We start from the raw sequence: 120677 nt of genomic DNA, 5'->3' as shown, positions 1-120677 counted from the left end.
CTTTAGCGAATGTCTCATTTCTTTGACTTGGTCGCATTAATGATTCTCTATTGTATATGCAATTATACTATTAATGGTTGACCTCTTGACTTTTATTCCCTAAGAACAGACCACTTGTTGATTGTACTCATTCTTGTGCCCCTGCTACTCAATGTTTAGTTGCAAAGACAGTCTTTCAGGACCTTTCTGCTGACAGGAAAGTTGATCAGTTTTTCTCTTTCTTTGCAGATTTGCTGTCTTATAAATAATGACCATTTAGAGAAGACACAATAAAGAATATTTGCATTTTTAATATTTCTCAATTCAAATTGAAGGCGCAGATAGCAGCGAGAATGGGTAAATTTCAATTCAAAAATATTCATAGCATTATAAAATATATACTTATAGGTTAAACAGTTAAAATAACTGCGTAACTATTTCTTATTTCTCAAATAATAACTGTGAGCTCCCTTAAAAAAGCTAAATAAAATAAAATCTCTCTTCTTTTCCTTATCAGAAGAACATTACACAGTGGTTTTAGAGAAAATGTCCCAATTAATTCTGGAAAATATGCCAAAGGCTGAGTAAGTATTTTTGCAGTAATCAAGAGTTTTGAAATCATGTGTAACATTCCCCTTTCCTGTAGTTATATTTGACCTTATATGGTAATGCTGATGTGTACCTGCATCTCTGTGTGTTTGTGACAGAGAGAGAGAGAGAGAGAGAGAGAGAGAGAGAGAGAGAGAGAGAGAGAATGTACATTACATACATGATAGAAGTACATGTAATTATATGCAAATATGTATTCAGCATTTTAGGTTGTTAATGTCAATGAAATAATAACAACTATACTGTTTGGGGGGTATTATGTTATCCATATGAGCTTTGTTCCAACACTTTTCTTTTTTAGCTATTCCAGTTTATTCAATGATTTTGTTGAATCTGAGTTTTTTCTGATTGACGGAGACTCCTTGCTTGTCACGTGTGTATGTGAGAAGTCGCTAAAGCCGGGGCAGAGTCTCCACTTCTTCTACCTGGTTGAGCGCTACCTGCTGGATGTCATTAGCAAAGGAGGACATTTTGCCATAGTTTTCTTCAAGGTAACACAGACCACCTGAGCTTTGTACCCTCTTAAGACTGAAATAAGAATTCATTTAAATGATTAGTTAGAGACAAGGAATCATGTCTCTGAAGTTGGCTTTGAACCCATGATGCTCTTGCTTCTGCTTCCCAAGTGAAAGGATTTCAGTTGTGAACTATCACCCCTTGCTATAACTAAATTTGTTTTTATAAGATTTATGAACATTTTCACCAGTGACTGCAGAGCAAAATACATTTTTAAAAGTTTAGAAAAGGCCGGGTGGTGGTGGCGCACACCTTTAATCCCAGCACTCAGGAGGCAGAAAAAACCAAAAGTTTAGAAAAGTAATCTAATTGTGTTTATTCTAGAAGACTGCAATGCTTCTGGGGGCTAAGCAAGGAGGTTCAAAGTTTGAAGCCCACCTGAGCCTCACAAGTGAGTTAGTGAGTAGTTTAGCCAACCTGGAAAGACCTTAAAAGAAAAAAAATCTAGAAATGCGACTTAGTGGTAGAAGACTTGCCTATTGTGTGCAAGGCTGTGGGCTCAATATCCAGTACAAATAATTAAAAGAACAAAACAAACCAAGAAGCACAAAACAATTTAAAAGTTATAAAATTTAAAGGGAAAAGGAGAAAAAAGCAATTACCTAGCATTGCAGTCTTCTGGAATAAACACAATTAGATTACTTTGTAATGTGTAATGATGGAGAACTTTATTGGACAGACAGAGTCACAAAAGTTGATGAAATTCTCAACAGTGGCCCCATTGACCTCAATTCTACTTCTCCAACTCCGAGAACTACTTTGCTTTCAAAATCAGTAGGCAAATTATTTGAGTACACACATGAGCTCATTAACCCAATTTTGCTATTGTATGTTTTGTTATAAATATCTTTGGAAAGAATATTATATTTTGTGTAATTAATAAAAGTTTGACAGTTTGAAATACAGGTATATCTACTGCTACCATATCTTCCTATTTCTATATTCAGGGCAGTTAATGCTGTACTCAGGAAATATGGAATGGATTTGTTCAATCAGTTTGCAACTTATGTTACTGTATTTCTGAGCATTGCTGGCTAGCAGAATTTTGTACAATGATCCAGCTTTCTACCCTGTGTTTACAATTAGTTGCACAGATTTTGGTCTACAGAAAAAAAAACTCTTGCTGCTCAAGAAATGTAACTGCAGTGTGGAATTATTCTTTAGAATAATGTATTCCCCTTCAGCTTGCCAATTCCAGAAAATTTATAGTTACAATTTATTATTTTCATAGTTTTTATTTTGTCCTTTGTCTTTTTGAGGAGAGGTTGGAAAGAGAATGCTTAGAAATAGGGAGGCAAAGTGTAATGAACTCTGGGTACTATGGGCTTGTGTGATTTACAGCGTACATTTCTGTAACAATAAAATTCCAGGGTTAATTTACTGACCAGAGGACAGAATACAAAACAACAACAACAACAACAACAAACAACAAAAAAGCACCTCAAAACAAAAACTTTGTTGTATCATATTCCTTCAATCACCTTAATGATATGTTACCTGCCTGAACTAGTAAAATACTAAATGATACTTTCCAAATAATGTCCTTTGTCTCCTCCTCTATAGGATGCTGAATATGCATACTTCAGTGTCCCTGAACTTCTTACACTGAGAACTGCTTTAATTTTGCACCTTCAGAAGAATACTGCCATTGATGTTTGGACTGAATTTTCTGGATGCTTGTCAGAAGAGTGGCGTATTTCCCTGGGTCAGAGATGCCCATATTTCTTCATTCTTGCTGATGAAGGCCTGAACAAGCAGCAGACACACCTTTTCAACTTTATAGCTATTCAGTCTTGGGCAGCAAAGGTCAACATCGTGCTCTTCTCAGGGCAAACATCTGACATCATCCGTCTTTATGCATATTTTATGCAAAGCTCATATTCAGAGCAACTGTTTTTCAAGAAGGTAATGTATATCTAAAGGACAATGTTCTAGAACTTTATAAATATTTCTAAATTAATTCAGAAAATAAGGCTCAGTGGTTAAGAATGCTTGCTATTCCTGTCTTGTCGAGTAGTTCATAACTGCCTATAACTCCATCTCCAAAGGGATCTGACACCTCTGGCCTCTGTGTTTACCACCCGTATATGCAGATACCTACCTACATACCTACATATGTACAAATGGACAAACACACACATATACATACACACAAAGCTAAAAGTGAAACAAATCTTTAAAAGGTAACTGTCTTGATTCAATATTGACTCTACCTTCAATATATAAATCATTATAGATTTAATAAGATGATCCTTAGGTTAATAATAATGATAATTAATAATAGCATATAGTAATTTGCAGAGTACTTTGCATCATAGACTAACTCGTAATACTTACGAATTATTTACATTCAACATTCACAAAAGTTCCGTGAGGCAAGCATAAGAATTGTCTATATTTAAATATGAAATGGATGCTTGAATATGTAACCTGTTTAAAAACACTGCTAAATGAGTAGTGCAAGAGAATGTAGAATTTATGAGAAGCAGTGTTATCCTGTACCCTATGTCCTCACACACTGTGTGGTGTGTGAAATCCAAGTTATTTTTTTTATTAATTAATTTATTTAATTATTAAAGATTTCTGCCTCTTCCCCGCCACCACCTCCCATTCCCTCCCCCTCCCCCAATCAAGTCTTCCTTCCTCCTCAGCCCAAAGAGCAAGCAGGTTTCTCTGCCCTGTGGGAGGTCCAAGGACCACCCACCTCCATCCAGGTCTATTAAGGTGAGCATCCAAACTACCTGGGCTCCCACAAAGCCATTACGTGCAATAGGATCAAGAACCCATTGCCATTGTTCTTCAGTTCTCAGTAGTCCTCATTGTCCATTATGTTCAGCGAGACCGGTTTTGTCCCATGCTTTTTCAGTCCCCGGCCAGCTGGCCTTGGTGAGTTCCCGATAGAACATCCCCATTGCCTCAGTGTGTGGGTGCACCCCTCGCAGTCCTGAGTTCCTTGCTCGTGCTCATCCAAGTTATTGAAGGCCAGAAAGACATGAAATTGGAGGCAAAGGTATGTCTCTGTTGCTGAGATCTACCAGTAAAATGATAAATTATGTGGTTTCATTTAAGGAGAGCACACCAGAGCAGGTTAAAGAAAAGAAAGTGATGCATTTATGTTTACATAAGTAACTTCAGCCAATAACTCAAAGGCTTTTCAGACAATCAGAATTCAAATTTTATGATAGTGTTATTTTACCTGTATGGGTATATTTGAGAAACTAATTTGTTGAAAATTCCAAAGTAAAGAATGTGTACTGACTTTATAAATTAATATAGTTTGATTATTTTTTTAACTAGTTAAGGTGAATTCTGCATATGAATATTATTCTACAGCTCATCAAAGTAGGTTTTGAACGTGTGTCCCTCTTTGAGAATTGCATCATGCCCATCATTTTGCATTTGCATATGTACAAATAGTTGTCATGACGTGACATGGTAGTTTATTTTGCTTTTGTTAGGATTCCTATCACTAAATTATTCCTAACTCTGACTGCCAACTGTGAGCAGAAACAGGCCTGGGCTTTATTTTTACATACAGGACAAATACTAAATATTGAGTTTATGTTGTGGTTCTTTTTCTTTTCATAGACTGGGTCTCAACTGTGTGGCTCAGGCTGGCCTGGAACTTACAAAGTTACACTTTCCTCGGCGCCCCTGGGTGCTGGGATTAAAGGCATGTGCCACTATACCCTAACCCAAGTTTATAGTATTATGTTGATAGCAGTTTCTGAATCTGAGTTCTGAAAAATCTTGCAAATGTTGACAGGTACATGGCTGGGGCAGACTGACAGGTCACTGGTAGTAGCAACAGGATCTATCTCTAATGCTTATATTGGCTTTTTGGGAACTTTTTCTCTTTACATGGACAACTTGGATCAGCCTAGATATAGTAGGGAGGGCTTTGGACCTTCTCCAGAGCAATGTGCCTTACCCTCTCTGAGAAGTGGATGGCGGTGGGGTGGAGGGTATGTGGAGGGAATGGGAGGAGGGGAAGGACTGGGAACTTGGATTGGTATGTATAATGAAAAAAATAGTTTGCTTTCTTTTTAAAAAAATTAAAAATAAAATTTGCTAGATAAAATTTACTTTAAAGGAGTGTTTTTGCATTAACTGTTTTGAGGACTACTTAGAATTTAAAATAGAATGAAATACCATCTTATGACTCCATTTGTAGATTAGTGGAAATGGCATTGAAACTGTTGGCAATGACTGTTTCCAGTACCATAGATGCCTATGGGGAGGAGATTGTAGTCTCTTTTTAGGAGCTTGGTTGAAATGTGACATAAAGAAGCACACTGAATTAATAGAATTTATAACTTTGTGAAACTGCCAAAATAAGGTTGTTATGTTGCCAGAAGAGATATCCAAGTATTGCCTTGGAAGACTTTCCAAACACTACTGACCATCCTCAATTACCGTAGTGTAGATTTAAACTCAGGGCCTCATTGTAATAGGATTGCTTCTTAAATTTCTGAGTTTTGCAGTTGGGAAACAATAATTTCATTTGTGATAATTTATCATATTTTGTGTTTCAGAATATGAGGAAGATTATGATGGCTTACAAAATCTTGATTCGACAGCTAGAAAAACATAGAGATCTGAATTTAACAACTCTGTTTGGAGATTTAAAATTTAATAATATGGTGGAAAAGGTAACAGAACTTAAAAAAACACTTTTAGTTGAACTATCATTTTAAAAGTGTTTGTGTGTGTGCGTGTGGGTGTGTGTCTGTGTGTGTGCGTGTGCATGTGTCTGTGTGTGTGTCTGTGTGTGTGCATGTTTATGTGTGTGTGCGTGTGTGTGTGCATGTGTGCACGTGTGTGTGTCTGTGTGTGTGTGTGCGTGTGTGTGTCTGTGTGTAGGTCAGAGTAACCATGTGTATTACTCCTAGAATTTTACCTTATTTGAAACCAGCAAGATTCTAGGATTTCATTGTTCTAATAGATATAGTAACAGACCTCTTGTAGCAGCAAAGAGTGGAAGAGATACTAGACATCTTTCTCCTATTCCTGGTCTGAGAAGAAATGTCTCTATTTGTCCCTGTCATATAGGACTAAGATACAGATGTGTGTGGGCTCTGATGTAAAGAATACAACCTCGAGCTTCTCCTATTGTTTATACCATGGACACAGTGGTTAAATATACTACAGTACTATGGTATTCCCCTTAGTTCACTGTTATGTTGCACTGAAACATTTTCTAACACTGCATTCCTGGTCTCCATATACTCCATCATGGTGTATTGCTTTGATAATATGGGTCTTGGGTTCCTTTTGTTGTTTTTCCTGTTGAATTTTGCCTTGATTGGCATCTGTGATACCCTAATGTAATTTTCAGTTTTTGTCTTGTCTTACATTTATTTGTAAGTTTTTATTAATTATTTTATATTTTACATACCAGTCCCAGTTCCCTCTACCTTCTCTCCTTCCTCTTCTTCCTTCCCCCATCCTATCTTCGTCCACTCCTCAAAAGGGTAAGGCCTACCCTGAAAATCAACTAGTCTGTCCCATCACCTTGTTGAGACAGGATTAAGTACCCTGCCCCATGCCTAAGCTGAGCAAGGTATCTCTCCATAGAGAATGGGCTTCACAAAGGCAGTTCATGCTTTAGAGTTAGATCCTGGTTCTACTGTCAGTAGCCCCATATACTGCCCAAGCCACACCATTGTCACCTGTATTCAGGGAGCCTAGTTCAGTCCTATGCAGGTCCCCCATTTGTCTGTCTGGAGTCAGTGATTTCCCATTAGCTCAGTCAGCGGATTCTGTGGGTTTCCCCATTATGATCTTGACCCTTTTTATTCATATTTTAACTCCTCCCTTACTTTGTTTGTACTCTGGGATCTCAGCCCAATGGTTAGATGTGGATCTCTGCATCTGTTTCCATCTGTTTCTGGAAGAGGGTTCTAGCTTCCCTGTGGTTGTGGAATGTAGCAGGCTGGTTATCTTTTGCTTTATATCTGGTATCCACTTACAAGTCAGTATACATAAATTTGTCTTTCTGGGTCTGGGTTTCAGGAGGGTCTTAGCCTACCCTTTAAGGATTAGCTGGGTCTGAGGACAGGTAAGTGCGCCACTCACCCATTCCCCAGCCTCCCTTGATCCAGGAGACAGTCAGAAGCAGCTTGGACTTCCAAGCAGGAACTTGTTTATTTTTGCACAGTAAATATCGTTTAAAGCAAAGGACCATTGGGGGTGGGGGTGGGGGAGGGGTGGGGTGTGGAAGTGTTGGGTGTGTGTGTGTAGGGGGGTGAAGGGGTGGAAAAGGAGCCAGCCAATCACTTTAAAGGTCACCCTATCATGCACTCAATCACCCTGCATTTACTCTAGTGCCTATGTGCTGACATCTTCTTGCCTGATACTGGTGTCCAATGTAAACAACCTAGAGTCCGCCCATCTGACTTCCTTTCTGTGCCATCTTAGCTGCCCATGTGCCCTACAGGTTACCTTACTCAGGATATTTTTTTTCTTCTAATTCCATCCATTTGCCTGCAAATTTAAAGATGTCGTTGTTTTTTACCTCTAAGTAGTAGTCCATTGTGTAAATGTATCACATTTTCTTTTTCCATTCTTTGGTTGAGGGGCATCTAGGTTGCTTCCAGGTTCTGTCTGTTATGAATAATGTTGCTATGAACATAGTTGAGCAAATGCCTTTGTGGTGTATGCTTAAAAGTGGTATTGCTAGGACATGAGGTAGATTGATTCTCAAATTTATGAGAAACTGTCATACTGATTTCTACAGTGTTTGTAGAAGTTTGCACTCCCACCAGCAATGTAGGAGTGTTCCCCTTACTCCGCATCCTCTCCGGCATGTCATTGATGTTTTTGATCTTAGCCATTCTGACAGGTGTAAAATGAAATCTGAGTCATTTTGATTTTCATTTCCTTTATAACTCAGGATGCTAAGCTTTATCTTAAATGTCATTCAGCCATTTGAGATTCTTCTGTTGAGAATTCTCTGTATAGAGCTGTACTCCATTTTTTAAATTTGATTATTTGGTATTTTGATATCTAGTTCCTTCAGTTCTTTATATATTTTGGAGATCTCTGTCAGATGTGGGGTTGGTGAAGATCTTTTCCCATTCAGTACCATTTTTTCTTACTAAACTTGTCCTGTTACTTACGGAAGATGTTCAGTTTCAGGAGGTCCCATCTATTGATTGATGCTCTCAGGGTCTATGCTACTGGAGTTATATTAAGGAAGTGGTCTCCTGTGTCAATGTCTTCAAGGCTGCTTTCCACTTTCTCTTCTATCAGGATCAATGTAACTGGATTTATGCTGAAGTTCTTGATTCATTTGGACATGAGTTTTGTGCATTGCAATGCATATGGATCCATTTGCAATCTTCTACATGTCAACATCTAGTCATTCCAGCACCATTTGTTGAAGATGCTTTCTTTTTCCATTTACAATTTTGGCTTCTTTGTCAAAAATCTCGTGTTCATAGGTGTATGGATTGATGTCAGGGTCTCCTATTTTCAAACCCATTGATCCACGTGACTATTTTCTTTTTGTCATTTTGCCAATAGTAAGCTGTTTTGTTACAACAGCTCTATAGTATATTTCAAATTCAGAGATGGTGATGCTTCTGGAGGTTTTTTTTTTTTTTATTGTACAGGATTGTTTTGGCTATCCTGGGTGTTTTATTTTTCCATATGAAGTTGAGTATCATTCTTTCGAAGTCTGTGAAGAATTGTGTTGGGATTTTGATGAAGATTGTATTGAATCTGTATATTGCTTTTGATAAGGCTGCCATTTTTACTATGCTGATTCTACCTATCCAAGTGCACGGGTTGTTTTTCCATTTTCTGATATCTTCTTCAATTTCTTTCTTCACAGACTTAAAGTCTTGTCATACAGGTCTTTCACTTGTTTGGTTAGAGTTTCCAAAACCAATTTTGTGTTATTTGAGGCTATGATAAAGGGTGATGCTTCACTGATTTCTCCTTCAGCCCTTTATTATTTATATATAGGAGGGCTACTGATTTTTTTGAGTTAATTTTGTATCTCTTCACATTGCTGAAGGTGTTTATCAGTAGTAGGAGTTACCTGGTAGAAATTTAGGGGTATACTATATGTATACTATCATATTATCTGCAAATAGTGGGATTTTGACTTCTTCCTTTCCAATTTGCGTCCCCTTCATCTCCTTTTGTTGTTTTATTGTGCTAGCTACATCTTTGAATACTATATTGAGTAGATATGGAGAGAGGGGACAGCCTTGTCTTTTTTCCTGATTTTAGTGGAATTGCTGGGAGTTTCTCTCCATTGAATTTGATGTTACCTGTCAGTTTACTGTAGATTGTCTTTATTAAGTTGAGGTATGTTCATTGTGTCCTAGATCTCTCTAAGACCTTTATCATGAAGTGGTGTTGGTTTTTGTTGTTTTTGAAGGCTTTTTCAGCATCTTATGAGATGATCATAAGGTTTATTTCTTTCAGTTTGTTTATATGGGGGATTACATTAACAGATTTTCATAAGTGATGAAGCCTACTAGACTATGTTGGATGATATTTTTTAATGTCTTCTTGGATTCTGTTTGCCAGTATTTTATTAAGTATTTTTGCAGCAATGTTCATGAGGAAGATTGGTCTATAATTCTATTCTTTGTTTTGCCTTTGGGTAGTTTGGGTGTCAGGGTAACTGTAGTCTCATAAAAGGAGTTTGGCAATGTTCCTTCTGTTTCTTTGTATGGAATAATTTGAGGGATATTGGTATTAACTCTTCTTTGAAATTCTGATAAAATTCTGCACTGAAACTATCTAACTCTAAGCTTTATTCCATTTTGTTTTGCATCTGTTGAGATTTGCTTTGTGACTGAGTATGTGGTCAGTTTCAGAGAAGCTTTCATGAGGTACTGAGAAGAAGATATACTCATCTGTGTTTGTGTGAAATACTCTGTAGTATCGGTTCAGTCTATTTGACTCATAACATCTGTTAGTTCATTTATTTCTCTGTTAAGTCTGTGTCTGGCAGACCTGTCCATTGGTGAGAGTGGGGTGTTGACGTCTTCTACTATTAGTGTGTGGGATTTGATGTGCACTTTAAGCTTTAGTAATGTTTCTTTTATAAATGTGTGTGCCTTTGTATTTGGGACATAGATATTCAGAACTGAGACTTCCATCCTGATGAATTTTTCCTCTGATGAATAGTAAATGTCCTTCTCCATATCTTCTCATTAATTAATTTAATTTTTTAAATTTATTTTTTATTCTGTTTACCTATCATCTACTATTCCCTGTCCCTCCCCTAATTCCACTCCCCCACATCCCCCATAGACTCCTCAGAAAGGGTAAGGTCTCTTATGGGGAGTCAACAAGGCCTGGCACATTCAGTTAAGGCAGGAACATGACCACCCAACTCCCTTCTTCAAGGCTAATCAAAGCATCCCACTAAATGGAATTGCCTTTAAAAAGCCATCTCATGCACCAGGAAAGATCCTGGTCCCACTGCTGGGGTTCCACAAAAAGACCAGGCTATAAAAAGTCACCCTAATCTTAGTTTAGTCCCATACAGGCTCCTCAGCTGTCAGTCTAGTGTCAATAAGCTCTCAGAAATTCAGGTCATATGTCTTCATATTTTTCCCCACATTTTCACCAATCCCTCATCTGACAGAGGGCTGATCTCCAAAATATATAAAGAACTCAAGACAGTAGACATAGAAATACCAAGTAGTCCATTCAAAAATGAGGTACAGATATAAATAGAGAATTCTCAACAGAAGAATCTCAAATGTCCAAAAGACATTTAAGGAATTGTTCAGTATCCTTATTTATAAGGGAAATGTAAATCAAAATGACTCTGAGATACCATCTTATACCTGTCAGAATGTCTAAGATCAAAATCACTGAGGACAGCTTATGCATGAGAGGATGTGGAGTAAGGGGAACACTTTTGATTAATTTTAGTTTGAAGTCTATTTTGTCAGATAGTACAAACATATCTGATATATATATATCAGATAGCTACACCTGCTTATTTCTTATGTCCATTTGACTGGAAATCTTTTCCCAACTATTAACTCTGAAGTAATGTCTGTCTTTGAGGTTGAGGTGTGTTTCTTGTATACATCAGAAGGATGGATCCTGTTTTCATATCCATTCTCTTAGTCTGTGTCTTTTTATAGGTGAATTGAGTCCATTGATATTAAGAGATATTTATTATTAATATTATTAACAAGTGATTGTTAATTTCTGTTTTTTTTTTCCATTGGTAGTGTTTGTGTGTTTCCTTTCTTTGGGTTTTCCTGGTGTGAGGTTGTATGTTGCCTGTGTTTTTGTGGTTTCAGTTAGCCTCCATGGGATATAGTTTTCCTTCTAGTACTTTCTATAGAGCTGGATTTGTGGATAAGTATTGTTTAAATCTTGTTTTCTCCATCGATGGTGATTGAAAGTTTTGCTGGGTATAGTAGTCTGGGCTTACATCCGTAGTCTCTTAATGTCTTTCTTATTTGTTTAATGATGTTTGTCTATTTTCAGCTTGAGTTTGGTATTATTAATAAGATATACAGAATTTTATTCTTTTAGGCTATGGTTTGATGTTTTACTTTCTTTTTATTTTCTTATTTCTTATTATCTTTTTTTTGAACAGAACATTTAATGATTTTCTCACTTTTGGCGTTAAACTTTTTTTAGTGTGATTTGTTTTTCTCTGAATAGTGCTTTCATTTCATGACAGATTTTGATATAGAGATAACAGTTTTCAATTTATTCCATAGATTATCATATTTAATGATTTTATTATAATTTTAAATAAATAATATAATTTAAGTTTGTGTTTCTTTTTTCACATGAATGGGCACCAAGCATATGTGGTACAATAGTATGTGGAGCCAATACACTCACTCACATCTAAAAGTAAAATTATTAAATCTAAAAATTTAAAGGAAATTAAAAATTTCAGATTAAAAGATTCCTTTGAAAAATGACATTTGAATATTTAGGGCAGATTCAGCATTTTTGTGATTGTTCTAATTCACTCTTTAATAGTATCAATCCTTTGTATTTCTCATAAGGTTGTAGGATCTCTCTTTGTTCCCTGCAAAGTTTTGAGATGTCACCAAGTATGACAGGGAACTTGATATATTCTCCAGATGGCGTGTGTTATTTTTCCATTACACATTTCACTATTGCTGTTTATCAGTGATACTATTTTCTTTTTTAATTGATACAAAAGAGGAGATTTGGGGCAAAGTATCTATAAAAGCAACCAATACTTTCAGAAAGTTGGTTGCTATGATATGTGTTGCTTCTAATCATGAGAATTACTCACAAAATTGTATGTGTATATATTTTAAGAAAATACGTGATTGGGGCTGGAAAATTCGCTCAGTGACTAAGAGATTTTACTCTTTGCATATATACATACAGGCCAAAATATTCACTATTATAAAATAATAAAAAATAAAGTCTAAGGATCAAAGAATTTCTTGTGAGTAATCCAGTACCTTGGTTCACATAGGAATACAAGGGAATACTGCATCTCTAAGTTTTATCAATAGACGTATAATATTTAGATTCAAGAATGTGATGGTCTTATTATTATGAATACATTTCCTTATTATTATGTCTTGCTTGCTTATAATGTTGGCACTCAGAGGCAAGACTCACATATTTTGAATATATCCTTTAAGTGACATCATGTATTTTAGAGTATTGAGGATATGTTGGAATGTGTACCCTTTCTGTTACTTTTCTAAATTGTTTCATAATTTCTGATATCATTAAAACTCTCACAAATAATATTTTTATGGACATATGATATTTGTTGAATGCTGAACATTTATATTGTTTGAAGATTTGTTTTTACAAATAATTCTGTGATAAAACCTTGGTACACACATCTTTGGACAGATTTTAGATGGTTCCTCCGGGTTATATCTCTAAATCAATATATTGAATAACAATTAAATGTATTGTCATATGCCTTTGCCTGTTTATAACTTCATTAGCAGAGTTCAAGGACTGACACACTATGATTTCTGATACTGTCTGTTATTAAACTAGAAAAAAATAGCGCTTTGATATCATCAAAGTAAACAATACAACTTTTATATTACTAAAGAATATAAACATTTTTCCATATTCTCATTATTTGAGTTTCATTAGAGAATTAGCATTTAAAGTAATGAATTTCCTTGTTGATTTACAGCTTTTTATGCATGTATTTGTTAACAGTTTTCTCACATTTTTTTGAAATAATTTTACTACTCAAAATTTGTGTTCATAATGTTTTAGTGGAAATAGCTAGTTTCGATATGTTCATATTGACCCATTTCTTACTATATAATCGCTTATGAATAAATACCGTTCTCTAATCGTCATGACGTGTTATTATTCTCTGCGGAGACAGGCTTGTGAGACGATGTCTCTGCTCAAGAAACTCTGGCCAGAAGGCTCTGACATCCGGCGAGCCCTTTGCGTCACTTCCTGCTCCCTCTTCTTGGAAATGTACCACAGCTTCTTAGAGAACAGAGAGAAGAAAGCCTCCGAGCAGACGTGCGAAGACAAACAGGTGCGGTTGCTGCAGTGGGATGCACTTGTGCTTTCCTATTTATTGCTTTCACCAATCATTTCCCCACGTGGCACTGGGTTCTCTCTTGTTTATAGGATCAGCAGAAATAGGAGAATCCCTGCAATTCGTGTCATAAAGGAGTACGCTGTTCCATGACAGTGTGTTACTTACAGGTGCTTCACATAGGACATATGTGGACTTCATCACCCACAGACAGTCAAACGAAGAAACAACCTGCTATGCTACTGTGCTTTGGGCTTTTTCTGTGCACAGTTCATGAAATGCTCAGGAAAGCATTGTTATTTCTATTCCACTATCAAAGCACAGGCTTTCAGTTTTTGCGAGTAACAGTCCTCCAATCCAAGGTGCTAAATAGTACTGTAGTTTGGATTAAGGTTTATCTTGTGCAAATTTCTCCGTGACTTTAAAAGATAGGCTCACACAGTGGTACCCTACTGCCTGGGGAGAGACTACTCTTCTTAGTTTTCTTTATTGCAGAAAAGGTCAAGAATCTGGTGGCCAGTTGAGATTTAGCTATGACTAAACAGTCATCTCTCCATATATATTCTCATGGGCACAAAGATATACACATGTGCACATACCATTTTGTATGTACTCTAGTACTATGGAGTCTCAGCTAATGAATCCTATCAACTTTCTAGATTTCAGAAATAGTTTTAATATTTTGCTTTGCGGTATCTCCTTAATGTAATTTTTAATGAGACCTTTCTACATGATTATATGTCTAAATTTAATTCATCCCTAAATCATGATAGTAAGTCAAAATTTTCTCTTTGGAACTTCTAAACATTGGACCCTCTCTGGCATCCTAGGAGCATCCCATTAAAGTCTCCTTGTTCCCCCAACAAGACAAAATGTTTACCAATAGCAATGGTGTCCCTGTCCCATGATGCTAAGCATATCTACTTATTTACCTCTGTTCTCATCGTGCAGTTACAGCCTTGAGCTACACTGCCACTCTGTTGTCCTCATGGAGGCCATTCACAATATTGCCTTCAGAGTAGGTTGTTAAGACAGAAGAGAGATTGTAGCATGTAGGTAGCTCCATGTTCCCAAGGTCCTCTGGAACCTCCCGTTCATCACCTGGTTTATTAGTTTAAACCTGGAGTCCCTGAAAATGTTGAACCATACCTTACACCACTTCTGCAAAGCTAGAAGCTTCTTTCCCCCCATCTCAAACGTGTTTAAATACAGCCTAGTTTCTGGGTATGTACTGTCTCAGAAATGGAGAAATTGTAAATATGGAATTCGCACATGGAGAGCTTAGATGCCAAGTTCCGGCTTCTGCAGATTGAGTGTGTAGTCTCCCAGCCTGCCGCTCTCTACTCACCTTTTTTACTTTCTACAGGAACAAGGTAGTTGTTTAACCCTGAAGGACGTGGAAGACTTCTGTAAACTCTATTGCCTCAGTGTGGTTTTTCAACTCCACCTACCTCTTTCCCAGAGAGCCTGTTCAAGATTCATCACTTCTGGTTGGATTGCGGACCTCAAGACTGTCTTTAAAATGGTAAATATACTTACTTTTCTTATACTTTTGTTTTAACTACTTGATACATTAAAAACCATGTTAACCTTTAAAACAGGTTTATAAGAGTGGTGTTAAATTTTGGAGTCTTCAAAGATTGGCTTGCTTAAATCAGTCCCTTGACTAGTTTTAACAATCATATTAAGTAATATGATTGTTAGTAATAACAACCATCATAACTTGCATACAAGCCAAAAAGGAACTTTTCAAAATTTTCTTTTTTAAAAATCTTATCAGTGTCAGGATTTGTGTCATTTTAACGAGGATGTTCCTGGTGACCATCACCTTCTGCGTTGAGAAAGAGCTGAAGAAATGGATGCAAGGCTTTATTATTTTTTCTCATTATAGATTATGGATACAGAGCTTTTGGAGACCTTAGGAAAACAAATAGCAAAAATGTATCCAGAGTCTTCTGTGCAAATCAGGCTAGACTCTGTCAGCAATCCAGTTTATTCTCTTCATTTTAAACGAACAGATATTTCTGTATTCATAACATGGAAAGTATCCATATACAATTTTTTCTTTTCACATTTTTCATATATATATATATATGTTAGCCATGCATACTTTCTTTTAGGGTCCTGGGATAAACAGTCAAGAAAAATGTCTTATGCCCAATGAAATTAGGAATGTGCTCTTCCGGCACGGAGATGGAGTGAGATGAACACCCTTCATCATTCCACCCTAGCTTTTTTTTTCTTTTCTAAGCCAGTACGTGCAGTAGGGTCAACCCCCAGTGCCATTGTTCTTGACTTCTCAGCAGTCCTCATTGTCCTCCTGAAACTGAGAAGCTTCTGTAAAGCAAAGGACACAGAAGATCTTCACCAACCCCGCAACTGAAAAAGGTCTGATCTCAAAAATATATGAAGAACTCAAGAAACTAGACTGTAAAAGGCTAATCAACCCAACTATAAAATGGGGCACTGAGCTGAACAGAGAATTCTCAACAGAAGAAGTTCAAATGGCCAAAAGACACTTAAGGTCATGCTCAACTTCCTTAGCAATCAGGGAAATGCAAATCAAGACAACTTTAAGATACCATCTTACACCTGTCAGAATGGCTAAAATCAAAAACACCAATGATAGCCTTTGCTGGAGAGGTTGTGGAGTAAGGGGTACACTCATCCATTGCTGGTGGGAATGCAAACTTGTGCAACCACTTTGGAAAGCAGTGTGGCGGTTTCTCAGGAAATTCGGGATCAACCCACCCTAGCTTTTTCAAACAGTTACTTCTTACAGAAAAGACACAGACTGAATGTTAACATTTATTGTGAAGGAAGAACTAGGGTACTTTTGAAATCAATAGTGAAAAAATCTCTTAAGAAGTTGTATGACCCAAGTCCTGAAGGATAAGTAGGTGTTAGCAGGATGGAGAGAATGGAAATCAGATTCGGTGAGAAGAAGCATTGTGTGTGATTGTCCTAAAAGATAGCATGGCCAAGGGACTAGAGTCCACTCATTATATCAAGGACAAAAAACTATAGGGTAAGTGACAAAGGTGATGTAGTGGATGAAAGACAAATCAGGGTAAGTCAGGGTAGATAAGTTCATCACAAGTTCACTGAGTTCCTACTAAATGGTTTTAAGTAGGCAAATGGCTCTTCTTCTTCTTCTTCCTCTTCCTCTTTCTCCTCCTCCTCCTCCTCCTTCTTCTTCTTTTTTTTTTTTTTAAAAAAAAACCCTGTTTTTGACTTGAAAATAGACCACACAGTGTAGATATGAAACTGGATTTGGGGAGATTAGGGGACTATTTAGCCACCTTCTTGTTGATGGTGTTAAAAACTAAGGAAGAGCTTTTGAGCGCTCTACACTATACTCTGAGTATACTTCTACAGTAGCATTCTGAGGAGTGACTTAAGTCTGCCTGGAGGCAGCACAGCTGCATGGCCAGTGTGCCTTTCTTACTCAATGAGGAATAGCATTTGCATAAATGCCCCTGTCTCAAAGTCCAGCATGGGAGATGAAAAGGAAATTCATGGAGTGTATTGATTTGACTGTGACTGAAGTGGTGATTAAGTTACAATAATTTTACTCAATAATGCTTGCATTACATTTACTATATTGGCATAATGTGACCTGGAGTTGGGAACTGTAGTTTAGGAATAGGGCACATGAGTGATGATTCAGTTGGTAAAGCACGTGCCTTGGATGTCTGGTCTCCAATGTAGAACCATGTGCGAAATCAAGTCAAGTGTGGTGATGTTTACTTGTAATTTATAAGATAGCTAAATGGAAAGATCACTTGTTGATCATGTAGCCTACTTGGTCAAGCTCTAGGCCATGAGAAACCCTGTCACATTTATAAAGTGGGATTTACCAGGGAAAGACTCCTGAAGTCATTCTGTGGCCTCTGCACACCGGCACACACCCACATCATGCTCATATCCTTACAAAAGAGTATCAGGACATATTGAATATCTACACTGGTGAACATTTATAGCTGCTGTAATGGAATTTTTGAAGAGTTCTGTGGTGTAGTAAATACTAGACATGGTAAAGGCGGTTCTATGTAGGTTCTACTGATTCTTGAGAGAAAATTCTTTATCCTAAACCTCATAGGAGGACATTCCTCTAGGTGTTTAGTTAGAGCCCAAGGGTAGCAGGCTCTGTGTGAAAGAAAGAAAGACTCCAATTCTCAATCCCATTTTTTATTTAAATGCTTTAATATGGGTCATTTAAGGTTAATATATTAAATCTATTGGTATCAGTAATAAAATAAACATTGCGGCACAAGTAATGTGCTTTGACTTTTATTATTAATTTATTTCTTAGTTATATCAAATTATTGTGTCACCTTTATGTAGCTCAAGTCTGGTCCATAAATGGGAGCTGGTGTGAATGCAGCAGGTGTGATACAGACTTGAATGGAAGCCTTCCTTGCATAACTCTTAGCAGTGAAGAATTTTTCACATTTTTTAATACACAAGGAAGAGCTTTCAGTTAGAAGATATATAAAAAAATCTTGAAATATTTGGCAATGTTCTAAGATGGCTTGGCAGGATGTACCTGATAATGTTAGCTGTTCAGAAACAGTAGGTTCATTTCTCCTCTTTATGTTGGGAAGCATTATGTTTTTTTTTTATTAATTTATTTAATTATTAAAGATTTCTGCCTCTTCCCCGCCACCACCTCCCATTCCCTCCCCCTCACCCAATCAAGTCTTCCTTCCTCCTCAGCCCAAAGAGCAAGCAGGTTTCTCTGCCCTGTGGGAGGTCCAAGGACCACCCACCTTCATCCAGGTCTATTAAGGTGAGCATCCAAACTACCTGGGCTCCCACAAAGCCATTACGTGCAATAGGATCAAGAACCCATTGCCATTGTTCTTCAGTTCTCAGTAGTCCTCATTGTCCATTATGTTCAGCGAGACCGGTTTTGTCCCATGCTTTTTCAGACCCCGGCCAGCTGGCCTTGGTGAGTTCCCGATAGAACATCCCCATTGCCTCAGTGTGTGGGTGTACCCCTCGCAGTCCTGAGTTCCTTGCTCGTGCTCACTCTCCTTCTGCTCCTCCTTTGGATCGTGAGACTTCAGTCCAGTGCTCCAATGTTGGTCTCTGTCTCTGTCTTCTTTCATCGCCTGATGAAGGTTAATATTCAGGGGGATGCTTATATGTTTTTCTTTGGGCTCACCTTCTTATTTAGCTTCTCTAGAATCACGAATTATAGTCTCAATGTCCTTTATTTATGGCTAGAAACCAAATATGAGTGAGTACATCCCATGTTCCTCTTTTTGGGTCTGGCTTACCTCACTCAGGATAGTGTTTTCAATTTCCGTCCATTTGTATGCAAAATTCAAGAAGTCATTGTTTTTTACTGCTGAGTAGTACTCTAATATGTATATATTCCATACTTTCTTCATCCATTCTTCCATTGAAGGACATCTAGGTTGTTTCCAGGTTCTGGCTATTACGAACAATGCTGCTATGAACATAGTTGAGCATATACTTTTGTTGTATGTTTGGGCATCTCTTGGGTATATTCCCAATAGTGGTATTGCTGGGTCGAGAGGTAGGTTGAACCCGACTTTCCTGAGAAACCGCCACACTGCTTTTAATGCTAAGGCAGAGAAAATGAAGAAACCTTACTTGGGAGCCTCTCACTTTAACTCTGTAACCATACCATTGAGGAAGACTCGTGTCTACTGTGACCAGATGTAAGTGCTGTTTGTGCAGACATTCTGTCTGTGTTATGATGGAACATCACTGTACAGCCTTAAGTTGATGGATTTTGTTTTTGTTTTTGAGACAAGATATAACTGTGTAACCCAGCTTGGTCAGAGACTGTGTAACACAGAATGACCTTAATCTTGCAGGCATCCTCTTGCCTTAACATCCCATGTGCTTGGGATTACATGCAGTTTAAATTCATTTTTGAGTCAGTTTTCGTTTTATATAATGCTTCAATTTTTAAGGAATTACATAATCCTTATTCAGCCTAAGTGTATTTACATACTAATGAGAATTAGGACAGACTTCTCATTTGCCTTTCATTTGGACTATAGATGCATATGGAGTCATTCTACATATTACTGTGGACATGTAAGCTGCCAACAACTTCTTTTTTGTTTTCCAGAAACAGTGGTGCGAGTATTTCATCCTAAGTAATGTGCACATGTTTGAATTTTGGAGTTTGGATTTACTTCACCTTTCTGATTTACGTGATGTGCCTTTGTTGAAGAATATTGCTTTTTACTATGAAAATGAAAACGCAGAAGGTATCAGCTTACCATATAATACATATCACTTTCCTTTAGCGAGAAAACGCAGAAGGTATAGATTACTATCTAATGCATATCACCTTCCTTTAGAGAGAAAGCTTATGAAAAATTTCAAGCTTCAAAACCTTTCTTTTTTATTTAAATTATTTATTTATTTATTTATTTATTATACAATATTCTTTCTGCATGTATGCCTGAAGGCCAGAAGAGGGCACCAGACCTCATTATAGATGGCTGCGAGCCACCATGTGGTTGCTGGGAATTGAACTCAGGACCTTTGGAAGAGCAGGCAGTGCTCTTAACCGCTGAGCCATCTCTCCAGCCCTTCAAAACCTTTCTTAACTGTCTATTGAATAAATAGTAATTATTTTCTAGTATTCTAGTCTTTGTTTATAATTTTTATTTGTGACAATAAAAATGAATATAACAATTCAAAAATAATTTTCAGTTTATTATTACTCAATAATTATTTTGTTAAAAGCGTGTTTTCATGTGTTTGACAATTCATAACAGTTTGTTTTCATGCATGACATGTAATGTTTATTTATGAAATCGCTCATGAATAGAAACATTTTACTTTATTAGATATTTAGAGATTTTAAGTTTTTCTAAGAGATAATCTCTATACTTTCTTTTGTAACTTATTTTTGGTCAGAATATTTTCCTTGTGTTTTTATAGTCAAAGAAAAGAAATACATTTTGAGAAAAATGTGCTTGAGTGAGTAGTATAGAAATGTCTTTGACATCAAGATTTTTGACCTGTCATATTTTAGGAATTGGAATAAATTAGCTACTTTGAAAATAATAGTACTTTGCTAATTTTTAATTTTAGCTTTATTCAGTGTTATTGGTTACAAAGCTATATATGGTATAATATTTTTATCATCTTAAAAATAATTAAATCTCCGCTGTTGGTTATATTAGATAAGACATTAATTTTACATATTAAGTTGCCAAGCAGAAAGACAAGATCAGTTTTAATATGTGCCTTACATTGTCTACAGCTGTGATCCTTTTCATTTAGATTCAGTGGGAAGCTCACTGAAAATTCCACTATTAGCCTCATATTTCAGAGTCTAGTGACTTAATGATGTTATGTGCTTTTAAGCATGTGTCAGTGCTTCTAAATTTTAATTAAATTTAATTAATTTTAATTTAATTTAGTGTAATTTTAATTGTGATCCAGGCCTGGATTTGAATATAGGAGATGCTATCAAGAAGGAATATATACATCTCTGGGACACAGTGTCAAAGTTGGTGGAAAACTTAGAAGTGGGAAATGCATTTCCTTTGAGAACAACAGAATGCCATTTTCTTAAAAAGACACCATCACCAGTCAAAGGTAACTGATTCCTAACTTAAATTGAGGAAGAAAAAAAATCTCTTTGAAACTCCAAGTAGAAATCATTTTCTAGCATCTGTGTGTTTGAATAGTTGTCATGTCCTTGTGGTGTTGTGCTTTGACTGATATTGAAAATTTGTATGTTGTTTGTAATTAATGTTATCACTTTAAAAGGTGAAACCATATGTGAATGAATTCTCTTTCTACCAATGTGACCTTTGTCAACTAAACTTTTCAATATGATATTACATCATGAGGACTCTTCTCCAAAATATAGAAAGGGGGAATTCTGTGAAATAACTGGGAAAGCTGAGACCCATCTACACCAGCATAGAGATTAGCGTGGTAACATATTCAGCATCTGTGTTGTATAATAACAAAATGAACAATAGACTTGTGTTGGGAAGAGTATGAGATGCTAAAGAATAAAAAGGAGCCAGCATCCATCTTAGAAATTCTTTGCCCAAATCAATCTATTTGCTTTCTCTGTGCTGCAGATGTGCAGAGTGTCTTTGGTGACAGGCACAGGAGAAGAGGCCATAGCCAGGAGGTGGTAGAACTGACAGTCCAGAAAACTCAGTTCCATAGGAGCAAACGTCACAGGTTAGCTCCTCCCAGACCTGCCTTTCAAGTAACAAAGAAGTCACACAGTTTCTGCAGCATAAAAATCACTCTTGAGAATTTGGAATTTAAATTGTTAGGCCACAAGGCCTCTCTAATCCAGTAAATGAAAGTGATAGGAAAGATCTGGTAAATTATTATGAGGAAGAAATCATAAACATTTTTATAGGATTATGTGTCAAAGATGGATGCTGATAGAATTCACGGAAGAGCTGAGGAATAACTAAGAACACAATTAGCTGTGTGTAGTCTGCTCATTTGTTCTTGGCTGCTTAGACCCAAAATAATCACACAGAAACTATATTATTTGCAATACTCTTTGGTCAATAGCTTAAGCGTATTTCTAGCTAACTCTTATATCCTAAACTAACCCATTTCCATTAATCTGTGTGTTTCCATGTCGCTGTGACTTACAGGGTAAAGTTAAGTCCAGCATCTGTCTCTGGCGGGCCTCCATGGCTTCTCTCTGACTCTGCCTACTCTCTCTCTACATATATATATATATATCTTCCAGCCTGGCTAGGTTCTTTAAGCAATTGGCTGAAATCAGCTTCTTCATTAACCAATAAAACCAGCTCATATATAGTCATATATAGAAGGACTTCTCTTAACATTTCCCCTTTTCTGTTTAAATAGAGAGAAATGATTTAATTTTAACATAGTAAAATTACATATAACAAGATAGGTATTAAGCAAGAATTATAGTTACAATATTTAAATCTACTTTATCATTTATCATAACTAAGGAAAATTACAACTATAGCTATCTATTCATCAACTCCATCAAAGACACAAGAAGGATATAATATTGGGTGCCAATCTGTTGTAAGAGGCTGATTGTTTATTTCACAGCTGCCCAAACTCCCAAAGTAATCACACAAAAACTATATTATTTAAATAGCTGCTTGGCCAATTACTTAAGTGTAATTCTTAGGTAGCTCTTATATCTTTGGTTAACCTATTTCTATTATGTTATATTACCATGAAGTTTGTGGCCTACAAGCAAGGTCTTTCCCCTCTGGCAGCTACATGGTGTATCCTGACTCTGCCTTCTTTCTCTCAGCATTCAGTTTAGTTTTCCCCATCTAGCTCAATTCTACCCTATCACTGGCCAAAATAGCTTCTTTATTAGCCAATGGTATTCACAGCGTACAGAGGAGAATCCCACATCAGTTGTGGACTTAGAACTGATAAATTCTGTTTTTATAATCATCACAATTATTATGTACTCTCTGGATATAATTTGAAAACATTTGAGAGAGATTAAATGTAAAATTATAAATGAGAAAAATAATAAAAACTGTAGAAATCAAGATACTGAATGGGGTTAAAAGCTGATTGCATATTAATATAGGGGAATTTGGGTTCCATAAGTAAATAGAAAAAGAGTCACACTTAAGGTTGGAGAAATCCTTCCCTCATATGTCGAGTGTCCTAGCGTTTGTGAAGTTATGCACTCAGTTTCCTGCACAAGAAAACAGAACAGGTGAAATATACCATTATGAGAAATGACAAAAGCTAGTCACAGAAAGAAAAATACAGTGTGATGCCATTATATGCACAGGCCCAACTAACACTATGCATATATGAATATCTATCTATCTGTCTGTCTATATTTCTATCCATCTGTCTATCTGTCTATCTATCTATCTATCTATCTATCTATCTATCTATCTATCTATCTATCTATCTATCTATCATCTGTCTGTCTATCTATCTTTCTACCTACACACACACACACACACGTATAAATGTTTCAAAATAAGTATATTAAAGTATGGCATATATCTTAAATAAATAAAAATTAAAATTCAGCACAGAAGATATTAAATGACATGGAGACTAAAAGCCAACCTTTGGTTCATTTGGAAACTTGGAAAGAAAGAAGGAATTGATGGGAATAGAATGTTGTTTAGAAAGTAATGACCTAACATTTACCTGCATTAATCAAGACAAATTTTATACATTTAGGATGTCAAATCAGGTAAGTTAGATGCAAAAACATTAAGCCAGAAGAATACACTCCCTTGACAAACAAAGGGAAACTGCAACATGTAAAAACTACAGAGCATCTCATAGAATTCATAATTAACTCTAAAGGAAGAATTAACTCTAAAGAATTAGTCAAGTGACAGATTTCTCAGTAATGATGAAATTCAGAATGTTCAGAATTATATGTAATTATTAAATTATATTAGGGTATGCATATTTGCAGAAAAACAAAAATGGTTTATTCATAATAATATATTTAATATTGTAATGAATTTCAGGAAAATGATTTTAGAGGAAGTATGAGAACTTAGTATACCTACATACTTACATAAGTGTGTGTATTCTTGTCATCTGTGACAATGGATCCCACTCAACAAAAGAAAACTGGTTCAAGGAGTTTATTGTACCAGTCAGAGAATGAATACTTACATACGTACATGTGTGTGTGTGTGTGTGTGTGTGTGTATTCTTGTGATCTTTGACAATGAATCCAACCTAACAAAAGAACACTGGTGCAAGGAGTTTACTGTAGCAGTCAGAGAGTGGTTCAAATTAGGTTAGCGCAGGAAATGAAGAGAACTCTGCAGAGCCTGTTTATGAGCAGGTTTCCACTTTGGGAGACATGAAGCCAACTGGGAACCTTAGAATGGGGTTCACACTATCTTGGAAACATCTCTTGCAAAAAACAAGAGAGTTGGGATATATGTTCTTCAGTTGATGTTATGACTTGACTGAGGGTCATTCTCCGTGATTCTGGTTTGATCTCTGTAGTTACAGGGAGAAAAATACTTAACCTAACTGTTGCAGAAGGTATCCTGGGCAAACACAGGGACAGAGAGCATCAGGAGAATTAGGAACAGTACGTTAAATAAAAATTATTCACTAGCCAATTATCACAGCTATAAGAAGTGTCTGTTCTATTTATCATCTGTCTATCTGTTTATCTGTCTTTCGGTCTGTCTCTGTCTGCCTGACATCTATCCATAACATACCTACATAATATCTAACTGTCATCTGTCTATCTGATCTATCACTTTTTCACCTATCTACCTGTTTTGCACAAGCTTGTATATAAAACTAAAGGAAGCTCAAAGGGAGTATTGTAATAACCTCAAAATCATGACATCTGGTTTTCCCTATTTTTTTTTTCAGGTTGTTTTGTTTTTTATTTTTTTTTCTTGCTGATTTTTTTTATTAATTAATTAATTTAATTATTAAAGATTTCTGCCTCTTCCCCGCCACCACCTCCCATTCCCTCCCCCTCCCCCAATCAAGTCTTCCTTCCTCCTCAGCCCAAAGAGTAAGCAGGTTTCTCTGCCCTGTGGGAGGTCCAAGGACCACCCACCTCCATCCAGGTCTATTAAGGTGAGCATCCAAAGAAGACTGGAAATAATCAAACTGAGGGCAGAAATCAACAAAATAGAAACACAGAAAACAGTCCAAAGAATCAATGAAACAAAAAGTTGGTTCTTGGAGAAAATCAACAAGATTGACAAACCCCTATCCAAACTAATTAAACGACAGAGAGAGAACACGCAAATAAATAAGATCAGAAATGAAAAGGGGGACATAACCACAGACACAGAGGAAATTCAGAGAATCATTAGATCTTACTACAAAAGCCTGTATGGTTTTCCCTATTTTAATTTATATTTGACAATATGTATGTGATCTCTCAGATTGTTATCTTTAGAATCTTTATCACTTATTAGACAAAAATAAAAGGATTAGACATTTGAACATAAGCACCGCAGAAATTATCTATCATCTATTATTTATCTTTCTATTATCTATCAATAATCTACCATCTTTATCACAATGTATTTATCTAGCCATATATATATATATCATCTCTCTAGCCATTGAGCCATCTACTTTTTTATCTATATACATATTTGCTTAGTTACTATTTATATATTTTCTATTATGTTCCAATAGTCTCAAAGTAGGAAATAACTTTATGAGCAGAATTGGAATTAAAATATAAATGAAGTGAATATGAAATTTTTAAATGTGAAATTTTGGGAAGCAATGTATTGTCTTCCTTTCTGATAATTTCACATTTAACTTTATCATATTTATTTTTGTTTACAGAAAGTTCCCATAAAAAGATGCCAAATTTGGGTTTTATTCCAATGTCATGTGTTTTGGTTGATGAATTTACTGGAGACATTTTGAAAGACTTGCCTTTCCTAAAGAGGTAAGGCCTCCATATGTATTAATAAGTACTTGATCGAGAGGGAGGGGGAACGGAGTGGGGGGAGGAGAAGAGGAGTGGGGATAGGGGGAGGGGAGTGGGGGGATGGGGCAAGATGTGGGAGGAGGGGGAGGGAAATGGGAAACGGGGAGGAGGCAGAAATTTTAATTAAAAAAGAATAAAATAAAATAAAAAAATAAGTACTTGTTTGGAATAGATAATAGTCATTTATTAATTATTCTTTGAGAAGGCTTTTTCTGAATAAACTGCAGAAATATGACACATTAAAGATAGTAAATTACATGCAATATATATTTGCAGCATTGCCCATTGCCCATCTTTATGACATCTGTGTGATTTTAATTGGAGAACAAAGCACTCTACTCCTATTTTTAATTTAATAGAACAAGGAATGTTTGAGAGTGTTGGAGACCTGAAGTGGTCCTAACTTGTGAAGCTTCTAAGAAAATACTTTTTTGCATTCAACTTCACATGTTGTATCCCAGGAAGAGGAGAAGAAACTATGGTTTTCAAAGTTATAAAATGTGTTGGATTTGGAGGCCTGGAATCTGATATATGCTTGTGTTTCTTTTTGTCTCCCAGTGATGACCCCATTGTTTCCTCGCTGGTTAAGCACAAGGAATTCGATGAGCTTGTGCACTGGCATTCCCACAGACCTCTCAGTGATGACTATGACAGGACAAAGGCCAATTTCAATGGTGAGCTTGCCGGTTCTGCTAAACTAGTTGAAATCTACATCACTCTGGCCTTTATTTCAAAGTATAAATCACATTGTGAACTCAGATCAAAAGTTTTGGCGAAGAACATTCCACAGGGCATTCAGGTAGACAACAGGAAGGATGTTAACAGAGATTTCTCTCTTTGCTTCCTGGTGGCTATTCATATGGAGGGTGGAGGTGGTTTAGGCAGAGGAGTGCATTTGTGATTTCTGTCTCCTGAGTTTGACACTGTGTTAAGGAAAGAAGTCTTGTAGTTTAAGAAATCCGGATATCATTTGAAGTGTAATTTATAGTGATGAAGCTCTCAGCTCAATGACTGTGTCCCAGGATGAGGGCTTTACTTTTTCCTATCCAGTAATACAAGGAACCAGAATATCTCAGATGGCTTTCTTTTTTATTTTCCCTACTGAAGCTCATTCACAGGGAACAAACAGGTAACACTTAGAGTCTGTCTCTAAAATAAAACAACCCCCCCCAAAAAGAAAAGAAACCTCAAAACACCTGGAAGGAAGGGTACTCTTTGACCCTTGCTTCTTAATGATAATCCAGATAGATTCTGGAGGAGGGTCACCATTACCTCAGTTGTGTACCCAGTGGTGTGCTCCCAGGGTTCCATCGGTAGTTGTACAATGGACAAACCCAGAGTCTTAATTAAAGTTAATGGGTCAGAAATCAAAACAAAAATGCATGAGTTTGGGGAAAAGATTTGTATGTAGATGGGAGAGATGACAGGTTAAATTGGATATAAAAGAGAATGGGTGTAAGTAATTAGAGTGTGCTATATCCATTATCAAAGAACACATTTAATCAATAGAATTACATAACATTCTTAGTATTTGCCTTTGGAAATAGACTTTGAAAAATTGTCTTGAAAGTGTTTAAGCTGCTGGGAGTTGTTGACTAGTGGCAGAATCCTTGACTTGTATGCATAAAATCCTAGGTTCAATTCCATAGGCAAATATATATATATATATATATATATATATATATATATATATTGAAAAATTGACACCTTTGTAGACATGCTGAAAGTTATTCTACAGATGAGATAGCCCAATTTAAGACAACTTAAAACATGTTCTTTGGGCAAACTGCTCAGACAAAATTACTGTTGTACACTAGAAAGAATAGCGCCTGTTTAGGGAGTGGTGTGGAGAGTTAGAGATGTTGCCGAGAAAGCCAAATCATTTTACACTTTAAGTTTTTTTCTTATTCAGAGCATACAAGAGACCCCGATTATCTTAGAAGTGTACAGAAATATCATGTTTTTCAACGATTTTATGGGAACTCATTAGAATCAGTCTCTTCTAAGGTCATCACAACTCAAGGTGCTAAGCCTAAAAATGATTACAGTAAATCCAGGAGCACAAAGACACGTGTAAGTTTCTGTAAATTTCATTATCATTTGAAGCTCTTGCTGCTATTCTCTTTTTAATGGATTTTATTGAGTTATAAATTATTTTTCTGCTCCCCTCCCTTCCAGTTCCCTCCTCTTCAATGTATGTATATTGAGGTCAGAAGAAAGCTTCGTGGAATCCTCTACTTGTATCTTTATAGGGCTTCTGGGGATTGAACTTGGGCTTTAGGCCTGTAAGGCCAGCACCCTTACTCACTGAACTATGTCATTGGCCCTGTAATTTGACCATGTAAAATAAAATAAATCAGGCTCATAAAACCACAGCAAATGTGGGTCGATAATATATTTAAAACATTTAAAAACATATCTTCAGGTAAAACAAATCATTTGTTTATATAATGATCCCTATCCACTCTTGGCTTTCATTCCCCTTTTCTGATTTACTCATTATATATTGTGAACTAAATGTCTTTGGCTTAGGGAATCCAAGCAACTAAGGTGCAAAGTTATCTCAAGGATCTCAATCTAGGGAGGAAGAATGGTGCACATATAAGTACAGACAGAGTAACCCTTGATGAGTAGTTGGATAATTGCTTGTCAGAAGAATGAGACGTTATACTTAGACATGATATTCAGAGAGAACCGCATGATAGTGACATCATGATCACGTAGGGAGTAGAAAGGTAACTTGATAGGAAAGGTAACAGAAATGCAGTCCGGAGAGAATAGCAGGTATCACTACATGGAAACATAAATGAATCTTTGCAAGGTCTCTTTGATGTTGTTACATTTACCCTTTAATATATAACACTACATAGAAATTTAGAAAATTATCTATGGCAAGTCTTTATATTCACTAAGTTGAATTATTATGTTTTCAATCAAGAGAGTCTTAATTAAAAACATATTTTACGACTACTTAAGTATGGGGTGATGGTCAAAATCATCTGAGCATACTTAAAATATTTCACTCATGAAATGTCAATGTGGAATAATTTTTTCTTGTCATGAGCTGTGTTTCTTTCCATTTGGGCAGGAGAGCAAGGCTGACATAATTGCTAGAGAGAATAAGAAGAGGTTGATTGCCAAGGAAGAACAAAGAGAAGAACAAAAATGGAATACCCTGTCATCTTCTATTGAGAAGGAGATGAAAAAGAATTTAAGCTCTGGAATGAAGAAACTGGAAGAGTTTTTGAAATCATGTAAAAGTAACTCAGTAAAAGTTCAAGCTGAAAAAGTTGGGTTAACAGCTTGCTTGACAGCATGGAAGGAGCACTGCCGAGCTGAAGGTGTGTGTAAAATTGGAGTTAGCTTTAAACTAACTGCTGACCAGACAAAGAGCATTGTTAGCAGAACCAATAACAGTGAGACAGAAAAAAAAAAACGCACCATTCACTTTTGAGTTTGGAATTATAAACATTTTCTTTCTGGATAAGTTGGTGTTTATTTATGCCTATTAACTTAGTTTACCCTTAGTTGTTGTGATAAAACACTTTGATAAAAGCAACTTAATAGATAAAGGGTTTATGCTGTCTAATAGTTTGAGGGTACAATTCATTGTTGGGGAAGGCATATCAAAAAAGCGGGAGTTTGAAGCAGCTGGGGACATCATATTCACAACAGGAAGGCAGAGAGTGATGGAAGAATGAATGCACGCTTAGCTCAGTATCTCATTCATGTAGCCTACAATTCCTGCAGGGGATGGTTGGTAGCACTTGTTTAATAGGTGAGAGTGTGCAGCAACTAAAAGAAAGGTGGAATCAAAACAGAAGTGAGAATGAAGATGTGAGCAGAGGGGAGAAACAGTGTGCGTGATGCTAGAGAAGTGGAGGGCTTGTCGGAGTCTGGGTCTGATCGCTGGAAGAGATGGATTGCACTGAGTGAACAGATTTGGCGCTTACATGCAGTAGCTCTCTCTGAACAATAGGGCTAAATGAATGTTGCTAAGATTATAATATTATATTTAAAATAATGCAATTCTTTTCTTTTAACAGAGGAAACATAGGCATATGAGACAGAGCAAAGCTTTATAATTCACCACAAAATTCTACAAATTTCAATTGAATATTTTAACTGTGAACTGTAATATTTTTATCTAGTTCTTTTTGTTCTCAAACATCCATTCATGCCAAGTAAGACAGTTGAGTGTTATTAGACATTGTGAGGATTGATAGAATAGATGATTGATCTTCCTTAATAAATATTTGTTATTTTGATAACTTTTATAACAATTTTATTATTTGCATTTTGTACCAAGGTGAAACCACAAAAGACTTTAGCATAGCTGTTGATATGATGAAGAGAATTCACTCCTTGTTGGACAAACACTCTGAGCTTCTGCAAGAAGCAGATTGGAAACTCATAGCCAGATGTCTTACGTATTTAGGGTTTGATGAACTAGCAAGTTCTTTGTATCCAACTCAGGTAACATAATGTAATAGCTTCACTTTATTTAGCTGTAATTGCCTATACATAAAGCACCCTTTCAAGTACAGCGATCTCCTTTATGTTCATTTTTAATATAAAATATCATCTTAGTTAATCCGACTGCCAAATCTGAGTTACTCAAGTAGAAATTTTTATATTAATTGACTAGCACACTAAATGTCAAATGATTTCTGCAGACTTTTAAAGCTAACCCAATACTTAATTCTAACAAAACAGCTCGTATCTATAATGATGATGATTTATTATGTCAGGCTGTAGCTACAAATATTAGAGTAAACATTTGAAAATCTTGACATCTACTGATTTGCTTGTGTCTCAGAAAAGTGGCAATGCCCTCAAGATGGTTAAAGGGTGATTAATTGTTTTCATATAGAAGAAACTCAATTATAAACATTTCAAAATTTAAATCATGGTATACATTAAAATTGCTTTCAAAACAATCTTTTAAAATAATACAGGATGAAACAGATGACAAAAAAATGAAAGAAAAGAATAAATATTCAGTTGGAATTGGGCCGGCTCAGTTCCAACTAAAATATATGGGTCACCATCTGATACGAGAAGAAAGAAAAGATCCAGATCCCAGGGTCCAAGATTTTATTCCCGATACATGGCAGGTATAAATATGAATAAAAATATTTTTTATATTTTTAGTCATGTATGCATCATTTAGTTTCTTATTGCTCCAGCCCTCCTCCCTCTCCCTCCCTCTCCCTCCCTCTCCCTCCTTCTCTCTCTCTCTTCTTCTCTCTCTCTCTCTCTCTCTCTCTCTCTCTCTCATCTTTCTCTCTCTCTGTTAGCCTTTGTATTTGTCATTGACTTTATAATATTGAGTTATTTCATTTAAAAGTCATGTCAGTTAAAGTTCATTGTTATTTAAAATGCCTCATTTGGACTAATATTTTCTATTTAAGGAAATCAAAATTTCATTTACTATGGTAGACCATTTCCTTGGTGAGGTATTGGATGAATTCACATGCACAGAGTCAAAACTTAACAATGTCTGTGATATGCAGCTATTATCATTCTGTACCAGACTCCAGGGTTTCTGTCAATAGAATTTCATATGTAAACAACATATGTATTCATGAAGAAGTTCAGATAGTTTAAACAGTGAGAAAAATGCTTATGTATTTTCTACCATTCTAGCTATGTTTCTGCAAACATATATAAGATAAATATTGATGGCTACAAAATTTGGAAGTAACCACTTTTGTACACATCAAAATATATATGCATATACCTAAATATGCATACATATGATAACTTGCGTACTATTTATGTATACAAATGCAATTTTGTAGGTTCAATCTGACTAGTTCAGAATTTCAAGTCACTATTCATCAATGAAATGGAAAACCTGGGAGAGCCTGGCTTTAATATAAAGATGCTTATTACCTACCATTTCTGGAGTTTTAAGACCAGAGACAAGATGGTTCCATGAGCCTAGCTTCCAGTGCCAGCTTGTGAATAGAATTACATCACATTGGGGTGGATCAGGTTGTGTGAGGAAGCATTAAGACTGAAGGCAAGAATCAGAGAAAGCTAATTGGGCTGAGACCTTCTATAACAAAATTCTGATTTTCCATGAGCAGGAGACCAATTTCTTATTTTAGTGTAGGCTACAAGGCAGGAAAATTTGCTCCTTCCATACACCTTCTAATTTTTTCATGCCCTTTTCATTCTGATGTGTGGCATGTGGGGAGGACGAGATTCACAGAATGGCAGGTTGTCATTTGAGAGTACTTTCTGTCTTCTGTATTTACATAGCCTTTCCATTTTTTTGACTACTCATCATCTTGATAAATGAAATAATAGAATGCAAAGATGATGCTTCCAAATAGTCTCCCACTGAGGGTAAGAAGCAAAGTGAAGAATCTTTGCTATTTCTGCGCTTTAACCATTTGCTTACTGCCATAAAATTGTGGCAGTAATTTTATGGTTGGCTGGTTCGAACAACTATATTTCTCAAAGATACTCTGTACTCCCAACTATTGAAAACAGCCTTTATAATAGTAAGATCTTATTCTGATGCTATTTTTGAGTGATTTTTATATACTGATTGTGCAAAAGAGCATGTTTCATTATGGTCTTTTCATCCATGTATGTTGTGTACTTTGATCACATTTCTGTCCATACACCTTGCTTCACTGCCTTCCTCATTGGCTCCTTCTTTTTCCTGAATACTCTCTCTGTCCTGTCCTGTCCTGTCCTGTCCTGTCCTGTCCAGTTCTTTTAGTTTTTCTACTCCATTTTCACATGTAAGACTCATTTCTCAGCTGCTGAAAAGCAAACAAATTGCATCCTTTGAGAGAATAAGTCGTCTATCAGAGTTTCCTTTTAATTTTTCTGTGTGTCTGCAGCTCTCCATCATTGAGGTTCAGAAAAATCAGAATGGTAAAGGATTGATCTGTTGGGGTAGCATATGACTTGTTTGATTGATGCAAATCATGGTCTGACCCCTGCAGCGAGAGCTCCTGGATGTGGTGGATAACAACGAATCTGCAGTGATTGTTGCCCCAACCTCCTCTGGCAAAACCTATGCTTCCTACTACTGCATGGAGAAGGTGCTGAAGGAGAGTGATGAAGGCGTGGTTGTGTATGTTTCACCCACAAAGGTAGGGACCAGTGCATCGAATATTTTTCTTTATTCAAAAACTTACTCAAATATTAGACATGGAAGTGTGGTATATCTAGTTTTTTTTTTTTTCACTCGTTAAAAATTAGTAATGGGCTTTATAATAGAATTTTTGTATATAATTTTTGACTCCCCTTCACCACTACCTCCCCTATGATATAGTCCCCTCCACCGCTTCCCTTTATTCTTCTGTAGCCCCCATTCCACTTTCAAGCCACATATATTCTATTATCTTATTTCCCTTCTTTCCTTCTGCACCATTTCCCCTCTTATGTGTCCCTGTCTAGTTTAATGTCCCTTACCCAATCTCTCTTACATTATACATATAATAAAAACTAAATTTTATGATCCAAATATAAGAGAAAACATGTGGTATTTGTCTTTTTGTGTCTGTGTTATTTTGCTTAATACAATAATACCCAGCTCCATTCACTTTCTTTGAACAACATTGTTTCATGTTTGTTTCTGTTTGAATAGAATATTGTATTTGTACAACATTTTTTCTATTAATTTGCTGCTGGACATCAAGCTTTCTTCTCTTTCCTAGCTACTGGAATAGTGGAAGTTTGAACTGTTGTACACATATCTCTTTAGTAAGACTGGAAGACTGGTATATACCCAGGATGGAGTGATGTAGCTAGGTCATGAGGTATTTTCATTTTTCATGCTTTGTGAAACCTCAGTGATGATTTCTATAATGGGTATACCAGACTATACTTTTACCAGTAATGATTAAGGGTTCCCCTTTCCACGTATTTCCCCCAACTGTTAACACATGTTTTCTTGATTTAACCATTCTAATTGGAGTGAGATGGAATCTCAAATCTTTCTCAAGATTCCTGTTGTTATTCAGTGAGCTTCTGTTACACTCAGAGGTAGTAAAATTCTGTTTATTTAGAAACGTGTATTTTTATATTTGCATATTTAGATGTGCATTTCTTTGGTGATTTGGGTAGTATTAATATTTATAAATTTTGGTCTGTCATATTTCTTTATTCATGATGTACTTGATGACACATTTGCTTACTTTTTTCTTTTTCTTCTCTTTTTTACTTTTTAAAAATTTTATTCTATGCTTCTTCTATGTAATGTGTGAGATACAGGGGTCACTCTTCTGAGTACTTCAGCTGGTGTAGGGTAGGGACACTACCACTCCTATAACCCCAGTGCCAGTTTCTTGCTCATTTCAGGAACTAATGGGCATGAGAGGGAAGGGGAAGAGCATCTTTCCTCTGTCCATGCTACCATAATGGGGACGGCTTTCCCTTGCTCATAACATTGGGGTTGGGTCACCTTCACCTTCATCCACCAGGCAGCTTTGCTGTGCTTCCTAGCTGAGGGGCAGGGGCATTTCCTGAGTGCTGCAGCTGTTAAGAGTCAGCTTTCTCACCTGCTGCAGGTAGTAAGGATTGAGGGGGAAAGGAGGAATCTCTCACCTTCCTACACTGCCACATGACCAATGGGTAGTGATGACAGCTGGCACATCACACCTCTACCAACAAGTTTGGCTCTATTGTTACCTAGGTGAAGTGCAGAACCAGCTCTTCCAAGTGTTGAAGCTGGTGATGGGCAGGGACAACTCTCCTGTTCTTGTAACCTCAGGGCTAGTACTCACACCTGCCTTAAGAACTGATGGGAGGAGAGGGCACCACTCCCCTGTCCATATCATCACAGAACAGATTGGGTAATGGGGTTAGCTATCCCTTGTTCACTACTTCAGGGCTAGCTCACCTACACCTGTGCCAGTAGACTTGGCTCCATTGTGTTGCCCGGGCAATGTACAGGGCTTGCTCTTCCGAGTTTTAGCTGGTAGGAATCGGAGACAGTTTTCTGTTCTTATGACCACAGGTCCAACCCACCCATCTGCCTCAGGTAGTGATGGGTGAGGGGTAGGGTGCGGGGAGTGGAGGAGGAGAAGGAGAAGGGCATCCCTTTGCCTACTTTTTTTAGAATGGAAGAATTGGTTTTTTTTTTTTAAATAATTCCTCAAATTTTGTGTAATGAATAATACATCTTTTTATGAACCACAATGAAGTATACATTCATGAATCAGGCTTCTACCTTAGCTTATTACATTTATTCATTCCAATGGTAATGTTAAAATCTTTGTGTAATTGGAATTATCCACATTTTCATGTGGAGACTGTCTTTGTTAGGTATTCCTTTTGCTATGATAAGATATCATGATCATAAGAAACTTTGGGAAGGAACGGTTTATTTCAGCTTACACTTACATAGCACAGTTAATGGCTGAGAGAATCAGGATAGAAGCCCAAACTGGGTCAGAACCTAGATGCAGGAATTGATGCAGAGGCCATGGAGGGGTGCTGAGTACTGGCTATTTTTGTCATGGTTTGCTCATCCTGCTTCCTTATAGTAGCAAAGTTTACTAGCCCAGGGGTGAAACTCTCCACAGTAAACTGCCCCCCCACATCAATTATTCATCAAGAAAGTTAGCCACAGGTCCATCTGATGGTAGCATTTTCTCAGTAGAGCTTTCCTAGTTGCAGATGATTCAAGTTTGAGTCAAGTTGACATAACAATAGCCAGCACAAGAGGGTTGTGTGTTCAGATATATTAAAATAACTGGAAAGTCACTTTTAAACCTATTTATAGATGTATTATAAATTTTACAGTTTCATCTATATGATGTGTACTTTGGGGAAACGTGTAATAAATTAATAAAAGTGTGTAATAGATGTTTGAAGGTTTATAGATTCCTCTGGCCACGCTACCTGCTTGACCCTTAGTGAGACTCTACAGATTTGTGTATATAGTCAAGCTTCTGACATCTGAGGGAGGGTCTGAAATATGAGATACAAATTTGTTTGAGATTCTTTTTGTGATAGCCTTGGATTATAAGTGGTGATCATTTAATTGCACTGTATATGTTAGTTTTTCTGCTTTATAGGATATGCTTATCATTTTACTTTCAGATAATTGTTTTCTATGTCTGTTTTACTGTAGGTTGTTGTTAATCAAAGAAGTTCAGATTTTTAGTCCAACAGTTCAATGGGAGAGCTTTTTACTCTAGAGTGGGTAGATAAAAAGGTTTATTTAGTGTTCTGCATTCATAGCAGAACGTAGTTTTGAACATCTCCATCATTAAATTTTGCTGACCTACACTTTATTATGTAACTAATACATCTGTTTTCCTGTCATTCAGGCACTTGTTAATCAAGTGGCAGCAACTGTGCAAAAGCGTTACACCAAAACTTTGCCAGCTGGTCAAGTTGTGTGTGGCGTTTTCACTAGGGATTATCGTCATGATGCCCTGAACTGCCAGGTTTGCCATACTATTTAATAAACTTAATATTAGATTATATAACAATGATATGTCTTTTTGACTAGAAATCTAACATCTTCTCAAGACTTGTGCAAGTAATTTCTTGAATTTGTGAAGGACAAAACTGCTTCAGAGAAAATACAAATTTGTCAAATTCTAAAGAATGTGAAAAATAGAACTCATTTTCTCTAAAGATATATTCATTTTGATTTAAACTTTTAGTTTATATCTCATTCACCATGTTGCTTTACAATGGATTTCAAAATGATACAGTGGTCTTACAAGCTACCAAAATTTAGTGAACAGCCATATATTATCATAATTACTTTCTCTTGTTAGATACTCATATCAGTTAAAAGGTTTGTGTTGTGTTGTAGTTAATGAATGCACTGTAGTGTTAGTGAAGTTACAGTTTTCTACCTTATTGAATTATCAGATAAATAATTAAGATAAAATGAAAACTAATACATGCTTGTAGAGCATTATATTGTAGACTTGGCAATGTGTTGCCTGGATTGCCTTTAAAAGAAACATCTTCTAATGGATAAGGAAAATGTGGTATATTTACACAATGGAGTACTACACAGCAGAAAAAAATAATGACATCTTGAATTTTGCAGGGAAATGGATGGATCTAGAAAACATTATTTTGAGTGAAGTAACCCAGAAACAGAAAGACAATTAACACATGTACTCACTCAAAGATTTTTTTTTAACTTAAAGCAAAGAAAACCAGCCTACAAATCCCAATCCTGGAGAACCTAGACAACAATGAGGACCCTAAGAGAGACTTACATAGATATAATCTACCTGAGAAGCAGAAAAAGACAAGATTTCCTGAGTAAATTGGGAGCATGGAGACCTTGGGGGAGGGTTGAAGGGGAGGGGAGAAGCAGGGAGGGGAGCAGAGAAAAATGTAGAGTTCAATAAAAATCAATAAAATTAAAAAAAAACAAAGAAACCTCATCTAACACAAATTCCCTATTAGTGTTAGATCTGAAAGAACTAAGTAAAATTAAGCCAGGCCATGGTGGTGCATACCTTCAATCCCAGCACTTTGGAGGAAGAGGCAGGCAAATCTCAGTGAGTTTGAGGCCAGCCTGGTCTACAAAGTGAGTTCCAGAACAGTCAGGACTGCTACACAGAGAAACCCTGTCTTGAAAAACATAAACAAAAACAAGAGTTAATATTAATGACTTTGATTTTTACATATTTTTCTTTTTAAATTACTTATTTAGTTAAAATATTCTTATTTCTATTTGGAGAATTGTATACGTGTTTGAGGTGTATTAAGATCATATCCACCTACCCTGTTTTCTCCTTCTACCTCCCTCCTCTCCTTCCATTCCACAGTATCATGTCTCTTTCCCAGCAGCCACCACCTGCCAATAACTCCTCTGTGGGGGTGTGGCCTTGTGAGTGCTTCTTCATTCATGCTGGAATTTTGACTGGTTTGTTCTCCAGGTTTTATAAAGAGATAACCACCACAGTTACTGTAAGTGCATGGGTGGAGCTGCCAGGCCTGGATCAGAAGACAGCAGTTCACAATACACTATGCCTTCCCCTGGCTTTCTGGATCTATCCATTTCCTTTACTGTTTCTTGTGTTTGGAAAGAGATCAAAATGTGTCCCATTCAGGGCTGGACACCGTTGGAAGGTTCATAAACAAGAACCTGCATTTCAAATTTGATATTTTATTATTTTGTCCCAGGGAAATTGAAATTTCATGTCGTTCAAACTATTATTACACGTGCAATGAATCCAATTCTTAGATGTAGTATCAGATCTTCATTATTGGAAGATACATTCATGAAGCTTTGCCTCATGTAATTTTATACCATGCACATTCTAAGTGTTACTTCACACCCTACTGCTGATTTTAGGTCCTTGTTACCGTACCTGCCTGCTTTGAAATTCTGCTACTGGCTCCTCATCGCCAAAGCTGGGTGAAGAGGATCAGATACGTCATATTTGATGAGGTAGGTTTGATTTCACGTCTCAGGATAACTTTCTAGTGTTCATAAATATTGCATGTCTTTAGTGATTTGGGACATCTGTCCCTTATGTAATTTAGATGCAATTTTCTTCTGAGCATTTCCCCAGCTGAATCACCCTCTTGGCTCACTTCTTCTGTTGTGACTAAATATTGTGTAATGGTGAGAGTTCTGCATGCATGAGAAACCAGTAATATATGGTGATGCTGTTGTGGAGAGAACAGAATTAAACTCATAATACAAGTTTCCTTTGATAGAAATTTAAAATCTAGTCTGGTTGTCAAAGCAAAGGTTTTTGTGCTTCAGCAAGTGCTGAGAAATGATTCTGTCTGTCATGATCTTAAAGGAAAACAAATGGCCTATTCAAAATATTGGTCTGAAAGTATGTTTTCAAAAAGGCATTTGTGAGAAAATCTAGAGAGAGGAATTTATTGTTAGTCTTAAAGGGACTAACTGGTTGCAAAGGAGATTCTGATCGAATAGGCTACATTTCAAGCAGTGAACCTTAGCTGAGGTACACAGCTGGGTCAGGCAACTTGGGAGGGGCCAATGAAAAACCGATCTCAACTTACCCCATCATTAAAGCTAGAGATCCAGAGAACCTGGAGCCCCACTGAAGTAGTACCTGTGAATCAGTGTCCCTGAGCACTAGAGTGGGGTGAAAACCAGAGTAGATGCAGACGTTCTGATGGAAGCCACATGGGGGAGTTCTGTAGCAGCATCGTTCACTATACTTATTGAGAGACTTAGAGCCCCATAGAAAAGTACATTCTTTGATTCCTGGATTTTAAGCTGAAAAGAAAAAAAAAGAAACCTATTTTAGCTAATCTTTACTTTGTTTCAGTAATAATAATAATAATAATAATAATAAAATGAATAGTTTTAGTCCTGGGGGTTAAATCCAGGTCTTTGAAGCAGTTCACCATTGTCCCAAATCCCCAGGCCTTTCTTTGTGTTATAGACTTGAAATCACCCAATAAGTTGTGCTTTTATTTTGTGGATACTGAGTTGTTATGTGTAGAGAGCTGCGTGGAGCCGCACCTGATGGTGCTGGCTTCTGCCCTCCGCTATCCCAAAAGCGAGTGCTCTTTGTAATAATCAACTCCTTATATGGCTAAGGCCTGACTTATGCTATTATCACGTAATGATCGTCAGCTGCTTGCATATGCCCACGTGGCAATCCCGGGTTGGCGGCCCGTGCCTATTTAAGGGCTGGGAGCGGTTTGCCCGGGGGGGGGGGGGGGGGCGAGGGAGAGAGAGAGAGAGAGAGAGAGAGAGAGAGAGAGAGAGAGAGAGAGAGAGAGAAGCTGTAAATAAGGTCTTGAATAAACTGATTGCAAGAAGAGCTCCGGTGTTGCTTCTTCCTTGCTGGTTGAGGCCGGCGCGACAGTTATGCTTATTTTTACTTAACCTATATATTTTGTGTCCTTGGAATTTTGGATAGTTTTATTTAAATAATGCTAGGCTATACATGCATGTATACCAAACACCCATATGTATAAAATTTTAAAATATTATAAGACACCGAGTTGTAGCTTGGATTTCAAACTCTGAAAGGATATAACATTGAACCCCTCAGTTCTTCCAATTTATTATGAGAGCAACTGCTAAAGGCTTTGAAGGCTAGTGTCTATTCTTCCAGAATCAGGGAAAATTGCTAAATATTACCAAAATTAAGTTAATATTTACTAGAATGGTATGTCATCTGACCAAGACAAAAATCAAATGGGCAATAGAAAATATGTATATACACATTTCTACACATGTATGTAAAACTGCTTACCTGATAGTAAGTCTTTTAAATTTGTTTCCGGGGGTTGGATTTAACGTTTTTATTTAATACTATGTTCAAGAATCCTTCGTTCATCTAATCGAATTTGGTCATGTATTCATTTAATCAGCCTCATTTGAGGAATGTCTCCCTAGAGGCAGGCATTGTGTCAATGTAAGAGTTATCCAGATTTGAGGATACAGATTGAGAGAGATGTTATTTATTTATTTATTCATATATTTATTTATTTATTAAAGATTTCTGCCTCCTCCCCGCCCCCGCCTCCCATTTCCCTCCCCCTACCCCAATCAAGACCCCCTCCCTCATCAGCCCAAAGAGCAGTCAGGGTTCCCTGCCCTGTGGGAAGTCCAAGGACCTCCCACCTCCTTCCAGGTCTAGTAAGGTGAGCATCCAAACTGCCTAGGCTCCCACAGAGCCAGTACGTGCAGTAGAATCAAAACCCAGTGCCATTGATCTTGACTTCTCAGCAGTCCTCATTGTCCGCTATTTTCAGCAAGTCCGGTTTTATCCCATGCTTTTTCAGACCCAGTCCAGCTGGCCTTGGTGAGTTCCCGAAAGATCATCCCCATTGTCTTAGTATGTGGGTGCACCCCTTGAGGTCCTGAGTTCCTTGCTCGTGCTGAGAGAGATAAGTTAAATCAGGGAACACAAACGCTTATAAGCTGCCAGCAGTGCTTCCTGTGAAGTTCAAGGTGTCAGTCACAATTGCAACAATGGCAGAAGGCAGGTTGGAGGACCACTCTGGAATGGATGGATGGTCAGCAAAACCCTTTTAAACTATTGACACCAAGATGAACTTCACTGATTAAGAGGCCATGGTTATATGTTGACTTTTTATTTTCTTTTTAAGAATATTTTATATAAGAGAGATAACAATATGAAATCTCTGTGGTGGGAAGTGTGTGCTGAGGAACAAAGAAATGGCTGATGTGTATGGGTCGCAGTAAGAGAGGATGAGTGAGCTCACGTGATGCTGGAATAGCAGGAGTGGACCACATTATGCTAATCATTATGTATCCCATTAAGTGATTAAATTCCTTGTTCCACAAGGAAGGGAAAAACATTAACTAGTGACATGACTAGATATAACTTATCTTTGAAGCATATTTGCATGTGATGTCAAGAATGTAGTATCCAGTTAGGACAATAGTCACAAAGGTACTGTATTGTGACTGAGATGAGGTGTGTTGATTGTCAATTGTCATGGCAAAAAAATGCATAGGCCTGAAAGAAACTTCTGAAAGCAAAATAAAAATTAATGACAGGTGTATTGGTTAAAAATATTTAAAAAATTCAAGTGCCAAGATGTTCTAAATCTGGATTTTTCTAGTACTTCTTTAAACTTGCTGTGGTTCACTAAAGGCAATGGGAAATACCTCTGATCAATTAAGATTCTATGTGTTATTTTGATTTGCCATTCTTAAAACTAACTTGTGAATTGAAAGCATTCTTTTCTTTTAATAGGTACATTGTCTGGGTGGAGAAATTGGAGCAGAAATCTGGGAGCATCTCCTTGTCATGATCCGATGTCCGTTTTTGGCCCTTTCAGCTACCATAAGCAACCCTCAGCATCTTACTGAGTATGGATTCGATTCTATTTTGGACAGAATGTTTATTATTTTGAAAGTTTGGATTTCATAATCGTTTTTGGGGCTTAGACTTCCCTCATTTTCTGGTTCATCCATTGCACTCCCTGAATCTTCAAGCTACTGTCTGTTTAGTTCTTTTTTTTTTTAATTAATTAAAAATGTCCACCTCCTCCCATCCTCCCATTTCCCTCCCACTCCTCTCACACCCCTCCCCCTTGCTCTCCAGTCCTAAGAGAAGCCAGGGTTCCCTGCCCTGTGGAAAGTCCAAGGCCCTCCCCCCTCCATCCAGGTCTAGGAAGCTCTGCATTCAAACAGACTGGGCTCCCCAAAAGCCAGTACATGCAGTAGAATCCAAATCTGGTGTCATTATCATTAGTTTCTCAGTCTGCCCTCATTGTCAGCCACATTCAGAGAGTCCGATTTGATCACATGCTCATTCAGTCCCATTCCAGCTGGCCTTGATGAGCTCCCATTAGATCAGTCCCACCATCTCCGTGGGTGAGTGCAGGCTTCACAGTCCTGACTTTTTTGCTCATGTTCTCCCTCCTTCTGCTCTTCACCTGGGCCTTGGGAGTTGAGTCCAGTGCTCCAAAGTGGATCTCTGTCTCTATCTCCGTACATTGCTAGATGAAGGTTTCTTATCAATGGCTTCTCAGTCAGCACCCCATTTCAGCCACATTCAGAGAGTCCGGTTTGGTCGCATGCTCATTCAGTCCCGGTCCAGCTGGATTTGGTGAGTTCCGATTAGAACAGGCACACTGTCTCAGTGGGTGGACCAACCCCTCGGGGTCCAGACTTCCTTGCTCATCTTCTCCCTCCTTCTGCTCTTCAATTGGACCTTGGGAGCTCAGTCTGTTGCTCAGATGAGGGACTTTGTCTCTATCTTCATCCATCGCCGGACGAAGATTCTATGGTGATATTCGAGATAATCATCAGTGTGTTAGTGGGGCAAGGCCAATTCAGGCACCCTCTACTCTGCTGCCCAAGAACCTAGCTGGAGACATCCCCATGGACACCTGGGATCCCTTCTAGAGCCAAGTCTCTTGGCAACCCTAAAATGGCTCCCTTAACGTAGATAACTTCTTCCCTGATCCTATATCCACCCTTCCTCCATCTTCACCTTCCCACTCCCCCAAGCTCTCCCTGTCTTTCCCTTTCCCCTTCCCCCAAGCCCACCCCCATGCTCCCAACTTTTGCCCAGCAATCTTGTTTGCTTCCAATTTCCAAGAGGATCTATATGTTTTTCTTTGGGTTCACCTTGTTATTTGGCTTCTCTAGGCTTAATGTCCTTGGTTTATGGTTAGAGTCCACTAATGAGTGAGTACATACCATATTCCTCTTTTTGGGTCTGGGTTATCTCATTCAGGGTAGTGTTTTCTATTTCCATCCATTTGCATGCGAATTTCAAAATGTCATTATTTTTTACAGCTGAGTAGTACTCTAATGTGTATATATTCCACACATTCTTTATCCATTCTTCTGATAAGTCTTGGCTACTTTCTACAAAGAAATACCCAGTGTCTCTTGGGTCAGGTATGTAGTTGAATAGGAAGTATCATGTCATAGCTCAAAAATAAAGTGATAGCTGCATATTCCTTTTATTTTACTCTACCTCCTTTACTGGTAAACATAAATCAGGGTGATAGAATGATACATTTAGTCATAGATTCAAGATCATCCCATTTTGTAAATTTTTTTTTGTTTAGAGAGCAAAGCTTTATTAGCTCGGATGTTGAGCACTGATAACAATACATCCCTTAGCTTCTCCCATGTGTCACATTTTCTCCTAAGTACTTTGCATACAGTAATTTATCTTAATATTATCAATATTAGATGTACTACTATATCCATTGTTACTCTTACTTAATAGTACTTTTACAAGTCTATTGATTTTTAAACTTAAAAGGCAGGCACAAAAATATTAAGTGATTCATGCAGGATTCAGAGTTAATAATAAGGAAGCTAGAATTTTATTTCAGGTTTTATGGCTATAGATCTAATTCCATTATGTGAAAGTTTTAAGACATATGATTTCTTTTGTATTTAATTACTTTCACATAAATTATTTCTGTGTTCTGCTTAAATAATGTATGAGTTACTTTTGTGTTGATGTGAACAAAAATGCCTTAAGGGAGGGATGCCTTTATTTAGACTCAGGGTTATAGAAAGATTTCAGCCCATCACAGTGGAAAAGGCAAGGAGCAGAGGCTTCAACCATGGAAGTGGGGAGCCTGAGGTAGCAGTTTGTTTACATGACAACAGACAGGAAGCAGAGAGAGCTAGATGAGAACCAGTGGCTAGCATAACCTTTGTGATAGCTGATGCTGGTTGTCAATTACTCTTCAAAGTCCCTCTGCTAGTGACTGACTTCTGTATGCAGCTCCTACCTTCTAATGACTCCACAGCTTTCAAAATAATACCAAAGCACTTGAAACATGAACCATTGGCACATTACTGATTAAAATCATAAGTAATATATTTATTTTTTTAAAGGTGGCTCCAGTCAGTAAAGAGGTACTGGGAACAAGTAGACAGTACAGTGGGAAAAATAACTTTTTCCAAAAGAAATGCTGGTGCCCGTGGCAGTCGTCACGAAGACCAAGCGCAAGCTAGACAGTCATACAATGTTAGACTTGGTATGTATGCTCTGTGTAGTTGTACAGCCTTATTTTTGCTCAGTTTAGCTATTTGCTTTAAAATTATTCCATTCACCACATTTTTGATAATTTGGAAAATCTCACTCTTCCCCTTTCAGTGATCTACGGAGAGAGATACAATGACCTAGAGAAGCACGTATGTTCTGTGAGACAGGGTGAAGTTTGCTTTGATCATTTTCACCCATGTGCCGCACTAACCATAGATCATGTAAGTAGCAACCTTTGCCACAGTTGTTCCATAGAACAGCACTGTCTGGCTAACAGCGGAAACTATAATGCTGTGCAGAATGCATCCGAAGTGCAGCCTGATGCTAGAATGCAGAGGGAACACTACAATGTTGATTTAAAAGTGAACAGCAGTGTTCTAGTTTCTGTACTTCCTCAATATTAGGATGCCATTAGGATCCTCAAGGTTTTAATACTACTAAACACATTGACTTGATGATCTTATTAGTCTGGGGACATTATTTCTGTCCTTTTTCCCCTTTATTAATCACCCATGTCAGCCTCTCCCTTAACTAACTCACTTCTGCACCACTAATGAAGTGCCGAGGACAGCACTTAACCTCTTTGCTCAGTGCAGCTACACGCATGTGTGGGAAAGTCTCACATGTGAAAACATGACTAATGTGTATGATCTGAAACCAGGAACACATGCTTCCCATTGACATGACAATCAAGTCATGACTCTTTGGTAATGGCTCAGCAATGTAGAGACCTTGAAAAATGTCAACCAGCTATTGCATGGTCAGAGGAGGATAATAGGAGGATAATTTATTAAATGTTTCCTATATGTACCTGTCGTCCTTTCTCATTCTGCTCCCTAGAAAGGTTCATTTAAACTCACATTCGTCCTGAAAACGATAGCCATTTCTTCTTCTTCCCCCTCTGACCTGAAAAGTAAAGTATATACTATGTTCTGATAGTATATTATGGCTCTTAATTTTAATTCTATTCCTTAAAAGAGTTTACTGAACTTCTTTAAAAACAGCTAAGGATACAAGACCTTGACAGCTAAGGTCTTCCAGGGCCTTTTTCTTTTTTTTTTCATTTTTTTTATTCTTTTTTAATTAAAATTTCCAACTGCTCCCCGTTTCCCATTTCCCTCCCCCTCCTCCCACATATTGCCCCCTCCCCCTGCTCCCCTCCCCCTATACCCACTCCTCTTCTCCTCCCCCCAGTCCATTCCCCCTCCCTCTCGATACTGAAGAGCAGTCCAAATTCCCTGCCCTACAGGAAGACCAAGGTCCTCCCACTTCTATCTAGGTCCAGGAAGGTGAGCATCCAAACAGGCTAAGCTCCCACAAAGCCAGTTCATGTATTAGGATCGAAACCTAGTGCCATTGTCCTTGGCTTCTCATCAGCCTTCATTGTCCGCCATGTTCAGAGAGTCCAGTTTCAACCCATGCTTATTCAGTCCCAGTCCAGCTGGCCTTAGAGAGCTCCCAATAGATCAGTTCCACTGTCACAGTGGGTGGGTGCACGCCTCGTGGTCCTGATTTCCTTGCTCATGTTCTCCCTCCTTCTGCTCCTCATTTGGACCTTAAGAGCTCAGACCGTTGCTCCAAATTGGGTCTCTGTCTCTCTCTCTCGATCCATCGCCAGATGAAAGTTCCCGTGCCATTCTCCTTGGCCTCTCGTCAGCTCTCATTGTCCGCCACATTCAGAGAGTCCGGTTTTATCCCATGTTTTTTCAGTAGCAGTCCAGCTGGCCTTGGTGAGCTCCCAATAGATCGGCCCCACTGTCTCAGTGGTTGGGTGCACCCCTCATGGTCCTGACTTCCTTGTTCATGTTCTCTCTCCTTCTGATCCTCATTATAACCTTGGGAGCTCAGTCCGGTGCTCCAGTGTGGGTCTCTGTCTCTATCTCCATCCATCGCTAGATGAAGGTTCTATGGCGATATGCAAGATATTCATCAGTATGATTATAGGATAGGTTCATTTCAGGTTCCCTATCCTCAGGTGCCCCAATGAACTAACTGGGGACATTGCCCTGGGCATCTGGTAGCCATTCCAAGTTCAAGTCTCTTGCCAACCCTTAGGTGGCTCCCAGGGCCTTTTTCTACATTGCATTTCCTGAATGTGTTTTGCTTGGAAGCCCTTCTGCTATACGCTGTTCATCCCAAATGCTACATGTTGGTGCCTAGATCTTGATTTGTCCTTTGAAACTCTTATAATGTGGAGCCTTTTTAGAATCTTGCTGTGTTTTCCTCAACTGGTAAGTTAACTTCTCCTTAGCACTTTGTGTTTGTGTGCCTGAAAAGTCACAGAAATTACCACTGATTTCCAAAGTGGTTGCACAAGTTTGCATTCCCACCAGCAATAGATGAGTGTACCCCTTTCTCCACAACCTCTCCAGCAAAGTCTATCATTGGTGCTTTTTATTTTAGCCATTCTGACAGGTGTAAGATGGTATCTTAAAGTTGTCTTGATTTGCATTTTTGCATGCAAATGGACGGAAATAGAAAACACTATCCTGAGTGAGAAATTACCACTGAACTTTCAGCACTTGCCTTTTAGTGTTCTGAAATAACTGCTGTGGGATGAATTTCCTGTAGCTCCCGTTACTAACATATTGTTGTGTGAATACTGGCTGTTTTTTAAAGTGTAGCTGATTGGAATTATGTTTTTAAAATACTCACACATTTCACATCTTTTAACTACCTCAATTGTATGATGGAGGTCCCACTACAGTTGCATTTTACAAATAATGGAAGTGAGTCGTGAACAACCATGTCACTACTATAGCACTAAGTAAATGGTGTAAATCAGTTGTAATCTCAGATTCATTGATTAATTCTGTGTTAATATGAAAATTTTGTCTATCATATATACTGATGTGCCATGTATACATCATGTATACATGATCATGTATGTCGTAGACTCATATATATATATATATATGTGTGTGTGTGTGTGTGTGTATACACACACACATGAGCACCACATGATAGTATTTGGCTGTGTATTGCAATGACTTCCAAAGGCAATGAAATGGATCTGAATATGGAGTTTTTCTAGTAAAATGCTTGTGAAGAAAGCTTTCATTATTAGTGGTAAGAGCCCAATTCAAACTCCAAATTTAACTGGAAAATATCCTGTGCCTTAACTTATTCTAAGAATCTAGATATTAATACAGTCATTAGTAATACAAAAATCCACTTGTAGTCTCCCTCTTTTCTTCCTTTTCCCCTCTTTCTTCCTTGTGTCCTCACCCCCTTTCTGATATCTACAGATTGTCTGACATTCTCAGTATTATTGAGTGTCTTTAAAAATAGCACAGTACTTTAAAAATTACTTGTTTTGTGTAAAGTGATTAAGAAATGTTATCTTTAAACAGATTCAAGTATTCTGGTTCAGAGCTTGCTCCAAGTGCCTTCCCTCTCTTCTTCAGTTACTCTATTAAAGGAGTAACTGAAAATCAATAGAGTAGTTACAGTGTGGTCTGACCCTATGTGACTTCTGCAAAGGTCATGCAGTTGTAGCCTAGGCAGTTTGGATACTCCTCTTAATAGACCGGGATGGAGGTGGATGGTCTTTGGACTTCCCACAGGGCAGGGAACCCTGATTGCTCTTAGGGTAGACGAGGGAGGGGGACTTGATTGGGGGAGGGGGAGGGAAATGGGAGGTGGTGGTGGGGAGGAGGCAGAAATATTTAATAAATAAATAAATAAAAAGGAAAAAAAGATTTGGTAGCAAGGGTATAGAGTAAATACTAGACTTAGGCATTATTAAATGAATTTTACAACCATTTGCGTAGCATATACTTATATAGGTCATTTCCTATAGAAGAAAAATAGAAGTGAGTGTAAATTCTAAATGTGTAGATAATTCTGAACTTTTTTTAAAAATTAAACTTAGATCAAATGAGAGAGCTAAGTGACTTAAGAATATCCCAAAATGTGATAAATTGTAGCAACATAAAGAGAAGAATAATCTGTCTGTTTCCTTTATGGCTATATCAGAAAAGTGATTTCCAAAACAAGAGATAGGAGAGTACAAATGACTTAGCCTTAGCTCAACAGAATCAAGGGATCACCAGTAAGAGATTGCCCTCAGCCATGTATGTCTTGTTTCTGGCAAACTGAAGCCTTGTTTGACCTTTGCTATCAGTTATCTTGCCATCCAGGTACAGCTGCTGCTGTCTGGAGAGCTGTGAGCCCTGGGAAACCCTTGAAGTAACTGCTGTCTCTTCCTCAGTATGGATTGAATGTGAAGATCACCCGTGGTACAGGGACACTTGTATTTACAAAATAACCGCTGTATCATGATCTAGTTTTAGTTCTCTTTTTTCTCTGCCTAGATTTGTTTAGGTTTTGCCTTCTTGCCAATTTGCCAGTTTGTAGTGAAAAAAAAAAAAACTGGATTGAGTCCCAGCCTGGACCATAAAATTGTTATATTCCTTAAAACTTATGAAGTATGAACTTATTAATTGATAAACCACATCAATGGATGAGCACTAATCTTATGTCAGACATATGGCTAAGACTCATATCTATTTTTTACTTTATTCCCTACAACAAATTCGTGACAAAGACAGATCTAATGTTTTATTTTAGAAATGAAAAGACTGAATCTTCTGTAAATGGGTAAGAAACTCCAGCAACCCTAAACCTGTGACCCAAAAGATTTGTATTTTAAAACTTACAAGGATTCGTGGATTAATTTTTGTTTCATTTAGTTTGGCTGCAAAACTAAGCACTCCCAAGTGATAATTAAAATGAGAACGTAAGGATAACATTGGGGGTGGTGCTAGAGACCAGCTTTGACAAGTATACCACCTAACCAGGGTAGGGGCATGGAGATTAGAAAAATAAGAATAAAGACACGAGTGAAAATAATAAACCAGAAGCATAGAATAGTATCTGAAGGGAGTTCTAGTGAAGACTAAAATTGCCCACATTTAATTTCTATTTGCTTATAATACCCCTGATCCCAAAACATAGGAGTAAGATAAAAAATGCTGCATTAACATGATACAAAAAAAAAATGAACAGACCTGTTGAAGATTGTGGGCTACATTCTCACTTAAATTTTCTGTTGCTAGAACGAGACAGTAATGCTCACATCCTAGACCAAAAAATTCTGTAGGCAAACTACTCACTGGGTGGAATCCCTAAGGGAGTAGGAACTTTGTTGGATCCTTAGATTTTTGTATAAACAGATATACTTAACTACTTCTCTATTACTGAAATACGAGGTCTGGATATTAGCCTCACCTCTTGACAAAAACTTGGAAGAGCAGAACTCTCTGGTCTAAATCTAGGTGGGATCTTTGATTGAGGTAGAAATGGACAATAACCTTGAAGGAACAGAAGTAATTTCCAACTCTCTGACCTATGGTCAGGGTAGAATGGCAACAACTTTGAGGAAGCTGAAATTCTTTGACCTTCAGAGAAGGTGGAAATAGGCTCGCATTTTGGGGCCTCCACAAGTTGGCAGTGGATGGAAGTCTCTGCAGTTAAGGGGACCTTGATGAAGACCCAAGTTCATTTCCCAGGACCCACACTGGTTGTTTCACAACAGCCTATAACTCCAGCTCTGGGGTTCTGTCACCCTCTTTTGGCTGGGGGGCGAGGGGTCAGTACCTCCCCCAAATACACAGAATTTTTAAAATTTCTTTTTTTAAAAGGACATAGACTCAATGCCATCTTCACTATTTTCCCAGCTTTTAATGATCAAAGCAAGCATTTCTTATAAACGTTCACACCCTATAGGTTAAAGAAAATATTAATAAGTTTGATTTCATTTTCATCATAGATTGAAAAGTATGGATTCCCTTCTGACCTTGCCTTTTCACCTCGAGAAAGCATCCAGCTATATGACGCCATGCTTCAGGTCTGGAAAAGTTGGCCCCAGGCCCAGGTAAAAAAATCTTTATGGAATCCATACTGTTATGGTAGAGCTCACTATTGCTATTCAGAAACACAGTCACCATTTTTACCACTTGGATTTGATGGTTTGAAATGATTAGCAGACCGTTTCCCATAGGAAATGGCCTCCTTATACCTTCTCAGATAGATGGGTTAGAAACAGTGTTAAATATCAGTTCCTGAAAATGTCCTTTCTTTCTCCTTTCTAGAAATTGTGGTATTGAGGTCTCCTTTCCCACTCTGGGTTTCTAATCCTCAGATTCTTTTCTTCTTGTGTTGTTCTCTATGTCTTGAATGCTGGTGTTTTCCCTGGAGACCTGTTTGCTCTGTCTTCTTGCCATTGAAGAGTTCATACAAATGTCTATAGCCTAGAAGGTATGGGGAGGTAGGAAAGAGAAGTCCAACTGCCTCTAACCTAAGAGACCATAAAACTGTCAAGGAAGAATATAATTGTGAAATATTTTTAGGTTTTCTGATATTATTTTTATGGAATTTTATGGTCTTTCACTCCCAGAATCTGTGTCCAGAGAACTTCCCTCTTTTTAAGAACAAAGTAGTCATTAAAAAAATGGATGCAAGAAAATATGAGGAGAGCTTAAAGGAAGAATTCACCAACTGGGTTAAAAATGGGAATGAGGAGAAGGTAATTTCACACATTTTGATCAAAATACTCTATTTTGTTTTTCCTGGGTTGTATCATTAAACCAATAATATCATTTCTCTCCTTTGTAGTTTGCAATGCTTATTTTAGATTTTTAAGATTGACTTGCTGTATAATGATTCTGAACTAGAACAAAAAAAGAAAGAAAAATGATTTTTTATCTCTTTTTCATTGTACCCTAAAACTTGGCAAGAGACTTTGGGTTCCTCATGAATTTGGTGGCAGATAAGAGATAATATAGGACTCATGTTTGGGATTATTGATGGTTTTGTCAGGATAAAGATGTGGCTCAAAAAGCTGAAACCCATTTTTGCTTTTCTTAGTTTTGAAGTTTTATTCTCTTTAAAAATCTTTGTTTGAGAATTTCATGTACATGTGCATTATGTGCTTCCAAATCTACTCCCTAATCCTCCCCCCCTACCATTTCCTCTTCCAACCTCACATGGTCCTTTTTAAACTCACTGAGTCCACTCAGTGCTGCCAGTATGTTCATGGCTGTGGGGTCATCCACTGGAATGTGGGCCACCTATCAATATATGCAAAGAACGCTGGCTGTCCTCTACCCACAGAGGACCATTTGGTGCTAGCTTCTCAGTTAGGGTAAGACTTTGCGTGTTCCTCCTCACTCATGCTGAAATTACTTCGGGACTGATCTTGTGAGCTCCTTTGCAGGCATCCACACTGCATGAGCTCATGTGTTCCATGTCCCTATCATGTCTAGAGACACTGGTTTGCAGCTGTCCTTGGTGTCTTATTCTTTACCATTATTCTTTTAAATGTTAAGAACTGGAATCTTACACTAGAACTATATGCTTACAAATTTATTTTGTTTATACTTATAATCTTATTTTATCATCAAAATTTGAGGCTTCAGATTTTTTTGTTTGTTTTTTAGGAATAGCATGCATGATATCTTTTTCATGTGATCCTCTCCTCACCTCCATACCTTGATTTGTTCTTTCTTTTATTTGAAAACATGCTATAGTTAGGTTATATTTCCCTATGCTTATCTTGTCATTCAAAACCTCTTAGTCAGGTTGGCTGTGCTTGCCTCTGCATCATGCAGGGGGCTCCTTTCTCCTGCTACAGTCGAAACAGCACCACTAACTGAGCAACTCTTCCCCTCCTGCCTGATTTGTGTTGTCTCAAACAATTGCAGGTGTGGTGTACAGTACATCAGAAGTTTGTTATTAAGTCTGCCATTTGTGTGTGTTCTTGCTGTGGCTCACCACAGTCTTGTGGTATAGTGTTCTAGGATTAGTTTGAAGAACAACAAAAACAAAGATTAAACAACAATGAAAAGAGTTTAGTCCAAGTGGCCGTTCCTCTCTTTGCTATGCACATTTTAATACAAACACTTTCTGTTCACTGTCACAGGCCAGAATGGTGCTGCAGAAACTGAGTCCCGATTTACATGACTACTCAGGACGGATGCTGAACTTTTTTCCACATCTTGTTGAGAAGCTCAGGGAAATGGATAAGTTGCCTGCATTGTTCTTTTTGTAAGTTATTTAGCATTGTGACATAATCTGTGTTAGGCTCCTTCCTTTAAGATACAGAAAATTATATACACATTACCCGTATGGTCTAGTATTCATTATTATTTGGGATGTTTGTACATTTGTCAAAATAATATGGCTTATTTAAAGTCATAAGGAGTTGATGACCCAACGACATTAGACATTTCAGCCTGGAGTGAACAAAGGAGAAATGTAAAACTGTGACAGAGTAGATGGGCGTGTGTTATTGGTAGGTAATGGAGGGGAGAAATGCCCAAGAAGAAAAAGGTTGTACATGGTTATCTTGTTCTCAACTTCTCATCCTTAATAAAAGAAAGCCATTCTCTGATATCTATTCTGCCAAAGGTAGAATGTTATGAATTGTGCATTCATAAGGTATCTGCAATGGCACCACAGCCCGGGAGTCCAGCTTCCAAACCGCACCCAGCGTTGCAGAAAAGAATGGCTTCTAAGCAGTGAGACTTAAGAAAATCTCTTCTCTATCTTTGAGCTAGAATTTTCGATCTGAGGGTAAATGAGGAAACACATGCTTTCTGATGGCAACTTAAGAATAAAAGGAACAAGTACAATCTTTCCTGGTGGTAACCTTCTCTTTTTATACTTCATCTTGAATAATCTCTCTTTCTTGACAATCTCAATACACAGTTACATCTCTTTACATATAGTTATGGATCTCTTTACATATATACAGCCTCTCTTCTGCACAGTCCTACATCTCTATATATAGTCATATCTATTTTCACACAATTACATTTTCCCTTCTTGCTCCATATATATTTCACACAACTACATAACTTCATACTTCTTTACACAGTCACATATCTTTCCACACAGTTATGTTCTTCACACAGTCATGTACTTCATCTAAATAGCTGTAAACCTCATCTACGCAGTGATGAAGGACACTTTAAAGAAATCCCACACTAGCTCAGAATTGAGAATAATAAATGGTTATTTATTTAGGGGTAGACTCACAAACAGAATCCTCTTCTGTAATGGAAAACAGCAACTGAATCCTGCAGCAGGAAAAGAGAGTGGACCCATGCTTTACATAGGCATGAATAGTACAAGAGGCCATGCCCAAGTGGACGGGTCACTTAGAGGCTACTGGCTGTAGTATTTCCTACAACACAGCTCTCCACCATACAATCACATCTCTTTCTTCACATACATCTCTACGTTCCAAACATTATAAAATTCATGTGATGCAAATGAGATGTGTTTGCTTTTGTTTCTGGAGAAAGAATCTGAGCAGCAATGCTTATTGAGCAGATCTGAGAAATCTAAATGGTTAAGATCTAGATTAGATCCACAGGGTATGCCTCAACGTGCCAAGAAGTCTGCACCTTTATAGTCCTAGGTATTTATATTTTCAGAGTTATAAAGGTTTTGTCTAGGGGAGCTATAGGATTGAAAAGCCATGTCCTCCAGTCCTTCCTCCCTTCTAGAAAGAAGATTATGTGACAGTGAGAAACTATGCCTCTTTCCACTTTGCCAAAAGGACAATTCTTTGGTTGACTAAAATCATTTCTCATCTTTCAGAAGAGTGTGTGGAATGTGGAAATGATTTTCCTTTTCTCTGTTTCCACATCACTCCTTCCTTCATGCCTGGGCATATCTATCCTGTGGAGAGCTTCTGTGAGCTCATTCTATAGTGTCACAGGAATATAGTATCAGGGAAACTTAGTTTTCACTTCACAGTTACTAACTAGGAGTATGTGGATCTAAAGCACCCTGAATTCAGAGTGAAATTAATAAAGGCAGGCTTTAAAAACTTAGCCGATATATGTCACATTTGTGGTTTGCATTGAAGTGCTTTCCGTCGGTCTGTGTTTGGAAAGTTGTTGCTAGATTGTGGTGCTGTTTAGGAAGGTTGTGGAAAGTTACCAGATGCCACCTAACCAATGGACATGGTCTGGATATCACCATTTATACTTCTCAGATCAGAGCTTCAAATTAAACAACAATCTTCAAATTAAATGTATCCACATTGGTAAGCCTCTTGGGTACCTAATTACTTTTCTATTTCTGTGAAGAGACACCAAGGCCAAGACATTCTGTTAAAGAAAAAATTTACTAGGACTCACAGTTCTAGAGAGTTATAGTCCATGACCATTATGTCAGGGGAACATGACAGCAGGTAGGTGGCATGGTATTGGAGCAGTAGCTGAGAGAGTATATCATTATCAGAAGATAGGGTTCAGATAGAGACAGCTAACTGGGAATGTCATGGGCTTTTGATACCTCAAACCTAATCCCAGTTCTATACCTCCTCCTAAAAGGATACTCCTTCTAATCTTTCCCAAGTAGTTCCACCAACTACAGTCTTTGTATTCAAATACATGAGCCTCCGAGGATCGTTATCAATCAAACAACCATGTAGGGCCCTCTGTGGTCAAGCCTTGAAGTCTTAGAGCCAACCTTACTTTCTCTTTGTGCTCTTCTTCTTGACTATGGACACAATGTGAGTGTGTCTTAACTCTTACTTTTGTGGCCATGCTTACCTGTGTCCTAGTATAAGTAGCTATGTCCTTTCAAATTGTAAACCAGTTTAAGCCCCTCTATAAATGCATCTTGTCAGCCATTTGCTCATAACCATGAGAAATGTATCACAACCAGAAAAGATGGAGAGACTGAATTCTCTGACATTATGCTATTTTAAACACACATTCATTTGCTTCCAGATTTAATTTATACTCTGTAGAAGGATGTGCTAAGGCTACTTGGAATTTCCTGAGGAAAAAGCAAGAAAAGAAAAGGCCTCCCAATGCTGATAAAGAAGCTCATATCATGATTAACAAACTTGAAAAAGTTGAAAAATCTTTGAAGAAACAAAAGAAAATGTAAGTATTTTACTAAGAAAATTGGCCACATAAGAGTTTGTACAATGCAAATGTCCTAGTAGGAAGCATGCATTGAAAATGCTCTATACTGAAGTCCTAATAACTGCTTGGATTGCTTTTGTTTTTAAATTTCAGAGAGTTGGTTGGAGACAAGTGACCAATATTGCATATTCCTTATTTGCATAGACCAGTTTAATTTATGGTTATTTGAAGCAAGTCCAAATGTATCAGTCTGTGTGTGTTGTAGAACTTGACATGATCATCCCACACTGTCCATGTGACTCCACCTTGAGTCATGACACCTTGTCACAGTGTGAGTCATAGAGTGAGATTTGGACTGGATTACAATGCCAGTTTTACCCTTGGAAAATCATTGTTCTCAGTGTGTAGCTAAAATGTGTCTTCCCTATGGCCCTATAGTGGCTGCGTGGGGTAAAAACTCTATATTTCCCCCTTTTGAATGCAGAGGTCTTTATGGACTTAAGATTCTCCAGGTTCACACCTCTTTAACCTAACTAACCTTAGCTTATAAACTTTGAAATTGGTTATATTACCCCCTGTTTGGTATTCTTTTTCCGGTTGCCCAGCTGATGGAGTCTAATGTCTACTGTGGATCATCTAACAATTTTGACTTTGTTTTTCCTTTCTCCATGCATTTCTTGCCACTGCCATTTATCCTTCCATCTCTTTCTACCCATGGGCCTAAATCTCTGCCTCTTGAGTACTTTCACCCTTATTGCTCCCATCATCCGTTATCTCATAAAATTTCATCTGTTCTCTGAATCTTATACTTAGACTTATACTTTTTTGTTTGTTATTTTTTGTTTAGTTAGGACACAAATTATTCTGTATTTTTAAAATATACAAACTGACTATCTCTTATTGAAAAATACAAAATCCCAAATCCCTCAAAATCTGAGACTCTGGATGTTCAGATAATACTGTATATAGAAATTTTTTTGTGATAAAACTTTGTTCCTTTCCTCTCAAATTCATAATCTCATTTTTAATTAGTACACACACACATGTTTCTTATTAATTTCATATACTATACTTATATGAATGCATGTCTAGAACTGATCACTCTGGATTGGGTAAGCAATCAAGACGCTAGTAACTTGAGAAGACTGATTCTTTCTCTTTTGATAATCAATTAATTGTCTATAGCTTTTCATCTAAGGGTGGGTCCTCATGAGATTTCCCACATCAGTATTTGTTATCAACAAATTTGTTCATTGTTCAGGTTTTGTTTGGATGACTATATAGTTAAGATGACCAACTTAAAATCCTGAAGTAAGAGATTATGGCATAGAGCTGCAGCCCCAGAAGTACTGTTCTTTTTGGGCCAGCCTGTCGTGGAGCAGCCAGGCATTGTCAGTCCTGGTGCAAGTGGCAACTTCATGCACCGAACCTGGAAAAAGGCACTGTAAAGGGCTGGGAAACAGAGTAGTTGCTCAGCTGGAATAGCAAGTAGAGGATTTTGTAGAAAGAGATTTTTAGGAGAGAGGAAGGTGTAGCAAAGTTTATTAAAGGCTAACAGATTTTTTTAAGGATAGAACTGCTGGGCAGAATTTTAACATGGGTAGAGGGGGGTGGTAGATAAGAAAGACAGAAGCCCCAGGCTGCCATGTGGCAGTCACAGTGGTAGCAGGAGGGAGGGAAAAACAGAGACAGAACAAACAGAAGAATGTGACATTTTGAGTCCCATTGAGATGCCAGCAGACACAGAAGCAGGGACCAGGAGATAAGATAAGAGAGGTGTCCAGAAGGCAAGAGCCCAAACTGTGGATCTCTCAGGCTCTGGGAGAGGAGAGTGAGCAGGAGAAGTGTCCACATGACTGCAGTAGGTTTTAGAAGCCAGACAAGCACACAGGTGTAAGGGAGAACAGAAACACAAAGACAGAATATCTATGCTACTTAGAGTAGGAGAGAGGCTGAATGGATCCATTGCTGGGAGAATCCCAGCAAGAACAGACCACGTACCAGGAAAAAGAGAGGAGGGCAGACAGACAAACAGAACAGTGAAGGGGGAGGGATGGGAGCACAATGTTCATCAAATGTGGATAAATGTGCTCAAATTGTCTAGCCCCAGTTTGGATAGGTTTCATAGCAATTGGGGATCAGACTTAATCTGCAAGCAACCAATCACAAACCTTTGCTGGGACCTGAAGTCTAAAGCACTACATCTAGAACTCTAGGCTTTGGGTCAAAAAAGGATGCAGGATGCACCCTTGGCAGGACATCTTCTATGGAAGGATTCCCACAGAAAAAAAGGATGCCTCTGTTCCAGTAACATGTCAGGGTCCTGATGTGGCCACGTCTTTGGCAAGATGCCCCCAAATCAGAAGAGGACTTGAACCTCTAAGGCAATGATTGGGGAAAGACACCTTACTGGTCCAGAAGTTAATATACCAGGTAGAGAACAGGGCAGGAAGAATAAAGAGAAAGTGGCTTCCTACTCTGCAGTGAACCGATATGGAATTCATCCATGTGGCCAGTGGCATGTGGAGGAGGAGAAATCAGTTCTTTCTGGAACAATAAACCAGATGAAAAAATTCTGGACCCAATGTTAAACTTTTCTGCAGACACAGTCAATCAAATTGAGCTGAATTAAGAATTAAAAGTCCAGGTTTAATGAACTAAACCACTCCTGGGTGGTCTCGTGGGGAGGGAGAAATCCACAAGGGAGGACCACTTTGGGGATTGGAGGGCATCATCTTAAATAGACTGTAGGCATGGTCCCAGGCATCTCTGGGAGAGGAATTGCTGTTTTGTGGGCTTTCTGGGACTTGGTAGGGTTTGAATTGAGGAGGACCCTGAGGTAGAGCTCTACCCAAATACTGAGGTGTAGGAGTTGTATGTTTCAAGTGGGGATAGCCATCCCATGGTCAGTTGTTTTCTGCATTTTGATGAGTTGATTGTAACATGGAAGGCCTGCTTGTTGGAGATTTCTGTCCTGCCCTGTTCCCACAGCTGGCAAGCCCCAAAGAAAATTATACAGAGATCTCCATAAGTTATAAAACTGATCTGCCCATTAGCTCAGGCTTTGTATTAGCTCTTATAATGTATATTACCCCATTATCCTTAACTATGTTAGCTACATGGCTCAGTACCTTTCTCAGCCAGCAGGTTACATCATGCTTCTTGGTGGTCTGGGCAGGAATGGGGAGAATGGGCTTCCTCCTTTCCAGCATTCTCCTGTTCTCATCGCCCTGCCTCTATTTCCTGTCTGGTTGATCTGCCAATAGTTCCTGTCTGGCCAATCAGCATTTATTTAAAACACGATTGACAGAATACAGACAATTCTTCCGCACCACTTCCCCCTCTCTCTTTTTATTTTTTACAAAGAAAAACATTCATAGTCCATTTTTTTGGAATGTGGGTGTAGTTTTCTAGGCGACTCCCTGCTGGTCAGGGCACTGATAATCTTATAAAGACCTAAAGAAAATTTAGAGTTATAATCAAGTCCTGACTGGAGTATCCTGTGAGTCTTGATCATCTCTGGCAACAATCTTGAATCAGCTCTGCATGTAGAACTCAGACATCCGGGCCATCTGTTTCTACTGGAGATTTGTCAGGTGGTCTTCCTTGACCGAACCTGATTTTTCTTAACTCTGAATAAATCCAGAGCCTCTCGTTTTCTGTGGAAACAAAAGCAAAATCTCTTGTCCAGAGTAACATACCTTTTGACTTCAATTTTGAAGTCAAGATATTTTCAAAATACCTATCTTAGATTAATTCTGCAGCATTTATAAGCAAATATCTTTTAGCAGCTGTTGTTCCTTCCTCAGCATTCAAACAATTTAAAGAGAGCATGATAGCATACAGTATCAAGATTCTCTGTGTATTTTCCATCTTTACGTGGCTTTATTTTAACCTCTCTTTCTTTTAGTTTTACTTTTACCTTTTGGCTTTTTGAGACAGGTTCTCTGTCTATCTTTGTCCTGGAACTCCCTCTGTAGACCAGGCTATCCTTGAACTCACAGAGATTTGTCTGTCTCTGCCTCCCCATTGCTGGGATTAAAGGTATATACCACCACACCCTACTACTATCTTTCTTTTTTTATTTTTAAGGACTTTAACCTCCTTTTTTTTTCAAGCCTGCATGTATTTTAACACACTGTAAACCATTTAGAGGTTTTTTTTCCTCTTTGAATCTCTCTTTACTGTATATCTCTCTTTTTCTGACCACATGGGTCTTTAATTTGCTAAGGAATATAGAGAAGATTAAAGCCGTGGCTTTGACTACTAGATCCAGCCCATTCCTTAACTTTATGAAATTTTACCCTCATGGTGGAGGTACTGGTTGTAGCCATGTTTTTTTCCCCCACAACTCTATGTCATTTCAAGGTCCTTGCCAGCAAGCAAGCTGCAACAGTGTGTCCATAAACAACACTCAAAAGCTCCATAGTCGGGACCGCCTGCTTGAAAGAGTGAGTTTTCCCAGGCAGGATGGCCCAGAGAGCTGGCATTTTAAAACAGTCCAGCTTTTTTTTTTCTGCTATGGATGAAAACAGAAATGCTTTACTCTAGTCTTTTCCAAGCTTTCTCAGGCTTTCTGTGGATGCAGTTATTCACGTGGGTGCCATTTTGTAACATGAGGGCCAGGCCAGTTCTCCCGCACTAGTTGATGGGTTCTGTATACTGCAAACAGATGGTACTTTGATGAAGATGCGAGCTACACTTATTTGTGCATGTAAGAATAAGTATTTATGATGCTGTTGGTGGTTATACCGGTTTAGGATGTAGTACCAGTAAGTTCCCCTCTATGGTCTATTATTTCACTAGTGGCGTATAGTTGGTTAGGTTTATAGTAACAGACATGAATATCCTTCTATTGAATGAGGCTGTAAGTCCAATTAGTTGTTGGTAGTTACCATAGAGATGTAAGTGCCACTATTGCACTATTGGGGATATAGTGCCACACTACTGTTACAGTATGTAGGCTTTACAGTTGGGTAAGACTTTTCATTGTCCCCTTGGCAGTTTCTATATATGCTATAAAAGCTAGTTCTTAGGGCGATCTAGAGATGTTTTTAAGTGAAGAGGTAGGACTCACTTTGGAGTTTAAACAACTTTTAGAGCATCGTTGATCCAAATATTTCAAACTCTAGAGAAAACTAGAGTTTGCTCTGGCTCCTTTCATGTACAATGCCTCTGTATGTTTTGCTGCTTCCTTAGCAGAATATTGTATAGAGGCAGTGAACTCCAAAGGCAACACAGGTAGGAAGTATAAGATTACTTGTTAAATGATCCTTCCTAGGATATATCTACTACAGGGTTTTATGAGTCACATGGTCAAGGTGGGTTAGTGGTCAGCAACTCAAGCTGTCAAAATGAAAGGTTTTTAATATCATCATTTTAATATCTGCACTCTCAATATAAAGATGATGGGGACCCTGCTTATGAGTATGCACTGGAGGACAAACTCTGACCCTTCTCTTTCTGAATCCCATTTTATAATATGAGAATCCCTAAAGAAAGATGCACATCAAAATGTTACTCTATGGGGTCATGTCTGTTGAGCTAGAAGAACATTTTCTCTGTTTTCTTTACCAGTTTTTATTTATTAACGATGTTTTATTTAATAGTTTAAAAATTGAGTTACACAACAATCTGTCTTCCTCTGTAAGTGCATTAGCACATGTTTTGAAAACAGTGCTAGGCATAATGACATTTACCTCCTCATTAAGGTTTATTCTACTTGGAGTTGCAGCCCCAGAAGTACTGTTCTTATTGGGCCAGCATGTCATGATTTCTGAATGTGTGAAATATACCACCACATTGCAGAATGCAAGTGGCCTCATCAGGAATGTCTTATTTGCATAATTAAGAGACAAATTTGAATAAAGTGTACATGACCCTAGTGATTGTAAAAGCCTGGTACATTCAAGGGTCCTGGAAAATACAGAGAATGCCTAAGGGTCTCAGCCAAGTTTATGTAGTACACGTTGAAAAGGGCTGTCTGTGTATATATTACTTAGTGAAGGGGTGGACACATAAGGAAATCAAGAGGAATAACAGGAGGAAAACAAAATTAAGAAGATGTGGCTTCTGTTAGAATATAGTCTGGACTTGGTCCCTATTTGCAAAGTCTACATCAAGGAGGAAGGGGGATATTCTTAGATTGTAAAGCAGAGAGAGGAGAACATATACCTCAAACTTGAGTGTGGGAAAGGTTGAAGGAGAGAAAATGATAATCACATTAGTAAGATGAAGCAAGGTCATCTGGGCAACAGGGAATAATGGAGAAGAATGCTACAGAAAAAAAGACACATTCATAATGGCTTTATCTTGAGGGGTCATGTAGGGCAACCCTAATTAGTCTTATTACATAGAAAGCCAGAGTCAAATATTAGGGTGAAATCTGAAAGATCAGAGAAGCAGAGCAGCTGTCACTAGAAAGACTTCTTACCTCTGTGAATCCTCAGACTGAATAGGCCATCCTGTCTCCCCACACTAAATCTCTGAGCTCCTCTCTCCTCCAGCCTTATATTGCTCTCTCAGCTCAGCCTTATCACTTCCTGTCTTCACTTCCCTAGTTGATGGGGAAGTTCAGCCAATCAGATTTTGTTTGGGTGTGTCCCCCTGAGGCCAAGAAAAAAAGATTAAAAACATCCAGGTACATTCGCCCCCCCTTTTTTGTTCTCTCTGCGCTCCTGGTGTTTGCTCATGGTGTTCGCTGGACCCTTAGTCATGTGAGTTTCCCTTTTTCCCAATTATTAAACTAAATCTTTTGTATTGAGCTGGTCTGGTTAATTCTAACTTATCGATCGACCACGCCCTTTACCTAGTGCTGCTATCAAAGGTGTGAGACACCTTACCTGGCTCTGTTTCTCTTTTAGACTGACTTCTTAACATGTAGCCCAAGGTGGACTTGAACTTCTAATCTTTCTGCTTCCTCCTCCCAAGTGCTGGATTTAAAGGTGCCTGTCCTCTGATCTCCAGGCAAGCTTTATTTGTCACAAACATGCAAAATATGACACAGCAGGATCATAGGCTCCAGGAGCTGATAAGTAAATACATTAGGGCCAGAGGACTGAATCCTAATATTGTAAAGACAAGAAGCATTTATTCTGGTTGAAAGCATGACTTAAGATACTTTGGGCTTCTTGTAGTGATTGGAAATAAATACTGATTTCTTGAAATTATATTCTTCTAAAGAGATGAAAAAAGTCAGAAACTCTCCAGATTGGATCAAATCAGCGTGTATGAAGCTGAACACAATCAACTCCTGAAGAATCTGGAGAAGAATCTGGAGATTCCCCAGGACTGCACGTATGCTGATCAGAAAGCAATAGATGATGAGGTCAGCACCCAGAAGGGACCAGTGCTCCCAGAGTGTAGGCTTCTTCCATGTAGGCAGTATTGGCCATGTTTTACGCAATTGCTACCATAAGAGAAGTCTCTATGTGCTAGAGATGTAGCAGACAGGAACTTTTGCTGCACACAACATTCAAGGACCTTCTAATCCACACTTAGGATAGGTTTAGAATTTATAGACTGATTTTGTCTTGCTGACAAATCACCCAAGTGTTTTTGTACTATGTTTTCTATAAAAATCTGTATATTATAGTCAGAATTTGGGCCCCTTCAGACTAATATATGTAGGTACTGACAACATTTCTTAAAATTAGAGTCTTTCTGTATTTCAGCTAAAAACTTTCACCAAAGAGTCTTTGGGATATCTAAAATTTGTTTAACCCATCATCTTTAAACTTTTTCCCTGCAAACTGTTAATATTTATAGATAACATACTTAACAATACAACCAATTTCAATAAAAGCAATGTCATCATGTAATACACTCACTCACATATACATTTGAGTGTTTTCATTGTATCATAAATCTTCTTTTGTCAGCTTCATAACCTGTCTAGTATGTACATCATTGTTTTAACCGATCCTTGACATTCTGTCTTATAGATAGCTATAAAATCAAAATAGCTAGATCCTAGTCTTTTATGTCTGGAGACTTAAACTTATTCCTTCTCTCCAAGTGTTGATCTTTTTATATATTATAACGCTGGACACAGCTGGATTTCCTCCTTGTTGCATGAGTATTCTTGAGGTCATTAGTATGTCATTTGCAGTAGGAAGTTGACATTTCTTGACCTTACAGTATAAAGGTTTTGCTTTACTTTCTGGGGAGAACTTTAGAAAAGATTTTATAGTCGCTTGATCTTGTTCTGGTAAGAATGGGCTGTCTACCATGCTGACAGAGTTTTCTATCCTAGAACTGAGGTGAGACTGCCAAGAACTGAGGAGACTTTTCCTGTGGTAGCTATTGTTGTCATAAAACATTTTGTTGTTGTTGATGATGATGATGATCATGTGTTGAGTAAAGGTCAAACAGTGACCTTGGCCAAGTTGTTATGCAATATATGGACTACTTTCATTAAACATATGACTCATTGACAATTAGATAAGCTAATATTCTAAATCTCTTGTTTCTTTTAGTCATTGCAGATGGTGTTTAGACGAGTGAATTTCCAAAGACACGGTGCTGTACTCAAGATTTTGGCAAGAAGGGGCATTGGCTTTCATCACAGTTCCATGAGTGCCAAAGAAAAGCAGTTAGTGGAAATGCTCTTTAGGAAAGGTTTCATTAGGGTGGGTCAATTTTTCACTGTAAAATTTGAAAATGTGGGTAGATAAAACAGAGTGTTCATGATTTAGCCACTCCTTACTTTTTTTTTTCATATGAAGCTATGTCTCTTGGGCTGTAGACTTTGTTTACTGACTGGGGAATTATTACTTATGCTTCATGTGACTGGTGCCACTCACTCCACACCTTTACACATGCACAGGAACACACACAGCATCTCTATGTTGATCTCTATGCTCTATCTTACACTTTTGATATTATATGTAGGGTTTGTTGATGTGGTTTTGTTACAGCTACTCTCTCTAAGATTTGGAAAATATTTATGTTCTAGTTTGAGAAAGTTGTTTCTCTAATATGTTAGCTGAAATGAAAGCATGGATATCCACTTCCTCAGGGCTTCAGCTTTTCTCAACAGAGCTTATAAAAATGTCAGTACTGAATATAGTTTCTCCTTTTATTGATGGGGAACAAGAGGAAGATTGACATAAATAGCCTTCAGGCCACATCTTTATCATGTTTTCTTTAGTACATCCTGGGAAGGTTCATGGCAATAATCTAGACAAGTATACAGAGGGCCCTTAGATTATTACTAAGCGAATCCTAATCTATAGAAATATGTAAAAATTGACGCTAACTACTAAAAATCATCAATCTTAATTTTTGTATGACATAATCTAAAAAAATGATAGAATGAAGAAGGAAAAAAGAGAAAGAGACGTGGCTGAAAGAGTATTTGAGAGTAATTTCTTTGTTGCTAATGAAGTGATGAATATCTCAACTGATACAGAAGAGACACTAAGGAACTAGTAATACCTTTATCACAGAATACATTTAAAGAAGGCATTTGTTCTGTTCATTTTCTAAATATAGTGCTCCTATTCCCTCAATGTTTGTGCTTGTTAAAGAGATTGAAAGAAAAAGTATTTAATAAGTAGTATTCTGACAGAGACATACGTGTCAGTTACAAAACAATTAGAAAAAATTACTTCACATCTTTAAACATCATCACAAACCAAAGCACAAACTGACGTAGGAGACTAATTATTAGTTATGACAGCTTGAACCAAAGGTTGTTTGTTTTAAATATCTTTTATAACCTAAATTAACCCCCTTCTATTAATCTACATTCTGCCATGTAATGTTATCTCGCTTCCATCTTGAACCTCTTGATTCTTCTCCATGTCTGGCTAGTGACTCCACATTTCTTTTTCCCAGAGTTCTCTCTGTCCCTTGAAGTCTTGCCTAACATCCTTCTATCTAATTATTGGCCATCCAGCTCTTTATTAAACCTATCAGAAAATGTCTTGGCAAAGACACATCTTTACAGTGTACGAAAAGGCAGTTCTACAACAAGACAGGAGAAGTCAACAAATACTAGCTATTTCAGGAAAAAAAATTATCAAGAAGTTAATTATACGAATAAACTTTACATTCTTTTCTGTTTCTGAATGGTGATCACGCAAATTCATGACATAAAAGAAAATATATTTTGTTCCTAAGTCATTTCTCAATGAACTTTAGTAGATGAAAAAATTATCAGGAAGTAGGCTTGCAAAAGATTTATTGCCCTCATGGAGAAATTCCTCTATTAATATTTTTCTAACAATGCTTACTGCAACACTTACCCCATGCTAGATATTCTACTTGACTCTGGAGATACAACAATGAACGATACTTGGACTTTAGCCTTTGAGGAGTAAATGAAATCACTGTGATATTGAGGGACATTGAGGGAATAATGCAAAGAGCTGAGAGGTAGATGGTTATAAGAGGAGATAATTATTTTAGATATGGCCTCAATATTCCTCTGTGAAATTTTCACCACACAATTCAGTTTAAAGTATATTCATTGCAAAACAATCAGTATTATAACAGATTCCATTTGAGAATGTACCATCTGTGTTTGCAAAATAAGAAAAAAGCGTTATGTATCATCCCCTCAGTTTGCCCACTGTAATTTAATTGGGATTTCAATACAGTGTTTTGTTTTGTTTTTGTTTTTTTGAGACAGGGTTTCTCTGTAGTTTTGGAGCCTGTCCTGGAACTAGCTTCTTTAGATCAGGCCGACCTCGAACTCACAGAGAGTCACCTGCCTCTGCCTGCTGAGTGCTGGGATTAAAGGCGTGCACCCCTACCCCCAATTGATTTCAATACAACTTTGAGCAACTGAATGGAAATGCTTGTATTCTACCAAAGTGTCAGTGTGTGGAATCACTATTTTTCTCTTTTTTAGGTGGTAACAGCTACTGGAACACTAGCTTTAGGAGTCAACATGCCTTGTAAATCTGTGGTTTTTGCTCAAAACTCAGTCTATCAGGATGCTTTAAATTTCAGACAGGTAAATAAATATACATTAACTTAATGTATCAATACTGTATAGTGGTGAAATAGTGAAAGTTAAAGACTTCCTTTAACTGCTAATTAATAATATGTTCCAGTACATGGCAGATCACGGTTGGTACCTGTCTGGTGTTGAGTAAGCATAGGGCTATGAGATTATGTGACCACTGCTAATCATGTGTATGGTCTCGGATAGGACATCCAATCTCCTCTTTTATCTGTAGAATCTGTATGACCATGATTGTCTCATGACATGCACAAAAAGCTAAGTAATGTGTTTTGCAAAAAGGGGTCTATTTCAAAGTTTCTGTGAAACATTTACTTTCTTATTTACTAAGCATGGGTTTTCTGGAGCCATCTTTAATACACTTCTTGGCTCTTGATGCACAGTCAGTTTCCAAACCAACTTCCATACTGTCCTGGTATTGTTTGGCTGTTTTCCCATAATCTGTGCATGCAGAATTGCCATGTTCTGCCCAGCTCCAGAGATTGACTTAACTGGGTTTGCAAGGTAGTGAGAAAAGGACAGATACACAGACATATAGAAAAGCTGGGATCACGTAGAGTTGGATTTCTGGTGGAGAAACTATATCATTTGGAAGCTCATTGTGTTTGTTATATACAATTGAACACAAAAGTGGACTTATTGCATATAGCTGAACAAGGAGGCAGTATGGCTAATCTTAGGAGCAGGTCTGTGGGGAGAAGCTTTCAGGCCCAAGTGTCTGGGAGGAGAAAGCTACAATGAACAGTTTCTGCATAGTATTTAAATCCAAACATGGACCAGAGCAAAGATTTTCAATCCCTTTGGGGGAATAATTCAGTTCCCGTGGGTTGAGGTATTGGGTCCTTGACATATTGGTTCTCACATCAATGATAAACATTCCTATAGGACTTCATTCCTTTCACCCAGGGTTTTCTTAGCTCCTCACACATTTATATTTCACCATAAAGTCTTGACCTTGTATATTAAAGCATTTTCTTTGTTTTTGATTCTCCTTGTTTTATTCTATTCTGAATACAGCAAAAATTGTCTTCATTCAGTATTCCTTCTCAGAAGTGTTTGGTCAATATTTCTGTTGACAGGATCAAATGTAGCTATATCCACTAATAATCAAATGACATATAACATGTATAATTAATGTTAACAATACATTAGAATATAGTATATGTTTTACGATATATTATATAATATTACATATTATAGATAAAATATTGTTTCAAGTAAGTAATTGCCAGAAAGTAAGAATTATATGTTATATAATACATAATAAATTTATAGTATTTGATGTATGAATTTTTAGATTATGTAGTTCTATACAGCATTATACAAATACTTAGTACAATTAATCATACAAGGGAATGACAGATATGTTATTTAAAATAGCTCTACCTCAGATATGATGAAGTTTTTAGATTTTAAATAGAAGGCTATTCATTTTAGTTAACCTCCAGGTCCAGCATCCTTGCTCAAAAGCAATGTAAAAACCTTAGCTCTTTATATTCTCTTAGGAAAAACCCCAGGTGATTCTCACAGCATGATTCTGCTCTGTTTCCAGATGTCTGGTCGGGCTGGAAGACGAGGGCAAGATCTTCTGGGCGATGTCTACTTCTTTAATATTCCACCGTTTAAAATACAAAAGCTCATAAAATCCAAAGTGCCTGAGCTGAGAGGCCAGTTTCCTCTCAGTATCTCACTCATTCTGAGACTTATGCTGCTGACCTCCAAGGCAGATGACCCAGAGGACGGCAAAGCTAAGGTGCTGTGTCTTCCAGCCTGGGCCTCTACCAATGGTCTGGCTGGCCTGTGCTCTACTGTGCTGTTATCAGAGTTAGGATGCTTCTCCATGTTCTCTAGAGAGGGGTGGAGGACACTGGAGCAAAGAATAAGTTATGTTCATTCCGTTATCAGACAGAATTTGTGACTGAGTGTCAGTACGTGGACATAAAAACAAAATCAGAACATTGTCTTGATGTTTTAGGGTCTGATAAAAGTGAGTCTGAGATCATGAATTTGAAACTCACAATTAGATGATTTAATTTCCATTTTGTGATGACACACTGCTAGAAGGACTTGTGTTCATTTTCTATTGGCCGTAACAGAATGCCACAGGTGGGGTGAACTATGAACAAATGTTTGTTTTAGCTCATGATTCCGGAGGTTCAGTGCTTCATGTTGACAGTTGGTGAAAACTTTCTTGGTGTATCTGAATCACAGTACGTCATGTGGTGAACAGGAAGTGTCCCAGCCTGTCTGGCCTCTCCTGTTCAATCTTCTTGAAAATCAATAAGGATTTCAATATGGGAAACTTCTAGTCTTAAGACTTCCTCTGCTTCTAATCATTTTCCTATGTCCCAGCCCTCAGTAAGATATCCAGAAGGGAGATTAGATTTCAGCATGATCTAGGGACCAAATTCAGACCCCAGGAAGACCTAGTCTTTCTTAACCCTGGTTATAATTATTATAACCAGTTAAATCAGATACTGCTTACTGATATAAGAATTCCAGGATTTTCATGATGGGTTTGCTGGTTTTATATCAAAGTTTCTTCATTTTTTAATTCTTTTACAATGTCTTCTCTCCCACAATCCCTCCTTCCCTCCCTTTCTTCTCTTTTTCTCTCTCTTTCCCTCACTTCCATTCTTCTTCTCTGTGCATGTCCCATGGCACACATGTGGCAGACACAGAACAAATTGAGGACAATTTTCAGGAACCCATTTCCCACTTTTCCTGCTCTGGGTCTTGGGTCCTGGGTCCTGAGTATCTGACTCTGGTTGTACTTATTGGTGATAAGTGCCTTTACGCAGTGAGCCGATATGTTGGCCCCGTTTTCAGTTTTTAATTTTTACTTCTCTGTAGAGATACATGCATTTTCTAATAATATTTATTATTATTTTAATAATTTGATATTATAAAATACGTTACTTATTATTGCATATGTGTATATCGTTTGTGTGTGTGTACATGCAAATGTCAGGGAGCACATGTGAAGTTCAGAAGACAACTTTGTGGATTCTGTTTTTTTTTTTCTTCTATCTTTATGTGGGTTCAAAGGATTGAACTCTGGTCTTCAGGCTTTTATGCAAGCACCTTTATCAGAGGAGCTGTCTCTCTGACCCCTTATTATTTTTTTTCAAAGACTTAACTAGGGGGATTCATTTTCTTTGTTTTGGCATATTTGAGAAGAATGATATGAAGCCTTTGCTTTCTGTGCTCCCTTTTAAGTTGGGCAGAAAATCCTCAGAGTGTGTTTTATAAATTATGTACTCTTCATCCAAAATGATGGGTTTATCATGACACTTCCAGACTATATGTCATAATCCTTACATCCTTCCTCCATGTATCTTTTGTATTTCACCATCCCTACCACTTGCCTTCTTCCTCATCCAAACACTCTCTCTTCTACTTTCACACACATATATATGTTTAAATATAGAGATTTAGTGAGAAAAAGCATGCAATTCGGTGCTCAGGCTGTTTCCTAACCTTCAGTATTGGGTATTTCATAGAGCATACTTATTCTGTCTCCTAGCTATGGCAGCCAGGCTACTCTCTTTCCTCATACAGTTAATTTGACTTTTTTCTGCCTACATAGTCATATGAGTCTTCTCTTTTTGTTCATTTCAAAATAATTACAGGGAAACTGTATGCTTTACTGAATGAGCCAGCGGCTAGCTCATTCGGTAGAGCATGAGACTCTTAATCTCAGGGTCGTGTGTTCGAGCCCCACGTTGGGCGCCACTCTGTATTAAGTAGCTGCTGGCCATTTCCTGCTGCCCAGCTCCTGGCCGAAGGCTAGCTTTACCCAAAATAATTACACGGAAACTGTATTCTTTTAAACATTGCCTGGCCCATTAGTTTCAGCCTCTTATTGACTAATTCTCACATCTTGCTTTAACCCATATTTATTAATCTGTATAGCACCACGAGGTGGTGGCTTACCGGGAAGGATCTTACCCTGCATCCATCTTGGAGAGGAGGGCTATAGCATCTGCCTCATTGCCTTATTTCCAGCATTCTGTTCTGTCTACTCCGACTACCTACTTTCTGTCATATCAAAGGGCCAAGGCAGTCTCTTTATTAACCAATAAAAGTAACACAAAGACAGATGAACCTCCTCTATCATTTCTCCATGCTCTACTTTCTGAAAAGTAATTTTGTGTGTTTGGTTATTTGTTTATTGTTTATTGTTTTTTTTTTTTTTTAAAGATAGTGTTTCTCTGTATAATAGCCCTGGCTGTCCTAGAAATCACTTTGTACACCAGGGTAGCCTTGAACTCTCAGAGAACCACCTGCCTCTACCTTGGAGTGCTGGGATTATCAGCGTGTTCCACCACCGCCAGACTTGAAAAGTAATTTAAAGGTTACTATTTAGTTACTTTTTGAAGATACTGTTTCATTCTGCTATACAGGCTGTTTTTCTGGTGAGGAGGTTATATATTTTATCCACATAAGTCATATTATATGTTCAATTCTGTGGTGTTAAGCACATTCACCATTGCCTTTCTATATTCAAGTATTTTGTTGAACTAAATCTCTTAAATTATAATTTTTATGAATGATTGTCTTTTATTGTTACTTCTTCAAAAATAGTCATTACTTTTTAATATAGCAAGTCTCATTTCCCCTTTTGTCAATTACTTCTTTTGATTATGAAAAAGCATACCATTTGTCTTGTGCATTACTGGTTCAGATCTTCAGATTGTCAATCATGTTTGCTGTTGTTGGAGTGCTCATGTAGTGTAGTCTGGTCTTGAACTCACTAAAGAGCTGAGGATGACCTTGAACTCCTTCACCTCTGAGTGATGGGATCCCAAGCATGAGCCACTGTGTTGGGTCAACTCTGTTCTTCAGTAACATTAGGGTAGATTTTAATTATACTTTATGTCTGGATTCATCTGTGGAGCCCTCTCTAAAGAAACTTAGCCTGCAGGACAGCAGTGTCCTCAAATTAAGGTGGCCTTGTTCAGCATGCTCGGGAGCTTGATAGAAGAAAAGTTTTTTTGTGCAGACTTGCTGTGAGGTGAGCAGCTTCAGTACAATGGAGCCAGGTATGAAATGGATTGAAGCTACTTTTAAAATTATGTGTCCCAAATAAACTGTACCTCATTTAAGTTGCTCTTCTCAGGTATTTTGTCATTGCAGTGAAAATACTAATAAATCTTGCTAGTATGCCTTTAGTTATAAGGTCTGTACCTCCAGGACACAGTGGACCACTGCTAATTCCTCTCCTTCACATCCACTTATTACTTTGCTCTTTTCCAAAATCTGCCTCCTCTGAATCCAGCATACAAGGAAAAGAGGGTGGTAGTAAAGTCACCTTTTGGTTCCCTTTGTAACATACTGTAAAGGAAATGGAGAGTTCATCTCTTTTATTTCTCCTCCTGTCCTACCATTAAGTATATTGGATTTAAATACAGTAGTATCTGGAGATATGGCTTAGCTGTTAAGAGTAGGTAATGTTGTTGCAGAGGACCTGAGTTGAGTTCCCAGCTCTCATACTGGGTGTATCAAACCACCCTGCAACTCCAAGAGGTCTGACGTCCTCTTCTGAATACCATGAATACTTGCATGTACTACCCTCCCCCATGTATACACATAATGAAAAATGAAATAACTTTTCTGTTTTTTTTAAGGACAGCGGAGATATTTTTCTGTATTCTATAAACTCTCCAACCTAAGAGCAGGAAGGTTGACATTTGGGTGGTGCTAAGGAAGTTTGCGTTTATTGTGAGTTCATAGATATTTTAGAGAAGTTGAATACTGCACATACAAGAGTGTTGTTTGACACTAGAGATGAAGGAACATTTTCACTCCTTTGGCTTCAGCCAATTTTTTTCTAATATTTTTGCAGTAGCATTATAGATATAAAATAGTATATCTAGACCCCTCAAAAATAAACTATGCTCTTCATGCTCTGATACTGATGTCTTTTCTGCTCAGTCTGTTTGATGACAATTTTGTTTCTTTTGATTTTGTTTTTTGTGATTATTTTATTCAGTTTTCTGCTAATGTGTTAAGACCATGACCAAGGGAACTTATAGAAGGAATGGTATGCTGGAGACTTTGAGTCTATGATCACCATGACAGGAGTGGGGCAGCAGGAAGGGAGGCACTGGAGTAGTGGGTGAGGCTTTCCAGCCTGAGGCAGTACCACAATGTAGGGACAGAGAGCTAACTGGGAATGATATGGGTTTTTGAAGCCCTAAAACCTACACTTAATAATCCTTCCCTAACAGTTTCATAAACCAGAGAACAAGCATCGAAACACATTAGCCTATGAGGCCATTGTCATTCAAACTTCCACAGTGCTCTTCAGTGTGTTAAAGGACATACATGCTATGTTAGGTGATGTGCTATATGATGAAGGCAATTGTATTGTATCAAATCTAACTGAACTTTGTATATTGTTGCTACCAAAAGGAAACTTTTAAGAGCATCCCCTTTTCCTTGTGTACTGTAGTCAGAGGAGACAGCCTTTGGAAAAGAATAAAGTAGTAAAGGGGGAACTCACATTGTACTTTAGAGGTACAAATCTTGAAATTGAAATTATATATGCATGAGATATGACATTACATATGCATAAGACATATGATATATATGTGTGTATGTGTGTGTGTTTTTGTGTTATATTTACTTTAACCCGTGTTATCTCTTGCAAAGACATTTCACTTAATGTTACTAAATCAAAATGCTCTTCTTTGCAGGCGCTGTCAGTGCTGAGGCACTCATTGTTATCCTTCAAATGTCCCCGAGTCACAGACATGTTAAAGCTTTACTTCTTATATTCTTTGCAGTTCCTGATGAAACAGGTAGGAACCAACTCCTCCCCCCTTCTGCCTCTCTCTGTATGTGTGTGTGTGTGTGTGTGTGTGTGTGTGGTGTGGTATGTATATGTGTGTATAATAGATATGCTACTATCTATATTTTTAAGGTATCAGACTTGATTTTTTTAATTTTAAAAAACTTTTATCTACATATGTGCGATGTGTGAGCAGATGTTATGTGTGTATAATTGCTTGCGGAGACAAGAAGAAGACATGAGAAGGCCTGAAACTGGAGTTGTAGCTAACTGTGAGGGTCTCAATGTAGATTCTGAAAAAACTGAGCTCAGGTCTGGAAGAGCAGCGAGTGCTGACTGCTGAGCCATCTATCTGTCTGACCCTAGATTTTTGTTTTTAACCACATTTCATTATTGTAAACCTTAGAAGACAATACCCAGTGGGTACTGCTACTTGTATTTCATGTATTTATTAAAGTTGGGCTAGTTGGTGGTTACAGCCATATTGGCATGTACTATTTTAAACTGATAATGGACAATCTACTTGTCAATAATTCTGTGAGTTGAGTCAAACTAACAAATTATTTTTGTTCTTTAGGGACATATAGATCAAGAAGGTAACCCTACAGGATTTGCTGGCCTTGTTTCACATTTACATTACCACGAACCATCTAATCTTGTTTTTGTCAGTTTTCTTGTAAGAGGTCTTTTCCATAATCTCTGTCAGCCAACTCATGAAGGTAAGTTTGAGGGTTATGTTGTTTGTTTGTGTGTGTGTTTGTCATCAACATTATATTATCAAATCATACAGTAAGTATATAAATAATGTATCATTATTAGTATATGATTATTTATCAAATAATATATGGTATATGTTTTATATATGTAAAATTATATGTATGTGTGTATAAAATCTTCCCATGGTGGGAAAAAACCCTGATAGATTTATAGAAAACTAGAACTTCAGGAATACATTTACCCAAAAACCACTTGAGTGAGTATCAGTTAAGTATAATAATGTATGTATGAAAATATTATTATTTTTCATTTTAACTGAAAGTTTAATAATAAAAAATGCTAATTTGATAGACAAAGCATAGGTTTGCAAATAAAATAAAGTGAAATCAGTACTAAAGATGTCCTATTTTGTGACATTGTTTTTAAAATATTCACTACAGCAAGTTGTAACTTGAAAAGCTTGTTTCTTCCAGGATTCTGAGCATATTGCATGATATACAATATTTATAAACCCTTTCCTTGCAATTAAATATGTGATCAACTTTGAATAACAGCACAGAAAAGCATTGTTAAAATATGAAATCCAAAATTCTACCCTCAGATAATAACTATTAATATCTGTAAATATTGTCTGCAGCAGTATTTTCTTTGAATATAATTGTACAATATACATCAATATCTGATATTGCATTAATTATGTTTACTAGGTCTATTATGCATAACAAATTTTGCCCACATTGGGCATATTCATTATAATAAATCCCATACAGTTTTTCTGGGAAAACATTTGGGTTCTACATTTCAAAATAAATATTTTTGTATGTCTCTGATACATTTAAAAATAAATTCTTTACATCATGTCTCTGAAGTAAATATTGCTCTCTCCTAATATTTGTGCTTAATGTTGTGATATTTCCTGGTGCATGGTGACCTCAAAGCCTCCTGCTTTGTCTTCTGTCCCTTGCTGTTGGAAATATTTTTTGTTTTGCACAATACCTGTTGACTTTATGTTTTTAAAAATGTATCATTTTGTGGCTGCTCAGAATGTTTTGTTTCCTCCAAATTTGTAACAGGTGAAATTATTTCAGGCAAGAGAAAGTGTTGTTGTGTTTATTGTTGGCAGATATAGCCAAAATTGATAACTTTATAAAGAATGAATACAGAAATTAAATAAGAGGAGGTGCTTCTCACCTTTTAAGAAGTCAGAGCCAATACTCAAGCATAACTAGCCTGGTGCTAGTTCTCAAGTTGTTGATTATCACAATTTTTAAAGCATTCCTACTATTTACATGCTGCTGAAATGCAGTGCCTTGAGTCACTGTGGCTCCATCTGAGTTGAAGAAGGTTATCTGCAGGTTTAGTTGTGCATATTTTGCTGGTAAGTATCAAGAAGTTATAAGACATTATTGACTAGGTGAGAGCGGCTATCATGGTTTGCATAAGCATGGCCCCCATGGGCTCAATACTTGCTCACCAGGGAATGGCACTATTTGAAAGAATTAGAAGACATAGCTTTGTTGGAGGAAATGTGCAGATGGACTTTCTTTGTGACTGCCTGTGCCAAACAATGACATGGAGACTTATTATTAATCATGAAATTATCAATCATGGCCTCATCTTACACTAGTCCCATTAGCTCTTATAACTTAGATTAATCCATTTGTACTAATCTACCTTCTTCCATGTGGTATTACTTCTCTTCCATCTTACACCTCTTGTTTCTTCTCTGTGTGTGACTGGTGACTCTACCTTTCTCCCTCCCAGAGTCCTCTCTGACCCCAGAAATCCCATTATACATTATATTCAGCTTTTTGTTACACCAATTACAGCAAATACATTTTCACACAATGTACAAATATCTCACAAAAGAAATGTGTCACTCAGGGGTGGGTTTTGAGGTTTCAAAAATTTATCAAGTTCTCTCTCTCTCTCTCTCTCATGAATCTTGTGCAGCTCCTCATTAACTTGGCAACTGGCAGTTGCAGTAGCAGAATCTCTGTGGTGGACTGAGTAGGAATGATTTTCACTCATATGTTTGAATGCATGGTTCATTTGGGAATGGCACTATTTGGGAGGATTAGGAGATATGGCCTTGTTAAAGAAGGCGTGGCCTTGTTGGAGGCAGTGTGTCACTGGGGGTGGGCTTTAGAGTTTTGAAAGCTCAAGCCAGGCCCAAAGGCCCTCACTGTCATCTTGCTGCCTGACAATGCAGATGTAGAACTCTCAACTGCTTTTCCAGCACCACATCTGCCTGTGTGTTGCCATGCTCCCTGCAAGGGTGAAAATACACAAAACCTCTGAAACTGTAGATAAGCCCCTATTACATGCTTTCTTTTAATAACTGCAATGGTTGTGGTGTTTCTATATAATCATAGAACAGTGACAAAGACAGAGACGTCATAATTTGGTAAACCACTGGGAGATAGGGCAAAATAAGCAAAGTCTAGATCAAAACATAAGAATATTTGTAGTAGGAAAGATAAGGATACTAATGAAGGCAAAATCAGGAATAAAAAAAAGGCACAGATGAAAAGCATCTGCTGCTGAAGTTATTCTGCATTTGCTATGAAATGAACATAACAATTATTTTAAACATGAAAAAACTGATGTAATAATTTTCACATACATAACATGAACTTTTTTTTTTCAGGCTCAAAACATTTCTCTGAAGATGTAATGGAAAAGCTGGTTTTAGTATTGGCAAATCTTTTTGGAAGAAGATATATTCCAGCCAAGTTCCAAGATGCTAACATTAAGTTTGATCAATCAAAGGTAAAATCTTCTGCTAAAATTATTAACAATAGTACACAGATCCTCCCAGAAATGATTCAGTAGCAATAGGGATCTATGAATGTGGGATAATTAGTGCACTTTATATACTAATTTGCTTCTTTTGAAAATCATGTGATATTTATCTGTAACTTAAAAGTCCCTCTGTGAATCCATGCAAAGGTTACATGTCTTGAAGATAAACAGGATAAAAGTGCAGTCATGATTTTAATTGATTGCATCAATATACAACATTAGTGAACAGGTGTAAAAGGCCTGGGAAGATGACTTGATACAGTTCTTGCCATATACGCTTGAGGATCTGAGTGTGGATTCCTAGTACCCATATGTAAAGATGTACATGGTGACACACTTTGTTATCCCAGAACTGAAAAGGCCCAGAAATGTGGATCCCCGGAGCTAGCCTAATTGGAAAGCTATAGGAATGGTGAGAGACCTTGCTTCAAAAAATATGGTGGAGAGCACTCAAACACATGTTCATGTACACACATATAGAAATGCAGACAACTATACATTTAGGCCCCAAAGCCACCTACATTGTTTGAAGGTGTGTCTTGAGATATGACTGTATGTCACAGTGTCATCTCTGAGAAAGCATTACAAAGCTGTCTGGGAAACTCTCCTTTGACTCCTAAAGTCTAAATCTTAGAAGAGTTTTACAATTTAATATTATCATCTTGTTTGGTCATTTTGGAAAAGGTGCATTTGTCTGTTTAATTAAAACAGTCGTATTTATTTCCATGAGATCTTTCATAGCTCCCTTTCTGCTTTTCTTGCTGCCTTGAGTTGACTCTCTCAGGAATATCCATGTAACTTCCTGATGTAGCACTGATGGCATGGGTGATAAAGGCGAAATTCTTTTTTTTTTTTTTTTCGAGACAGGGTTTCTCTGTGGTTTTGGAGCCTGTCCTGGAACTAGCTCTTGTAGACCAGGCTGGTCTCGAACTCACAGAGATCTGCCTGCCTCTGCCTCCCTAGTGCTGGGATTAAAGGCATGCGCCACCACTGCCTGGCTAAGGCAGAATTCTTCTCTGCACAGTTTTTCAGGTCCACAAGTCTTAAATAAAGATATTTTGTGGCGACATGCTTTATAGTTTGTAGTTTACCATCAAAGAACTAGAAAAAAAGAAAAGTAGAGATTCTAGCACTTCCATGTTTATAGGTTGTGTTAGTCCAATGAAGACAGTGAGAGTTTCAAAACCTCTCAACCAGGTGCAGTTGATTCTGAGCCTGAAACTATGCTTTATATTCTTTGCTCTATATACGTGTCCCTAGATCCTTTGTGATTACTCATGAGTCCAGTGGCAGTGGAGGATGTGCTTCTGCTCTTACAAGAGCTGTTTTGATTAGGGAGCTTCAGAGCAAGTGTTATGAGTAGAACATTTGTTTTTCAAGTGCAAATAAGAACAAAAAAAATTAACCTCAGTTCAATCAAGAAAAAAAGACAAAGTGGCTTTATTGAAAACAACTGTGTAGTCTTTTACCTTCAATGCTCAAATTCTCAGTTTTTAAGGAAGGTGTTCTCTGCTCTCTGAAAAACCTTTGGCATTTAGGTGTTCCTTGATGACCTCCCTGAGGACTTCAGTGAGGCCCTGCTTGAGTACAACACTCAAGTGACAGAGGACTTTGCTGCTTTTCTGCTAATTGTGTCCCAATTGGCTGATATGAAACAGGAATATCAACTCCCCTTGTCAAAAATTGGTAAGTGTGTTTCAGTTCCCTGTGGAGCAATTTAGTAATAATCCTGCCCAAGGACATGCAGTATGGATGCTAGGGATGCAGGTCATTGGCAGTGCTCCAAGTCTCAATTCTACCATTTTTATCTCAGAAGGCTGGCTCTTCAGAAAAGTCAGCTTGCCTTAGAATAATTGAGTTATTTCTGCTAAGAAAAAAAAAAAACATACTAAAGGAGGTTAGTGATTGGCAGTTAGAAGGGCAGTGGAGAATGAAACTAAATCCAATTTGAATCACTTATAAATGGTTTTGATTAAGGGCCAACTTTAGTTCAGTTCTAAAAAATGGAGCAAGGATGTTTCTGAGACAAGAGAAACAAGAGTTATCCTTTATTATTATTATTAGAACAATTTTGTTTTACATACCAATCCCAGTCCCCCCCCATTCTCAGGCTCCTCCCACTTTCTCCCCACCCTACCCCATTCACTCCTCACAGAAGTGTCCCATGACTAGAGGCAGGACCAAGCCCCAACCCCATCCCCAGGATCTAGGTGGAGCAAGGCATTTCATGATAGGGAATGGGACCCTGAGAGTTCAAGTCCCACTGCTAGTGGTCCCACATATTGCCCAACCCAAACAACTGGCACCCACTTCAGGGGGCCTAGTTTGGTCTTATTCAGGTTTCTTTGCTCTCAGTCCAGAGTCAGTGATCTCCCACTTGCTCAGGTCTGCTGTTTTTGTGGGTATCCCCATCATGGTCTAAAAACAAAAACTAAAGGAAGAACAAAAGGGATCTATCTCAGCCTGTTCTGGTCAGAATTCACAGGTAAGGAACCTGAAGACTCGCCACTTGTGTCTCACCTGATGAGCTGCAGGGAAGGAAGGAAGGCAGTTTCACCATTTGTCTGTCTGTCTGGAAACTTTGATGTGGATTTGCTTCGTCCAGGAGTTTCAGATAATGTAAGTAAACTGTGATGTTCATTAATCAGTCTCTCGGGGTGTTTGCTCCAGTCTGAGTGGTGTACTGTAACAGACTGCTGTCGAGGCTGTGGAAGGCAAGCATACAGATGATAAAACATTACACTTTCCATTGTATGAAAAGTGTTTTCATTTATTAATTAGTTTTCCAAAGTCAATCACAGATCACAGTTTTGCTTCCCTTCCTCCCTCTCCTGCTAGTTCCTCTCCCACCATTCCCTCTCTCCTGCCGGCCATCCATCCCACCTTTCTTTCCAGAAAAGTGTGGGCCTCCCATAAATATCAGCCAGCCATAGCATATCGAGAAAAAAAATTATAGGAAAATAATTTTTAGGAGTTGTGACTTCCTTATTTTGTATGGATGACTATAAGAAAACTGGTTGGATGTGTAAGAGATTAGTAGTTATGTATGTTGAAAAAGCAATAATAATTTTTAAGCATTATCATTTCCTTTCCCAAGATGGATGTGATGGCTCATGTCCATCACATAATTAGGGATGCTCAGCTTAACGGGGGATGCTGAGACAGGAGGACTGCTACATATTTGCCTATTACATAATGAGTTTCTGGCAAGACTTTGTAGAAGGAGAGAGCTGCTTGTTGGTTCCTATTGCCCAGAACCAAAATAACATCACATAAACTATATTAATTAAATCATTGTTTGGCCCATTAGCCCTAGCTTCTTATTTGCTAGCCCTTATATATTAATTTAACCCATCTCCATTAATCTGTGTATTACCACATGACTGTGGCTTATCAGGTAAAGTGCCCGGCATCTGTCTCTGGTAGGCTACATGGCTTCTCTCTGACTCTGCTCTTCTTTCTCCCAGTATTCAGTTTTGTCTTCCCCACCTACCTCTGCTCTACTCTGCCATAGGTTCAAACCAGCTTTCTTTATTAACTAATCATATTCACAGATACAGAGGGGAATCCCACATCAAGGCTATTATGCCTTCCTGTTTCAAGATGAGAAGGGAATGGAGGAAAAAGAGGAAAAGGGAGAAGACAATAGCAAAATAATTCTGTTCTCTGTCTATTATGCAATTAACTCAATTTATGAAATGTAGCAACCACCTTTACTTCCTTTCTTCCATGTAGGATTTCCATAAAAATTCAGATGGGTATTTATACAATAATAATTATCTACAAAGTCTGAGTCTTGTTGCTGCAGTATCAGCATCTATTAGAAGGTGCATGCATGAACTCATTCCCTCTCACCTTCATCAGCATTGATTAGAAGAGACTTACATGCATGTCTGAGCTCGTTCCCACTCACCTTCACTGCCCACAGAGTTCTAGAAAGCAGCTTCTGCTTCTGTTTCCTTCATTTTGAAGCATCTGTTATAGGTATTTAGACTCATGTCACTTGAATAAAGCCTGCTTTTTTGGCTTGACTCAATTCATGTTATATAAATTTGTTTTACTAGAGTAAGTAAGTTGCAATCTCTAGAAATTTCACATACTTGTATTACTTGTTAGTTTAATGCTATATTCTAGTATCTCTGGTGGCTCATGAAGAGAGGAATACGCATGAACTGAGGACTCTCCTGTATTTAATTTCCTTGTGATCCACTAAAGTTGCCTAAATTTCCAAATTCTTCTGAAAATAATTCATTTTATAAATGACTATTTTTTATGCTTGTGTTTAATTTTACAAAAGTGAAAGGATGGTTAATTGTACTCTCCTGAAAGTATCTTTTCTTGTGTTTTGTTTTATGTCTTTAAGACATAACTACCCATGATTTTGTAGTTATTACTTACTAGCTCTTTTTTATTATTTATTTATTTATTTTTATTTATTTATTTAATTACTAAGATTTCTGCTTCCTCCCCGCCACCGCCTTCCATTCCCCCCCCCCGTCCCCCAATCAAGTCCCCCTCCCTCAGCAGCCCGAAGACCAGTCAGGATTCCCTACCCTGTGGGAAGTCCAAGGACCTCCCACCTCCATCCAGGTCTAGTAAGGTGAGCATCCAAACTGTCAAGGCTCCCACAAAGCCAGGATGTGCAATGGGATCAAAACCCAGTGCCATTGTTCTTGACTTCTCAGCAGTCCTCATTGTCCATTATGTTCAGCAAGTCCGGTTTTAACCCATGCTTCTTCAAACCCAGTCCAGCTGGCCTTGGTGAGTTCCCGATAGATCATCCCCATTGTCTCAGTATGTGGGTGCACCCCTCGCGGTCCTGAGTTCCTTGCTCATGCTCTCTCTCCTTCTGCTCCTGATTTGGACCTTGGGATTTCAGTCCGTTGCTCCAATGTGGGTCACTGTCTCTGTCTCCTTTCATCACCTAATGAAGGTTAATATCCAGGAGGATGACTATATGTTTTTCTTTGGGTTAACCTTCTTATTTAGCTTCTCTAGGATCACGAATTATAGGCTCAATGTCCTTTATTTATGGCTAGAAATGAAATATGAGTGAGTACATCCCATGTTCCTCTTTTTGGTCTGGCTTACCTCACTCAGGATAGTGTTTTCTATTTCCATCCATTTGCATGCAAAATTCAGGAAGTCATTGCTTTTTACTGCTGAGTAGTACTCTAATATGTATATATTCCATACTTTCTTCATCCATTCTTCCACTGAAGGGCATCTAGGTTGTTTCCAGGTTCTGGCTATTACAAACAATGCTGCTATGAACATAGTTGAGCATATACTTTTGTTGTGTGATAGGGCATCTCTTGGGTATATTCCCAAGAGTGGTATTGCTGGGTCCAAGGATAGGTTGATCCCGAATTTCCTGAGAAACCGCCACACTGCTTTCCAAAGTGGTTGCACAAGTTTGCATTCCCACTAGCAATGGATGAGCGCACCCCTTACTCCACATCCTCTCCAGCAAAGGCTATCATTGGTGTTTTTTATTTTAGCCATTCTGACAGGTATAAAATGGTATCTTAAAGTTGTCTTGATTTGCATTTCCCTGATCGCTAAGGAAGTTGAGCATGACCTTAAGTGTCTTTTGGCCATTTGAACTTCTTCTGTTGAGAATTCTCTGTTAAGCTATGTGCCCCATTTTATAATCGGGTTGATTAGTTTTTTACAGTCTAGTTTCTTGAGTTCTTTATATATTTTGGAGATCAGACCTTTGTCAGTTGCGGGGTTGATGAAGATCTTCTCCCAGTGAGTGGGTTGCCTTTTTGTCTTAGTGAGAGTGTCCTTTGCTTTACAGAAGCTTCTCAGTTTCAGGAGGTTCCATTTGTTCAATGTTGCCCTTAATGTCTGTGCTGCTGGGGTTATATGTAGGAAGTGTTCTCCTGTGCCCATGTGTTGTAGAGTACTTCCCACTTTCTCTTCTATCAGGTTCAGTGTGTTTGGACTGATATTGAGGTCTTTAATTCATTTGGACTTGAGTTTTGTGCATGGTGATAGATATGGAACTATTTTCATTCTTCTACAGATTGACATCCAGTTTTGCCAGCACCATTTGTTGAAGATGCTCTCTTTTTTCCATTGCATACTTTTAGCTCCTTTATTGATAATCAGGTGTTCATAGGTGTGTGGGTTAAAGTCTGGGTCTTCTATTCAATTCCATTGGTCGAATTCTCTGTTTTTATGCCAATTCCAAGCTGTTTTCAATACTGTAGCTCTGTAATAGAGTTTGAAGTCAGGGATGGTAATGCCTCCAGCCGATCCTTTATTGTATAAGATTGTTTTGGCTATCCTGGGTTTTTTGTTTTTCCATATAAAGTTGATTATTGTCTTCTCCAGATCTGTAAAGAATTTTGATGGTGATTGCATTGAATCTATAGATTGCTTTTGGTAGAATTGCCATTTTTACTATGTTGATCCTCCCAATCCTAGAGCAAGGAAGATCCTTTCATTTTCTGGTATCCTCATTGATTCTTTCTTCAAAGACTTAAAGTTCTTGTCAAATAGATCTTTCACTTCCTTGGTCAGAGTTATCCCAAGATATTTTATGCTATTTGTGGCTATCGTGAAAGGTGATGCTTCTCTGATTTCCCTCTCTGCTTCCTTATCCTTAGTGTATAGGAAGACAACTGATTTTTTGGAGTTGATCTTGTATCCTGCCACATTACTAAAGGTGTTTATCAGCTGTAGGAGTTCTTTGGTAGAGTTTTTGGGGTCGCTTATGTATACTATCATATCACCTGCAAATAACTAAAGTTTAACTTCTTCCTTTCCAATACGAATCCCCTTGATCCCCTTATGTTGTCTTACAGCTATTGCTAGAACTTCAAGCACTATATTGAAGAGGTATGGAGAGAGTGGACATCCTTGTCGTGTTCCTGATTTTAGCGGGATGGCTTTGAGTTTTTCTCCATTTAATTTTATGTTAGCTGTCGGCTTGCTGTAAATAGCTTTAATTATATTTAGGTATGACTCTTGTATCCCTAATCTCTCCAAGACCTTTATCATAAAGGAGCGTTGAATTTTGTCGAATGCTTTTTCAGCATCTAATGAAATGATCATATGTTTTTTTTCTTTCAGTTTATTTATATGGTGGATTACATTGATAGATTTATGTATGTTGAATCAGCCCTGCATTTCTTGAATGAAGCCTACTTGATCATAATGGATAATTTTTCTAATGTGTTCTTGGATTCAGTTTGCCAGTATTTTATTGAGAATTTTTGCGTCGATGTTCATGAGTAATTCTCTTTCTTGGTTGGGTCTTTGTGTGGCTTTGGTATCAGGGTAATTGTAGCTTCATAAAAGGAATTTGGCAATGACTCTTCTGTTTCTATATTGTGAAATACATTAAGGAGTATAGGTATTAGCTCTTCTTGTAAGTTCTGGTAGAATTCTGCATTGAAACCATCTGGTCCTGGGCTTTTTTTGGAAGGCAAATTTTTGATAACAGTTTCTAATTTTTTGCGAATAACAGGTCTACTTAGATCATTCACCTGGTCTTGGTTTAGCTTTGGTATATGGTACTTATCTAAAAAAAAAGTCCATTTCTTTTGCATTTTCCTTTTTTGTGGCATAAAGGCTTTTGTAGTAAGATCTAATGATTCTCTGAATTTCCTCTTTGTCTCTGGTTATGTCCCCCTTTTCATTTCTGATCTTATTTATTTGAATGTTCTCTCTCTGTCGTTTAATTAGTTTGGATAGGGGTTTGTCAATCTTGTTGATTTTCTCCAAGAACCAACTTTTTGTTTCATTGATTCTTGGATTGTTTTCTGTGCTTCTATTTTGTTGATTTCAGCCCTCAGTTTAATTATTTCCAGTCTTCTACTCCTCCTGGGTGAGTCTGCTTCTTTTTTTTCTAGAGCTTTCAGGTGTGCTGTTAAGTCCCCAATGTATGCTTTCTCCGTTTTTTTTAAGTGGGCACTTAGTGGTATGAACTTTCCTCTTACCACTGCTTTCATCGTGTCCCATAGGTTTGAGTATGTTGTCTCTATTTTCATTAAATTCAAGGAAGACTTTAACTTCTTTCTTAATTTCTTCCTTGACCCAGGTGTGGTTCAGTAGTTGACTGTTCAGTTTCCATGAGTTTGTCGGCTTTCTGGAGGTAGCATTGTTGTTGTCTTCTAACTTTAATCCGTGGTGATCTGATAAGACACAGGTGGACACTGATCACTGATATATTTTTTTTAATCTGTGGAGGTTTCCTTTGTTTCCGAGTATGTGGTCAATTTTCGAGAAGCTTCCATGAACTACAGAGAAGAAGGTATATTCTTTCCTATTTGGGTGGAGTATTCTATAGATGTCTGTTAAGTCCATTTGCTTTATTACCTCCAACAATTCTCTTAATTCTCTATTAGGTTTCTGTCTGATTGACCTGTCCCTTGGTGAGAGAGGTGTGTTGAAGTCTCCTACTACTAGTGTGTGTGGTTTGATGTCTACTTTGAGTTCTAGTAATATTTCTTTTACATAAGTGTGTGCTGTTATATTAGTGGCATAGATATTCAGGATTGAGACTTCATCCTGATGGATTGTTCTTGTTATGAGTATAAAGTGTCCATCTCGATCTCTTCTGATTGATTTTAGTTTGAAGTCAGTTATGTTAGAAATTAGTATGGCCACACCTACTTTTTTCTTAGGACCATTTGCTTGAAAAACCTTTTCCCAACCCTTTACTTTGAGTAGATGCCTGTCTTTGTGGTTGAGATGTGTTTCTTGCAAACAGCAGAATGTTGGATCCTGTTTTCATATCCAATCTCTTAGCCTGTGCCTTTTTATAGGTGAATTGAGACCATTAATATTAAGTGATATTAATGACCAGTGGTTGTTTACTCTGGTTATCCTTATTGTTTTTGGTAGTAGAGTTTGTATGTCTCCCTTCTTTGAGTTGCGCTGGTGAAGGGTCGCTAGATGCCTGAGTTATTGTAGGCAGTGTTGGCAATGTTGGATTCCTTGGGTTGTGATTTTCCTTCTATTACTTTCTGTATGGCTGGATTTGTTGCAACGTATTGTTTTAATTTGTTCTTCTCCCGGAATTTCTTGTTTTCTCCATTGATAGCAAACGATAGCTTGGCTGGGTATAGTAGTTTGGGCTTGCATCCATGGTCTCTTAGTTTCTGCAGTACCTCTATCTAGGACCTTCTGGCTGTCATGGTTTCCCTAGAGAATTCAGGTGTAAGTCTCATCAGTTTACCTTTATAAGTTACTTGCCCTTTTTCCTTTGCAGCTCTTAATATTCTTTCTTTAATCTGTATATTTTGTGTTTTGATCATTATACGGCGAGGGGATTTTATTTATTTATTTTTTTGATCCAGTCTGTTTGGTGTTCTGTATGCTTCTTGAATATTCAAAGGAATATCTTTCTTTATGTTGGTAAAGTTTTCTTCCATAATTTTTTTTTAAAAAAATATTTTCTGGGCCTTTGATCTGTGACTCTTTTCCTTCTTCTATTCCTATTATTCTTAGGTTTGGTCTTTTTATTGTGTCCCATATTTTCTGAATGTTTTGTGATGAGAATTTGTTAGCTTTGCTGTTTTCTTTGATCAGTGTGTTTATTTTCTCTACGGTGTCCTCAGAATCTGAGATTCTTTCTTCTATCTCTTGTATTCTATTGACTATGCTTGTTTCTGCAGTCTCTGCTCGTTGACCTAGATTTTCCATATCCAGCTGGTCCTCAGTTTGTGTTTTCTTCCTTGCTTCCATTTCAGTTTTCAGTTCTTGAACTGTTTCCATTACCTGTTTGACCATTTTTTCTTGGTTTTCCAGAGTATCATTTACGTATTTATTCATTTCTGCAAACTTTTTATTATACTTCTCATCCATTTCTATAAGGGCTTTTTTTTTACATGTTGTTTAAGGGACTCTATTGCTTTCATAAAGTCAATTTTTTTCCCACTTCTTCTGTGTTAGGGTGTTCAAGTCCTTCTGTTGTAAGATCATTGGATTCTGGTGTTTTCATGTTGTTTTTCAGATTGTTGGGTGAATTCTTGCCTTGGCGCCTGCCCATCTCCTCCTATCAATGCTATCTAATGGGTCTTTTAAAACAGGATCAGGTTTCCCTGCTGGCCAGGGTCCCTACTTACAGAATGCACTTGTTCTGTTTCCTGGCTCCCATAGTGGGCCAAGATCCCTCTCACCACTCAGAAGGGTCTTCAGGAACAGGACCAGGCTCCCCGTTCGCCAGGGACCTCGCCAATAAAAGGCCTACCACTCTGCAGGGCAGGCCCCAAAAATCCTACTTGATTTAGTTGTAGTGGGGTGATCTGCTCTCAGTTTGGGCTTCACTGTTTTATGCTTGGACTATCCCGTATCTGCCGCGTCTGCACTCCAGTCTCCGCTGCGAATTTGCGCTGATCTCCACCGCGTCTGTGCGCCAATCTCCACTGTGTCTGCGCGCCATCTCCGCCGCGTGTGTCTGTGCCAATCCTTAGTTTTCTTAATGAAGAATAAAGCCACAACCTCTCATTTCTTGTGGAAATGAAAGCAAAACCTCTTCTCCAAAGTAACTTATCTTTTGACTTAAATTTTGAAATCAAGGCATTTTCAAAATATATAGGTTCTGTTAATCCAGCAGCATTTATAATTAAATGTCTTTTATAGCTGTTGCTCCTTCCTCAGCCGTCAAATAATTCAGAAACATACAATATCCAGATTCTCTGTGTATTTTCCATCTTTACATCGCTTTTTTTTTACACTATTTCTTTTCTTTTATTTTTATTTTCTAACTTTTGGTTTTTTTAGACAAGGTTTCTCTGTGTATCATTGACTGTACTGGAAGTCATACTGTAAACCAGGTTGTTCCCGAAATCAGAGAGATATGCCTGCCTCTACATCCTAAGGGCTGGGATTAATGGCATGTGCCACCATTCCCAACTATCTGTTTCTTTTATTAAGGACTTTTTTCAATCCTTTTTCTTTTCTCTCCCAAGTTTATGTATACTTTCAAACACACTGTAAATCATTTAAAGAGTTTTTTCCCCTGGTCTGAATTTGTCTTCATGTATATGTCTATCTTTTTTTTTTTTCTGGTCACTTAAATCTTTAATCTAAGTGGCATGACTAGGATTAAAACAGCAGCTTTGGCAGATGGATCCACCCCACTCCTTGGCTTCCTGAGAGTCCAGCTTCGTGGTGGAGGTACTAGCTATGTTAGGTAGGAGCTACATTTTTTGCCACAACTCTGTGGAGTTCCTAGGTTCATGCCACCACCAAGAGGCATGCTACCAACTGTTCATAAACAATATTTAAGTGTATGGTGACAGTCCTCTTAGATGAGCTGGGAGGTTTTTGCTGCTAACTCTGAGTCAGGAAACCTTTTTTTTAAAAAAGGGAGTATTCCTCTGAACACAGCCAGAAAACAGAGCCTACTTAAGTAAAGATGGTTATTGAAAAACTGGGCTTGACTTTGTTCTCATCTGTCTAGGATCCTTTTTTTTTTTTTTTTGAAGTTTTCTCCAGATTTACATAAAAATTCTTGCCAAACCTTTGGGTGCTATTTGTAGACAGAAGTTGTTGACCCATCATCTCATAGCAATTCAGTCCCAAATAAACACACAGAGTCTTATATTAGTTATGAACTATTTGGCCTATTGTCCAGGCTTATTACTTACCAGTTCTTACAACTTAAATTAACCCATATCATAAATCTATGTTTAGTCATGTGGCTTGAAACATTTTTTTCAGTAAGGCATTCTCATCTTGCTTCCTCTTTTTCTAGATGATTTCTCCATCTCTGCCTTTCCTCATCACAGAAGTCTTTTAGTCTGATTGCCCCATCTATACTTCCTTTGTGGGAACAGGCCAATCAGCATTTTAGTTAACGAATACAAATGACAAATTTATAGCATAAAAAAACATTATCCCATAGCATGTTTTGACAAGAAGCTCTAATTTATTTTCTAAACACCATAATACTTCATAATATAAAACTATACATTACTATGCTTTCTGTTAATGTTTGGTAATGTTCAGTGAGTCTTTAATTCTCTGTTGATACAAAGAGTAGTATTAATGTTTGGTATTTGTGTGCTACTTTCTCTTAGGTGTAAGTGTGCTCCTTTCTCGTAGGTGTAATTTTCTGGGTCATAAAAAATAGAAATATTAAAATGTTTGTGTCTGTTTCCCAAGACTCCCAAACCATGCTAGTGTTGCAGAATATTAGTTAAAGATTTACTGTATTTGTTTATGCTGTAGAACTTTTGTGTAATGATTCAAAGATGTGTTGCATTCTTTTGTGTTGCATTTGTTTAACTCTGTGAAGCTGTTACTTTGTCTGTCTAAAATGTCTGATTGTATTAATAAAATCCTGGACAGTCAATAGTGCAGCAAAGGGATAGGCAGGGCTACCAGGCATAGAGAATAAATAGGAGGAGAAATCTGGAAAGAAAGATTGAGAAGTAGGATAAGCAGAAGGACTCCAGGTGTGTGTGGGGTAGTCACCCAAATAACAGCAAGTCATGAAGTAAGAAGTAAAGAAAGGTATACAGAAATAGAGAAAGTTAAAAGCCCAGAAGCAAAAGATCTCAGGCTTTATGTGGGATAATTTAAGTTAAGAAAAGCTGGCTAGAAATAAGTCAAGCTAAGGCCAGACATTCATAAGTAAGAATAAGTCTCTGTGATTTATTTGGTATCTAGGTTACAGACCCCCCAAAATCAAAGAGTAAAGAGTAAACAAAGCAAACAACTATACTCTTGAGTTTTTTTTACAAGTTCCTGAGCCAGTTTACAGTGTCACTAGCACTATATCAGAGCTCCTGTTTTTCACGAGGCAGAGATTTTGCAAAATGAACAGATACAGAAAACAACTTATTCACTTTCTTCTCTTATTTTATTGTTTTTGTTCTATCTTTTCTCTACTCTTTTTAATCTAGATGTTGATTCTACATGTTTAGTTGAGTTTTCTCTTGTGACATGCAGGCCTCCTGCTCTGTGAAAGCCCATTTGCAAAGTTATTCTCAGAATTGTTAAGGAGACATTAAAATTTTTCATTTATCTTTTTTTTCCTAGTCAGTCTTGCTCTATTTCAGAAAGACTAGTGGACTTGCCTTCAACATGCTCTGGGACAATCCTCTTTGCAGGTGGAGCCAAGCCATGCTCTAGGATGCTCTGCCTCAGTGTGTGCAAAAGGCACCTGCTCTTCTACCGACAGAGTGTTCTTGAAGAACATTGATGAAGATGAAATGACTATAAGTTCCAAGTTAAAGATCTTCTCTTCTTGTGAATAACCATTCAAAAATTCTATTTTTTTAGGTTATTCTGCACTCAATTGGTATTGATCATATTCAAGCTCCAGTGCTGTGGCCATACAGATTCGATATTACAGGAAGAAAATTGCCACTTAATGCATATGCACTTGACTTCTATAAGCATGGATCCCTTGAGGCATTAACAGAGGACAATGGGTATGTTCTCTCCTGATAATTCCAAGAATTGATTAGTACTGCCAAATATTAGTTTTCACTTTCAGACTGATGGCAAAGATGATGACATACTCTATACTATTTTTATTTCTAGTTTGTCAGCAAAAATTTGGCAATTAGGGCCAACTCACTTGATCTAAAAATATACTCTAAATGTGTCTTTGTGGATATTAAAATATATCTTTATATTACAGTTCTACTTAGGCATAATTTGGTTTTTTAATGACAAGTAACAGTCTGGTATGGCTTAAGGCTTGAGAGAATATAAATTATCTCGTTTTCAAATCTGGTTCTGAGACAGTTATTTTAGCTTCCAGGAAAGGCATTTATATAAGTGTAAGAAGAACCAAGTATTATTTAGGTCACTCTCTATACAATTACTGTGGACACAGTGTTGTAGCCACAAAAGTTGGACAGTCATGGAAAAAAACTTAAGGCATGCCACTTAACACATATGCATTTTACTGCTGTAAGCAAGGATCCCTTGTGAGGTTTTACCAGGTCAGTAGGTATTTTCTCTTTTGTTAACTTCAAGTCATAACAAGTATATTAGATATTCATGTTCAGGGAAATAGTCAGGAAAATCTCTATTATCAGGCAAATATTGGCCGAAGTGCTAAACACATATATCTAGAGGCAAATACACTAAGAAATTAAATATACATTTGACATAAAAATTTGTACCATCTTTATTAAATTAAGGTGGTGTAAAAGGTTTTGATAGACCTCAGAAACCTGGTTGTCTATTCAACCTGATTTATTATTGTCAATAAAGTAGTTGCTGCATTAGCAAATAGTATTTTTGTTTTATTAAACTTATTCATTGATAATCGTATAGTCATATATAAAACAATATGATCACACTTCCTCCCACATCCTGTATCTCTTCCCAGTTGTACCCTTTCACTCCAGGAAATCATCAAACCATTTTGAGACTTTGAATTTTATTTTCTTTCATTTTGGGACCCACTGAGTTCTACCAGGGCTGACTGTATGAGTGTGGAGCACAGGGGTCCACCAGTGACTATGATCCTGTAGAGAAATGATTCTCCCCTCTTCTGCTCACAGGGCCCTGGTTGTCCTATGAGCCTACTTTTCATCCACCCCTGATGTTAATAGTCCCATCTCTCATCCATGCCTGCATGTTAATGGTCCCTCTCTCATCCATGCCTGATGTTAGTGGTCCCTCTCTCATCCATGCCTTCATGTTAGTGGTCCCTCTCTCATCCATGCCTGATGTTAGTGGTCCCTCTCTTGCACAGACCCTGTGCAGGTGACCTTAGCTGCTGTGAGTCTTGAGTCACGCCATGCCCTGAAGCTGGCATTTCACAACACTCTCCTCACTTCCAGCTCTTAGTTCTTCTTGTCTCCTCTTCTGTAATGTCCTGCCTTGGTGAGGTGACACAGATGTTCCAAATAGGTATTAGTGCTCAGCAGTCACTTATCCTCAGCACACTGACCAATTGTTAAAAACAAAAGAAAACAACAAGACAAAACAAAACAGCTTCTGTGATCATGGCTAAGACAGCCATCATTTAAGGGTTTAAGCAATAATCGTAAATAATTTTGTATCATTAATTTTAGATTTTCTGTTATTTAGGATACATTATGGGACAGCTTACCAGGTGTTGAAAGATTTTTCCCTTACCATTAAATCTATCAGGTATGTTACATGTTGAAATATTACTTTCCTATTTTTCAGAAATTTAATAGTAATTTGAAAATGTTGAGGTTTTGTTTCATGACACAGGTATGTAAAAGTGTCATGGATCTTGTTTCATACCACGAATTTCTACTTCCTAAAGGGTTTATAAAATCACCCATCCCCCCAACCTGTTGGTTATGATCTGTAATATAATTAATTCCATGTTACTTTGGAGATTAAGATCAATCCAGAGAGAGTCTCAGACTCAGGCACTACACACCGTCAGGAAACTATTCCAGAGCATTACTGATCTCAGATCCTAATATTCTCAATGATCCCAATTGCAAAATCATGTCAAATACACAATGTGTTTGAGGTGCCATCAGGTCTCCAGGTTATATCATGTGCTTGCTCTTGAGTTACTTGCTATAACCTATATTTATATTCAGCATTTATCTGTCAATGCATAGTCACTTCCTGTTTTGATCTACATCAAGGCTCAGTTAATCACAAGGAATATCAATGTTTGTGTGAGCATCCCATCATGAGTCATATAATGTTAACTAGTTAAATGACCATCATCCTAACCTCTTAAATCTAAATGCATTTCAGTACTTCAGCAGTGGTTCTTTTTTTTGTCAAATGTCAATAAAGCTTATCATAATTGCATCCTTAATAAGCAATCATTTGTTTTATTTCTTTGATATGAGCTGAATTAGGCTTATATGTATTTTTTATATACACAGTGTGAAATTGAGGCATACAAGAGCAGAGGGAATAGCTTTGTTCATCTATAGCAGTGGTTCTCAACCTTTCTAATGCTGTGATCCTGTATTGCAATTTCTCATGTTGTGGTGACCCCCAACTACACAATTATTTCATTGCTAATTCATAACTGTAAGTTTTCTACTATTATAAGTCATAATGCAGATATCTGATATGCAGGATATCTGATATGTGACCCCTAAAGGGATCATGACCTACCGGTTGAGAATCACTGATCTATAGCATTTCTAGGTGAGGTGGCACATAGTTATCCAAAGCATAATCTTGCAAGAAACCCAGAAGCCTCCAGAGATACTAGTGCTGAGTCCAAAGCCAGGCTGAAAAAAGAACATTAATTCATTCATTCACCTAACCAGTGTGTCTGCATTATTGTTTTGAGACATTTTTAAATATTTGAAGTACAAGGATTGTTAAGTCTATTTCCACATGTACAATCCCTGTATTAGCTACTTTTCTGGTGCTGTGATAAGATACCATGAACAAGGAGACTTATAGAAGAAAAACCTAGTTTAGTTTATGTTTCCTGAGAAATTTGAGTCTGATTCAGGAAGATGATTCAGTGTTACATTTTAGAATTATGGCTGCATATTTTGAGCATCATGGACACAGAACAGTGAATATGAGTGTGGCATAGATCTACAGTCTTTCTATGTTGTGGAAATGTGTCAGATTGCCTCAACGTGTTTAACAGTGAGGGTGGTCAGAAATGAATGAAGGTCTGAACTAAGGAAACAGAAGTAATGATTCAGGATATTAACTTCACAAATACTTGTAATTGAAACCTTGATACTGAAGTTCAGATACTGGGTAAAGATGACCAAGGTTTAAATTATGAATCTGTCTCTTTCTGTCTCTCTTACACACACACACACACACACACACACACACACACACACACACTACATTATGAAAGTTACATTTGTAGTTAAGAATAAAAATAGTTAAATTTATATATGTTGTGGATATCAGAGGATATCATCCATGTTGATATCTGTGGATATAAGAGGACATCATCACAGTGATTAGTCTGTAACTCAGGAGAAGTAAATTAATGTCACAGATAAAGATTTTAGTTTGTTGATGAGTAAAGACCCAGGGAAGCTAGATCTCTAGTAGGGTCAAAATTCTAAAAAATAAAAGCAACGAAGTTGTCAGATTGTGCTTGATCTCAGCCAAGGCTACTCTATGAACTGTTCAGTGTGGTGTTTCTTCTTCCTTTCTTCACATCTTTGTACCAGTTTCTTAATGCTGATGTAACAAGTTGTCATGTAATGATATAAACCTATTTAAATCTTACCATTCTGGAGGTCTAAAGTCAAAAGTGTGTTCCTTTGAGTAAAACAGGGTTTCTGGATACTTGGCCATTTCCTCCCCCCCAAAAAAAACCCTTTAGGGCTTTTTTTGCATCATTTTAGGGGTTCCCTGCTCACTATTTCTTTATGGCTTTGAGGTCAGGGATGTTCCATAGAGAGAGCTGAGACTGTATCAAGTGTCCACATTCCATCCCTCTGATATCAGTTCTCCCTTTCCTCACACCATGAGCACTTTGGAGAAGTCCATTGGCTCCACCTAGAGGACCCAGAATAACCCCTTACATTCAAGATTATTACCTGTGGTTTCATCTGTGATGGTAATTCTGCATTGACATGGAGCCTAACATGTTTACAGGTTTCTGGGGATTTAGGTGAGGACATCTGAATTAGATGGGGAACATTATTCTATTGGCTGCATCCCGCTTTCATTTATTTCTCACCTACGTAGAAAAGGAAATGAACCTTTTCTTCTCTATTGTGGATTACAATATTTTCTGGAGTACCAGAAACAAAAAGAACCAGAAAACAACAACAACAACAAAAACAAAAACAACAAAAACTCCCCCAAAAGTATGGCCACAAGATATAGAGTAAAAAGAAAAGAAAGTTTTGTTGTACTATTTAAGGGAGCAAGGATCCAAGGATATAGAATTTAGTAGCCTTTCAATTATCCTTTTCAATAAAGACCCTTCACAGAACACCTTGTCTTATCTTCCTCTTTCTTTCTTTTTTTTTTTTGTACACACATTATTTGGTTAATGAATTTGTTTCTTATCAGTATTCCTTAAAATGTGCTAATACTATTTCATCACTTTATAGAATAGCTTTTTAAACAATACTCATGACCCTTAGTTGACTAATGGTATATATGTATTCTTCTATTGCAGTGTCTCCTTACGTGAACTGTGTGAAAATGAAGAAGACAACGTTGTTTTAGCATTTGAACAATTGTCTGAGTCCTTTCATGAGAAGTTTGAAAAAGTGTGAAAAGAAAAACTATGTAAATCACCTAAAATATCACCATAGGAGCTTTGGAAGTTGTATATTTTTTATTCTTATGCCTTGATCAGAAAATCATACACAATGAAATGGAATGAGCAAGCAACTTGCTCTACTTGTCTCTGAGCATCCTTGGCCGTACCACTTGGTATGCCTACGTCTTGGTTTTTTTAAATGATTGACTAAAAATGCTTATGGCTCCAAATTATTGAGGATTGAATGAGAAAATGCAGGATTTGCATATATATGTTTGAAGATTTTTATATTCTGTGAGACCCAAACAAATATTGTATTTAAATATTTTCACTATTAATAGATGTAAAAAGTTTATGTAAACTAGAAGATAAATAATTGCTGTCTCCTGAAAATGTAATATATTCTTCTTAATCAACATAAAAAGATTATGCTGCTTAGACAGCTAGCTGTTGAAATAGTACATCTTAATAAATAAGCTACTTGTAAAAAGTTTGTTTTCATCCATTTTTGTGAAGCTTTAAAAGGAAATTTATTGCTAATGTTTTGCATCATTGTTGAAATAATGACCTCATTGGTTTCATTTGTGTGAAATACATTAATTTCTATTAATCTATTAATTCACTAGCATGGTAACACTCATTCTGTAGAATTATTTATATAAGGTCATTCTGTAATTGAGGTCATAGCCTCAATTCTCAACTCTAGAATATTTTTGAAACCCTCAATTCGAACTTACAACACTGAATCCTCAAAACAAAGAATGAGTCTTTTCTCCTACTTGGGCATCTCACTGAATAATGCTATTTTGATGTCACCATAAGTAGATTGTTGTGGTGCTAAAAAACACTGTAATGGTTCATTTATTTCTGAAACAAAAAAATTCTAATTACTGAAAATGATGTAGCATTTCATGAGCAATGTTTGAATCTCTACCTTGGTGGTGGTGGTGTGGGATGCAGTCTAAACTGCTTTCATTCTTTAAATGTTACAGCAGTCCTGTAAACAGAGACATTTAGAATCCTGTCTAGCACCTCCTAATTTCTACCCAGTGGAATATTATACAATGTAAAATCAATGTGAAATTTATTGTCATGTTTGCTGTAACTCAATGCTTTCACTTAGGAGTCTAGATGGGGAAAAAAGATTCCTCCACCCCTATATGCAAAATCTAACGTGGCTTCTATAGGTTTAGAGGAGTGAGGTCATTTTTGCTATCTGGGGTCTTCTTAAAAGTGCAGAATTATATGTAACATTTTTGAAAGGTGTCCCCTGGGAGTGGGAGTGTACTGCTTCTTTAGTCTTTAGCTAAATCTAAGGAGTAAACAGGAACAATTTTTTTAGGGAATAAACAATATAAATGTTTTTATATTTATTATTTTTATTTTTATTAAAAATTTCTACCTCCTTCCCTCCTCCCCTTTCCCTCTTCCTCCTCCCTCCCCATTCCCCTCTAGTCCTAAGAGAAATCAGGGTACCTGCCTTGTGGGAAGTCCAAGGCCCTCCAACCTCCATCCAGGTCTAGGAAGGTGTGCATCCAAACAGACTGGGCTCCCAAAAAGCCAGTACGTGCAGTAGAATCAAATTCCAGTGCCATTATCATTGGCTTCTCAGTCAGCCCCCATTGTCATGTGGCTGACAAAGGAACAATTTTTAAGCGTGAGTTTAAGAGAAACACTGTGACAAAGGATGGTTTCCCTCAATTTTTTTTTGTTTGCTTTCTTATGTTTGGAGACAAGTTTTCAGGAACCTGTCCTAGTCTCTACTTGTTTTTAAGCTGAGGGTTGACATTGAAGTCTTGATCTTCTTGTCTCAACCTCAGTAGTTCTAGTGTGAAGGTTGCAGCTATAAAATACAGGGGAAGGGACACATCCCGGTGGTCCTGTGTTTTTCATGTGAGAAATGAACCCTTGAAGAACAGTCATAGAGAGTGACTATTAAAAGCAAAGAAGGAAAGGTTTTATTTTCAAGGTGTAATGACTTTACAGGTTAAGACTTATTTGTTGAAGCACTGAACATTGTGTTTGAACTCTATTTATTTATTTTATTTTTCCATTCAAAAATTTACACTTCCTCCCCTTCTCCCATTCCTCTCCTGCTCCCCCACTCACCCTCCTCCCTCCCCCTTCCTCCTTTAGAGAGGGCAGGGTACCCTGTCCTGTGGGAAATCCAAGACCCTTCCCCCTCCATCCAGGCCTAGGAAGGTGTGCATCCAAATAGACTAGGGACCCAAAAAGCCAATACATGCAGTAGAAACAAGTCCCAGTGCCATTATCCATGGCTTCTCAGTCCGACTTGCCCCCATTGGCAGCCACATTCAGAGAGTCCAGTTTGATCACACACTTGTTCAATACTGGTCTAGCTGGATTTGGTGAGCTCCCATTAGATCAGGCACATTGTATCAGTGGGTGGACCTACCCCTCGAGGTCCTGACTTTGTTGCTCAACTTCTCACTCCTACTACTCTTCAGCTGGACCTTGGGAGTTCAGTACGATGCTCTGGTGAGGGATTCTATTTCTATCTCTATCCATTGCTGGACCAAGATTTTATGGTGATATTCGAGATAATCATCAGTGTGATAGTGGGGCAAGGCCAATTCAGGCACCCTCTCCTCTGCTGCCTAAGGACCTAGCTGGGAATATCCCTGTAGACACCTGGAATCCCCTCTAGAACCAAGTCTCTTGCCAACCCTAAAATGGCACCCTTAATGTAGATACCTTCTTCCCTGCTCCTATATCCACCCTTCCTCCATCTCCACCCTTCCACTGCCCCAAGCTCTCCCCAGTCTTTCCCTTCTCCCTTCTCTCTCCCCCTCTCCCCTTCCCCCATCCACACCCCCACCCCTACCCCCACCCCATGTCCCCAACTTTTGCCCAGCTATCTTGTTTGCTTCCAATTTCCAGGAGGATCTCTATATATTTTTCTTTGGGGTCACCTTGTTATTTGGCTTCTCTAGGCTTGTGAACTATAGGCTCAATGTCCTTTGTTTATGGTTAGAGTTCACTAATGAGTATGTACATACCATATTCATCTTTTGGGGTCTAGGCTATCTCACTCAGGATAGTGTTTTCTATTTTCATCCATTTGCATGCAAAATTCAAGATGTCATTGTATTTTACCTCTGAGTAATACTCGAATATGTATATATTCCATATTTTCTTTATCTATTCTTCCATTGAGGGGCATCTAAATTGTTTCCAGGTTCTGGCTATTACAAATAATGCTGCTATGAACATAGTTGAACAAATGCTTTTTTAGTATTATTGGGCATCTCTTGGGTATATTCACAAGAGTGATATTGCTAGATCCTGAGGTATGTTGATTCCCAATTTCTTGAAAAACTGCCACGCTGCTTTCCAAAGTGGTTGCACAAGTTTGCATTCCTACCAGCAATGGATGAGTGTTCCCCTTACTCCACATCCTCTCCAGCATAGGCTATCATTGGTGTTTTTGATTTTAGCCATTATGACAGGTGTAAGATGGCATCTCAAAGTTGTTTTGATTTACATCTCTCTGTTTGCTAAGGAAGTTGAACATGACCTTAAGTGTCTTTTGGCCATTTGAACTTCTTCTGTTGAGAATTCTCTGTTCAGTTCTGTACGCAATATTTTAATTGGGTTAATTAGAATTTTAATGTCTAGTTTCTTGAGTTCTTTATATATTTTTGAGATCAGACCTTTCTTGATGTGGGGTTGGTGAAGATCTTCTGTCATTCAGTAGACTGCCTTTTTGTCTTAATGACAGTGTCCTTTGCTTCTCTGTTTCAGGAGGTCCCATTTATTCATTGTCTGTGCTATTGGGTTATACATAGGAATTGGTCTCCTGTGCCCATGGGTTGCAGTCTACTTCCCACTTTCTTTTCTATCAGATTCAGTGTGGTCGGATTTATATTGAGGTCTTTAATTCATTTGGACTTGAGTTTTGTGCATGGTGATAGATATGGATGTATTTTCATTCTTTTACAGGTTGACATCCAGTTATGCCAGCACCATTTGTTGAAGATGCTTTCTTTCTTCCATTGTATACTTTTAGCTCCTTTGTCAAACATCAGGTGTTTAAAAGTTTGTGGCTTAATATCTGGGTCTTCGATTTGATTCCATTGGTCGATGTCTTTTATTTTTTGCCAATATCAAGCTGTTTTCATTACTGTAGCTCTGTAATAGAGTTTGAAGTCAGGGATGGTAATGCCTCCGGAAGTTCCTGTATTGTTTAGGATTGTTTGGGCTATCCTGGGTCTTTTGTTTTTCCATATAAAGTTGATTATTGTTCTCTCAAGGTCTGTTAAAATTTTGTTGCAGTTTTGATGGGGATTGCATAGGCTTCATCCCAGAGATGCAGGACTGGTTCAACACACAAAAATCTATCAATGTAACCCGTCATATAAATAAACTGAAAGAAAAACACCATATGACCATTTCATTAGATGCTCAAAAAACATTTGACAAAATTCAACACCTCTTTATGATAAAGGTCTTGGAGAGGTTAGAGATAGAAGGATCATACCTAAATATAATAAAAGCAATATACAGAAAACCAACAGCTAATATCAAATTAAATGGAGAAAAACTCAAAGCCATTCCACCAAAATCAGGAACAAGACAAGGCTGTCTACTCTCACCATATCTCTTCAACATAGTGCTTGAAATTCTAGCAAAAGCAATAAGACAACATAAGGAGATCAAGGGGATTCGATTGGAAAGGAAGAAGTCAAACTTTAGTTATTTGCAGATGATATGATAGTGTACATAAGTGACCCCCAAATCTCTATCAAAGAACTCCTGTAGCTGATAAATACCTTTGGTGATGTGGCAGGATACAAAATCAACTAAAAATACACAAAGGATAGAGAAGCAGAGAGGGAAATCAGAGAAACTTCACCTTTCATGATAGCCACAAATAGCATAACGTATCTTGGGGTAACACTAGCCAAGGAAGTGAAAGATCTATTTGAAAAGAACTTTAAGGTTTTGAAGAAAGAAATTGAAGAGGACACCAGTAAATGGAAGGATCTCCCATGCTCTTGGATGGGTAAGATCAACATAGTAAAAATGGCAATTCTACCAAAGGAAATCTATAAATTCAATGTGTCTGAACTCTTAAAATCAACCATTCTTTTAGATATGTAGTTTTCTAGATCCCAACATCACAATGTTTAAATTAAAGCTTTTACTTATAGTCCAGAAAGAACAAAATATGTATTTAAGTCAAACGTGAAGAAAAGGCTTATTTTGATATCATGAAACAGAGATTTCCCAAAGCTCTCTTTGTAATATTTCTGTATGATCATTAGGTCTATTTCACTTCTGGCAGTTAGAATTCAGAAGACAGTTTTATTATGGAAGCCGAAGTCCTAACAGGTGAAGAAAGGTGGGGAGAGATACCATCACTTTAAAGGCCTGTCCAACATCTAAGACTTTCTTTTCAGTAGCAATTTGTTTGCAGGTCGACATGCCTCTAAAACCACAGCTGGGAAATGTCTGAGACCTACCTGATGGGATGGTTCAAATGTCTTTAAATGGAATAGTGGAGATATTGTGTGGTCAGTCAGCATAATCTAGCTTTATTTCAGAATATTTTGAGTGTCTATGAAAGAAATAACAACAAAAAAGAATTTATGATTTGAAGTGATTAAAACAAATTATCTGAGCAAGTTTTCATTTTTAAAATGTTGGTCATTTGAAGTGTCTTTATGACAAACAAAGTTTTGGGGGAATAAAAACAGATTGCTGACAATTGTTTGCTATTCCAGTTCCTCATATAAGAATTTTGGATTACTTATATGTAATCAACTTTAACTGCAAACTATTTGCCAGCATATTAATGTTTTCTTCTGCCTAGAACATTTAGGGTTATGATATAATTTATAAGTCATTAGAATGAATTTTACCTAATCAGGGCATTGCTAGAATCAGAATAACTCATTATTTTTCCAGGGTAATTCACAAGGGAATTGTAGTCTGGCATAGCTGTCATGGCTCATTGGAGAGGAATTTTTTTTTTTTTTTTTTTTTTTTGATTTTTCAAGACAGAGTTTCTCCGTAGCTTTTTTTGGTTCCTGTCCTGGAACTAGCTCTTGTAGACCAGGCTGGCCTCGAACTCACAGAGATCCGCCTGCCTCTGCCTCCCGAATGCTGGGATTAAAGGCGTGTGCCACCACCGCCTGACTTGGCTATGTAGATTTTTATGCATAAATTAACTGCTATGTCCAAGACACATAATGAAAAGTTCTTAACTATTAGTATAATTCCCCAACATGTTGGGAAATATCAGGAAGTTGGCCTGTAAAATGTCTTTTGAAGTACTTTACTTACATGCATAAAAATGTCATACTGAACCTGCTATTTTGTACAAATAATATGTACTACTGAGAAATAAATTGCTTTAAGAATAACACATTCTGATCATTAAAATTGTATATTTTGCTCAAATCACTATACCTTCTCATTTAGTGAAAGTTTCTTTATTTCAAGGGTATGTGATATATGTATGTAAGATATTTTCTTCAGACTTTTATTACATTATTTGTGTGTTCATGTGAATCTATGTGTATGCCTGTGTGCATGTTTCCTTATGTGTGTCTGTGTGTGTTTGTGTGTGTAGGTATGTTGGCTTGTATGTGCCCATATGTTTACATGTGTGTACATGTGTGTGCACGTGTGTGTTTGTGTGAATCTTATGTGTGTATGTATATTGTGTATGTGTGTGTGCATATGTGTTTATGTATATGTAAATGTTTTGGTTTCTATGTGTGTATATATGTGCATGTGTGTTGGTTTGTGTGTGTATGTGTTTTTATGAGTATTGTGTGTAGGTGTGATGGTTTGTGCATGTGTACATGTGTTGTGTGTTTGTGCATGTGCATGAATATACCACAATGTACCTTTGGAGGTCACAGGTCAATTTGTTGGAGTTGTTCCTTGAACCACGTAGGTGGCAGAGATTGAACTCATTTTGTCAGGCTTGGAGGCAAGAGCCATCTCAGATGGAGGTACGGACCATCTCACTAGTCCATCCTTTTTCTTCTTTAAGACAAGGTCAGAACATGATGAAGACCAGGTCCCTTATCTGATGAGCTTAAGGGTTTGTGTCCTTAAACTGGACTGGTGCAGGGTATGCAACTGAATCCCACACCAGAGCATGAATAACTTTAGTATGTGCTATTGAACATCACACCAAAGCATGGATAACACTATCAGTTATTTACAAAAAATAGCTTTTGACTTTATTGTTGTTTGATAATATTTTATAGGATTTTTGACATATAGTACTTGTACACTAAAAAGTATCAATATTTTGTTTCCAAACTTCAAAAATTATAACGTCTTTTTTTTTGGCTGAGAGTTTACAATATTTTGGCATTTTCTGCCATATATATTGTGTTTACATATATATGATGTATTGTCTTTGAATATGTCCGAATGCATATGAGTTATCAGTTTATATAAATGTTCAGACTCTAAACTGCATGAAGGATATATACCCTGAAGTCCCTATGTTTTATGTGCTTATGCTCTATGACTCATCTCACATATGTCTTATTTGACTTATCTGTATTTGTTAAATTTTGCTTTGGTGTTAACTCACTTCTTTTTAAATGAACACAATTTCTTTGAAATAAATATAATATATATTAATTTTAGATGAATTTAAAACATGTGTTGTATTTACATGGATTGCCCTTATAATTTATATGCAAAATATCTTGCTTTCTTTTAGTCACAGCAAACTAGAAAGGCAGAGAGCTAGAAAGATATTTGAATAATATGTAATTCTTCAGAAGTTGAGAAAAAGAACAAATAGAACACTTTTATAATCAGCCAAAATCATCACATTGCATTACAATCTCAAATTTTAGAATAATGTTAGCATGAGTCATACTTTACTAAAAAATATACACTGTCAATTCTGTATTTTAATATGACAAATGGTCTTAACTAAACATATGGCCGTTATTACTAACTTTTTAAAAAATGTAATGCTAAACCTGGTGGTGGTTACACATGCCTTTAATGCCAGCACTTGGGAGGCAGATGCAGCAGATTTCTGTGAGTTTGAGGCCAGCCTGGCCTACAAGAGTTAGTTTCAGGACAGGCTCCAAATATAGAGATAAACCTTGTCTTGAAAAAAACATACATAAAAAATGTGTGTGTTAAATATTAAAAAAGTATCACATACAATATATTTATGTTCCTGATTGCCACCTATTCATGTAGTCTTTAAAACTGGTCTAGATCAGGAGCTCTTTGAGTGGCATCAGATTCCTTATAGATTTGTAACCAGATGAGAGGTCCTTTAAGAAGAAGCTGTCACAAATGTAAAGTGTTCTTCTCCAGTGTTAGATATTGTATGACTAAGCTTGCCATGGCTTTAAACAGCTTGGAGCCTTCCCAACAGTTGTCTCTGTGGATACCAGTTAAGACTGTAGACCATCAAATAGTCATGTTTGAAAATTACATAGATTCATTACATACATAAGTAATAAATGAGGAGCTATATTGTTTCTTCAAAATAAAATCTTATTAGCTTTTCTTTAAGTAATTGTTTTGATCATGAGACCATATCTTCATCTTTATCTTACTTGAGTAGCTTCTAGAAGGCAAGTTCCCAGGGAGCTTGGACTTCTGTTGTTATTTTTATTTTGTTGCTTTTGTATTCTACCTCAAGTTCCCAATTAGAGACACAGTTGGCGCTCATTCAATATTAATTGATGGAATGAACCAGCTAAGTCTGTTCTGGTGTTCCTAACATCCACTCTCTCTGTTCTCCCCAGACCCTCTGATTGGGTGGGTCTGAATACTTTGAGTGTTTGTTGATTTGAGTTCTATTCTAACTCTGTTGCTGATTAGCTGACATATGATGAATGCCTATTAAATTTATTGGGAATTGGACAGAATATAAATGTGTTTCTTTCTCAGAAGCATTCATACTAAAAAACAAACTCCATCACTTATCTTTAGAGGTTTCAAAAAAGCCACCCAATCATTTTCATAGGATATCTGCTTACTGGATAATTCATAAAAATGCTGTGACCTCTCAGCTCTGTGAAAAGACTTTCGTGGAATGGAAACTCACAAAGATTGTTTATTCAGCACACATCAAAGTGTTTGTCTTCTGAACCTATTATGGAGCATTTCACAATGACTCTTTATGTACATTTTGTCAAGTGTGGGTAGCTAAGCCACAGATTACATGGTAAAACATGAACCCTCGAATAATCTCTATGAATAAGAGCAATGGCCATTTCTATACTGGGCATATCATTTTAGATAACATTCAGTAGACAGGCCTGTGGAACTCACTGCTAATTCACAATTTAAGGTTTTTTGATAATATGATTTGTTGTTAAAAGCAAATTTATTAAAGGCAGGAAAATAATAAAAATAATCAAAAGCAAAATTTGAAAATATCCTTTCTTCTTGGAGACAAGAACATAGTCAAACCGTTAGCATTTATCTGTTCCTGACAATGGGGTGTATGTCAATGATTCTATCATAGATTTAAACCTGTGACAAGACAAGGCATTTGAGGATTCTCTTCTGTCATATGAAAGTTGAGCCTATTTCAGGGAATTATGGTAGTTCATTAATGTCTCCAGATTGCAATTTCATTGCATCAAACCACTAGCTCGTGGACATTTCTGGAGTTTATAGAACTTTCAAATAATTTCATGGAGAAAAATGCTTTATAAATCCTACTTATGATGTAAACAATGCTGCCGTGATCATATTGAACACATGCCCTTGTGGCGCAATTGAGCATCCTTTGGATATATACCCAAATGTGGTATTACTGGGTCTTGAGGAAGGTTGTTCCCTAATTTTCTGAGAAATCACCACACTGACATCCAAAAGGGCTGTAGCAGCTGGCATTCTCACCAGCAATGCAGGGTGAAAATAGACCCATATCTATCACCATGCGCAAAACTCAAGTCCAAACGGATCAAAGACCTCAACATAAAGCCAGCCTTTATGAACTTTGTGGAAGTGAAAGTGGGAAGGAAGTACACTTGAACGCATTGGCATAGTAGACCACTTCCTAAATATAACCGCAGCAGCATAGACTGAGAGAAATAATTAATAAATGGAACCTCCTGAAACAAAAGCTTCTGTAAAGCAGAGGACACGGTCAACAAGACAAAACAATGCCTACAGAATGAGAACAGATCTTCACTAACCTCACATCAGACAGAGGCCTGATCTCCAAAATGTACAAAGAACGCAATAAATTGGTCATCAAAAGAACAAACAATCCAATAAAAAATGGAGTACAAACCTAAACAGAGAACTCTCAACAGAGGAATCTAAAATGGCTGAAAGACACTTAAGGAAATGTTCAATATCCTTAGTCATCAGAGAAATGCAAATCAAAACAATTCTACTAGTACAATTTTAGTGAGTTTTCAGCAAGTTTGATTTTTGGGGGTGACCCCAGTGCTGTCCCACTACTGTCTCCTAGTCAGGGTAAAGAGACCAGTTCTGAATCCATCGCTTGTCCCTTTAAGAAGTAAAATCCCAAGTAGTCTAGCACAGGGAGACAATATGAGGCAATAAGAAAAAGAGAGCATCTTCAACAAATTGTGGTGGCAAAACTGGATGTCAATCTGTAGAAGAATGAAAATAGATCCTTATCTATTACCATGCACAAAACTCAAGTCCAAATGGATTAAAGACCTCAATATCAGTCCGAACACACTGAACCTGATAGAAGAGAAAGTGGGAAGTACTCTACAACACATGGGCACAGGAGACCACTTCCTACGTACAACCCCAGCAGCACAGACATTAAGGGCCTCATTGAATAAATGGGACCTCCTGAGACTGAGAAGCTTCTGTAAAGCAAAGGACACTGTCACTAAGACAAAAAGGCAACCCACTGACTGGGAGAAGATCTTCACCAACCCCGCAACTGACAAAGGTCTGATCTCCAAAATATATAAAGAACTCAAGAAACTAGACAGTGAAAGGCTAATCAACCCAATTATAAAATAGGGCACTGAGCTGAATAAAAAAAAAAATCTTTAAAAAAATCATAGCCGTGGGGTGGTGGCGCACGCCTTTAATCCAAGCACTGGGGAGGCAGAGGCAGGTGGATCTCTGTGAGTTCGAGACCAGCCTGGTCTACAAGAACTAGTTCCAGGACAGGCTCCAAAACCACAGAGAAACCCTGTCTCGAAAAACCAAAAAAAAAAAAAAAAATTAATATGGTCACTCACCAGGTGGTTAGGGAAAGGGCCAGGGAGGGTCAGAGACGGTAAAGGTATTTCAAAAACAAATTGATGTCATGGGTTTGGGAAGGTAAGGTGACAAAAAACAAAAAATAACTCAATTCTCACAGTAAATAGAAACACATTTTTTTAAAAAAAAAAAAATAGCACAATGGCTCCCGCCTTCAAAATGAAGTTAGGCAGTTTCCTCACTTACAGAATAAACACATTATTTAATAACATCAGCATCATTTATATAGCTGAAGTTTTAACATTTAAAATTGAGTGACTATAAAAGAAATGAATTATTGAAAGAGATACTTTGATTTTCTTCATTTTTTTTAAGTAGAGGAGAAGAATAATTCTACAAATACAAATGGATATGTAGAAGAGGCTTGATATTTATTTGATTTAAATCAAAACTAACAGTTTTCTTTCTTTTTCAGTTTGCTTTTCGCCCACCTCATGGATGGACTTGATGAGGGAATGCTTAACTCTTGAACATCGTGGTCACTATCGGACAACTGCAGACAGCTGTGTGGTCATTTAAGCAACTACTTCAAGGAAGTTATCTGGGATGTATGTGACTACCATTCCCTAGGAAAGCAGAAAGGAAGAGTAGAACAAAGGAGAAAGACAGCTGTTGGCGCAAAAGAGGATTTAATTACTGACAATGTGCCATCCATTAGAAGACAGTGGCTGAGCCTTCTAGTCGGGAGTCTGCCCACCCTGCTGCTCCTTTAGGCATAGTGATTCGATGAAAGCTATTTTGGGAAGATATGTCCACAGAACCTAAGCATCTTCACCTCCCAAATTTTTAACCTAGTAACTGGTCAACAGGTGTCAGAAGAGCCTGTGGCAGAAACATTCCAGACCCACTGTGACTGTTCTAACTTTACACACGCTTGGGTGGCATAGTTTAAATGCATTGCTTCTTAAACAAGGAAGCATTTTATTTGTTTCTGCAGGAAGAACGGAAGGCAAATAAAGTGTCCACACAACAGCCTCTCCTTAGGAACACATATGAGTATACTGGGACTTTTGTTTCTGATTTTTAAGTTGAATATTGAAGTTAGGACTACACCATTAAATTCTACACAAATTTTGTACAGCGTGGGGGCTCTATGAAAGAAAATATGTTGGAAAATCTTCTTGTGAACCACACAAAGGACTACTTTGGTTTTCTCAAAACTTGTTACAGATGTAGATTAAATAATATTAAACTTTTTATTTTAATAATGGTAAAAGCAAGATAAACTCCTGAAATGGCAATCAGTTCTGAGGCAGAAATCATGCAAATGCAAAACAGTATGGTAGGATGTTATTAAGTTCAAGAATTACAGACCTAGTGATCAGAGGTGGTTGGCCTCACAGTATCTTTATTCAGTGGTTTAATTTCCGTGCTCTGAAATGTGAAGAGAACAATTGTTCTTCACAGTGCATTGTTACCCTTTAACTTATCATGGACCACAAGTCCTTATGTCTAATACTTAATATTCTTAAAATATTGTTCTGTATGATCAGATGACTTGACAGATGCTGACACCATGAAACTGGACTACAAGGCCTTCAAAACTATGAGAAACTTGCTATTGTAGATTTGACTAACACATTATTAACTGTATCTCTATTTCAGTTTATCTTATCTGTATAGGGAGCTAAGGAAGCCTTGATTAAATGCGTCTAGAGCAAAGTCTTGAGTGAATGTGTTGTGCTCACATTGGTACAATCATATCAAAGGCACTGTCTCAGACCCAAGAGAATGGCAAAGCACTGATTTGCTCAGGCTCGGAGGGATGACAGTGTCTTCCTCTGGTCTGAGTGTCAATGTCGACAGTGTGTGCAAGTAGTGGTGTTGACAAACAATTGATGAGTGCAAAATTCACAACTGTAGTTTCCTCCTCCTAGTATACAGCTGAGATTGCTCACCTTCAGAGACCTCCTACCAACCCACTAAGACAGAGAATAACCCTGTAATACACCTAATAAACATTGTGTGTTCGGGATTCTGCACCTGTTTCTGTGTGTCTGTCCTTTCATTCACTTGCCATCTCTAGTAGGGCTTCTGGAACCAACCAGGGTGTGGTCGGCTACCTCTGAAGGAACACAAAGCACCTTTAGCAGATACCCAGCAACCTGTTATCATACACGGATGCTCAGGAAAAATTATCGTATCCACGCTGCCCTGTGTGTACGCATAATGATATTGCCCCCAATGACTTCTTCGTTTAACAGCCTTAGTTGGAAACACCCTTAGAGGACCCATGAGTATCTACAAACACACTTAAAAGAGTCTATAGTTTCACACATGTCTTAGCTATGGTTTCAGCTGCTGTGATGAAACAGTCTGAGCAAAACAACTTCGAGAGAAAAAGGGTTTATTTCACTTTGTCTTAAAGCAAGTTATTATCAAAGGCAGTCAGAGTAGGAACCTGGAGACAGGAACTGATGCAGAGGTGATGAAAGAGTTTGACTGACTGGCCTGTTCCTCATGGCTTTCTCAGCCTGCTTTCTTATAAGACCCAGGAATTCCAGCCCAGGGGCGGCACTACCCACAGTAGGCTGGACCCTCCCCCATCCATCCCTGATTAAGAACATGTTCTGTAAGTTTTCCTGGAGCCAGGTCTTCTGGAGGCATTTTCTCAGTTGAAGTTTCCTCCTCTCAGATTGTGTCAAGTTGATATAAAACTAACCAGCACAACACATAGGTGCAAGGTCCTGTCACACTAGCTACATCCCCGAGGGTCATTTGCTGACGAGAAGGGTAGTTTCATTTCTGCCCTCCTCAAGATCTAACTGTTGTCTGTCTTGGCACCCACAGTACAGAAGTCAAGCACTGTCTAGTTGTTTTAAGCTTGGAGAAATTATGCTCCATGTTTGCAAATCTTATTATATTTTATTGACACTAATTGTAAATCAGTTCTCCTTACATGAGGCCCCATCCAATCAAATGTAATGAAAAATGACTAAACTGGAACCAGTGAGTACTGCAGTTAGTGCCTTCAGAGAATCTGTCACGGAAATGCTCTGAGGACTCACTGAAATACAACAAAACTTGGTTATGGATTTCTGATACAAAATAGGACCTTTGTCAGCCAAGTTCTAAACCTTCTTGAGGGACATCGATTGCCTAAATCCTAGATGTCCCTGGACAAATGTTTTGCAGATCACAAATCTGGAAGCTTTCTTAGCCACTTGCCTGTGGTATTTATGAATAATTAATTTGATGGCATAAAAATCCAGTCATTTCCCTTATTAGGTTTTGAAAAATGACTTATTCAGAGTATCAAAATGTAGGTAATTATAGAGAGAAGGCATATTGCACAAATGGTTGACTCTGTTAAGTAGAGAAAGGTTTGAAATGTTAGCTAAGGAAGTTCACCCTGACTAGACAAACACTCAAGAATTCAAAGAGTCTAAAGTACAAGCATAAAGTAAAGTGGAAATGCAACATGTGGTTCTCAAACCTCAGGAGAAAGTACAGGGTGTGGCAAGGGAGCAGATAATGGAGGCAGAGTAAAGGAAACAGAAACCCCAGAAACTCTAACACCAAGTGGAACCATCAGCTTTGGGGTGTTTACATACTTTGGGGTATGTTATGATTTCAATTATGTGCTGTATACTCATTCAGGTTTGAAGTTGGAGTACAGGTTTTCAATGGGATTGCCTGTTGGTTATAAAGGCTCTACCTTCATAGATTGATTAGTAGCAATTAAAGGACTGTGAATCACCTGACCATGAGCAGTTCTCAACCTGTGGGTAAAACAACCCTCTCCCATGGCTCCTATCAGATATCTTGCATATCATATGTTTAAGTTATTAATCACAACAGTAGCAAAACTGCAGTTATAAAGTAGAAAGGGAAATAATTTTATTGTTGGGGATCACCACACCATGAGGAACTATATTTAGGGGTTTCAGCCTTAGGAGTGTTGTGAACCCCTGCCCAGTATTACGTTTTGGCAGATGCTGGCACAGTGAAACTGGATTTCAAAGTTTTCAAAACTATTATAAATACAGTTAATTTCTTTTAAATTTCCCAGGTTATGACATGCCATTAAAGTAACAAAAAGCAGACTAGGACTAGGAAATCAAAGGGGATGAATAAACGTTCATTAAGTTCCCACCTGACAAATCTGAAGTCACTAAAAGTCAAAACAACCATGGGATAAAACAGCACTTGCTTACCCCAAAATGTCCACGAAGAAAACTCAGAAGGATAACAAGAGCATACAAGTTTAATCGAAAAATAAATAAAAATAAAATAATTGCTCTATTAGCTTGAAGAAACTTCAGTTCTAGAATGAAAAGCATTTGTCAGTTCAGGTAATTGCAAATCCTGTAAACAAAGTTTTGAATTATGTCGTTTGGAATCTTGGCACCATTTATTGCCTCTATATCACTTTAATTCTCATTTATCTCATCTATAAAGCAACCCAGAAGTACCCATCTTGTAAAGTTGTAGTAACAATATAATAAATACAAGGATATCCTCAGATCACTGAGCTCAGAGTAGCCTCCTTCGTTGTGTTAGTTTTGTGACTAGCAAGTAAGTTATGTATTTCCTACTACATTAGCTTACAGGGAGGGAGGGAGGGAGAGAAGGACTAAGGGACAGAAGAAGGAAAGAAAAAAATCAAGGCAGAAATAAAAATAACTAGATTCCAATTTCAGTTTGTTTAGTGGTGTTTATTGGTCGAAGAAGGTCCCACATAGATTAATCACAGGCTTCAGTAATAAACTCAAGTGTTCTCAAGTTCCTTCCTGCTCCCACTTTAATGTCTTTAGCATACCTGTGGGGGCAGAGGGCATCCACCACACCTGGTGTTCTGCTTCTTTGGTGTCTCCACTGTTGCCTTGCCTAGACATGCTCAGATTTATCCGTCAGGGTACCCTCCACACTTACTTCAAGTATCCCAAAGCCTCACTTTACCCAGTCTGACAGTCCTGACTTTATAGAAGGATGCTAAAAGCTACATTTCCCAAGTTGGCTTTTCCAATTGGATTGGCGATGAGTGGAAATCGAAACTTTAGGCTTCTGGGCGGAGACTGGAAACTGAAACTATTCTTCAGGCATAAAAGGCAGCCTGGGTGGCTTGGAAGCTTCCTCTTTGAGGAGGTAGCAGAGCCCAGGTCTCCCCGGAGCATCCATCCTCTCTCTCCATTGCCCTCTCTGGGTTCCTGCAGAGAAGTCCTGCTGCTCTCAGCAAGCAGCAGGTCCGGGTTCCAGGTCTGGGGGTTTGGGTTTCATGGCAGCAATGGGGTGGTGTGGGGTGGGGTGGGATGGAGACATGATTCTGGGAGGGCCAGGGGCTGGCTGCTCTTGAGGTTAGCTGTGTTTGGAAGGAGGGGCTGCTGGAGGCTGAAAGGGACAGAACTAGGACCCGCCTACTCCAGAAGCCAGAGCTGGCCAGACAGACAGTGGAGAGCCAGTAGTGAGCTAAGAGGGAAGAAGACATGGGGCTCAGGGTCTTGAGCTCTCTTCATCATAATTGGGATCTTGGGGAGGAATGAATGAGTAGGAAGTTGTTTGTTTGGTTTTTTTTCGTGTTTTGAGACATGGTTTCTTTTTGTAGCTTTGACAACAATCCTGGAACTTGTTCTGTAGACCTCCTGGACTCTTGTAGAGATCCTTGACCTCACAGAAATTCTTTTGCCTCTGCCTCCTGAGGCTGAGGACTTGCACCAAGATCACCCGGCTCTCCACACCTCTTCTGTCAACAGCTCCAACATTCTGTTCCAATACTCATGATTTCCTTTACTTTTCTGCATCTCCTCCTCTCCCTTCCCTTTCTCTCTTCTTCTCATTCCCCCCCCCATTTTCATACTCATTATTTTATTCAAGATTTCTGATCAAATTCTGGGTTGGCTTTCTGGGGGAGAAAGGGTGGATAGGTGGCTCACATCCGTCTGGGAGCAGACATTGGCCTCTCTATATGTGTTCTACTGTTATTAGGATCTGTTCCTGCCCTGGGAGTTGTAAAATGGTGGCACACTACTGATTCCCCCCCGCCCCGTTTATTAACTGGGTCACACCTAGAGAAGAGACTGTCCCTTAGAGTGCTTAGTGACTTGATATAATCCTTTTCAGGATGACAGCTGAACAACTTAGTTTTAGAAATTGATTTTGATACATTATCTTTAGATACTGTCTCTACTTTGTGGAGGAGAAGGCACTTAGCATCCTTCCTCCCTTTGCTTTTAGCGTCCTTTAACAGTCCTCTCGATTTGGTTGCTCTCTCTACAGTAAATTAAGATCTAGGATGTTTTGAAGGATTTTGTGATGAATCTTGTGCTTTGTTTCCAGAGTGAGTCAAAAGTGAAGAACCAGTATATAGTTTTTAGATTTTTTTTAAAATTGTGTGCATGGTGTGTGTGTGTGTGTGTGCATGGTGTGTGTGTGTGTGGTATGTTTGTGTGTGTGTATGTGTGTGCCTGTGTGTGGTTTGTGTGGTATATGGAAATGTGCATGTTAGTGCAAATGTCAGAGGCATTGGATTCCCTGGAGCTGGAGTACAGGCACTTGTCAGCATCTGTACTGAGGAACAAAACTCAGGACATCTACAACAGTAATGTACAGTCTTGATTATTATGTCATCTGACTTTTTTCTAGTCCCATACGTATTTTTTTTAAAGGCACACTGTTCCTGTGGAGATCAGGGGACAACTTGCAGGACTTTGTTCTCTTCCTGTATCCTGCAGGTTTCGAGGACTGAGCACAGGTTATCAGGTTGTGTTTCAGGCATGCACTTTCACCCACTATACAATTTTTATTGGCCCAATTATAGAAATATTATTCATTATAGATGCAATCTTCTTGTTTGACTGGAAAATAGAGTTTGTATCTTTGTGGCTACCACTGGAAATAGACTTGCTGCAGTTAAACTACGTGCATAGCTCCACTGACTCTTTTATCTTGTATGTTTTTTCTGAGTATTCTCCTGTCCATTTCCATACTTCCCTTAAAAAATTATAATTCAAGATATGAAGTTGCTGAAATTTCTTAGTATTTAATGACAAATTATATCTTTTCGCATTCTCAATGAATTTAAAGGCAAGTTTGAAGCAGAATTCTGGCTTTATGACATTTTCTTTAAAAATTAGAAAATGTATTTTTTTTCATCAAAATATCCACCAATATTGATTACTTTTATTCTTTTGAGTGGCCTACCACGCACACTTAAAACAAATATTTTTATACCTGTTTATACAAATATATAGGCATTTGTTTTTCAAGATAGAGTTTCTCTGTAGCTTCGGAGCCTTCCTAGAACTAGCTCCTATACACCAGGCTGGCCTCAAACTCGCAGAGATCTGCCAACCTTGTGCTGGGTGTTAAAGGCATGTACTACCGCTGCCTGGCTACCTGTTCATATATTTCTATAGGTTGCTACGTAGAGAAAGGAAATAAATTATGTAACTTAAAGCAGTATAGTATGTTTGTCAATAAGAGAAACCTGGAACTAGAGAGATGGCTTAGATGTTAAAAACACTGGCTGTCCTTCCAGAGGACCTAAGTTCAATTCCCAGGCAACCACATGGTGGCTCACAACCATCTGTAATAAGATCTGGTGCCCTCTTCTGACCTGTATGTATACAGAACACTGTATACATAATTAAATAATTCTTTTAAAAAAAGGGACTTAAACCTAGGTGTTCTATCAGCAATATGGTTATCTCTGTCCACTTCATTTTTATTGTTGCTTTTTGTTTTAATTTTTCTTGTTATTTTGTTGCTTGTTTGTCTTTTTTCCTTCAATACTTGGAGGAGCTTTCCAACTGATTGTTTTAAAGCTCTGTTCTAACAATGAATGTTTTTGAAACTACATACTTGATCAATTTTATTTTCCTCCACTTTAGTTTCTTAAACTAATCTGACATTTGTTTTCTTAGTTTTTTACTCTATTTTATGTCTGTTTTTCACTTCTATCTAAGAATTTTCCATATTTTAATCCCCAGAAGTTTAACTCTGGCGATGGCCACTTTTATGCTTCTTTTATTGGAGGTTCTTTTGTATCCCATGTTGTCGAAGAAAATATACACATGCATGTTACTGGCAGCTTTCCATGTACAAATTACTGCACGGTGTGAGTGAACGCTCTAGCCCAGGTAATTCCTGAAGGAGTACATGGTTGGTACTTGTAGACACTACCTAGACTCAGTGTTCCAAGAGGGTCTGCAGTAGTGGGGCTGAAGTGAGCTCTGAGATGACTTTCTGCCTTGGACTGAGGTCTGTATCTATGAGGCCTGCTGGCTGGAGATGACATATAAATCAGTTTGCTTTTAGGGTGGTAAGCAGCTGCGTTTCCTATCACCAGCTCAGCAAACTGCATAGATATACATGTTTATGTACACAGGAATCCCATAAAACACAAATCCAGAAGTCATATTACATATGCTAAGGACCTGTACAGTAGGAAATAAAATGCTCTGACTCAGTACCATGAGACAAAGAGCCCCAAAGATGCCTTGAGTTTCTGTTGGCTGTCTACTGCTGGACATGAGCTTAGCCTTAAGAATGGATCGCCTCCCCACTTGACTCCCTTGAAGACAATTAATATTTCATTCTCAAGTTTCTACCTATTAGGAGTTGCTTTGAGGTTAGAGATGGGGACCTGTGTTCTCTTATTTCAGCTCTATGACCCCATCTGGAGCTGACTCATGCAGACCCTTTTGCACGCTGCCACAGTCTCTGAGTTTATGTGTGCACCAGTCCTGTTGTGTCTAGAAAGCCTTGGCTTTTTGGTTTCCTCTGTCCCCTCTGACTCTTACACTCTTTAAATGCTTATTAGTCATTTGAGTTTCTGCTTTTTGTAAATTTTGTTTAGATCTATGCTCATATTTAATTTTTGTTCTTTGCTTTCTTGATGGTCAGTATGTTTTGTGTCTTTATGAAATTGGATATTAGCTCTCTAATGAAGGTGTAAAAAACATTTTTCCATTCTGTAGGCCTCCTCTTTGTTTTAATTGTGGTGTACTGTGCCTAAAAGAAACCTTTCAGTTTTATGAGGTTCCATTTATTAACTATTGTTCTTAATTTCTGTGTTATCAGTATTTTGTCTTCCTGTGCCAATGAGTTTAAGACTATTCCTTATGTTCTCTCTATCAGATTCAGGTTGTCTGGCCTTATGTTGAGATCTTTGGTCCATTTGTACTGAATTTTGTGTATGGTAACACGTATGGAAATATTTGGATTCTTCATCATGCAGCCATACAATTTGACCAGCATTATTTGTTGAAGATACATATTTATTTTATTTTTGCTTTGATTTCAGTCCTGACTTTGATGCCAATTTCTGTCTTTTTCTGAGTAATTGAGACCACTGATTTTGAGATTTATCAGTGATTTATGTATGTTTATTCCAGTTACTTTGTTGTTATGGTGTGGGTTTTACTTTAATTTTCTTTTTTTTTTTTTTTTTTTTTTTTTTTTTTTTGGTTTTTCGAGATAGGGTTTCTCTGTGGCTTTGGAGCCTGACCTGGAACTAGCTCTCTCAGACCAGGCTGGCCTCGAACTCACATAGATCCACCTTCCTCTGCCTTCCAAGTGCTGGGATTGAAGGCTTGTGTCAGGCATTTTAATTTTCTCCTTCTTTTGATCTTACATTATTTATTCCTTATATTTTCTTGAATGTAGTTAGTCTTTTTAGATTGAATTTTTCCTTCTAGACCCTTTTTAGGTCTGACCCTGTGGATAGATATTCTTAATTTTTTTTTCCCCCTGGAATGTCGTTCTTTCTTCATGCATCGTGACTGAATGTTTTGCTGAGTGAAGTCTGGGCTGGCATCTGTGGTGCCTTAGAGTTTGTAGACCATCTGCCTAGGCTGCTCTCCCTTGAAGAGTCTTTATTGAGAAGTTAGGCATTGTCCTAATAGGTCTGTCGTTATCTATTATTTTGTCTTTTACCCTTTCAACTTTTAATTTTCTTTCTTAGTTCTGTATGTTTAGTGTTTTGATTATGTGACATGGGAAATTTCTTTCTTGGTTCAGTCTATTTGCTGTTCTGTAAGCTTCTTGTACCTTGGTAGGGACTTCCAATTTTAATTTGGGGAAATTTTCTTCTATGATTTTGTTGTTAGTATTGTCTGTACCACTGACCTAGATTTCCGCTCCTTCCTCTGTTCCTATAGTTCATGTATTTTGAGTTTTTATAGTGTTCCAGATTTCTGGATGTTTTATGCCTAGAGTCTTCTAAATTTAGCGTTTTTTTCGACCAAGTACCCATTTCTTCTGTCTTGATTTCAAAGAGAAATTCTTTTCCATCTCTTGCATTCTGTCTTGCCTCTGAGGTTCCTCTTTGAGTTCCTAAATCTCTTAGTTCCAGTTTTTCCTCAGTTTGGGTTTCCTTATTGATTCTATTTCCACTTGCATGTCTTGATCTGTTTTCTCCATTTCCTTTTACTGTCTATGTTTTCATAGATTTCTTTAATCAATCGACTCATTTCCTCTTTAAGGACCTCTAACATATTCATTAGACCTATTTTTAAGTCCTTGACTTGTGTTTCTGCTACATTGCATTTCTCAGGACCTACTTTAGCAGGGTTGTCAGACTCTAGTAGAGACATATTTTCCTAGCTGTCATTGATTGTGCTTTTACATTGGCTTCAAGGCCAGTTTTGGGTGACTGTAATTCTAGGTACTGATGTGTGGTCCTGTCTTTTTCGGGTGGTTGTTCCATTCCTTGCATCCTGTCGCCCTCTCCAGGTGGAGGCTGTGTGTTGCCTGATAAGAAATTCTTCTGAGATCCTGCCTGGTGTGGCCACTGGAGGTTCAAGCTAGAATGAATTTCTTGATTTTGTGAACTGACATTTAGGGATGAAAATGGCCTGGGGAATGGGCTATTGGAGTCCACAGGAGGAAGGAAAGCAGGGTATGCCACGCAGATCTGCTCAGTGCTCTGGGAATGGGGCAGCGGGGGAGAGAGGCAACATCTTGCAGTCTGCTACAGAGCTGAATCTGAGACTGTGTAATTGCATCTGGAGCAAATGAGTGAGAGTGAAGATCTGAGGATTTCATAGTTGCTTTCCTGGTCAGCATAGCTGTATATAGTACAACATCCTGATGCTACAGGTCAGGGCCCAAAAGTGAGCTTCCTGCCCATCTTGTACTTGTACTGGATACTCATTTATTTTCTTTTCTTTGGTCTAGAAAAGAGTTTGCTGTTTCCTCCAGGTCTTCAGAGGAACTACAGGGTTAACACATTTTTTTTTTTTTTTTTTTTTTTTTTTTTTTTTTTTTTTTTTGGTTCTCTGGGTATTTCTTTCCCTTCTCCCCTCCCTGTACAAGGTCACCAGAATCTTTGCTATCTTGGCCTGCTCTTGCAGGAGTGCAACATTCTACAGCACTCAGAGTCATATGAGACCCAGGGGGAGAAAATATGTTAGAATCTTAAAACCCAGAAACTCTTCATAGGGACAACAACAGCCGTGGCGTGCTGCTGACTGTGGGTTATTATTAATTTGTTGCATTATGTTCTAAGTGAGATTTGGATTCTCTTTTTTCTCAATACATTTTGTAAATTTGCTTGTTGTGATGTTCTTTCTCATGAGCATGTAAAATAATAAAAAAGTCAGTGAGTAGGAGAGAGTAAGATGGAATGTGAAGAGGGTGGATTTTTCACTAAAATGATAGCTCAAAATAAAAGAGGATTTCTTTAAAAATCGATAGGGATTTTGTCACAGAGGAAAATACCATTTTGCCCTTGGGTAAAGACTAGAGTATCCCAAGATGGAAGAGGAGAGCTGAGGACAATATCGGGAGGTTCTCTTGACTTCACAGGAGAATCAACGAAGTCGCAAAGACTTTGTGGAGGATGAAATTCCTGAAGTCAAATTTTGGTTCATTTTTATAAAGATTGAAACCAGTTCTCTTTTAAAAATTAGGTTAAGTTATTGATCTTCTCTGCTAAGAAGACATTTAAAAAATCAGATTTTATGGTTAATCGAGATGATATCATGTTTTTGTTGTCAGACATTTTAGGAAAGAGACATTAAAGAAGTCAAGTTTATTTAAGTATCGGTTCTTAAAATCTTTTAAATGGGGCCAGTGAAGTGAATCAGCAGATAAGGGCACTAGCTACCAAGTGTGAGAACATGAGCTCCATCTCAGGATCCACTTGGTGGGAGGTGCCAGACATTGTCCTCTGACTTCCACATTTGTCTGTAGACATATGTGCACATACTCAAAACAAAAAACTAAAACTGAATATCTTTTAAATGCAACTTTATAGACAATGATTTTAGTTTTATTCTATGTTAAGACAACTATATTGCTTTGTCAGATACTAAGCTTCCTGCACAACTCTAACGGGTGGTCTAAGTCTTTTGTCATTGAACACTTTTGATCATCACCACATATAAATAAATAAATAAATAAATAAATAAATAATGACTGCACGTAAACATACAACAAACAGGCAAATATATTGTAGTATGTATTTCTTTTCCAAATTAGTTTTTACAAATTGCCTCACCTTATTGGTTTATTTTGTATTCTTCTTTTCAGTCTTTGAAATAGCTGTCTGTTGGCTTTCCATAGAAGTCCGCCCCTGTGTGAAGAACCTTAGGACAGACAGAATTAAACTTGGGATCTCAGTCCTGGTAGATAGTCAAAGCCATCTACACTTTTTAGTTGTTAAAATTTGAAAAACAGAAAAGGGATTTTGTTGGTACTGACTTTTCAACATTTGTCAGAATCTTCCCTCTGCTGCCAAAGTAGTATTAGGTCAAACAAACCATGACTGATATCGCAGTATCATGGACAGTGGGAATGAAACTTTCAGATGGTCAGTCAGCAAAGTCTTCAGGGAAAATTGTCCAAAGGCAAGAACAGGGGTACAAGGATTGTCAGAATCAAAAGTTTTAACCACTTTGACCTTGGCAGGAGAAGAGTAACAAGTTTTCACAGGAATTAGTATCAATTCTTTTCATAAGGCCACAAGTAAAAATAGTTTGTAATATTCTTCTTGTGGAGAGAGAGAGAGAGAGAGAGAGAGAGAGAGAGAGAGAGAGAGAGAGGAGTGAGTCTTTTCTTTCAAACTTTTATCCCCTGGCTTCTAGTACTTAAAGCCATCAGGGAAGTTTTTCTGCTACTGTTGACACACTCAATACGCCATGCCATCATGGTTGAATTAGTTTCCTCTGGATTCCTACCTGGATGTTAGAACCTGCTTTGGATACACTTGAGTACACTCTGGGCAGCTATGGCATGTGGTAATGAGTGATGCTCCACAAGGCTCTGCAAACATCCAGTAACTGAGTGAGTTAAGAGACCATGCTTGCACTCCTGACCAAGTGATTCTTATGGATCCTGGGCCACAGCCATCCCTTCTTTCTTCAGATTTAATCATTTTCCCAGACACAAGTTCTTAGCATTTTAGCATTTTAATATTTGGTGTCAGTGTTTGGCTTACTGCCATATGTTCCTGTTTTGATATTATGGGATAGAAATCTTTGTCTTCTGACTTAATGGTCCATATCTCTCTCTTTCTATATATCTATGTATTTATGTAGCTCTCTGTCTATCTGTCCATCTATCTACATCATACAGTTTACTTATTAACAGAAGTATACATACTCTACAACAGATATCTGAGCATTTGACTATGCCTCTGAAATATTTCTTTCTAGGTCATCTTTGCAGTCTCCTCTTTGCTGCAATTTATTACTAGTAATCCTCAGAATTAGTATTTAGTTCCATTCACATCACATTCATGATGCTGCTGTCTCTCTATGTACAAGCAAGGTTTTTGTTCCAGTGACTACTTTTTATAATTAATAAGCAAATTACGTATCTATTCCGATATGGTTGAGACCTTGCATTTGACTTCTAGCCTTCCATATTTAAGAATCTGCATTACATGGCCTATGGTAAGTTGCAAAACCAGTCAAATTTAGGTAAACCACACAAGAGTTCATGACTTTTGCTAGACTTGTGGTCTTATTCCACGATTCTGGCATCAGAGAATGACCTAATAATCTACTGTGTGGCATGAATTGCAATTTGTGTGTGTGTGTGTGAGTGATTGCATGTGTGATGCATGGATTTTCATGAGTGCATCTCTGTGCCATTGTACATTCCTTTGGAGGACCAAGGAGACTATTGAGTGTTTTCTGCTATTAGTCCTCTTTTTTATTTCCTTGAGACAGGATCTACCACTAAACTAGGAGCCTGTTATTTTGCCTAGACTCACCAGTCAGTGGGCTCCTGATGGCCGCTTGTCTCCATTCCCTAATGCTAATTGTAGAAATATTCAGCCAGGTCTGGGTTTTTACATGGGTGCTGGAGATTTGAACTCAGTTCCTCGTGTTTTCATAACAAGCACTTTTACAGTGCAAACATCTGTCATCCCTGAATTAGAATTCTCATAGTCTCCCTTGACAGCCCACGCCTCTGCTCTCCTCTGCCCATATTGTGTTTGTTGTCAAATGATGTCATACTTACCTTTAACATCCATCAAATAAACTCATACCTGTCCAGACTTATTACCTCAAACACACATTAGCCTGTAATTTTATCAAGTTGCCATCATTGCTTTCCCAGTCGCAGTTTTCTCTCTCTCTGCTGACAAGAACTTGACTCCCACTGATGTACAGTGCTGGATGTACATCATCTGGATCCCAAGATGCAAAGCCGTCACATCT

At 37.8% G+C, this 120677-nt stretch overlaps 1 protein-coding gene across 1 annotated transcript; it reads left to right on the top strand.

The window, feature by feature from the left end:
- The first annotated feature begins 332 nt into the window (after positions 1-332).
- On the top strand, positions 333-94846 carry LOC130863211 (probable ATP-dependent RNA helicase DDX60). The gene is made up of 37 exons (XM_057753102.1): positions 333-336; positions 497-563; positions 890-1079; positions 2668-3009; positions 5640-5756; positions 13454-13615; positions 14985-15143; positions 19731-19872; positions 21062-21217; positions 25925-26030; positions 26631-26746; positions 27985-28145; positions 29161-29413; positions 30382-30548; positions 31031-31189; positions 33041-33190; positions 36377-36496; positions 38380-38475; positions 41747-41862; positions 44365-44507; positions 44627-44736; positions 50289-50393; positions 50916-51044; positions 52440-52564; positions 55267-55425; positions 62590-62734; positions 63885-64037; positions 66266-66370; positions 67932-68132; positions 73081-73185; positions 73753-73894; positions 76543-76664; positions 78236-78383; positions 79174-79316; positions 89946-90097; positions 91716-91778; positions 94747-94846. Exons 1-37 carry the CDS (start codon positions 333-335, stop codon positions 94844-94846), a joined length of 5133 nt encoding a protein of 1710 aa, XP_057609085.1.
- Positions 94847-120677: the final 25831 nt, after the last annotated feature.

Source organism: Chionomys nivalis, chromosome 20 (genome assembly GCF_950005125.1).
Source record: "Chionomys nivalis chromosome 20, mChiNiv1.1, whole genome shotgun sequence".
In the NCBI taxonomy this organism is placed as follows: domain Eukaryota; kingdom Metazoa; phylum Chordata; class Mammalia; order Rodentia; family Cricetidae; genus Chionomys; species Chionomys nivalis.
Note: the sequence above shows the minus strand (reverse complement) of the source record. Positions and strands in the feature narration are given on the sequence as shown.

What these genes read in the sequence shown, in the direction of transcription:
- LOC130863211 (XM_057753102.1), top strand. An exon ending in TTAATAATATGGTGGAAAAG is followed by an intron (nt 5,757 to 13,453) that starts GTAACAGAACTT and finishes CTGCGGAGACAG; the next exon opens with GCTTGTGAGACGATGTCTCT. An exon ending in GTTCTTTGTATCCAACTCAG is followed by an intron (nt 30,549 to 31,030) that starts GTAACATAATGT and finishes AAAATAATACAG; the next exon opens with GATGAAACAGATGACAAAAA.